Here is a 144,179-nt window from a genome sequence, read left to right on the forward strand (position 1 = left end):
GAGTGGATGACTTGGCCGTAATGTGCCTTGGATATTCTTTTGTATTTCAGCACTGAGGACTTGAGTCTAGTTTGATGCCATCATTGCCAACCTTTACATCAAAACTTATTTAAAAATATAATGTAAAATAATCAAATATTTCCTCGATTTACCCAGCAGAAACTTTGCATTAAGCTCGAAACAATTTGCTGAAATATAAAAACAGATGTTCATAATTTAAACCAATTTGAGTTCACTTTGATACGATACGATATGATAAAACAGCTATTCTTTTTATTAATAATCAAATCATATATAGTTAAGGGGTAAGCAAAATAAATTGGATGAAAGTTTTTGCTCATTTTTTTAATCAAAGTAAACAGCCAGATTTTATTCTCAAAAATGGCTCCATTTCATTTCGGTGTATCTTTTACGATTTGAATATTCATAGTTTTCAATTTAAGAAGATTTTTTTTCTTCATATGAAGTATTGTCATTGAAATTTTATTCGAATTAATTATTCGAATGTTCGATCAGTGTGAAAGCTGGGAAAATCGAGTAAATTTATTCAGTTGCTAAAAAGTTTTCCAATGAAATGAATGAAACAAAGAATTACTTTTGAGCATATGTACACATGAAAAATCAGAAAGAAAAAATATATATAATTCTTAACCCCATTTATTATATTTTGTTTTGTTCGCATCACCACATATAGGAAGATTTGTTTTTTATTCTTATTATTAGGTTCTATTCTGCAGTTTTTTGGCACAAGCTTCAAATTTATTACCTTTGTAAAAATTATGAGTTTCACAAAATAATTCTTTTTAAGATAGCTTAAATAACTTTTTCCTTTAAAGTAGTGTCACACAGTGCATATATATATATATATATATATATATATATATATATATATATATATATATATATATATATATATATATATATATATATATATATATATATACATGAAAGGAAGAATGTATAGCAAATTTCAGTAAATATATTAATATTAATAATTTATAAAGCATCCATTCCAAATTTTTTTTGAAAATGAAAGACGTTTGTAACTTGAATTCGTTTTAAAGTTGAAAACATTAATTATAAAGATAATTATATCAATATATTTATGTTTCAGATATTCTAACCCCGCATAATAATGCACTAAAATAAAGTATTGCACAATTATTGTGTACCAAATCAAATTCACAGAGTACTAGTAAGCTCAAATTTAGCATTGATTGAAATGATTAACATGTAACATATATTTAGAAAATTTTCAGGTTTTATGGGTTTTTAAATGCCATGTTACATGAGGATAATTCGGTGTCATAATTCAAGTATGTTTATATTGTAAATTTGTGTAGAATTATAATTTTTAAAAATTCAGAAGGGATTTAAATACATTATTTTAGGAATCAGAAATTACTTTTAAGTAGTGTTTAAAACAAAGAAACGTATGACAGATTGATTTTTTGAACCTATAAAAAAACCTATTGATTATCTGTTTTGCAAAAGTTTGGAAATATTGAGAAACAATTACCAGCCTACAAAAATTAATTTGTTTGAATAGCTATTTCATAAACAATTAAAAAGAAAATAAAATCCTCGTAATCAATAATTAATTCGTGTTAAGATTCAATAAAGCTAGACTGATAAGTTACTATTATTGTACGAGAGTTTATTTTGATAAATTTTTCATGAATAGTTGAAGGTAAAGATAAACCTAACAGATCTCATTCCGTTGGATTTCTTTTTTCAAAGCTGAAGACCAGCTAAATTAACAAGAAGTCATTGAAAAAGAAAAGGCTTTTCAATATCAGTTGTTTGCTTGTCGACATTACAGTTAGACCGATTTGCAATACTTGAACTACGATTTTGCTGATATTGAATTTCCAATAACTCACAAAATGTTATATTTCTATTAATTAATTTGAAATATTTCAATACTTGTTTATGTTACAGTTACTCAAACTGGGGGTATATTTTTGAGACACCCTGTATTTAAAATACTCATAGCTTGATTAGAATACTCAACAACTGAAATTTAATTTCAATTGAAATGCAAGACATCATGGAAGCAAAAACATACTCTGTGTTTGATTTGTTAAAACTTATTGAAACCACATTTAGCTATTTTCTTTACCGATTAGGTATATTTATAGATATAATCCAGTTTTAATTAAGAGAAAAAGGTTTGAAAAAATAGTGTTTACCAAACCGCTTTGGACAATATCAGTTCATTTCATTTTTCATGCTCCTGTAAATGCACAATTTCTACACTTTATTCAATCCAGAGAACCAAACTTTACGATACATGAACCATTATATGTAGAAAAGGAGTGTGTGATTCTAAAATCTTCATAAATTTGGGAGAACTGGTCTAAAATGCATTATTTCCACAAATATAAGTTTATAGAAGTTGAATATAACTTCGATAAAAAGTGATAAGTGTCTGATTTTTTTAAAGTATTAATCTGTTCTTTTATTTTTTTAGTTTTCATTGTACAGGTAAGGGTCTATACAGGTATTTAGCCTATTATTTGATTGATTTGAAGTCAATTTCATAGAATGAATCAAAGAATTAATAAAATTTTGAAACTAATCTTTTTTTATACAATAGTATGTATTACTGATATAATTCAATATAAGCTTACTTTTCACATTATTTTTTCTAACAAAGCTAACTGGAGAATATTGTGAAAGATTTAATATTATGGCACTTTTCATAATAAATATAATGTTTTCCTGAATTTCGAAATGATTATAAACTCAGTAATAAATAAAAAGATGACAATACACGTTGTCTGAGACCAAAGAAAACAAAGTATATTATGCATGTAAAGATAACTTTTTAAAAGTATATTCACTTTTTCAAGGATTTCAATAATCATTTAAAAAAAGATTTCAAATTTTAAGAGTGATTAAAATGTTGTTTAATCCTGTTGTATATTGTTTATTATTGTTAATACATAATATTGGAAATTATTTTGATGTAATTTGTGAGGGACCCTAACTCCAGATATGTATGTAAAAAAATACGTATATGTTTGTTATTCCTAATCTACTAAACATAGAAATATATAGCTGAAAGTAGTTTTGAAGAAAATATTTTTACAAACAATGAAACAAAACAAAAAATTATCACTCAGCAAGAATTTTTAACATTTTTCTTGGTACCAAAAAGTACAACGAAATCTTTGACGTCTATATCTATTTTTTGACGTTTTTTTCTCAATTTTTTTTAATTTAAAGAAATTATTACAATGGATAATATACAAATACTGACACTAAATAAGGATTGACTAATCACTATGATGGGAAATTTATGAGGCCTCTTATGAGGTTGTTGTGTATGAAAAACTTAGAAAACAAAATGACTTAAAAGTGGAAATGATGCTTTCGGACCGGTTCTTTTTATTTAGCCATTGCAGTTATTTGAGCGTTTCAAAGATGCATTTTATTTGTATTATTATACTGAATGATTCTTCCCACCAGTTGGCAAGATGGCATTTTATATAATGGATTCCCTGTTCCTCTCAAAGTCGTCCCCACTTCCGCTGCTGGTGGAGGTCGGGCCCATGGGAACGGGCGCCACCACTCCCATCGGATTGCAAATGTGGAGCTCCAAGTCTGCCAATCTGTTCTGCATTTCCCACTTGCTCTGCTGGAGCTTCAGGCTCATGGAGGCATTGTCTGCCTCCAGGGTCTGAACTCTTTCTCTGAGTCTTTTGATCTCCGCCAGCAGTTCTTGCTGATTGAGATCTGCTGAAACCCTGTTTCCAAATGGAAACTGGACATTAGATTGGTCCAGTAGGAACGGACTGTCTGTTGTGTTCTGATAAGGCGAGACAGGTCTAGTGTTCGACCCGGAGTGCAGGGACAAGAAGGAAGAAGTCGGTTTCATGTCGCTGCTTCTAGGGGTCGGAAGGCGTTGGTTGCTGTTATTGGTCCCTACCAGAGGGCCCACGGATAACCTTCTGGGGGCCTTCTGGTTATCTGCTGCTGCTGCTGCTGTCGCTCCTGCCATTGCTTGATGTGATGAAATATGGATTGGCTCCAGAGGTATGCCCCCCGCCAGTTCGCCATACTGTGTATTGCTGCTGCTTGTGCTTCGGTGCTCGATCAGGGATGAAGGATTTTCATTGGCTGCGCCGTCATCGAACAGGCTGGCCTCGCACGGTGCAGGTTCGGTCGCTCTGGTCGTCGAGCCCACTACCATGTCTTCCAGCCTTACTTTACCCGTAGACTCTATAAGACCTGGCGTGCTTCTACAACGACCCATAGCAACTGAAAGATGTAGAAAAAAATTAGGTTTACATTCATCATAAATATATATAAAAAATTATACTTCACATTTAGTTATCTTGCAAAAGTGCTCACCACTATATATGAGAAATATTAAAACTGGTGAGAATAGTCTCCCCGAAACTGTCTAGCATTTTTCCTAATAAAAGTGTTATATCTCTCTGCTGCATAAAAAATGCGACCTTGATCAAGGTTGTGGATACCATGAGAGCTCTTGTTTTTATTCGCCTGGTACATGAATGTTTTACTCTTCATAGTATAGTGAAAAAAAAATATATATAGTTTTTGGATGCCATTTTTTCAGTCGATTCGGACCACTTTTTGTCATACAACCAAATTTATTTACAACATCAGATGTCAGATTTCATTTATTTAAGTCATTGTACTTTTCAATTACAGCCTTTAAATGCTTCGAAATATGCGATAGAGACGGTCAAACCACAAATACATTTAGTTAAAAAATATTTACGAATTTAACTAACTTATATCCCAAGAATTTAATACTGAAACTAGAGGGGGCGATGAGTAGGACCAGAAAAGATTCGAAAGCTACAAAATGATATTAAAATTGATAATCAGTAACGTCTCAGCACGTCAGCATGAGGATTACCAGCGTTTCTCCAACAGAACAGGTGGTGTGATTCATATATGCAGCAACAATCAAAATTCTGACAGCCAGTTCCTCCTCAGATCCAAAGGTTATAAAGGTAGATCATTCAAGTCATAGATATAGGTTAATTTATCCTGAATCTGAAATAACCTGAATTAAAACATAGAATTATCCTTATATATGGAGTTTATATTATTTAAGCTTCAGATGTAAATAATTCCTGAGAATTGAAAACTGAAAAAAAAAAAAAAATACCGTTCATAACGAAAATGCTTATAAGGAGCCCTTATTTTTTCCCCCTAGAATGAATTCTTTTTTTCCCGAAAGAAATGTTTTCCTTTTTCTTTACATTTAAAGCGATTGACCTAAATATTCGAGGTAACAGCATGCTGTAAAAGGTCTCTTTATTTTCTTTTTTATACATTCTCGTTTATGAGGTGAAGAGGAAATATTGTAACCGTTCAAAAATTCGATATGGAGATTTTGAGGAATCATCACTTTTCAGACTAGTATAAGAGAAAAGGCTGCCAGGAAATTTCCAGAGAAACTGGCTATCATATATATTACTCGAAGAAAAAACCCCGCAGAAAGTCAGTCTAACCGCAATGATTAATCTTAGTTAAAATGCGCATCGGAAAATTGCTTTAAGAGAACATTTACAGGATATAAGCTATATCATTTTTATATCGATTCATATTCCACGAATATCTTAATCTAAAATGGTGGGCTTCTTATATCTCTTCAACAAAGCTAATTAATTCCATATTGTCTCGAAATAGTGTTAAACTAAAGGCATGCTGTTTTTCTATAACATGTCTTGCTCCGTATATTTTTTTTAGTAAGTTACTATAGAATGATTTAAATCAGACTTATTATATAATTATGAAGTTGTTCAGTCATCAACAAAAATTATGGGCCACCTCTGTAATTTTGTTATTTATTACCGCATCGTCATACAATAGCTATCGATGAAAATTGCTCAAGAAGACAGGTTTATATCGATAGAAAAACTGATTAACGTGTTAATTAACATAGTTAATTAATTAGGATCTATTAATTTTTTTCCATTACTGAAATTTAAACTTTCAATAATTCGATCTGGTATGTGGTTTTATATAAGTGCATCAAATTTTGTTCCAAAATTCAATGTAGCTCTTCAGTTATAATTAATTTTGGGTGATTATAACTCTGCCTGAAGATAACCAACCCATTAATGACTATATATGAAGTAGATCTCAGATTGCTAGAAGCAAAAAATGCTCTTTTTTCCATTTATTTCATTAAGATTTTAAAAAATTAACCAAAAATGTCTCAGGCTAATCTTGAACATGAGCATTTATTTTGAAATTCAGACAAATATATGATTTTTTTTTAATTGAAGCATTTCATTACGTTTCAAAATATTTTTGAATCCACCTTTATGATAGATTCTTTCATTCTTTGTGGTAATTGGTTGACCACAATTTAACTTATTAGAAATAATATATATAAATACTATATATCTATATAAAATATTAGATATAAATATTTAATTTCTTTGAGCTACACTATCTCAATTTACATATTTCCAGGAAAATATAAAATGATGTTTAAAGCACAGATAAGATAATAATTCCAACCAATAGAAAATCTTAAAGGATAATATTCGTATTAGTTCCTCTATTAGAAATACTTTTCAATATAAAAAACAAAAGTTTGTAACTATATTTGATTGTCATTTATAAATAGTACAGTTTTTATAGCCCTTATTTGAAGTTTTTATATCCAAGGAAGTCCAAATTATTTAAACTATAGAATTAACGATTAAATTTTACTTAAAAATTTAATAAATATGCATTACTTGCCTGTCTAGTCATTGAACAATAAATCTTAAAAAGAAAAAAACAATAAAATATAAAGGATTCGTTAAAAATCATAATCCAATAGCGTTAGTATTCTTTCTTCTAGTAACAAATTCCTCTTAATATTCTACAACTTTTATATCAAGAGATTAAATAAGTTTATTTTTTTATAAGAAAGAAAATCTCACTTTACATAAAAGTCATCTGATTTGCAAGTTATTTAATGGCGATTTTATAATATTAGTTAAAACTCACGGATCACAACAAGTAGATAGATAGAAACAATTAGAAATAACAAACAGTCCTTCAAAAAGTAGGCGTGTCAAGGCGTTTCTAGTCGGCAATGGGAATTTTGCAGTTTTCTTTCGAAGTATCTTAAAAACTATTATAGATATGAAAATAATTTTTATGATTACAATATTTTAGAATGTTAACTTTGCTCTCACGTAAAAGTTTTACTATTTTACGATTCACTTTTTTCACAGTTGTGTTTAAAAATTTATTAAAAATATTGGTTTTTTTTTAATTTAAAAATTTATTTCATCAATTTGTATAGCAAATAATGTTCTTTAAATTAATAAAAAAACTGAAAAATATATTATGATTTCCGAGATATCGCGAAAAGATTGATTCATTTAACATTGGGGGTGCCAGTTTTCCAAACATTATAAATCTTGAAACTTTTATCGGAAGCTTAAAAAAAATTTTGGTGGCATTTTCATAAGGAACAACCGATTAAGCAAAAAAAACTGTAGGCGTAATCTGAAATTTTTGAGACACTAATTAATTAACTATTTTAATTATCCAATTAATCAATGTGCCTATCTAAACAAACCTGTCCTCTTGAGTCATTTCCATCAATACCAGCTTTTTGAAGATGTGATAATAAATGGCAAAGTTAAAGAAGAGTCCTTTTACTTTTAGTGGCAACTGTGCCAATATATATATATATATATATATATATATATATATATATATTATAAAAAGCCCTGTTTTGGAGGAACAATTAAATCTGAAATTCGATTATTTCTAATTGTTTACACGGCTTAAATTTTTTTCTCAAAGATTTCACTGATTTTCAAAGTGAAATCGAATCTTAGAAAAAAAAAAATTCAAACTGTGCCAAAGTGATTTAGTTATGCCATTTTGAATTCAAGTAAGCTTTTGTGATATGGATTTTAAAATGTAACTTTCAAATCTCCTATGGATTTAATTTGACGTCTCTTATAATGAGCTTCCCTGCGCATGCCACTCAAGGCCGGATTAAGTCCTGCAGTGACCCTCAGGCAATTTAATTTTCGGAAGGCTCTTTTCTCATCTTCTGTTTCCAAAATCAGTTATATTTATAGATTAAATCTGTATATATACAGCTTTTGAATAACAAATATTTTGTCAAAGCGAAAACACGAAAGCACTTAATAATGGTTCATTTTGAAGAAAATTAGTATAATATTTTAAAAAATTATTAATGAAAAGAAACTTTAATATAATGGCAAATAAATTACAAAAATTTTCAACATTATCGAAATATTCCAATTCAAAGTTTGTTAGGACTATTAATCAACTAACTTTAAGAAAAGCGAGAATAAGATTTGTAATTTTGTCGAATTTCTAAACACACACACACACACACACGCACGCACCCACGCACACAGACACACACACACACACACACACACACACACACACACACACACACACACACACACACACACACAAATTCTAAGAATACTGTTCTGAAATTTAAATAACACTTGATTTTGATATGAATACATGCAAGTATATGATTCTTAAAATTCAAATGAAAGCACGAAATTAATAAATTCTGTATATATCACACTAAGAAAAATTCGGGTCTCCCTGTACTTTCAATTTTTTTTTCCATTTGTTAATCCGTTGTAAATTTGTAAGTAATACTTTATTCTATGCTACGCTATAATCGTGTCAGTTCTTTTATTCATTAGTAAGATGTGCCATAGATTATTTCTTTATTATGAACCTAATGCTATCATCACGCAAATCAGATAATAAACACAGAGTAATAGTTTCATTTCTTCAATAAATAAGTGCCTATAGTTTAATATTTTATTATTAAAATCTCATTTTTCGGCACAAATAGTCACGGAATACTAATAAGGAATATAGTCACAATTATTAATTAAATCCAATGGAATTGAGCAATCAACTATTATAACCATGTAATGTATTTATTATGGCAGTTTACGTTTACAAAGAAACACAGTTTACTGATGCAACCGACGGAGGATTCCTCAAAGTGTTTTTGCTTCCTAAATCAATCAAATAAAGCAGTAAATATTTAGAATGTCAGATTTATAAAGGTTATTTTATTTTATTTTGCATAGTTGAATATATTTTTATGTCCTTTGTAACAGTAAAATAATAATAATAATAATTAATTGTTTTTTAAAAAAATGTATGCGTGAGTTCTATAAAACTTGCGAGGATAATCTTTGACGAATACAATTTGGGTATAAAAATTTATTTCAATAAAATATTCTTACTCAGATTTTTATTATTGTCTATAAATGCTTGTTAAATTAGTTCAATCACTCATTAAATTATTTTTACTATAGCCATTCTTTTATCACATTTCCGATTCAAATATTCTAGTATAACAATATTCTATTTATTTTTGCTCAAGTGAAAAATAACGTGTAACATTTGTCCAATATCTTTCATTTCCATGAGGGGGGGACGTTATTATAAATGCATCCATTTGTCTGAAAAATATTCGATTTTTGCAAAATATTTAATACTTTCATAAAAAAAATTTCCAGTATCTCTGGATAAAAAAAATAATTGCAAAAATTTGTATGATGATATTCTACTCATTACTTATCATAAAAAGTTTTTTTAAAAAAATTGAATGAACTGCTATATAGCCTTTTATCTCATAATAGAATCATTCTTTATTTTTTAATAATTAGAAATCATTAAATGTGGTGTTTCCAATTTTTTTAATTTTCTTGAAAAAAAAAAAAAAAATCGGAAAAAAAACAGGTTAAAATTTTTGAAAGTATCCATAAGTCTTTTGGGTATTAAGCGATTATTTTAAACAGCTATCCATAGAGGGCGCTGCAAATAGTCGGAAAGTCTAACGCCGCTGCTTCAATTGCTTGTGACGAAGAAATTCATTTATATGGCGACCAAAATTTTGTTAGTTGCATGACAAAACTTTAAAAGGTTATTCTAATTTGCGAACAAGCTAAAATTTGGATCTTAACATTCCATTCCTCCAATAAACAGAGATATAAAGCTTTATTGACTATATATCTCTGTTAAAGCTTTTAAAACTCTTGAAATGAAATATTCTATACCTTACAGAATTTCATTCAATAAATCATTCTTTAGTTTGTTCATTTATTTTATTATAATTTATAGTTAAAAAAAGTTATAACTACAATTACATTTGTTTTATCGTTTTTTACAAATATCTTAACATAACATTTTTTTTCTCTCTAAATGGTATTCTCACTAAAAATATTTTCAAGAAAGATTTTTATAACAATGATGACGACTTTTTTGTAACGAGTAGTTCAATTTCCTAAAAAATTAAATTAGGAGGGAATAACTGAACTTGGAACGTTGCCGAGATTACAATTTTTGCTTTAACTTCAGTTCTATAAAATGTATCTGAGCCATAAAATAGGCAACATATATTGCAAAGAGGACTGAATTAACCTTTTTAAAAGCCTTTAGGTAGTGAAAATATTGGGAATTTTACAAACTTTTTTTCTCTAACCTCATGCACTTCATACTTTTAAAAATGATTTTAATTTTCTATATAAACAATTTAACCCTTTCTAGAGCCGTGGGAAGTATGCTTCCCACCAAATTTATCAATCTTTGTATGAAATTACGTAGGTTGGCGTAAGTTCTGACAAATTTTTTTAGACAGAAACTTAGATGCTTCAGTTCTTTATCTCACACAAAATGATGTGTCTTGATTTGTTACTTAATTATTAATTAACCAAATCAATTAATGAATCAAATTAAATTTATCTAATAAGCTAAATGAATCTCTTTTCTTATTCTAATTTCAAGCCTAAAACTATTTTAACATAATATGACTAGAAAAAAATGGCCCTTTAAAGGGTTAATGCAACAATTTTTGATAAACGGACAAAATATTTAATTACAGGTACCTTTGTAGAAAGTTGGTTCCAGTAACTCGAATATATATAAAAAAATAAATTTTAACTAAAAGATCTAAATATATATCTATCTATCTAAATTTTATCTATTTACTTATCATCTTTGGCAACCAACCGTTTCGCCGAGAGTCTTGGCCATATTTAATTCCTGTTAAACTGTTTTAATATTACGGCATGCTCAGGATTTCATCAAATCCTCTGCCATTAATGCCGTATTATTTTAATTTTCTTACATACGTTTTATCCATTGTATAGATGAAATTTCCAAACAGAGACTAATTCTATGACATTATTAAGAAAGTATATGTCCGATTCTTTTATTTTCTTACTTTTGCGATATTATAAATTCAATTTTTTATTTGTCATGTAAACTATATATATATTAAACAGAATCTTTCTTCTTCAAATTCAAGCAATAGAAAAAATCCCAGAAATAAATATTTGATGAAACAAAGAAAACAATTTGAATTTTAGAGCAACAATACAAACTATTAATGGAAATGAGGTCTAAAAGAACTTTAAAAAAATTACCGAATTCAGGATTTATGACGGTTATTTAAATGACAAAAATAATTTTAGATTAAAAAAAATAGACTTTTTAAAAAAATTTTTTAAATGACGTGAAAATTGTTTTTGTGCAGACATATTTTTGTGCATTATATAGAAGAAACCTCAAAATTAATCTTACTTAATGATCGATTAAAATTTCAAAAAAGATCCTCTCCAAGGTGCATATTCCCATCTTCCAAGATATGCATGTATTAATATTCATAGTTATAAGTCTAACATGTGCAAAGCACCAACATACACACGTGCTCATCTTCATCATTAGTAGAGACAGAATTGGACAATTTTTTTAAATATAAAACTTCTTATTTCATTAGAGATTTTAAACTAAATAACGAAAAAGATAATCTAACTTTGTTATATTTAACTGATACTTGCTTTAAATTTGAATCAGTTCGAGCATAAAGCAGCTGTATATTAAATAAAACTCCAAAATTAATATATTCAGAAAATATCGCAATTAGTATATCGAAATTTTCGGGTACATTCATCTTTCGGGAGCCTCTAGGCAGTTTCCTACTCTACAATGCAGTTCTGGTTGCTAGGATGTAAATATGTGAGTTTAGTTTAGTTATATATATTAATGTCATACAGCGAGCTTCTGAGTGAGAATGTGACAAGCATTCATCTCATGAAATCATCTTTGATTGGCATGTAGAAATTAAAAAAGATATAAAAGGAAACAGGTACTGACTAGATCCCTCTATGTACGAACTCAAAAAAAGACCAGAACGAGAAAAGTGGTGATGGAGTGACGTGAGGATGAGTTGTGTTATGCGGTAAGACAATGTGTGTGTGATGTGTTTCGTGGAATATGGTCTCAGAAACAAATGGCCCATTTAATGGGGAAATAACTTTATATCTTTTATATATATCTACCTGTAATGTGTGTAATTAATTACTTATTAAAACATATTGCACTAAAAGGTTGTTGACTATTATTTGCTCTTAAGAGACGACACAGTACTAATTGTTGAAATAAAGATTGGGTTATCCGTCATTTATTTGATTCGAATTAGATCTCGAGATCAATATTTGTAGTTTTACAGTACTCACTCTTCCTGAGCGGCTCCTTCTTGTACTTGTGCAACCTCTTGACGGCGATGGCCTCGAGGCGCACCCTCGCCGCCGGATAGTCCTTGAGCACGTCCCACATGTCCTTCTTGTAGAGGCAGAAGAGGTCCGAGTATCCGAGAGAGCGGACCGAGGCGGTCCTCCGGTTACCCGCCGTGCCCATGTTCAGGATGCTAATCTCGCCGAAGTAGCTGCCGGCGCGCAGGGTGGCCAGCACCGTGCGACCGTCGTCCGCCACCACCTGCAGACGCCCGCAGTTCACGATGTACATCTCCTTACCCACCTCGCCTGCAAAGCAAACCCACATTTTGCATACAAAAGAATACTCTTTGAAAAAAAAAAGATTTTAAAAAGTCATTGAACAAATTTTTAAGAGTAGGCCAGACAGTACTTTACGCTTAAAAGGACTGTGTGGTGGCGATCGTTTTTTGAATTAAGTGCCAAAAAAATACAAATATTAGCGATATGTTTTCTTGCCGATAGTTAAAAGTGGCGATAAAATTTGGCACTGGTTTTTCCCTCTTGGCCCATTTCGTTTCATGGTCCCTATAGTTGTTAAGCACCTGCCAGATATATAGAAATAAGTCAACTGTTTTTGTAACACAACATGATGTCCCAGCTTCTTGTAAGTGAATCAAGTACAACAGTTTGTAATTTGATAGTGACAACAATATAATTACAACACAGGTACTAGCTTGTAATGCCTATAATCCTCTGAAGTAGTTACCATTTTAAGCGATAGGTTATTATTGGAATCAATACCAGTTATGCTGATGCCTTAGATAGAACTATCTACTGATTTAAAAATTTCTAAGCCAGTTTCGATACCAATCCATGACAGAGTTTCTGTACACTGATTTCGGAACTCAGTCTGCTCAGATTTGAGCCTATATGGTTATAAGCAATGCCACCACTCTTGTCCAAGCTGCGCCACACACATGGTGATCAAACATTTGAATTAATTTATTATTAACGGAAATATTAAAGGAATCGAACTGCTTAAGAATGTAGAAACTGCTGTGATGAGAAAAACGAAACAATGATGATTCAAAAAAGGTGATTTTAAAATGCTTCGAGAATTACAAAATTCTGCATTTTTTAAAGAAACGATAAAGGTTAACATTAATAGTTTTGGAAAGCAAATCATCCATTTCTGAGTGAGACATCTAAAAAAATATTCGACGCTATGATGAAATCTATGGACACTCTACAAGAATATGGAAAACCGAACAGTTGCATTTCGAATAAAAAGGTGCAAATTCCTTTAGCAGCAGGCACTCGGGTGTGGTCAATTCTCAGCCATGTTAAAATTGTGTTACTAGGTTATGGCGACCATATATCTTTTTTAGTTCTCACTGCGTTATGTGTATGCCAATCAGTTTGCCACCAGAAATATAAATTATGAATTTTATATTTCTTGCAAACGACGGGGAAATGTTAATATATGGAATGCAAATGAGGAAAGTATTTTCTATAGTTAGTACTTCCACTTCCTTCCTATAGTAAGGCCCTTAAAAATTTTCCTTACGCCTACTATGGAGTAAGCTTGATCATTCCCAAGTGTATGAAAGATGTGAATTATCACCAAATGAGCCACTATCGGTTCGTACAACTGATTATCTATAAAATCATTAGGAGTTATTGATTATATTTCTCATAGCATCACCAGCAATAATTTTTATTTAATGTTATTTTACTGTACCCGCACCATGTGCAGGCATTTTGTGATAGGCTCACCAAAAAACTGCGTATTTAGCTGCCCAAAAAAATAAGCATTTAAATTTTAAAGATCATGGGAGCACTGTCAGATCGCACTGCACACTCTTCATCTCTCAGATGACCGGCCCTGCCTGTGACTTCACAACTGATCTGTTTTGGAACACCATGCATATTAGAGACAGTGAAGTATGCAAAAGAACTGAGGCTAACGAAGCACACTGACTGTACCTTTCCTGCAGATGTAATCTCCCGGACTGAAGAGGACGTGTCTGAGCCTGAGCACGAGTTCGCAGAGGAATCCGGACTCCGTGTTCTGGAAGATCTCGACCCGCTTCAGTGTGTCCAGGTGGACGTTGATGGCTATCTCGGCCTTGAGTCTGTCCGGCAGGCAGCCGATGGACCGCTCCTCGTCCGAGCACTTCTTGGTCACCCACAGGTAGTCGAACCAACGGATCACCTTGTTCTCGATGTGGTCAGGGACGCGACGCATGCGCATGTACGTCTTGGTCGCATCCAGGCGGGCTGAAATACAGAGAAACAGTCATTTTATCACATGTTCTATGAATTGTACGAATACAATTCTAATTTTATAAAGTAAAAGCATTTAATGAGGTCGCATATTAACTTTTCACATAAACAATTATAAATACTGAATTTTTGACTATCAAACCTGTAATTTCAACAGTCAAGCATTAAATGTTTGAGGCACTGAAATCTAAATTTCATTGAGCAAAACGCGTATTATTGTCTTTACTTGCTCTTTTATGATATCATGATATGACTCATAACAATTTTTAAAAATTAATGCTTTGGCAGGTGCATGGCGACGTGGTTCAAGAGATGGTATAAATGCCCATGGGATCATATCTTGGGGACACCATAGGAACAATATATTCATGCGTATATGTCCTTTTTTTAGACTGAAATATCTTGAGAAGTCGAAATGCCAGTCGATATTTACAATTTCTGAAGACAGGGGGCGAAGGAGTCATATTATGCCCTGGGAATGACATACTCTGGCTACCCTATTGTAACCTAGTGAAAATAAATGAAGTTTGGGTTATTTCTATTAGCATAAGATATTCATAGATATTGCTATAATATTTTCATGATATTATCTTGTTTTCAAAATATCGATTAACATGATGAAAGGGCCATGCAATATCTTACACTGATAGAGATTGTATGGTCCGTCTTTCTTTTCAATTTAAACGAAAGGAAGACACCTTCCCCCTTTTCCTTTTTCAACAAGACTGGCATCAAGACATTTATCTCCCATTCTCTCCAGTCTTGGTAAAGGATTTAATTCAGTATGTTTGGTTGATATCTGATGTAGAAACAGTTTCCTATTGAATGGTCAGAAATTTAAGTCTCGATATTATGTGCGCATGGCGCTAGTGCCTATTCCCTATTTGCAGAAAAATGTCGTTTCGATATCTTCAGGATATTTATTGTTTGGTATTCAGAATACCAAATACACAGTGAAGATATCGCGATTACTTTATACCAATTAGATAAGGAATGCCCGTACATATTAATTTAATAGCATAGGCTAAATGCATTTACTATTAATTAAAAAAAAACATGAGTTATAATAGCAAAATAATTCCCACAAAACTGATTCACAATATGTTGCATCTAGATAACAGATATTTGCTGTTAACTACCCTAAATGGTACTAGCAATTTAAAAAACTAGATAAGTTAATTTGTACTGTCAAAAATAAAGAAGAAAAAAAAACATTTACACGCTATTTTTCTCGGAAGAGACGATTTTTATTTATCTGGAACTGAGAAGAATATACTAGAAGAACTGAGAATATTTTTATCCCCGACCTGCGTTACAGACGGTGGAGGATGATTATATATATATATATATATATATATATATATATATATATATATATATATATATATATATATATATATATATATATATATATATATATATATATATATATATATATATTGATAGTAAGCACTTTACCGATGACAGTTTTCTAACTAGATTGACAAGGTAGATGCCAAAGGCTGCTAGGGTGAGAATAGCCACAGGTAGTTAGTTCAATTAAAAAAGTAATTACCAAATAAATTTGCGAAAATACAAATCTATGAATTATAAATTTTTAGGATTATAATTTGTATTTAAATTGAATTGTCTGAATCATTATTAAATAAAATAAATTATAATTAATTTTTATTTATAATATATTGGGATATTAATTATTTATTTATCTGGTTATATTGTATTACACTTGACAGATTCTGTTAAATAAAAGTTTTTATAGTTACATTTGAAAGAAATTTATTATTTCCTTATAGCTATCCTAGTTTTTAAATATGCTTATTTGTAAGTAAGGAAATTATTAAATAATGATTATAGTTAATTTTTCAAGAATTCATTAATTTAATCATTATTTTTCTCTGATGACTTCCTAGAAAGTACGCATACAAGCATATATTTACTTACCAAGTTGCCATAATGAAATTTGGCCAATATAAATAATCACCAAATCGATTTTGTTAAAAAATTATGGCAAAGTGAAACAGAATTGGCTGGTTATTCGTCTAGATGTCCTCATAAGATGTACTGTCTGAGACCGCAAAATGTCTAAATTCGACTTTACATATCCGTCTTAATTATTGAAAGAAAATTATTTTTTAAAATTTTATATTCGATATTCAGTCTGATATATCTATTATTAAACGAACATTAAAACCATCTATTATATCCAATTGTTAGCTCTCAGTACGGAACGCTATTTTAATCGATTTTGAAAGTGAAATTTTTAAAAATTCATTAATTAAATTAAAAATTAATTCATTTTGAAAAATTCTATATGCCATTCGCATTTTAAAATGAGGATTTAACAATTTGTGAAATATTAAGATAAAATTGTTTTCAAAACGTCGTACATTCAATATTCTGCTGTACAATAAATTTTATTTCGAGTATAAAATACTGGTTTTCAGTACAGCAGAATATAAATTATTCAATACACTAATGAGTAAAATAATCGCTTTATTATTTCTGTATTAAATTTTACGTTAAATTATCTGCTATTAAATTAATTTTGAGTCGACTCTAATTCCTCAGATCGTAATCTATTTTTCTGCATCAAAAATAAATAATTCACTATTAATATATCGTCTGAATAAATTATCACAAAAATTACCTGGAATTTATATTTTATTTATTTCCCGTATTTCTCATTAGAATAGCAAATGTTCTTAATATGGCAGTTGTTTCCGCAAATATTCAGAATATAAATAATAAAGATAGCTTATTTGAATTAATTTTATTTATTGAATTATCGCACCTTTTCAATTCACCTGAATTAATGTCATAATTATTTCTACAACCGCCAATCATATCAGCAGCGAGCGAAGAAGGGAATTTAGATCGGGTTATTAAATGAACTGCCTTTTTACACCTTCGTTTCCAAAAAGGTTTGTCAGTGTATTGTCGAAAATAATTAAGATTAATGGCGAAAATGATGATCAGTTTCAAAAGGCAGGATTCGAAAATATTTCTATGTGTTTTGTGTAACGCAATTTTTTAAAAAATTGAATAAAATTTATTCGAAAATCCAACGTATAACGATGCGAAAAAAAAAATTAAGAAAGAAAGAAAGTAGTTTATGTAGTTGAGATTTGAACAAGAATTATCTGAAAATGGCAAAATTCATACAAAAACATGAGAAATACAGTTACAAGTATTAAAGTCGCTTTACATTTGTTTTAGAAATAGAATATAATTTGAAGGCAAAAAAAAATATTTTTATATAAAATATTAATACACAAAATCTACTTTTCGTGTACAAGTTTTGTTATATATTAAAATAAAAAAATCAGTTGCACAAAATATAATTTAAATATGCCCAAATTTAATTTTTTTTATAAATTACTCATATTAATATTTTTTGTGGGCTCCACCAAACAATGCATTATTTCATTTTAAGATTTGGCAATATATACAGCAATAGATTAAAAACGTGATTTCATTTCTTGTAAACAAAGGCGAACGTAAACAAACCTTTTCAATGAATTAACCACGAATCTTAAATGCACTGTTAAAAGTTAACGAAAAGATGAAAGAAAACGAATGCGCAAATGCAATTGAATCGTTTGAAAGCAGTTTTGAAAGACTTTCAGGGAAAAGAAGAAATAATGTCTTTCAAAGACTCAGATTACTTGCATAAATTTGATTGCCAAGAGATATTGCAAAATATGCAAATTTCAACATGTGATTGTATTAATTTTTTAAATATTTATAAGTTGTTTTAAATTACTCGGCATTATCAAAGTATTGATTATTTACATTATTACGAGCAAGACGTTTATTTTAAAAAAAATTCATTTGACCTTCTTCGTAGCTTTTGTAATTTTCTTAGTTTCATTTATTTTTTGAATTTGTTTTGATAAATACTTTCATTATATAAAAATAGGCCTTTTTAGGGCTAAAATAGTTTGCTCTACTTTTATTAAGTTGAAACATAGAAAGAAAATTAACTTTGGAATTTATTAAATGAGACAATTGTCTTTCTTTATAATAATTTCGCTATGATCTCTAAATTAAATATATATTCTGATATTATTCCTTAATAAATCTAAATAATTTGTTTATAGGATATTCTTTTAGATTATCCAATTCTTATTTATCACAATTTTTGAATTTCAAAACTTTCTTTGGTAGTTTCATCGGATAATTGAATTCAACTTTTAAATAATCATTCGTGAACAATAAATTATATTTTGCGTTGATTTAAATTAAATTAATCCAATCAGAAGTTCAGTTCAGATACAAATCCTTTTAACAGAATAATCTTTTTTTTTTTTTTTTTTTTTTTTACTTTCTCGTATACATAGTATAGAGAAAGTATAGTAATTGTCAAAAAATTCAAGCTCGTGATTTAGACCTCACTGAGTTCGAAAAACACGTTTTTGGAAAATGTCCGTCCGTTCATTTGTCTGTCTGTGACAAACAAAATTTTGAAAAAAGCTTTGAGCTAGAAACATGAAATTTAAAATACTGTCTTTTCATCAAATTTGTGGATTTTTATCAGATTACGAGCCAAATCCGTTTCAGAGGCACTCTGTTTGTCTGACTGTTTGAATATAAGTTAAAACGATAACTAGAAAACGAAAAGAGCTCGATGGATGAAATTTGGTTCGAAAAATTAACATTTATAGCCTATACATCTATCGAATTGTGAGTGAAATCCAGCCACTATCGGTCTATACTTAAAAAAGCATGCAAACGCAATCACTAAAAAAAGGAGATACATAAATAAATCAAATTTGTAATGGGATTTTGTGACTACAATTATAGTTCTTTGTCAAATTTTTGTTTCAATCAGGTGGGAAGAACAAAAATTCAAAACAAAAATTCAATTTTCGGTTACTGTTAACCGTATGCCAGGCTTTAATTGCCGAAAAACTCGCCAAAGATCACAGATAGATTCAGTAAAAATGCTAAATCTACGCCAAAGATTAAGATTTCCTAACTATTGTACGCCAATGCTATGAAAGGCATTCTCGGTAACATCTTTATTGCGAGAAAGTTACGGTGAGACCACTCTCGCTGGTTTTATAAGGATAACCTTATTCGAACGCATGGTGCATTCATAGAAGTGAAGAAAATTAGCGGAGTTTGCACAGCAAACTTGGAAAATACAATCTTCCTGCATATTCCAAGGAGTAGCACCTCTTTTTATCCTTGAGCAGAGAGCGCCACTTTGTGGCGTTTTTCAGAAGACAAGCAGTCGAACGGGAGATTTGCATCCTGAGGTCGACTTTTACCCTGTGCGTAACCCTTCTACCGAATGCTTTCGTCTGGAAACAGTGGAATCCCTCCACCATACAGTTTTCTTTAACCTAATTGTCTATGTGTGTTTGTAAATTTTGTAGTGTAGTTGTGTTTGTGTAGATTAAAAATATTATATTTAAAACCGGGCAGTTCAGTAGAAAATCACAACACACTCACTATAAAGTATAATTTTACAGTACAGTCTTCCTGTATATTCATCTGTAGTTGACAAGTTAAGTGCAGAGTCCACAATTCATTAATATTATATATAGAATGTTATAAAATTTGATTAAGTATTGCGAGCGGAAACTCTAAAGTAATAATATAAGGTCTAATAAAGTAATTTTATATATATTTGTATAATATTTTCTTTCAATAAGAATGGCAACAATCATTCTTCCGTATTAACAAACAATCATTTTCTTATAAAATCCTAGTTTTTAAACTATAGATTTATAACATTAAAATTAATTATCACAAAACGTTCCCTAAATCTTTTTAATGCTTCATAGTATTAATAAGAAAAATTAGAGAAAAAATCTATTCAATTGTATAATTTATTAATTTGAATTTTATTCGTTTAGATTGAAATGACAATATCAACTGGGTCAAACGATGATATAAATAATGGTTGCAAAATAATAAGAGCTACAGTTATTACATCAAATGAGCTGCTATGGGTTAATTAGCATAACTGTTACACGAGGAAATAATATATTTCGATTGTTTTAATACTCGTCAGCATGGCAATAAACCAAATAAGAATTTATTAGTATAATGATGTATGCTGCAGTTTTTAATTAATAAATAAAAGCCTTAGCTGTATAATTAATTTTTATGAGGCTGCTAATAAAATGCTTCATAGTTGATGAAAAAAGTGGAGTCATTTAGTGAAGATCAATTTGTTTGAATTTCTGTAGTATACAAACGATGCATTTCACTCTTATTTAAATAGATTTAAATGGGCACTTTTCTAAAATGCAAAAGTGTTACATTTGCTATCGGATAACGAAGATAATGTCTTTTTGATAAAAATATTCCATAACAAAAATTTATTATTCTATAATAAAATATGCAAATTTCTGGTTGTATTAAAATTGCTCGAGTTTTCATGGGAATATTAATTGAAATCTATTTGTTTAACCCTTTCTAAGGCCGTGGGAAGTATGATTACCACCAAATTTATCAATCTCTGTATGAAATTATGTATGTTGGCATAAGTTCTGACACATTTTTTTAGTAAGTCAGAAACTTAGATGTTTCATTTCTTTATCTCAAACAAAATGATGTGTCTTGATTTGTTACTTAATTATTAATTAACTAAATTAATTAATTAATCAAATTAAATTTATCTAATAAGCTAAATGAATTCCTTTTCTTATTCTAATTTCACGCCTAAAAATATTTTAACATAATATGACTAGAAAAAAATGGCCCTTTATAGGGTTAAACTGTGTTGGAAAATGGTGTTTTTAAGAATTGTTTTTTTAAATTTATATATAAAGCAGATGTAAAGAGAAAGAAAATGCAATGATGAGGGTAAGAATTTAAAGTACAAATTAAAGGTATAACCTTATATTATTTTCAGAAGTAAAAGAGGAGAAACAATTTCATTTAAAATTTAGGAATTCTTTATATTCTTAAAAATAGTTCTATGAGTTTCAAAATACTGTACTAATTACTTCGTGTACAAATAGACTAGTTAAAAAAATTGGTCGTATTGGCCATGTTTTCATTGAATAGAAAATCGGCTTCCATGCACGGTAGCCATACTAAACAATAAGTCATGAACGACCCTTGTATTAAATCACTACACTTTGTATCAGCAATAGATCAAAATATATTATAGAGTAAATCATTTATAATAAAAAAATAGAATAGAATTCGAAAGCTTATTTAGAGCTGTTGCTTTCTGGTGACAGCGTTTCGGCTTTATAACCGGAGGATTCCTTTGAAACCCACCGTGAATGTGGACCTGGTGAGCGTTAAATTTGACGTCGAGTGTCAAATACCACTCTATTGTTACGGTACGAAAATTCGGAGAAAAACATGTCATCTCAGAAGTTGTCCTCATCGTCAGAACAAAGTTTGGAATGAAGAAATATGTCACAAAATGAAGTTATGTCTCTCATATTGCTTTAAGATGCAGCATAAATGCAATAAAACTCGAAAATAACTTTTCACTTGTACTTTATTTTGCTGATGTCATGACTGATAAAAGATAATAAAGAATTAAGCTATGAATTCTCCTGTTATACTTTCAATTGCTCTATTTAACTTTTCAGATCAAACGATAAAAGTTAATAAGGTAAAAAAAATAAATAAAGGACAACATTTTTTTTTTTTAAATGTTGAATTGGTAATCGTCTTTATGATGTCATTATTGACCAATCAGTATTTTAAAACTTGGAGTCTAGAAAGTTTTACGTTCAGTATATGACATAATATTTCAACCTCAAAGGACATGCTGTTTGCTAGAAGTGAAAAATGAATTTCCTTAACGACAACTATGCCAAATATGGCCAAAATGGCTGCTGGTATTCGCCAATTTAAGTCAATAAATAGATAAATAAATGTGATAAATAAATATTGAATCAAAATTTTAAAAGAATATTTTAGAATTATTTAATTTTTTTTGCAAAGAAATTGTACTTTGAAAAATAATATAAAAATAATACTTTTAGTATATGTATATACGTATACATTAAATATACGTATATATGCGTAACAGTAAAAGAGTATTTTTTGAAAGAGTTTGTCATGCCGTATCTATCATTCTCAAAGTAGAAAACTCACGAAACCATAAAAATATGTTATTTAGAAGTATATATATATATATATAACTCAGAGGTGGTATGATATCAGAAAAGTTATAGTGCAGAAAAGTTTATAGTACAGGGGGAAGTGTAAAAGAAGAGGTAAAAAATCTAAGAATGCTGCAAGAGAGATTCTTTGAAAGTTGTCCAGTATCAATCATTTGAAAGATAATGCATTTCAGTGAAAGTAAACAAGTGCTTTTTAAAAAGTTTGTCATATCTCATCCATCAGTCTCAAAGTAGAAAGCGGTTGAAAGCATAGAAAATTTTATTTAACAACAAAAACGTGCATAAAGAAATGATGACGTCTTGACGACACAAATTTCATGAGTCACAAATCTCCCTTAAATAAATTTAGATCTTGAGAATTCTTATTTTAAGCAGCATGTAAATATACGAAATGCACAAAATTAACCAGTTGCAAGCTATTTTTTTAGCCACCGGTTTAAATTATAATCCAAATTTGAGAAATCAAATAGGTCGAATTTCTTTTCTTTAGTAATAGAACGACAAAGTGAGATTAGTCGAAATATTAATTTTTCACTAAAATTGCAACTGTAAAATATTTCTTTCAAGAAGTCTCTATTCGTATGAGCAGAATAAAATGGTTAATTAAATATATTAATTAAAATTATTTTGAGGAATGATTCCTCGCTTATTTATAAACATTAAAATAAAGTTTCCGTTAATACTAAATAAAATATCATAAGCAAAATGTCTTACTTAATGTATAATTTTTTTATATATATATTATTTTCTAGTTTAATTAATATAACCAGCGGAAGTGGAATTTCTTTAATAAAGGTGTTATATACCCCCCCTATAAATCTTTGGATTTTTTTCAAGCCCTTGAACACCACAAGTACTCAATTTTAATTTTTTTATTTTCTAGTCCCGAACTAGTTCTTGTTTTGGTCTTCGTAGTGTAGCGAATAAAATCGATTTGGATGCCAATTGAAGCAAAAATGTGAGACTGAACTACAATTTTAATAACAAAATCACATGGCAAGTTTCATTTAACTAAATTATAACGCTTTTGAATTATAGCGTTTTCATATATGCAAAATTGCTGAACGACAGATAGTCAAATTCCTGTCTGATTTCGTTCAAAATTTGATAGGATCTACATGTTTAGATATCGAACTTGAAAATCAAATTTTATTTATTTGGCTCTTTACATCTTGTAGCTATTGTGTCCACTTGCATTCGAATTTTTTCTAAAAGATATTTCAATCAAAATTTGAGAGAAATCTACAGATAAATATAAGTCTGCCATATATCAAATTTGATAAAAATCCACAGATAAATATATGTCTGCCATATATCAAATTTGATAGAAATCTACAGATAAATATACGTCTGCCATATATCAAATTTGATAGAAATCTACAGATAAATATACGTCTGCCATATATCAAATTTGATAGAAATCTACAGATAAATATATGTCTGCCATATATCAAATTTGATAGAAATCTACAGATAAATATATGTCTGCCATATATCAAATTTGATAGAAATCTACAGATAAATATATGTCTGCCATATATCAAATTTGATAGAAATCTACAGATAAATATATGTCTGCCATATATCAAATTTGATAGAAATCTACAGATAAATATACGTCTGCCATAAATCAAATTTGATAGAAATCTACAGATAAATATACGTCTGCCATATATCAAATTTGATAGAAATCTACAGATAAATATACGTCTGCCATATATCAAATTTGATAGAAATCTACAGATAAATATATGTCTGCCATATATCAAATTTGATAGAAATCTACAGATAAATATACGTCTGCCATATATCAAATTTGATAGAAATCTACAGATATATGTCTACCATATATACCAAATTTCCTTCGATTTGCCAAAACATTTTCGAGTTATCTTGTTTATATATTTAAATCGTCTATATATTTAAAATAATAAGAAAAACTAATGAACCAGCTCCCCAACCCAACCACTGGTCCTCTTTTGACAGCTTTTGTTTCCTATGAAAACTCATAACCTCTAAATATGGTATCCAAGGTCATTTGCCCCAATATAGCCTTCTATTTTGAAAAAAAAAATGAAAAAATGCACCTTCACATCACACTGTCTATGGAAATATTGAGCAGCAGAGCTCGCCAGCCAAATACATTGAAACGATTTTAATAATTTTGGTCATATTTGAAAGCTGACAACTTTTAACCTCTATCTCTCTCCGTTCTTGAGACAAATAATAATAATAATAAAAGGAAATTGAACCTTACAACGCATTCTAAATGGAAAAATCTTGCAATAGAGTTCGCTAGCCTTAATAACTGGGCATAATATAAAAAATCGTATCTCATATAAAAATAGGAAATAAAAAAAATTACAAAGAAAATGTAGCAATATTATAAAGAAATTAAAACACCAACGAAATATGAAAATGAAAATCCTATCATTAATTAAAAGTTAAAATATGCTGAAAACGTGATAAAAATTTTAGTTTATTTAGAATATGTCTATCAAAATCACAGGATTTTGCTGCTTTGTTTTCACATCTACATTTTTGATAAAAATAATTAAATGTGATGAATTTAGAATAAGATAAGAATTAAGATATTTATTTTAGAATAAAAGATCAGTAGTGCCAACAAGAATATTTAATTCTAGTTCAATAATAAATAAAACGAATATATATATATATATATGAATAAGAATATTTATTTTTGAAAATTTAGAATGTTATAAAATTACTATCGTATCGGTGAAATTTTATATCTAGTCACCTTTTTCAACCATCTTGTTTGAACAGATTATTGACTTTTTAAGCTGTTAAATATCAATGTAAAAAGCTTATTTTTTTTAACTTTATAATTGTTATTAATTTAATAAAATTAAAAATCATTAATTTAACTGGAAAAAAAATTTAAACTAATTCTAACAAGTGTAAATTAAAAAAGCTTACATTACGGAATAAAAGCGGAATGAAAATCTTAATTCGGAATTAATATTCAAATCACTGATAATTTTAATTTTAATATTGGCAAAAGCAAGCGATTGAAAATTTTGATGGACGAGTTTGACGTTTATCACAGTAATAAAAAATAATTATAATAAACTGTGTATTACATAAGAAAATATTGATAGCTAAGAAAACACTATACAGAGATAAAACTGATATTGTCATCAATATATATATATATATATATATATATATATATATTTGAATTTTAAGATAATGCAAAAACTATTTTCATGAGATAATACTTTTGGAATATACTGTCGTCAATTTCCATAAGTAACTCATATCAATTACTCATCCGTAGATTATTAACTGTATTTTCGCACTCAATTATATTTTGTTTGACGCCTGTTTCTTAATTTCTTTTACTTCTTCTTCCCTTTGAGTGAACAGAGTGTTTGATGAGCCCACTTCGGAGTATTTTTAATAATATTTTGCACCTTCATTAATTTGAGAAGAAGCATAAATGATTTCATTACATTTGGCAATTACTTTTCGACAATATGTAATACAAGTGATTTCTATGCCACGTACGTTAGTGTTATATATAGAGATATATATAGATAAATTGTTTAGAATGTGGATGTAAATTTCAATGTATCCCTCTGATTCTGTGAGAGAATTTGCCCAGGCTTTGAAATGTTCAAAGGATGAATTCCATTTCTTTTAAAGATTGTACGTTCATACATGCCCAAATTCTGCTAATAGTTAGCTAGAAAAAAGAAGACGGAATTACCTTTAATGATTTGGTGAATATATTAAAAAATAAAAACTGGAAAAGAATAAACATAAAGAAAAAAGAAAATAATAATATTAAGAAAAAGGGGGAAATTTATTTTATCAAATAAATTAAATCGGGCAAATCCAAACGACTGTTGATCATCTGTCGGTCAGTATTTTCAGAAGTATGTACACGTAATAATTCAAAAATGCAATAACTTAAATGTATCAAATTTTTATGGGATTTTGCGATTACAATTGTAAATATATGTCAAATTTTTGTTTCAATCGGTTCGGAAAAATGTGTCTGACAAACAAATTCGATTTTCCGATGTTATTAACCGCATTACAGAGATTAATTGTCAAAACACTCGCCAAGGATCAGACGATAAGTTAACTGGAAATATTAAACTCACGTCGAAGGTTAATATTTGTAATTACTAAACACCAATGCCATACAAGACGTTCTCTAGGATAACACTTTTATTAAAGAGTAGGCGAGAAAATTTTGAGATGATCCCTTCAGCTGGTTTACTATATAGCTGAAGCGAACAGACAGATGTAAAATTTATGTAAAAGATTGTAAGACAAAGAAAATTATCAAAATCTTCTATTTTTTTCAATTAGTTAAAAATTCAATTTCTCCCTCTCCAAAAGAAAATTATTAAGTTTTCACAATTTCATGCGGTTATAAATTATTGATGAAGGACTGAATGTGGAAACGACAGAGAATAATGAGAAGAAAATAGTGCCTCAAGAAATTCTTCCATGTGATTAATAGAAATACAAAAAATAATTCTTCCCAAATAATTCTGATATTCAAAGCTTCTAAATGTGGGGCAATTTGATAGTGTATTATAAAAATACAGTTTTAAAAATAATTCCAAAAACCTTGAACGGAAGCTAAGTCATAAATGAAGTCAAGCCCAAAAGATCTAGTTCATTCCAAAAATAAGTCACATTTCTAAAATTTTGTCTTAGAAAGACAAATATGGCAATCCAATTATAAACAGATGCTGACGTATGGAAGTATGCTTCACCGACCATGAATAAATTATTCGCAAGATTATGACTCGAAGCCCCTCTTTCCGGCAGAAACTTCATCGAGCGTTTAATGCCAGGACAACTTTTATGCATGTCTTAAAACTTTTAATACGAAAATTATCTCAGCCGTAGTTTGTCGATGTTTAAAACATTTTCAATCAGACCCAAAAGCCACATACTTTATCTTCGTTTGTGGTGCCAAATATAAGATGTCAAAATGTCCTATATTTACTGGAGCTGTTCTGAAATTCGAAACCCTCTTCCGATATGAAAAATTGCATCGGGATTTGTACAGAATTTGAATAAAATATCCTGCTTTCAATTAATTACCAAAGGTTCAACTTATATATTTTCTGATATGCTACAGCTTAGCAGTATTGTACACTTCTGTATTTTCTATGACAATATGCTATTTCAATATTTTTAAATTTTAATAACTATTTAATCAAAAATTTATTACAGATTGATGAGATAGATAGATTTTGATTTCATATAAGTGGTACCACAATGCAGCAAACATGAGAAAAAAAATTGCTTTTAAAATTCAATAACAATTGTAATATGGAATAATAAATTATTACCATTTATCAAAGGAATACCTTTAGTATATACATATATTTATGAAATATTACTTAAGCTATTTTACAAAACAAAGATACCACCGTATCTTTATCGGATTCAATTGTTCGTGTAGGAATAGTAATAAATATTTATTATTTACTTTTTCGTTCGTTACAAAATTATTCAATTGTTCGTGTACGAATAATAATAAATATTTATTATTTCATTCGTTACAAAATTATTCAATTGTTCGTATACGAATAGTAATAAATATTTATCATTATTTCGTTCGTTACAAAATTATTCAATTGTTCGTGTACGAATAGTAATAAATATTTATCATTATTTCGTTAGTTACAAAATTAAAAACTCTTGTTTTATGATTTGCTGCTTTTTATATAGGTATCTGTACTAAAATCTATGAATTCCTAAACCTAATTGTAGGGATACGTGTTATTGTAAAAAATAGCAGTTAAGACAAACAGCAATTTAGCTTCATTGCAGGTGCCATGTAGATAGAGATTTAGAAATGAATTCTTAAAAGATTGAGGCAGTTTTAGAGCTTGACCTAGATTAATAAATTTCAACTCATTTTGGTCTAGATAAGAGTGGTTTAAGTGTTAAGTAAAATTTTGTAATCACATTTGCATGTTTCGCTTTTATATGGGCGAAGAATGATTCAAAAACTTTCTATCTTTTGATTTTCCATCTATATGTTAGGATTCGATGGAAATTACAAAAGCTGCCTCAGATTATTTGGCACCAGGATTTTATTATCAAACTGATATCTACTATAAAATTACGGCTCAATCTATCAAATCTATTTTATACGGTTGTAAAGCAACATATATATAAGAGAGGTGACTTTATAGTGAAAAAATTGATATAGTATTTAGTTAAAAATATTAAATTTTTTTTCGAAGAGAGAAAAGACGAATAAAGATCAAAGAAAGTATTGAGAAATAAATATGGAAATTTTTATATCAGTATCGAATAAATTTGAATTAAATTTCCTGTATTAAACTGAAAAGGGCTGTTAACATTTTCAATAAGGAAAATCAGAATAAGAAACCATAACTGCTGCACAATACTTACTGAATTATAAAATAAAAAACTATACAAAGTTTTAAAAAAAATTCTTCTGCTATTAATCTCTAATTGGATGGTTTCAAAATCGTTTGATTTTTATTCACATTAAAAAAATAAACAAGTATATAGACGCTTTTCAAAAGTACCGCTCAACTGCTGAATAGATAGAAGAGAAGAAAAGAAGACATCACTCAAAACTACCATCTTAAAAATATGCAAGAAAGTCTGAGGCACTTTAAAATTCTAAAAACATCTCTGTATAAAATTTACTTTCAGAATACTTCAGCTCTTACATCTTACTTTACTTTTTCCTCACTATCTCATCCTTTTTATTTTCACATCTTCTTATCGATTTCTACTAACTTTTTAACCTCGTCATCAAAAAATAATTTTGAACCATCTTCTGTTTGTATCAAAATGCTGTTTTTTCTTATTTAGATAGTATTTTTAGAAATACTTTGCATGTATCATAAATATGGATGAGTTCAAATACCCCGGAGACTCCCGTCCGTCAGAGACTCGGTGTGTATTATTTTCACTTAATTGAAAAATCATGTTAATGTGTTGCCATTATACCAGAGTCAGCAACAAATTCTAAAGTTGAAAGAACTGATGGCTGCAGATAAGTTTGTTTTTTCATCGTGTTTATTAACGCTGAATACGTTTAGAGGAGGAAATTCCAAAAGTAATGCGATCGCATTTTAAATAACCTCTAGTAGGAATTTTAAATTACATCTTGTAAAAAAGAGCGTCATATACATGATGTTTCCTTTGCCGAAATTGATAAGAAAAATATTGCCATTAGAAAGATAATAAAAAAATATTTTGTTTAGAAAGGAATATTTTAAATCGATTTGGTAATTACGATTTTGTATAATCGATTTTAATAATCTTTATAATTTCAAATAAAATATTTAATCGTTTGCTAAGTTTTCATTCTGTTTAGCTTTCTGTTTTAAAGTTACCTAATCCATACTCAACAGATGGAGCTCGTGAGACATAGATAGATTATCTAAGATCTTTATTTACTATTAAATGTACAATATGGTAATAATATCTTTAACCGACTACAGAACATTTTTACAAAAGAGCCATTAAATATAATATTGTAAAATTTTTACAACAGAATTATCTTGTATTTATATGTCTTACAACTAATTCAGAAATAGTGATTTTATTTTCAGTTGGTATGAAAATAGCATTAATGAAAGGAAACGTTCAGCGTGTTGGTTTCATGAATTCTAATCGGCCGTTGCTGTTCGTGGTCAACTTTGGAGTGATATAAAGGACCAGGTGTTGACCGCCTTGACATTCTTCGAGCTACTAAGGGTGCTCACATTGAAATTTACTGAAATATCGAACTCATAGGGAAACACTTTGTAATTATACTATATATATATCACTTTAATGTGACTTTATAATAATTGCTATTTTAATTTTGCGTTCATATGAGATAATTTTGTTTTTAAAATTAGTTAAGATTATTTTTATTACTGTATTTCGTTTAATTAACATTGTTAAACATTATTACGACAAGTTTCAAATATTGGTTTCAATTAAAAACATTTGTGACTCGTTTGGTGCTTTTTAACATACGTGATATCATATAATACTATGGAATGAATAAAGAGTTTTTTTCAAATAAAAATTCCAGATAATTTCTTCATAAATAAGATTGCATATAAAAATTTCTGATTTGTGGAAGAAAAATCAATCAAAAATAAAATTACAGTGTTTGAGAAATTTAGACTAAAATTTTAAATTTATATGCATAAGTATTTAAGAAATCAGTTTAAAACTAGATTAGAGCTGACGAATACTATCGGACAACCCACTTTCAATACCTCTATTATATCAGCACTCCCATTTACCCTCTGATAAGTTAACTTTACTTTCCCTTCCTGCATTCCTATTCGACATGAAAACCGGAGCTTGAATAAGAGCTATATATAATCCTATGGATAAAGTGTACCTATGAACTATAGTGTTCATATACTCAAAATAGGCATAAAGACTAATAGTCGATCTTTTGAAGAATTTGGTGAATGATGAAAGAAATAATATTGTTGAGAATTTATAATATTGCTTCCCTGTACTGTTATTGACTTGGTAAAAAAAAAAATTACATTTAGCTTAGACGGATGCTCAATGGCTGTCAAGTTAATCACCCGGCAATGACTACAAAATTGGTGAACATTTAGCGATGAATTTGGAGCTTCCGACCGCAAAAACTATCTGGAATTCCTGAACCCCTCGAATTTTAGCGATATCTCAATTAAGAGCAAAGATTCGATATCCTTCTAGAAACTTCAATACTGTGTCATAGCAATTGTAAAAACCCTAAAATAAGTAGTGGCAGTCGAATCGAGAAAAAGTTGTCGGGCAAATTCTCTCTTTGGGTTGTTGATCACTCGTAAGTTCCCACTGAACGCTCTGAATTCTTTTAGCTATTTATTAGCGATTTGCTAATTGTGTGCTTTTGTTTACTGTAAATACTATTCCTGAGTATTATTCAGTTGTTTTTTCTATTGTTTGTTTGTGTATTCGTTTAAATAAAGTATCGTTATACCTTGCGAAGCCTATTGGATTTTTCATCGCACACCAACAGGATGAATTTTTTTACGTAAAAATATATATCATATAATAAAACCTACAGACGAATTGATTCTATCTTGCTTTTTGTTTTATGTGTTAAAGTGTTCTCTGTTATGTTAAAGTTGATATATGCATCCAAGCGGATTTTCGGCAAAATTTGATAATTACTTGTGATTTTGGTGCCATGCCTAAACATCATATTTTCAATTTTCTAACCTTGTTGCATTTTTGAGTTATCATGTTCACAGAATATGAACATAATTCGAAATATGATTTCTTTCCTAATCCGAGGAGTCAAAAACGCACGGATTTATCAGAATATTGGAATAAAACTCTTTGACGATTACAGACAGCATTCTTTGATTATTTTGTGTACAAGAGAATGAATAAAAAATAAACACCTTAAACACACAAATAAAAAATAAACCCCCTAAACACACAAATAAAAAGTAAACACCATTTTGTCTTTTCTAGCAATAGCACCCAATGTAATTGTTCGCTTTGCCGCACCCAAATTACATCACTGAACTAAACCGGGAATAGCATCCTGGCGCAGGGTTCTAATTAGAAGCAATTGGTCCAATAGGCTTAAGACAGACCCTGAACCACCCTAATGTGGCACTAAAACAGATTATTAACCTCTTAATGTACGAATTACGTACAGAATATCTACCAAGTGGCTTTTGTGTTTTAAATTAATGGTATGGATCCAAGAAATTGCATCGTACTTTATTCTCGCGTTTATTTATTTATTTTTTCCAAATTATAATCCTAAAAGAAATTTCTATTCCTTAGCTAGAAACGATTCAGCTCCCAATGCAGCTCATATTCATATAAATTCATTCAAATGAACATTTTTGGAAATTTATATAACAATTAAATTTTTTTTAAATTTCAGTTTACTGTTTCTATTACTTTGTGCCAAATTTCTGTAAATTCATTTCGATTACTATCGCTTAGATTAAATTCCTAGTTTGTTTAGTTTTTCCATGAAGACATTCATAAAGATTATTTAACAAATAATTAAAAAGACTTCATGTGTTTCGAGAGCTTATTTATGTTCATAGACATTTATTCCTATTCTGATTTACAAATTTTGAATATATATATAATTTTTTTAATAGAAGTCGAAGTGAGAAGACACTTTCAAATTTAAAACTTCTAGTTAATTCCATCCCGGGAGGCATAATTTATGTACAAGCAGCAGCGACGAGCACGTCAACACAGAACTACACAAGAGCAAAAAGAGGAAACGCTAATGAAATATTTATCCCTGTGATTATATACTGTGAGATTTTGATAGGGATTTCTTTACTCGTGTCGATTTAAGTAAAGGAATTATAGGGGTCTTTTAAAAAGAATTCCTTTAGGTTGACAAATTTTCATCCTTTTACTCGGAGTGTGGGAACTTGACGATTTCAGCAATTTTAGAACTCGTGTTGAATTAATTAAATAGAAATCGAGGAATGGGATCAGGAAATAAAAGAATATTTAAGAATGAAGTTAATATGGGCTGAATTAAGATAAAATTTTGGAAATTAATTAAGTTTAAATTAGATTTTAATATATATATATATATATATATATATATATATATATATATATATATATATATATATATATATATATATATATATATATATATATATATATATATATATATATATATATATATATATATATATATACAAAAGTATTAGAATCAAGTTAATAGGAAAAACAAAAACCAAATAAAAATTAAACCAAAAAAATTATTAAAAAATATTAAAAAAGAATCCGGCCTGAAGACTTTTTCAAGGGTCACCCTCAGGCAGGGATTCAAATAAAGGGATTTTTTCTGTGAGGACATACAGACATTAAGTCTAATAATGATTCCTCGTGACCCGAAAATCCCAACAGTTAAATTTCATAAAAATCCATTAAAATTCAGATTCGTAACCTGTAGCACTGGTAGTTATAATTACTATACGGGTAAACATTTCTTTAAATACTTAAAAATTATCCTGGACAAAATAAAAAATGAAGACAACTTTATTATTTCTAATAACAAAGAAGTGTTGGATTTTCTTAAAGATAACAACATTAATAAACTTAATACTTTTGATTTCGAAAATTTATACACTAATCTACCTCATGAAAAATTAATAAAGGTCTGCACTTTTATATATGACGAATATTTAAATGAAAATATCATTCCTAAAAATAACTGGCTTGAGTTATGTAATTTTAATATTACTGAAAATTACGTGTTTAATGGTATTAATTTTTATAAACAAGTCAAGGGCATTCCAATGGGGATAGCTTTCTCAAGTGCTTTAGCTAATATTTTCCTGCATTACTATGAGAAAAAAATAATTAAATATAATTTAATAAACGGGTGGAGATATATTGATGACCTACTTTTGATTAACTTCGACAATACTAATATTATTACTAATTGCTATCCAAAAGATTTAATTCTAAAAGATACAAATATAAATCAACTTGAGGCTACCTTTCTAGATTTAAAAATCGAAATTGCTAATGATAAAACAATAGTTGGTATATACGATAAAAGGGATGATTTCAACTTTAAAATAACAAAACTATGTAACTACCATTCCAATCTAAACTCTAAAATTTTCAAAAATCTTATTTTCTCACAAGTTAACAGGATCAAAAGGGTTTGCAATAATAAAAATTCTTATATTGAAGCATCAAATATCCTCCTTAAAAATTTAATTAAAAATGATTTTCCTAGAAATTACTGTAATGTCAATTTTTTAATTAAGCAAGGTATGGTTTGGGATTAATCTTTTGGCTTAAATAAAAATAGAAATTTACTTGCATATTGGATCACTCAATAGATGGCGCTGGGTGCCTACCTCTGTTTACATAATTTACCGTTAACTTTCAAAAACAGGAAATCACAATCGATTGTTTAAAGTTTCGTTCACTGTTGGATGGTATGTTCTGGCCTTTTCGTTTTTAATTTTAATTTTAATTTTAATGCTGTTTTTGTTTTTATTGTTATTGTTTTTATTGTATTTTTACTTTGTGGTTTTTTTTTTCTAATTTGTTATTTTGTATTTCCTTTCTGTTAAAATGGTATATCTCTTGAGCATAATTTCGGGGGATTTTCGGGTCACGAGGAATCATTATTAGACTTAATGTCTGTATGTCCTCACAGAAAAAATCCCTTTATTTGAATCCCTGCCTGAGGGTGACCCTTGAAAAAGTCTTCAGGCCGGATTCTTTTTTAATATTTTTTAATAATTTTTTTGGTTTAATTTTTATTTGGTTTTTGTTTTTCCTATTAACTTGATTCTAATACTTTTGTATCAATTCATCTGTGTTTTAGAAGTAGCTGCAATTGCGCTCTCTAAATACTATGAAGTTCCTTTTTGGTTTTAGTTTAAATAGGTAATAAATTTTAGTTGCGATTTCGAAACTGTTTTGTTTCGTTTTCATTTTAGTTTCGTTTTCAAACTTTTTCTTACTTTAGATTGGTTACTATATATATATATATATATATATATATATATATATATATATATATATATATACAGCGAAGGTAGAAAATCACATAACTTTTTTAAAGGTAAAGTATTTAAAATTTTAAGATACTAAAAAATTAAATAGACCAATGTAATCTTTTTTTTTACATATTATTTAACTTAATCTGCCTTAAAAATAAAATTTTATAATATATTTTTCATTTACATCCTTAAGTGTTATAATTTTGAAATCTTGTAAACATGAGTTTTCAAGAGCACTACAATATCCCATCATTTTCAGAACTCAACTGTCTGTTAATTAATTAACTAAATTTTGATTCCATACGAATAATGCCATTTTGTAGAAATTTTAAGAAAAAAATAATTTTAAATTTCATAGTTTAAATAATGAATTATATATTAAAGACTAAAAGGTAAGAATGACTTAAACATAATTTTTACATTACAGAATACTCAGAAAAGTATATTTAAAAAATAAATAATTGAATAAAATAAATAAATAAATACAATTTTATTCTTTTCCAGTAAAAAGTAATAAATATACCTATTAAATTGTATCACAGTGGGTATATTTATTTCGTTTTACTATATGTATGTATATGATTATGCATGTTTTCTAATATCATATCTTTTTATTATAACTTAAAAATTCTAATTTTTAATAATTTTGTATCGAAATGTATCGCTATATATCCGGAAATGGGTGCAAAATTGTATTAACTATTTGTAAATATTTATATTAAATGTTTTTTAATCATTTAAATCTATCGCATAAGCCATAATAGATTTACATAAAATAACCCTTTATGATGATAAAATGAGAAAAATGTTAAAATATCGTTTAAAAAAGATCCTGAGACATGCAAATATTGCAAAATATTATAAGTAAATTTAAAGATTTATAACATGATCATCGAATTCTTATTTCTTTGTTTAGTTTGAGTCTGAATTAAATTTAAAATATCTGAAATTAAAGAAAAAAAATTAGAACTACATGAATTGATTCTAAATTTGTTAGTGGTGGGTCTAATTATTTCCTTAGAAATGTGCACAACTAGAATAATAATCCACGTAGAAAACAAAAATTCTACAGATATTGACAATATTTTTGTTCAGTTTTCGCAATGATGTATTAAACTAAATGATAACTAAAGAGCCTTGCCTTCCATGCAAAAAGTAATGCTCTTCGTTCCAGTGCACTCTAGCGCCACTCCTGATTTTGAAAAGTTAAAAATGCATTGTCTCTGCGAACTTTTTTTAATGGTATCAGCTTTTCGATCGCTGGGAAAACAATTTCGCAATTTTGGATGAGATATTAATTTAATAATTAATTAATAAATAAATAAACTGTTAGACATTTAAAGAAAAACCATGAGAAAGTTATTTTCGGATCCGAATTTTACGGTCCTTGAGTTGTTGTTTTTCCAATCCCGTTCCATGATCTCAATGAAAGTAAACAAACCGATGATTCGAACCCGACCTTTTTGTGAGTTTCGTGTTTTGTTGTTGGCAGCAATCGCAATGCAAATCGAGCGACTATTTTAATTTCGGCTCGTGTCGTAGTTGGGAGAGAAGAGAAGGATATGGAATATCAGAAATGTGTTTTAGCTCTAAGAGGGAGAGAGCGTCGACGGTTTGGTTATGCAACTGTATGTTACTTCAACATTTTAACTATGCCGATTAGTTATTTTAGACGGTTCGAATCTGAGGTCTGGTAATGTTGATTTAAGTTTTTATTATTCAACTTATTATTTTGATTGCTCCAGTGACGAGCACATTGATTTTATTCTTGATTTTTAATAAAAGTCATTTTTTAAGAAACTGCTTTCATCTTTATGCCTTCTTGACACAAAAATTGCACTGCTTGCTTTACTAAAGTTTGGGTTAGTTTACCCTAAAGTATAACAGAGTTGATTATGAGCCTAGATGGATAATAGTTGGTTATAGGCCCAGAAGTTTAACATAAACTAAGAGAAATCTCATAAGTTCCATTAAAACGTGAATTTTCTCGATTCCAATAGAAAATATTCTTTTACACTTCAAATCACTTAGTGATAAGATTTCTCTTCCTTTTGACTACTGAAAGGGTTGTAAAATCTTGTTTTACTTCTTCAATAACCCAAGCGGTCCCACATATAACGAAACAGACATATAAGATCATCTACAGAGCGATTTTTTCTGAAATTAGATAACAGAAGGGGGGTAACTTATAAATAATTGTTGTTACAACTGTTGCACCAATCGGGAAAAGTAGGGAAAAAATGTGTACTATCCGAAAGTTAAAAACAGATCAACAGTTTAAAATACCAAGCGAAACTAATCACAATAAAAGATTCAAAGATCCTACTATAGTATTACGATATAACATAAACCAAAAATATGATGGAAAAGAGGAAACATTCATTTCTCGAGATCTTCAGAAAACTTTGAGATAATTTTGTATTTAATTTCGTAGTATAGTGAAAAGAATCGCTTCGCTTATCGAATTTTTCTCAATTCATCTTTCTGTTATTTAGATATTTAACTTTGAAAATCCTCAATTAACCGCAAAATATAAAATATGTTCTTATATCACCTCATATATAGCCATTATGACAAATGAATGTTTGAATGGATATGAAAACGTCACATTTAAATATATATACTGTGTTGAAGATGTATTGAATACTGTATTAAAGCCGTGTTAAAATTGGAGGAAGAACTCACAACCTAAAGATCTAAATTCTGTGGATTATAAAATGAGAAAAAAAAACCCATTAAGGATTAAAAAAAAAAAAAAACAGCGTGAATCTTTACAGATTTTACACTGAAAACAGAAAGGCAGGTTTAAAAATAAGAAAGTTGGTATTATTTTAAACACCAATTAAAGAAAACTAATAATTTCAAAAATAAAAAATATCGAAAATTATGATACATCCAAATTAAAAAAATATTTAGATCAAAAGAAAATACAATAAAATCAATAATATATCTAATAATTTCATTCTAATAATGTTCATAACATTATTATTATTACTTTTACTGAATTAAGAACAAACTTAAAAATTTCTGTAATTTCTGAGTTGGGCAAGTTCCTTCGCCTATCAGTATGTAATAACGATAAGTTTAATTATCTTAAACTGCTACCCAAACATTTTTTATTTCGCTTGCTAAAGCGCCGCGAAATTTGTTTTTTATTCTTTTTCTATTTCATACTTTTAGTGGGGAAGTTCTCCCGCATGTTTCTCCAATGGTCACGACTCAGACTCGATAACAAGAGTAAAGGAAACCATATTTAGTTTTTTCTCTTTGATCTTTAACTTAACCCTTAACTGGGGAGGTCAAATTTTAGGACTTAACTGGGGAGGTGCGGTCTACGAGACCGCATTTCATTTACACTCAAATTATATTTTCTAATGAATATATTAGTAGGAAAAACTGCTAATGTATTTTGCAGATATTTTTCTTGATATATAGATATGTTTTAGAAATTTTTTAAAATATATTATCATTGAAAAAAGTAAATGCGTTGGAACGTACGTTTTCTTCTCGAATTACATGTTACAATAAATAATATTCTTGAAAAAACATATTACTTTTTACTTTTTAAATCATATTTATTTTTACAGTATATGAAGGTATATAGAAGACAATATAATGTAAAACGCAACAATTATATGAAAAATAAAAAAACTGACAATGTGTGAAATTGGTCCTTTTTTTATCGCCTTGTATGACTTTCATAGCGCGGTTTTCTAGGGCATTTTAAACATAGAGGTTAAGAACTAGTATAAAATTCAACCTATAAATTCTGTATATATATCTCTTGGTATAACAATATATTTTATACATTTTTTCAAAATACATTATCACTAGAAAAATTAATTATGTTTGAACATGTATATCAGAATCAGTTAAATGCGAACTTTCATCGAAAAAAACTTCTGTACAGTTATTCTTATCACTAAAACCACTTTCTGCTTCATTTAAAAGTGTCTGGAGCACTGCTTCATAATAGGATTAGTAAATTGGATGATATTTCGGGACCCAAGTTCTAGCGCCATCTGCTAAGCCTTGTTCATCACTGGGACACTAACAGGGAGGTGCGGTCTTAGAGACCGCGATTAAAGAAATAACTGAATTATTTTAAAAAGCATCCGTTCAAATCGGTCGAAAAAGAGCACGTGTATTGAAGGTCACAGAACAGGAAGCTACAGGGTCAGTCCATTCAATTGAGCTAAAAATAGAATAGGGGTGACCGAAAATTCATGGCTAGTGGTCTCACAGACCACACGTCCCCAGTTAAGGGTTAACAATAAATAATATTATGATTTTCTATCAATGACTGTAATTTCCTTCTGGACTCTGAAGCACAAAAACCGTTAACCTAAAATTCGCCATTCAATGAGGAGGAAAAAAAATGTTCGGGTTTTTTTTGTGTTTTTTTGTTTTTTTAACGCCTTTAATCCATAAGTGGACCAAAGAAATTATTAGAAATGTTCAATTTTTAATCGCAGTGCTGCAGTCCAAGAAAATCTTAAAGTAAAAACTGCGTTCTGATGCTACGTTATTTGAAGAATGATCCATAACCCTTTGTAAATAGCAAAGGGCTATTTGTCGAGAAAAGTGTTCTGCTTCTAAGAATGAAGTACTTACTTTACGTACTTTTTGTCAGAAAGCATGCTTTTTGTTTAGTTTTGTGTAGTGAAAAGAATCTCTCCATGGAGTTTGCCCTAAATTTTATATAAATCTATAGTTTTGGTATAAAGTTCTCATTTCAAATTTTTTTTGTTTCATTTTTAAATTCCTGTGTTCAAAGTCAGACTGTTGAAAGTAAATCCAAATATATTTTTTAATATTTCAAAGAGATATAAAATTTGTATATTCATCCGTATCACGAAATCAAAAACTTACTTTCTATATTTTGATACTGGCGAAAGCTGACTCGCCAGAGATATTGTTACATTTAATTTCAATTAAATCGTTTTAGATATTACTTCATATCAATGATTCTCCCAAATTGCCAGATGTTAAAGCTTTGTTATTTATTTGCAAATGTTCTAGTGACAAGCCTTTCCGGTGGATATCAGACCCCCTACTCCTTTCTATGATATCGTAGTTTTATTAAAAACGTAAATGTACAATTCATCTATCTTCCAAATTTCACTTTTTTATTCATATAGTACACTATTCAGATATCGAACAAAATTTTCCCTCCTTAGCTTTCAACAAGGGGAAGAAAATTACGTAATCAACTATTTGATGAAAAAATGAAAATAATTTCAACAACAACAATGTAATCTATCGTTAGAAATTTGTTAAAAAAATGTTTTTAAGGAATTATCAAAATTTGGGAAAAAAATTTGCATAATTTAAAAGACAATTTCTGTTATATTTTGAAACGGTCTGAAATTCGTTTTTGTAATGATATTTTCGGAATTTAGGGCAGGAAAACCTCAATATTCAGCTTAATTTTTAATTAATTAAAATTTGAAAAAAAAAATCGCTTCTAAGGGGCATATTTCCATCTTGCCAGGAATATAAGTGCCAATTTTGGTTGATGTAGGTCAAACGGTGTGACTTTTAGAACGCCAACACACAAACGCATATATACACATCTATATTTATAGTAGTATATATGAAAGAAATAAAAAAAAATCTATAATAATAATCCAAAACAGGAATACTGCAATAACAATGAAACATGAAGAGTATCCATGACATAATTCTTTAAAAATACAGAGTAAAATTCTTCCAAAGAAAAGTCAAAGATTTCCTGAAAAGCATTACTCCCGTTGGTCCAAATCTAATTAACCATTTACTGCCTTCTTCACATTTTAACCAGTCCCCCGCTAAAGGAGAAAGTACTCCGGACTAACTCTGTTAAACGGCGGCTAATTCACGTTACCACCCTGGTCACGAAGGCTGGGGCCCGTATCATTACTCAGTGTTGTTGAACCCTTTTTACGTCACGTGGTCCACCCCTCTCGAACCCACCCGCCTACCTCCTCCTTCCTCCAGGGAGGGATTAGTTCTGCTGTTTTCCCCCTGGAAACTCTGAAAGGAATGAATTCCTGTCACTTTTACTGCATTTTACTCGCTCAAGAGTTGAGCATGCTTTGCATTTATTACCTCAAACCACTTTCCTCGTGTCTCTGTAATTTTTGGTGAATTTGGTTACTTTATATATCCTGCTATAGCGAGTTACTTTTTCTTCGCGTTTTCGAGTCGTTTGATGCTTTCATTCGTAACAAAGAGTAATTATAGTAATAATATTAAAATAGTATTAAATGGTAATTTATAGTAATAATCAAAAACATTCATAACAAATAATAATAATAGTATTAAATAGTAATTTATAATTCTACGGATATTTTTGATTGATTCATCTTATTGTACTACAAGTGTCCTGCTGTGGGTGGGCATGAAATCAGTATAAAAATACAGTGACGCTACAGTTTATTATATTCTATAATTGCGTTTCTCATATTATTTTCATTTGCGTATTTTTTTATTATTAATACTGTGCTACCCAACCCATTATGTATAAATGTTGACATATGAATCCATATTGTTACGAAATTTCTGGGGTTCGTTTGGATAATGGATGTTATATGGTGTAAAAAACGCTCAATCACCAGGCGACAGTAGAAAATAAAACAACGACGTTTATTTACACGAAGACACACAGGACAGCACAAAGACGACAACTATATACAGCACAGAAGACGATTATCTTCAGCCGAGACGTGCAGCATACACAGCAGCATACAACAAGACTCTCTACTGCAGACAGTAACGCACAGCTTAGTCCAGCACTAGCTTCACTCCGTCGCTACTCCGCTTATCTTTGGAAGGCCAGTTCTTTATTCCCGATTCCGACTACTCTGCCCTAGCAGCTGCAGCCGCCTCCTTTTATAGGTCTCAGGAGGCGGGACTAGAAGCCTCTCAACCAATCAGGAACGTTCGAGGCGTATCTCGGTTCCTACTGGACGGATCGGGAAAATTCTCGATGTTTCGGGTATAATATATTTTGGCGCCAAAGTCGCCAAGTTTGTCGCCTATACTCTGTTTCACCCTAACTTGGCAGTATTGTAAAAGGTAGAAAATGTGACGCTCCGCGTTGGGAAAGAGTTCCCCATCAATTCCGACTTTAAAATAGTTAAAATGCGCAGAAATTTATCAAATAATATCATAAATTACATAAATCCTTTTTTTATCAATATGTATTTAAAATTATTCTCAAGTTAGAAGTGCTTATATGTTAAGTATTTTGTAAATAAAGCGAACGAATAAAACTAAAGATTGGCATAATGAATTCCACTTTGGCTACAACCGGTCTTCAAGGTCAAATATTTGGCGCACTTTTCTTTTACGTCTCCGCCAAACATTCAGGTCTTGTAAAATATGATGATTTTACATTATCCTGTATTTGACGAAAAATCCATGCATATTTTCGTAGAAATGAAATCCCAACATTAGATAAAGTTTTAAAAGATGTGAACGATGATACATATATCTTTTCTAAAAACATTAACCGAACTACGCTTTACCGAATATTGAAATATTTAGAGTTTTCTTTTCAGAAACGATGAAACGAAATGAAATAACATTAATGATTTATTAAAAAAATGTATCAATAATATTAAAAAAATAATGAAAATAAGGAAACAATTCTCCGATAAAGTGATAATATAATAAAGTAAATAAATATTTACTATTTGGCGAAAAATTTGCGAGATAAAGTTTCGCCAGTGATTTGCATTTCTAGTAAATTTGTACTTTAAAGTAACCCAGTTCCCCTGATAACGACTGCGATTCGGCATCCCTAGAATATACACTACTGCCAAGTTAGGGTGAAACAGAGTATAGCTCCGGAACCTCCGACGCGACACCGGACTCCGTCCAGTACAGATGACTGTAAAACATTCTTTCCGATGGTGGAACCAACTATGCTGGGAAGCAGCATTACAGATTCGTAACAATATATATCAATTTCCAACCTTATATATATTTTTTTCGCCTATTCTCTGAGGTTATATTTCGTACTCTTTTGGGTTCACTTATTACAGGTTAAGAAACATGGCCCAATTAGAAAAAATATACATATCGTGCGATATTTTTATTGCTTTATTCGATATTCCGAATGTCTTATAATATCATGAATACCTTATAATAGTATTGCAGACTATTATATTACTAAAAGGATTATATTAGCATAGCGGACATGTTAATATAAAATGCATATTATATAACTCATTAGGTATCTTCCAAGAAAGAATATTCAAAATGCATTGTTGTGTCCTTTACTGCCATTACAAAGCCTGAAACGCTTATTTGAAGGATTAAAAATAAAAAAAAATGAGCATTTGTGGCATTTACGGTCTTTGCAGAAGGTCTTCTGCTTTTATACGGGTGGGGAGGGCACTGAATAAACAATTATTAGAATATGTTCGAAAATTTCGTGGAGATCTATATTTAAGAGTTTTTTATGATATCTGTTTCAAAATATCGGACTTCTTTTTGATGGCTTTCCCAGCAAAATATTCTAAAACTTCAAATTTTGATTGACATATAACTGGCCTTTTTTTAGAAGCTTTAAACATTTTTTTTCTTTGTGTTTTGCATTTTCCGGATATTCTGTCTATATTTTTATCCTGTTATATTACAGAAAAGAGCAGCAGTATTTAAAAATAGCGCATTTCTAAAATTTATCCCCATTGCTTGATTCTGAAGTTAAACTTTAACTGAAAATGCAACAAAATTTCCGAAAATTTCTTAAACGTATGCTTGATGCCGAAACTTACTCGACATAGAAAATAAGTCGTATTTTCGTACCTTGATTATCGACACGGACAAAATAAAAAAAAATAAAAAAAATTTAAAAAAACCGCTGTCATGAAATATTAGTAGTAACAATGTAGACATGTAATATAACAATGTATTAGTAGAAACATATAATTTTGCAAATTATGCTTCAGATATCTTTAAAACAATTAAATTATAACAGAAAAAATTATACTCGAAAAACTAGTATAGTTAAAATGATATTGTTACGAATCTGTAATGCTGCTTCCCAGCATAGCTGGTTCCACCATCGGAAAGAATGTTTTACAGTCATTGGTATTGGGCGCAGTCCGGTGTCGCGTCGGAGGGTCCCGGAGCTTGGCGACAAACTTGGCAACCATTTGGCGTCTTGGCGACAAATTTGGCGACTTTGGCGCCAAAATAGATTATACCCGAAACATCGAGAATTTTCCCGATCCGTCCAGTAGGAACTGAGATACGCCTCGAATGTTCCTGATTGGTTGAGAGGCGTCTAGCCCCGCCTCCTGAGACCTATAAAAGGAAGCGGCCGCAGCTGCTAGGGCAGAGTAGTCAGAACCGACCTTCCAGAGATAAGCGGAGCAGCGACGGAGTGGAGCTAGTGCTGAGCTAAGCTGTGTGCTACTAGCTGTAGTAGAATCTGTTGTATGCTGCTGTTTATGCTGTTTTGTATGCTGCTGTATATGGTGTACGTCTCGGCTGAAGATAACCGTCTTCTGTGCTGTATATAGTTGTTCGTCTTTGTGCTGCCCTGTGTATCTTCGTGTAAATAAACGTCGTTGTTTCATTTTCTACTGCCGCCTGCTGATTGAGTGTTCTCCACACCATATAACTCCCACTATCCAAACGAACCCCGGAAATTCCGTAACAATATGTTCATTTAAGTGACATATCGCTCTATCACTTTCAGAATTCTCCGATGATTTAAATTATAAATAATTTTATTAATAAATTTTAGTTTTGAGACATGAAAATCAGTTTCATATCCACCCTTACCATTCAAAACAGAGATATAGAAATTTTCTATCATCATTTATTTGCGAATTTATTTTTAAAAGTCCTCCGAAATTCTGAACTCATCCTGTACATTTATGAAAAACTTTTACAGCCTCTTACATAAACACCCACGCCATCTTGTTTATAGAATACCATAACGCACTCACGGAATCTCCCTTTTTAGTATCGATAACCATTTACTGTCAAACCAAACTTAAATGTCTCTTAATCTCAGGAAGAATTTTAAAATTTTACTCCTTCCATAAAACGGGCATCAATGCAATGGCCCATTCTGCTGTTCAATAGGATCCATCCAAAAGGCGCATTAAAAACAAGTTTAACAACCACAAGTTAAATGTTTCGTCGCCGGAATCGCTTAAAATAAATCATCGCCCCCTTCTTCGAAATGGCGGGGGTTTCTCATATCTCCCCGGAACATCCTCCTTCTTTTACCTTTTCTTCGACGGTATTGACTCTCTGACAAGTAATAAAAGAATCGACTTCACACGACAGCAGTAAAAGCAAGCTTTTATAGCCCTTATTTAGAAGCTCACGCAAGTAGTCTTAATAAGAAGGATAAAAATGGCGGCCGATCAACCGACGGCAAATATTACTGCAGAGTCAACAGCGCCGGAAAGGGATTCGCTTTTATGAAAAAGGGCCGGCAATAATCCGGAGAGTGTATGTGCTGTCGGTAAACAAGCTGTTAATTTGAAGTCTCTTAAAAAGGGAGACACCAGGTGATGGCGTGTCGAGATGTGACGAAGAAGTTTGCATTAGAAAAATGGTGAAGAATGTTAATAAGGATTAGGGTTAACTGAGATTATTCGAAGCAACATGGTGGCATATTTTGCAGATGTGAGACACAACTGAGACAGCAATTTGTCCGTGCAGTTTTATCATCTTCTAAGTGCAGAAAAAGTATTTTGATGATGATTACGGATAAGCCAAAAGGGGTGTTATAGAAGTAAAGAGTTCATAATTGAAATAAAAAAAGATAGAATTTAAATAGCTATCAGAGGACTAGCCATTCGAAAAAACTTTCATACTCGTGTGTACTTCTTTTTGCGTACAACGGCCCACCGCTGAACGTAGCAATATCGACAGGATTTATATCCGTGTGTACTGGGTGCAAAAAAAGCTAAACCCAAAGAATTTAAAAAAAAAATCTCGAACAAAAAATAAAGCTACAGATATAAAAAGAAAACAATGTTTAGATCTGAATGATTCAAGCAATAGAGCCTACATAATATTTCACAATAAGATTATAATTCAAACATAATTGGTAAATATACTAAAATACCAAAGATAGGCAATTTAAATTTAGAAAGCAGTAAAATAAATAGAAAAAATAATAAAATTAAAATAAAAGAATTAAAAAACATATGGCACAGTTTTAGGAACAAAAGGACAGAAAAAGAGATGACTTTACATTTTTTTTATACTTGCAAGATAATGGTCATTTTTAACAATACTTGACTGCATGCATACTTTGAAAGAGAGAGCAAATTAATCGTTAAAAAAATCTTGACTTTGATGAAACTCCATTTTTAAAATTTTTTTAGCACACTCCGCATATGTGCGCTACGGTAACATTTTTTAGGAGGCTGCTTCACACACGATTCAAATTTTCTTCCTCATAGGTTTGTCACATTGTACAGAGTTAAGCTGCATTGTATTTTATATGATGTTTAATATTATCGCTTGTAGCGAAAAACCTCTCAAGCATCGTTTGCAGAGATGTAAAAAAAAAAATACATGGGCACCATACTGCTCATATGTGAATGACATCAAAATGAACTAAAAACTGATTAGACTAAAACAATTTAACAAAATCATACATCACACAGCACATTTGATGTCAAATAAATTTGAATTACAAAAAAAAAAAAAAAAATGACACAGCTTTTTGGGAAATGTTACCTATTTGATCATGGCATGCAATGTGTTAAATATCAAAATATGCATATTGTTACGAATCTGTAATGTTGCTTCTCAGCATAGTTGGTACCACCATCGGAAAGAATGTTTTACAGTCATCTGTATTGGACGGAGTCCGTGTGTCGTGTCGGAGGTCCCAGAGCTTGGCGACAAAGTTGGCGACCATTTGGCGACTTGGAGACGAATTTGGCGACATCACATGAGAATTTTCCCGATCCATCCAGTAGGAACCGAGATACGCCTCGAACGTTCCTGATTGGTTGAGAGGCTTCTAGCCCCGCCCCCTGAGACCTATAAAAGGAGGCGGTCGCGGCTGCCAGGGTCGTCGTAGTCCGAATCGACGATAAAGAACTGGCCTACCAGAGATTAGCAGAGCAGCGACGGAGTCAAGCTAGTGCTGAACTAAGCTGTGCGCTACTGTCTGCAGTAGAGAGTCTTGTTGTATGCTGCACGTCTCGGCTGAAGATAATCGTCTTCTGTGCTGTATATAGTTGTCGTCCTTGTGCTGACCTGTGTGTCTTCGTGCAAATAAACGTCGTTGTTTTAATTTCTACTGCCGCCTGCTGATTGAGCGTTCTCCACACCACTTCCACTATCCAAACGAACCCGGAAATTTCGTAACAATATTCAATATACATTATAAGAATGAGTAGATGATAAATTTATTTTAAATAACATTCGTATTCTTCTGTTACATGATTAAGCAAAAGACTCACATTTTGACAGCTATTAAAAAGTCTTTTTTTTTTTTAATCCATATCCAAGAAGCGATGTACTCTGAAAAGCAAAGCAGAAAGTAAAAGGACAAAATGTGAGAACACATTTAAATCTGATATGGCTTCAGACCTGAATTTGATCTAAATTGAGCGTTTGTTTTAACTGCACGATGCTAATGCGACATGGCAACTTAATGTATAACAATTAAAGTTACAAAAATTTGACCATTAAAAGTGGGAAATCCAAATTCTCTTACAACTCAGAAATTGATTCCGAATGGAAATACAGTTAGAGAATAATTAATTTTGAGAATTCAAGTAGATTGAATTATATATATAGAATTACTCCTATTTGGAAAACGTGATAAATCCAAAATAGAAATAGCTAGATTAATGCAATTTGGTAAGTGATTTTTACTATTTTTTTTTAAAAATCAACATCATATTGTACATAATATTTCTCATTAGAAAGACTCTATCTGTCTGTTTGTTTGTTATGTGGATATAATATATTAAAAAGTAACAAGTCCGATGAAATTTCCCAGATAAATTTATCATTAGTACTAACTAATTAACATTTTTTTGCATGTGATAACAAAAAAGCAATAACTAGATGAATGAATTTTGGTATGCTATCTTACTTCCAATGCTGTGGTCATGTGCATGATTTTCATATTCAACATGGCTCACCCTTCTACAAAGTAATAAATCATGCCTGTGTTAAGGGAATATTAGAAATAATTCTGAGGATTGACCTGCAGTATATTAATCGTAACGAAAATTTTAACTCATTTAATTTTAGCCCTCAGAACTAAAAACTTCTGTATAAAAATTAAAAGCTCAGTTTTCACAACTGTTCAAAATATCAAAGACAAATATTTTAAAAATGCATTTAGTATATAATTTGGAAAAATGCTAAATGCAATGCAAGCGTTTATATTACATTAGATGTCTTGTAAACGTTTAAAAAGCGTTTTTAAAAGCATTTGAAATCGGACAGATTTTTTTATCTGAATTTTCGTCTAATGTAGATATCAACAGCAAATGTTAATAACTGACTGATTATGTTTCAGTATCAAAAATAAACAATCTTTTCATGAATTATCGGAAGGAAAATCAGTATATATAATTATACAGCGTCTTTTGTAATGAATATCTCGAGTTTTTTTGTTTTTTTTATCGTCTTGTAGTTCGGATGTTTTCTTTTTTATGGGGACGAATAACGCTAAGAATAAATAAAAATTAGTTATGAGATCGCTAATTTCATGCTTTATTTATACTTTTATGCAAGATTGTAACAAAGATTAATTAGCTGAGGTCTGAAATTTTTATAATGATAATTCGTTATATTGTCTCTCCATAGGATAGTTGCTAGTTATTGTTGTTATTTTCTCCCAATATTTATTATTTTTATTTTTGATTTATAGGGAATATATTATTAGTTCATAGAATACCGAACCTTTATTGTTTACTTTTAATGTTATTATATATTTACATCTAAAGAGCGTTACAATTATAATTTAAAAAAATATCGTAAGCATTCGACAGTATGCATGATATTTTCTACAGCAACTTTCGTAAGATGATCTATATGAACAGACTAAGATGTCATTAATAGGATACATATTTCCTTGTTTAAAAAATCACAGATAAAATGACAATCATTAACAAAAGCCTGAACTACTCATTTATAACAAACAGAAAAATCCTCCCCTCAGAAAAAAACTAAATATAAAATAGCACACCTGAGTAAATAAATCAAAAGAAATGGTGGAACTTTTTAATACTCCCTCCTTTCAAAGGTGTTCGAGAATTCGGAAAATGTAGGTCCGCAGAAAATACCCGCCATCGAATATTCGGAAACCGCAAATCATTGTTGACTCTTCCATCGATTTCGGGAATGTATCTCGCATAAAATGCAAATTGTTCCTGAAATTCACGCTGTTTCAGATGTGGAACTTGCCTTTGAGTGGAAATCAGGAAGTGTATTGCCTCGCCCGCTCACGCTTACCCTTCGATTCTAATTCCCAGCTGTCACCCCCTTCAGTTTTTAAAGCGTCGAATTGGTTACTAGCTTTTGGAGAATTCAAATTCTAGTTTATTCGATCCATTGGATGGAAGAAACGTTTTATATTTCGGAAGAAATTCTAATGTTACACGTTCTAATGTTCAATGTTACAAGAAATGTGACGGAAAGTCGTTTGATTTCGTAAAAAATTCGTTTCGGAACAATCATAAGAGGGGGAAAAAACTAATGCAGTGAAAATAAATGGTTATAGATATAATTTTTTTTTTAACCAAACGATTTTTTTTCTTCATTTTGTTAACATTTATTTTTAAGAAAGGCAAATCGAAGAGTTGCGACATAGCAACAATAGCAGACTCAAATGGTTTTTCTTTTTTAAAAAAATATAGTTTTTATTATTATTTTTCCGAATATTATTGAAGGATATAACATCATTTCATATCATTTCTTCTGTAAGCAGTAGCAAATATATTTGTTTTCCAGAATGCTTATTGAATTTTATCAATGAGCTTGAAAATTTGCTATTTTCTTCCAAATTTGGCATTCCATTTCCATGTCAGGAGAATTGAACATACAGACATGCACAAATCCTAAAGGAAACTGGGACATTTTCGATATGAATTCATCGAAATATGAGATGTAAATAAAGTTTTTTTTTCAGTAAATATTATATTTGTAAAAATTTAGTATATATAGAAAAAATTAAGTTTCTTTCAATGTAAAACATAAAAATATTTGCTTTTTTTTGAAGTATTTATTTTTTAATAGCAAAAAGATTTATGAATTTTGCAGACATAATCATTGTTAATTAAATACCAAACATAGTTACAGATTTTTTCTTTCTAAATATGTCTTGTTTTTAAATATAATGCCATAATTTTTTTTTATCTATTATTAAATTAAATGTTAAGAATCAGGATAAGAACTGAAATAAAAATTTATCAAACTTCTGAGATTCTGTACAAACAAATTAATAAGTTTCAGCATAAACAAATAAATACATCAAACTTAATAAATCAAACCAAACAAAAAATAATATAAAATAGTGTAAGTTACAGTTATTTCCTTCTAGATATGTCTTGTTTCTAAATATAAAATCATAATTTTTTTCTATCTGTTAATAAATTCAATGCTAAGAATCGGAATAAAAAAAACTGTATAAATAATTTATAAAACTTCGGAGCTACTGTGTAAATCAATTAGTATAAAGAACCATCAGCATAAAGACATAATTCATTAAGCTTAAAAAATCAAACCATATAAAAATACTATAAAAAATTCATTGAAAACATTTTAACTGGACGCATACTGTAAATAAATAACAGCAGAAAGAAAAAAAAATGTTTAAGAGAGATATACTTCAACAAAGTAATTGTTAGATAACGAAAAACTAACATCAAGACAACGTGGTATATTTTAAGCATTGAACATAGCAACAAAATAAAGCAGACAGGCGAAACTTTCTATCAACCCAAAGAACGGAACAAACTCCTAGCTTTCTTTCCTTCGAAATTTATATCAGATAAGCTTTCGATTTTCGAAGTTGCCAACAAACACTTCAGCACAACTTCCCAAAGTTTCAGCACCATTACCTGAGGAGGAGGGAGGGGAAAAAGGTCAAAGGTGAGAACAACCCACACCATACCCTAGGCTATACATAGACGTAGCAAACGATTTTTACTTAACTCAAACACAGAGAAAAAAAATGAAATCATTTGATTTCAAGCGACAGCATATTTATGAAACAAGGAACAATTGTTTAAATTAGATTTCAGTAATGAGTTAAGATTTGTATTAAGTTAAAATTAGTTCACATTTAGAAAAAAATTGAGAAATTAAAATACAGAGATCAAAATTCAGAGTATAAAATGTTAATAAAATGAAAAGAAAACCCTTATGGTAAATGAGATGCCAATACATAAAGAAATAATTGAGAAGTAATTCTGAATTCTTTATTGAATTCTGATTCGATTTCCCTAAAAATAAAAAAGGCTAAATAGTATTGAAGATTTAGATAATAAAAATTATTCTTTATTTTGCTTAATATGAAATAATGGCGTCGCCCAATTTATACATAGAATAAAAATGCTTATATAATATTTAAGAAATATATTCAATTTTAGCAATAGATTAAAAATTCTTCTTAAACTGTACATCGCGATGGTCGCGCTCTACTCGTGCATCAAATTATGCCGATTTTAAATTTATTAAATAAATTATTTATTTAATTTATTATTATGTCACTTTAAATAAAATCGTTCGATATAAACAGTTATTTTAATTATGAAAATGTGAAGTGTTTTATAAATTCTTAATTGAATCAATGCAGTAAAAAAATTTCCAAAACGTCATCTTAGAAGAATTTTTTTAAAAAATTACACATTTAAGTTATTAATATAGGATGTGCTTTCTTAAAAATAAATAAATAAAGCTACAACTCATATGTCGTCTTACGCTTATTTCATTTATTATTATGTTTATTCGAAAGTAATATTCGATTCATTCTGTACTCAAATGTTGTCACATTGTTTATTCGAAAAATAAACGTTTTAATAAAGTATGCCAAAATTATTTAGTTTTAGTGACAAAAAAAAAATTTCTTTAAAATTAGATTCGGTTTTTTTTAAAAATAAACAAAGCTACAGACCATGCGGTACAGAATTTAGCAAATGAAAGATTTATTTTATGATTACTTAACATGAAAAATAATGTCATCTGGTTTATTTCAAGAATAAAAATTACTTATATTTTTCATTCTTGAAATTAGTTTTAGTAACAAATCAAAATATTCGGGCTAAAAATGTCAGTTGTAAAATAACAAGATAAACAATATTTCGATAACTATTTAATTTGATAAAAAAGTACAGGAAATTCTGCTTTAAAAGACTAATTTTTTTTCTCTTGTATTGCTATAATGTAAGCAGGAAAATGTAGTGGACTACAATTCTATCCGGAAAATTCTATCCAGTGAAATTCTTCCTATTTCATTCTTTTAACTCATTGTTTTCCATAAGCATCGCGCTCACTTATACATAAATGGGCTTTATATAATCTTCTTAGTCACGCATTTCGATCAAAATTTAAAGGGAAATAATAAGCTCGGTATAAAGACAGTATAAGCAATTCCTTTCATGCTGCTAATTTTTCTTTTCTTTTCTTTCTTTTCTTTTTTTTTTTTTTGACTTACGTTGTTTAAATTTTACCATAATTCCAAAATTGCTTTTGCTCAATTTTCAAGAATATCTAAACCTGAAGATTTATTGAAATTTGAAGGATGTATACATATATATTGATAATTGCAATATTTTCTCTTTGTGTACATCATATACGAGAAAATAAAAATGTCCATCAAGCTTCTTTTGCAATCACTTTTCAATAATTTTTCATAATTTTTCGTTTGTTTATTTATAAAAGAAAGAAAAGGAAAGAATGGTAAGTGTAATTACAAATTTTATCGTCAACTACTTCAGATTTTTGTACATACGATCAACACCATTTTGCATATCTAAAGAACATATCTTACATTAAGAATCCTTTTATTAATATTATTCCAATACGGTGTGTTTTTAAACCTTCTTGGGGGTATTCACATTTTCTCGTACAAGAAATACAAGCAAAGGAAATATTCGAAAATACTATTTTCTCGTATGCGAAGTATACATAGAGAAAATATTGCAATCGTCAAAAAATTCGATGTGACGATTTTGGCGAATCTTCACATTTTTAGGTCTTCCTTAGACCGAAAAACGCAATTTTGAAATTATGTCTGCTTGCCTGCACAAAAGTTGACAGATTCGGACCAGAAATTGGCGCTATGACATTGGTTCATTAGTTTTCTTTACTACTTTAAATCCATAGATGCCAGTCTGTGAATAAGATAACTCAAAACAACTTTGATCTAGGCAGATGAAATTCGGTATATAGAGTGAATACCAAATTTGTAGATTTCTATCAAATTTTAAACGAAATCTGTTCAGGGAAAGTCTGTCTGTCCGAATTTAAGCTAACACGATAACTACCAAGTGAAGAGAAGTAGGTGGATAAATTTAGCACCTGAAGTATAGATCCTTATCAAATTAGAAACCAAATTTGGTTAGAGGCTCACCGACTGTCTATATGTATTGTTACAAGCCTGTAATTTTGCTTCCCATCACGAATAATGTCATCATAAAAAAGACCGTTTTACAGTCATCTGTATTGGATACTGTCGGATGCCAAACCAGTGATCCCAGAGCTTGGCGACAAACTTGGCGACGAATTTGGTTACTTTAGCGACAAAATGAGCAATGCTCGAAACTTCGAGAATTTCGTTCATTAGGAACCGAGACACTCCTGATTGGTCTAGACGCTCCTAGCCCAGCCTTCCGGGAACTATAAAAGGCCGGCACTCTCAAGTTGCAGGTGCGTCCTTGAGACTTGTCGTCGTAAATTGTAGTCGGAGTCGCCGACAAGTAACGAGTCTTCGAGAGGATAGCGAAACAACAGCGGAGTGCCAGCGTTGTGTGGAGCGAGTACTGAACTGCTGTGTGCCGAACCGTGTTGTCTACTGTAGAAGCAGCGTCGTATCTTTTGTGCAATAGACAGTTGTGAGAAGAAGTGAGTCTATAACTAAAGCGAGAAGAGACAGTGAGAAGTTCAGCCGTTGGAGAGACCGTAGAATGAAGCTCCTAGGATCACCTCTCCTGCTGGATTCTGTCTGGCCGCTTCGTGTGTTGTGGACGATCAATACTTGTAGGCTACTGTCGTCTGTAGTGTGCTTATGTGTGCTGTCCTGTGTTTGTCTCTGCTGTAAATATTTGTTGTCTGTGTACTTGTCGTCTTTGTATTAGGTTCTTCATGTAAATAAACGTCTTTGTTTTCTACTGAGGCCTGCTGATTGTGTTCTCACACCATACATCCACTATAAAAAGAACCCAGCTGTGAAGAAAATTCGTAACAGTATTTTCTCATACATGTAAATTCGGTTACTCAAAACTGCGATGACTTGAATAAATGAAATTTGGAATTTAATCTTATGATTACAATTGTAGTTTTAATTCAAATTTTGATTTCAGTTAATTGAAAAAAATGTCAAAAATACTTATTTGATTTTCTTGTACCCATTTCAGCGACAAATCACCTAGATCGCACGTTAGATTCATTAAAAAAAGCTAGATTCACACCAAAAATCGATCTTTCGTAATTATTGTTCGCCAATGGCATGCATTTAATGCAAAATTGAAGGATTTTTACTACACTACAAAGCATAGATTCAGCACTCTCATGGAGGAAAATAAAAATCTGCAAAGCATAATGTTCATGGCCTTTCCTAAGATCCACAATTTTATGCAGAGGGGAGGGAACAAAACCTTTGTGAAAGGGTAAGCGAGAATATTAGGGTTTGACGGTTGGATATTTCTCGTCTTTAATAATAACAAACAAATATATTGAATTTTATCGGTTGGGGCAGATTTGTCTAGCAGCCGAAATGCCAATTTATTAACAAGTGAAGGTATATTTGAATTTCTGTTAAATTAACTAAAAAATTGAAACACTGAAATAAGTTTGAAATTATTTTATGTTTTATAAGAACGAATTCAAGAAAGAAGACATGTAGAATTAGCAATTCTTTAGTTGTATTTGCAAAATCCACAAAACATTTTGAGTTCAAAGAAATCTAGTCTACTTTCTTTAGCTTCAAAAACCAAAATTATCAAATCTGGAAAGATATTTTCTAGAATATTTCTTATTCTTATGTGGAAACCAATTCTGTGAAGAGCAAATGGAAGAAACCACTCATAAGAGTAATGCTTTTTAAAAAGAAACCATGGAAAAATCAATTCATAAGTTTCTTCAATACCCTGAAGGAAAACTTACAAATCCAAAGATACTGAAAGCTGAATTTTCATTATTTGAAGCAACGAATAAAAGAACAAAAAACATAGATTTGTTATTTGATGCCATGAAAACTATAAAATCAAGCTCAGTAGTCAGTTGAACGAGTATTTTCAATTTGAGGCAATACTGCGTCCAAAATAAGAACAAGACTTAGCCACCATTCAGTGGATATTTTGTTTTTTTAAATCCTATTTTCTTAGGAGAAATTAAAATGAGTGAAAATAACATAAATATTATTTGAAATTTTTGTTTGAGTTTTCGTTATTTTGTGTAAGTAATATGTATATAAATCCTTAACTTCTTTTTTATATATTTTGACCTTGATAATGATTTCGTTTTTTGTTATCTTATATAAATTAAATTAAATATTTTTCCCTATTCTATTTTTTTTTTACACAAATTCGAAAACCGGTTTTTTTGAAATGTTGAATTCGAAAACCGGTTTTTCAAAAAGGCGGTTTTTGTATAAACCCTAGAGAATATTTTGGAGAGACCACTCATGCTGATTGAAATTTTGTTTATCTGTCGTCAACTTTTGACATAAGGCTACAGAATAATAAAAAAATAAAGACAAAAACAATTCTAGTGGCAGAAATAAGTTATAATATAAAGCCATTACACCACAGTTGGGGATTTTTTCCCTTTTGTATACAAGTGCACACGATATCTCAAAACTGCAATGTCTTCTATAAATGAGCCTTAGTAAATGGAATATTATCTGTATTCCAGATTGTATCAGAATTTGGAATAAACATATCTTTATCAGTTCATGTAAAAGTGAGCTTAAAAATACAAAAAATAACTAAAAAATTAAATCTCAAATCTAGTTTTGATGACGAAATTGTAAGTTGGTAGATAATTTTGTACTTCATAAGTCAATGGGAAGATGTTTCAAATTCTCACTCGATTTTCTTCATTCAATTACAAAATTAAACTCAAAACTGCCGAGATAGTTTAAATATAAGAAAAAAGATGAGAAAAAAAACACACCAGATGTTTTTTTTTTTTTTTTTTGGTTTAAAATAGAATTTTTGTATGTATTCTTCGGTAAAATCTTTAAGCTTATTACTTAACAATCATTGCAGTTACCATCAATTAATTTTGATTATCGTCACTTGTCCTCTTCATTCGCTGTATTCTTTATATACCTTACTGCTCATTTTATTCGTGTGTTTTAGAGTCAATAAAAGTCTCTTGAACGCTATATTCAGGGAGATTCAAAAGCGATCTGACATATCTTTCTGATCAGCTCATGCATATCAAAACAAATCAGTTCTATCAAAAAAAAGCATTAGCAAGGTCATCACGTGGGAGTACAAGACAAAATTGTTGGTTTAAAGTGAATTGTTCAGCCCGAGCTTCAGTTATACCATTCAAATACTAGTGCAGTTAATTAGAACGGATTTGTAAGATAATATTAAGATTGCGGACACGCATTTAGTGAAATTGGCAAGCAGCGACGCGTTTATATCGTGAGAGATTGACAAACACTTGCTTGGTTCACTAGGAATTGTTTGTGAGTTTGCATTGGAGGCTGCGGAACACTTGAAAGCATTCGGCTATCAATGATTCAACGCAACAAGTCTTGTGTTGTAACACATGGCAACAATTTTGTATATCTTTGTAACTTTACCCGCAGATTCTTTAAGATATCTATTTTATAAAAAGTGTCTGCTTTTTATTTTTCTTGTCTCGCGTATGTGATACCTGTATACATTTTTACTTGTAAAACTAAGTTGTTTCAGTATGCGTTACAAATGATGGACGTTTGTCAAACTTTTTTGAAAGACCCTCCATATTTGTTCGATACACTGGATTTGAACTTTTTAGTTTGATAATACTTTGTACTAAGAGTGAAGAAAATCAAGTATGTATTTCCGACGTCTTTTTATTTTATTGATCAGTTCAAGTCAAAATTTGACTAGCAATTACAATTTTTGTGACATTTCATGCATCCAAACCAATGCGCCTTAGAATATCACGATTATATGCAAGGAAATGTACGAACCAATACCAGGTTAATTAATTGATGGATTGAGTTCCAAATTTGATTCAGATTTACGATTAGAAAATATGTGTACCAAATTTTTTCTATCTAGCTCTTTACGCTTTATAGTAAACACGTTCGTTTGAATTTAGATTCACAGGAAGAAAAACTTGACGTTAATGGATTTCGGTCAAAATTTGGCAGAAATCTAAAAATTTGCTGTAAAGACTATATACTAATTTTCATCCATCTAGCTCAAAACCTTTCTGTTTTATCATATTTAAAGACAGACAGACAAATCTTCTTGTTAGCGTTAATCAGTTTGAGGAAAAAAATATATTTTCCAGTTTCTTCAAGCCATTTTCAGTTTAAGAAGAGATAATAAAATGGTATTTGTAATTAGAATTTAAAAACTTTTATCCTTGATAGAAAATGTTTGTTCCTATAAATATTCAAATTCTAGGATATTGAATACTCAAATGCGTCTTCTCCTTATAAAACTGTATATTGAAGTTTATCCACTATTACAGTTAGCAAGAGGTTTGTTTCAATTATAAAAATACTATATACAGCATGATTATCAAGAAATATGCCAACTTTGTAGGGTTTTTTTAACGAAAACAAAACAAAGCACAGCCTTTTTGTTCATCGGAAGTCAAAAATAACAACTGAAAGTTTAAATTCAACACAGTTATAAGTATTGAATGTGAGAAATGCTCCAGAAGTGCGAAGGTTATCGAAGCCCACACATCCCACAATATTTCCTCCATGTTTAGTGGGCAGCTTTGAAATGATGCGGATACTCATGTTTGGAAATATTTGTTTTATTGGACTACATCTATTAACAGGTGTTTGTTTCACCGCTACAAACTGACGTTGTACTTAAGACGAGCGTATCTGCAGGCTTTCAAAGCATCACATCAACGATGCTGAAAAACTGTTGAATAAGTAACTAACTGCATTGCCTTAATAATCGACGTAGTTTTGGAAGGGACCGACAATAAAGAAATAGCTGGGTTGAATTTAAACTTTCAACGGTTGTTTGTAATTTCCGACGAACAACGTTGTACTTTGTTTTTCTTTCTTCTAATAGCCCAGCAATGTTCTGATATTTATTTATCCATAATTTAAAGGATATCTGTTAAAATATGATTGCAAATCAAAATCTATTCGTCTTTACTTATGAACAGTTAGCCATTTATGATCAGAAAAAGATAGCTTAAAATAAAGTTAAAATAAAGACTTAGAATAAAGTTAGGAATTCGAATAAAGATATCATAACTCGACATAATCCCCTTTTCCTGAGTAGCATTTACTGCATCGTTCCTCAAGTTTTTGTATTCCATGTAAAAAAAGAATTTTGTAAGGCAGATGACTATTGATGTATTGCGTCTTGTTCCGCAAAATGCGATCGTTGAAAACAGAAATTTTGTATTAGAACTCTCCTATATACTGCAGCGGGAAAGAAATTAATCTCTTGTACACCTGTCAATCAGATGAAAAAGATCCAAGATAATGGTAGTGCATCAGCTATGTTTATTATTCAACAGAATGGTGTTATCATGATCTAACTCTTTCGAGTGAGTAAAATATTAGAAACTCTACACTTCTTGGTCCAGAAACTAAATTTTTTTATTAGAGTTATCATTATTCCAGAAAGTTTGGTGAACTTTTTTTTTGTTGTTGTTTTGTTTACCTATAATGTATTTTAAAGCTTTATTTTTATTTTTTTCCATACGAAATGCACAAAAAGAAAGTATTCTAATCGTCAATAAATTCGAACTCGAGGCTTTGACGCATCTCCATGTTTTAGAACTCTCTGAGTTCGAAAAGCGCATTTTTGGAAAATGCCTGTCTGTGACAAAGATAACTCTAAAACACTTTGTGTAAGACGGATGAAATTTGGTATATAGTCTTTACATCAAATTTGTAGATTTCTAATAAAATTTGAACAAAATCCATTAGGAGGAAGTTTGTCTGTCTGTCTGTCTGTCCAAGTACGAAAACTACAATGTGCAAAGAGATAGAAATATAAAATTTCATATACAAATTTAACATTAAAAGTATAAATCCATATCGAATTTGGAACCAAACCCGTCAAGAGATTGACCGCTTGTTGATCTGTGCTATTGATGCATTTAAAAGCTGTAATTGGAAAACGAAATGATTTAAGGAAATGAAATTTAGTATGTGATCTTGTGATTGCAATTGTAATCCTGCGCCAAATGTGGGTATTAATCAGTCGGAAAAAATGCTTTCAAAGTATATATTCGTTTGTTTGTTTTTGGTACTATTAACTTCATTCCAGCGATTAACCGCCAAAGGTTGTCCACTCAAGTTCAAGCCAAATATCGATCTTTCTTAATTATTGTTCTCCAATACCATGCAATTACTATACAAGTAAAGATTTTCTTTACTAAATAGTAAGCACACAACTATCATGCGAAAATAAAAATCTGAGCATTCAAGACCTTCACGGTCCAACATCTGCAATTTTACGCAGGGGATTCATATTTTATTCGCTAGATAATGCCTTTATTGCAGAATATATGAGAAAATTTTGAGGAGATTTATTTCTGAACCGTATGCATACTTAAAGAATTTTATGTGGTTCGCTAGCTGCAATTATTTATAATAGATTAATTTGGAGTAAAGAAATACTTATTTTAAAATATGTTTAGAAATTTTTATTTGACAATTTACTTATTTCTAAAGATGGAATTTTATAATCAATTTTTCTTTCTCATCCTTATTTTCTACAGTTTCTAAGTTTTGTAAGGTATATCTGTTCTTGATGACAATACACCATTTTTTAAAAATTGGATCTTAACTATTAGTTAAACAATAAAGTTAATTCAATTTTTATTCCATTAGAGAAATACTACCTGTTAATGAATTTGAAAAAAAAAAGATATTAATAATATGGAATCTAAAAACGATGAATTCTAAATTAAAGACTAAAAAGTACAGGAAAAGCAATATATTTCTTTTCAGTATGCTAATAAAAGTATATGATAAATAACAAATTTTATATAATTTTTATAATTTTAATTTTTTTAATGTTTTATTTATACAAATGTTTTTTTATTAAAATGAACAAGGGATTTTAATAAAAAATATTAATGGCATATTTAATTTATGATATGAAAGAATTAAAACGAATGTACATTATGGAATTTCTCATACATAAAGCCAGCATACAAACATTTATCACAATAAACAGAAAACCGACAGGAATGCAAAAGAAAAAAGAAAATCCAAATAAAAGTATTTTTTTACAAAAGAAAAAAATATTTTATCCTGTCAGTGTAGATTTCCTTCCCTTCCTTTATTTGAATAAGAAGACAATTTCCATTTTTCACAATTTGAAACTCCTGCCCAGGATATTAAAACCGTTATAATAACGCTATCTGTAATAAACGCGGTTATTTACAAGTTAGCTTTCTTTTCAAATATCCTTATAAAAATATATACTTAGAGGAGGGGGAAAGGAATTTTCTGAATTTTCATTACCAAAAGCAAGTATTGAAACTCGTCAGGGCATGCCACTGAAACTCATGCCATTTAACTAGCGAAACTAATACACTGAGCCATTAAAACCAGTCTTCTTCGGATAATTTATATCTCTGTGACTTTTTTTTATTAGAAATGCATGTGCATAATTAATTGTTACTTGAAATTAAGTCAATTTCTAACTACAAATGAAAGTTAAATTTGAAACAGCAGTTTCTTTTTCATAGTGTTCCCGTTTTTTTTATCTTCTCTTAGGAGATAAAATAAGAAAAATGAATTTTAACCCATTTTTAATTATATCAATAAACAGCATTACATTACTTTTATCTTCATTTTAGCTAATGTCATAAAGGTTTTTTTTTTCTGTGCATTGATAATTAAATAATTCCTGACATGAATATATTTTTTATTTAATTTTATGAACCCTTAATTTTCAGTAATTGGTTAAACTTCATATGAGATATCCTAAAAAGTCCGAGTCATTTTTATTTGTAATAAATAACAGTCCAGGGACTGCTTGCACACTATGTACCAAATCTATCTTTTTGCGTTTGTGGTTTATCGCGATCAGATCCATTTCCTTTGACGGATTTCTTTCACATTTTTCTAGGGATCTACATGCAAGTTGTATAAAATAGGATCATTTTCCAATTTTCATTTATCTAGATCAGGGTTATACAAAAATTTTTAGGCGGAAAAAAATGGTGGATCAATATAACTCATTATAAAACTCAATAAGATCACGAAATATATTGTTCGTGATTTTAATATTTCTTTTCTGCACAGTAAGTCTCCTGGTAATGAAGATAGTTTTACAAATATAGTAATGGATGTTAAATGGATGCAAAATCAATGACTCTGGCATAAGTGAAAAACTGTCGATCATTCGGTGACTTTGACGACAAAAATGAATGTTTCTAAATACTCTAAAATTTTGGTGATAGCTCTATTAAGACTCGTGTTCAACAGTGTATTCTTGAATATCCAAAGCCCCATCACGGGGGCTATAAAAAAATTGAAAGATTTAGTCAGAGTGGTTGAGTAAGCGAGACAAGAAATGTGAATAGTCAAATCAGCAGTGGAGAATCAGTTGAGTTGAGCTCAAATGAGTATTCAACGAATTCTCTCCGCGAGCTCTCTCTGAGTGCTTTGTGTGCTATATTTTGCTACAAATGATGTTACGTGTATGTGTCGTCTATGTTTTGCACTTACGTATCGTATTTTTGTGCAGAATAAAGAAATGGTCGTTATTTGTCGCTAGTCTTGTTGAATTTTTCACTTTGCAACCGACAAAAGATTATGTATACTTATTTACAAAAATTTCAGTCATAATGCGACGAATGAAAAAAAATTCGAAAAGTTTCTCATCATCTGGTTCTAACTATTTAATTATTTTATTATTTCAAAATATGTTGTGAACCGTGTCGAAACTTTAAGCGGTTCATATTTTGATTCCACTTTTTGGCTGTCAAACGTCTTTTAAATTTTCGTTTTCGAAGACAAACAGACAAATATAATTCTCTCTGATTCAGGGAAGAGTGACATTTTGAGATTATCAACATCTCATGGTGAAAATTTATCTTGAATACAGTAGATTTTATACATACATTATAAAATAAAAGGAAAATTGATTACGAAGTACGAGAAATTCCGTTATAATAGGAAAATAATGTAGTAAAGTGCTTTTAAACAATGCCTCTTAATGTAAAAATAAAATTATTCTGTTAAGTAAGAGGAGCTCTTTAATAATAGGAAAATATTGTAGTAAAGTGCTTTTAAGTAATGCACCTTAATGTAAAAATAAAATTATTCTGTTAAGGTATATAATTAGGTTCGGGTTGAATTCTTCAAAAAAATGTAATAAAAGGCTTGTATTTTTGCATAAAATAAATTGGAAAAGCACTTATGAAACAAATATAAGTCAGTTAAAATACGGTGATGGCTAAAAAAAAGAGCCACGAAAGAAATAAGTTTTAATTTAAGAATTTATCAAAATATATTGCCTAGTTCTTGAACTAAGTAATAAACAGTATTTTTTATTCAGTTTTTATATACTGGGATTCAACTTATTATCTCTTTCATTTTATTTATTCAGCATTTTACTGACAATTTAAGAAATACATTATGTAGTTCTTAGATAAGAAGTATGCTGTATTTTTATCCATTTTTTATATATTCGGGTTCTACTCATTGTCTCTATTTACTAATAAGATTATTTAAAATCTGTGTTCTTTGGAGCACTAGATGTCAGAACGTTTCGTCTAAAGCTTCCAAATTTGGCACATGTATAATCTGGAGGCTGGGAATATTCCCTATAAAATAATTGTTTTAATTAAAATGTTAGTCAAGTAAAAATTAAACAAAATTTTAGTGTTTTCTTTTGGTAAATTTTAAAAATATTACTACAGAAAAATAATTTTTGCAGCATCTAAAAATCCAAAAAATATATATTTTCAATCATATTTTGCTATAAAATTATTTTATTATTAATTTGCATAAAATATTTTAAGCGTTCTTTTCAACAATATATTTCATTGCTGGAGTGAATACCAAATCGTTTGCATGTTCCTACCAATATTTGATATTAGCTTTTCTTTTTCATTATTTTCTTCGATATATGAAGATTCGACTTATTTTTCGATGTTGAGTAGGTTTCTGTATAAGGCGTGGTTTTAATAATTTTTTAGATATTTTTTTGGACTTTAAAGTAAGGTTTAAGTTCAAAATCAAGCAATAGCAAAAAAATTCCCAATTTTTAAAGATTTCTGCTCTTTCCTGTTATATAATTGTTTGTTTAAAAATGTAAACCAAACATTAAGAAAATGCACAAGGCAATAAAAAGACTGATGTAAGGTTTTTAAAATAGTGTGAATTATAAGTCTATAAACATTCGAAGTTTAAAAATATTCAAAAGATTTGAACTGAAATATCCTACTGAACAATTGAAATATTTAACAACAATTAATCTCAGCGAACCATTTTTAAAAGCTACTAGCGAAACAATAAAGCAAATGTGAAATATTTTTAAATGAACATAATGCTTAATCTGTTATTCAGAATATATAGAAAGATTATTATACGAAATTTGAGTTTAAAATATTCATTACATTTTAATTTATGGTATACTTCGCAAGAAAATGTTTATCAAAATTTAAATTTGAGAAAAAGGCATTTAAAAATTAAAAAAATAACATCATAAAGTAAAACTGTTAGTATAAAAATGAATGTAACTTTTAAAAGAATGGGCTTAAGGAAAAAAATTCAGACGGTTCAAAAATTCAGAAAAGTTCAAGAATCAAGAATAAGAAATAATAAAATATCCGTTGTTTTTTACAAAAAATCGACGTTCCAACGTAGTTACCAAGTTTAAAAGATGTAATATTCCTCACTAAACGATGAGTAAAAGATGCGTCACCTTCGAAGAGAACCGAAAATAGTATTTTATCCACTATTGTTGGGAACGACGTAACAAGGCAACGGAAAATGTCCAGCCTTGTGGTATCTGCCCAATCGATTTTCGACGAGTTGAAAGAGTGTGACACAACGGGTGAATGCAGCTATTTCTCAACCTTTAAAGATACTTGCTGAAGAACTTTGTATCGATTCAATTCTTATCATAATATTACACCTAAAAATTTTCATTTCTAGATTCGATCCGGCTGAGCTAATTTAATTTTTGTTGCGATTTTTACTCCTAACGATGCATTTCAAGATTCGCATTTTCCGATTTAAAACGTAGTAGAAAATATAACATAAATGTAATCTTATTGAATTGTAATCAATTTACTTACTCTTATATAAAATAAACGAAGGGAAAGTATTCTAATCTTTAAAGCATTCGATCTCAAGATTTTGACGGACTTCCAAGTTTTAGACCTCCTTGAAAAAAATTAAATCACTTTTAAAACTATCTATCTTTGAAATGATAATTCAAAAGTGCTTTGAGCTGGAAAGATAAAATTGAATATATAGTTTTAGCATTAAAATTATAGATTTTTTTTATTAAACTTTGAGCGAAATATATTCAGCCATTAGTCTCTCCGAGAGTAAGTGATAATTACAAAACAGGAAAAATTAGACAGGTAAAATCTGGTATAAGCATTAACATTTCAAGGGCAGAATTGAATCAAATTTATATTCAAATAGATGGGTTGGTCATAATTCAAAACCTGACGACTTATATAAAAGAAGCTTATATGATCTTATTAGTAAAACCATAGAACCATGTCTAATTTTGGCTTTAAGGGGCCAAGACAAAGCTTCTCAAATGCATACTCTATTTTCTTCTCTATACTACGAAACGCCAAACACTCATGTGCGGGACTCTGAAAATAAATTCTGAGAACTCATGAGGTTTACAATCTTTCTCATGGCTCATAATTTTTATGCGAGGGGATGGACTAATACTTTTATTAAGAAGTATGCTTGAAAATTTTATTCGCTGGTTAAATTTAAAGCATATGAAGCATGAAAAATCCATAATACTATCATATATATTTTTATTTAATTCATATATTGCTTGCTTATAATATACTTTTATTGAATCAAATAAACCGAAACAAAATTTTAAATTTAAACTTAGATCTTTAAAAAAGGATCTTCTAGATTTTTACATGATTTAATTTAAAATTCAAAACAAAAATTATAATTTTTCCTTTAAAATACAATATGATTTCTTCAGTCACAGTATTTACTGTATCTCCAGCTGATTTAAAATTCATTCTTAATTTAAAGGTAAGAAAAAAATACCTGAACTTGAAATATTTTATTGAAATTTTTAAAAAGATCGCAACAATGATTATTTTTATTAATATTTGTTAAATATTATAGATTGTTTTATGAAAGAACTCATTTTTATGGAAATTTTAGAAAATTATTCTTTAAATATAAACTTTCACATGACTATTCTAAATTAAATACATCGAAAAAATGAAAAATAAAACAAAACTATTATTAGTATTTAAAAGATTAATAAATATGAGCAATAATACGCTTTCTTTTTTGAAATTCACAACTGTGATATAATCAATTTTTTTGCAAGTAATAGAATTCAAGGAATACTGTTATGGTTTTCTAAAAGGTAACAACATTTACTCTGGTGCTTAATATGATGGCTCGTATCATATACAAGTATTCATGTTTATTGAATCCAAGACTTAAGAGAGCTTTAGAGAACCCAGGATGAATTATTTTGAGTCATGCACCTTTAGCCATGTGTATAAGGAAATGTGACATATTTATCTTTTATTGGTTAAAAAAGGCTTTAGAGAACCTCAGGAGGCCAATGAGATAGAATCATGCGCTTTTAATCATGTGTATAAGTCAAGGACACGTAATGAAAGAGAAATGAGGCATCTTCTGTGGGTTAAAGCGGATTAAGAGAACCTAGATTGGCAACTGAAATAGAGCCGTTCACCTTTAACTACATATATAAGCCAAGGACACGTAATGAAAAGTAAATGTGGTATCTTTTGTTGGTTAAAGCGGCCATGATTTACCTGCGATGAAAAATGTACACATTTCCAATATAAAGTAATGGTTGTTTTCCTGGAAAAGTTTCAAAGAAAAATGCTATGTAATTGTGCTCCGGAGAAAAGTTTGTAAAATCTACTGCCCTCTTCCAGAACCTCAACTAAGAAAAAACTCAGAACTCATATAATCCTGAAGAATTTGGATCATATTGAGCATGATGAAGGACAGATGAGCATTAAACACTTTCTTCCGATTAACATTCGTGGACCCTTTATGCTTTATTATACCAGGCCACAGGTGGCACACGTAATTATTCTGAATTTAAGCTACAACCCTCAAAAATATAGAGGTTAATTTGAAAAGGCAAAATGCTAATCTCCATCTTATCGAATTTGTTTCTTTAGCCATATTTTTTTAAAAACTTTAAATTACGTAATACTTTAAATTTTATAAGCCCAAAAGACACTTATTGAATTTATCGTGTTGCAAACATTTTAATTTCAAATCCCACCGAATTAGAAACATGAAACTCGATTCTTCTGTTTTTTCGTATGTATATGAATAGGGTAATTCAAAAACACAAAGAGGAAGTCAAATGAGATTTGTCATGCATCCCTGACAAAGAAAATTGTAAGTCTATATTAAGGTGTATGTACACACTTGAAACTTCGAAAATCGTTCAAAATATTGACTATTTTTTATTGCTTAATAATGTTCTCTGATCCTTTAGCTTTCAAACGATACCCAGATGTTGTCAATATTCGAAATATTTCTTGAGTTATAATTATTTTTCTTGAGGTGCTTTCATTAAAAACTCTAGTTACGGTTTTTTTAAAACCCCTTTTATGAAGAATGTTATTTTTCCACTACGTTGCTTCTTTCAAACGATCATAACTCAACAAGAAATGAACCAAATACAATTATTTATATATCAAAATAATCTGTATGAAATAGCGGGTGTTTTGTGTTTCAATCAAGGTTATATTTATAGAAATAAATTTTTAATAGCTATTTAAAAGTTAGAATGACAGAAAAAAATTCGCTTTTTCTATTCATCGTTAATGAAAAAATTGTTAAAAAAAAACTATATATTTTTATAACTTGATTGAGGAAGACAACATGAAGACTAATAGTAGGCATAATTTCCAACTAGAATTGTGTGTCTGTACAAATTAGAATTTAAGATATCATGTTTCAAAAAATAGGCTAATTAGCTCATTAAATATTATTTAATTAATTAATAATTAGTGTAATTGATTTTTTCTCACAGAAATGAGTTTAAACGTATATTAATGACCTACTGTGAAAAAACTGGATTTTTAAAGTTAAAATTTTAAAAAAATCTTTTAGTGTGTACGTACACCTTAAATTTTAGATTAAATTCGTTCACAAAACGAAATATATTTTTGGAATTAATCGAATGGGGCTATGATTGGACAACAGATTTACAAAACTTAAAAACAATTGTGTCAAACAGACAGCATACAAACAGACATAATTTTGGACTGAATTGAAAAACGCCTCGAGTTCGAATTTTCAGAAGATTCCAGTCAGAAATTTCAATTTACGAAATAATGAAAACTAATAATAAAAATGCTATGTTTTGTAGTTGACATACAATATTTTTTTATGGAGTATACCGTTGAGAAAAAAATGTTGAAAATCTGTTTGATTAGAATTCTAGTTGAGGCAGGATTCTTAATGCGCGATTGGCTGTATCTTTGCAGAAGCGGTCTCTGCCCTCGACGTCGATCAGAAATGCATATTTGCACAACTTGACAAACACTATAGCAGGAGAACGGATAAGTGCCTCGATATCGGGTAAACACTTGGGGAACGTCTCTCATGTTTTCTCATTTTCTCAGATTGTTAGTCCAACAGGATATTGCATTTTTTCTTTCTTCCTTTTTTTTAACAGGCGACCGAAGTGATCATGTTTTGAAAAGAAAGAATTTTTAGTTTTCGAAGCAGACAGTAAACTGAAAAATTCAACTCTTCAGCGAAAATTTGGATCGATTAAACAAAATGTTTACACCCATACGAAATGTGTTAACAATTGACAGAAGTCTAATAACCTGATAGCTTAAATTAGCTCACATTTTTGACTAAATCCCCACAATTTTAAAGAAAGAATTAGAAATAACTGGTAAGTTTTATACTATTAAAACTATTTTCTTTCGGAAAATAGAAATCAATTTCTTATGAAATCTCAATTCTTTTTCTATTTATAAGAATCATTATAAATGTAACCACAAAATAATTTTTCGTATTTGGAGATATCTAAAGATAAAATTAATACAACAAAAGAAACTTAATTTCTTATATAGATTATAAACAATTTGGAGAGATGTATTCTGCAAAAAATGTACACAAAATCGTCGGCAAGAAAGACATGGCCGCTGTCGGTACAGAAAATATATCAATAATTATAATTTTAAAAAAACAAGAGGTACAAAAAAAATTCGCCTGTAGGAAAGACATTGGGTCTTTCAGTACAGAAAATATATCAATAAGTTTGATTTTTTAATTCTATCACTGTATCAATAAATTTGATTTTTTAATTCTTATTTATGTATCAATAAATAAGAATTAAAAAGCCGAAATGAATTATGCAAAATTCTATTTCTATTCAAGTAATGAAAAATGCACATATCGAGTTGAATGGTAGATATTATGTATGTCATAATAAATAATATTTTATCAATCAATAATTGGATCGTCTAGATCAAGCGTAACATTTTTAATATGCTTAATATGAATTTTCAGGTATTATTTTAATACTGGTTTTCTGCCAACTTTTAACGATCTAGTCTCCTGGAATTCTTCATTTCTCGTATATAAAAATAAAAAAAGAGAGAGAGAGAAAGAGAAACTATTGTAATCGTTAAAAATTTGATCTTGAGATTTTGACAAATCTTTACATTTCAGACATTCTCGAGTATGAAAATATCACTTTTGGAAATGTGTCTATCTATCTTTAAAATTGTTTGAGCGAGATAGATGAAATTTGGTATATGAATTTTATTCAAGATTTGTAGATTGCTCTCTAATTTTGAATGAAATCCGTTCAAAAGAAATCTTTATTTCAGCTATTTGAGTACTAGTTAACTCGACAACTGCAAAATGTAAAGACCTAAATAGATGAAATTTGGTGCACAGATTTAGCATCTTAAAATAGGAATCTGCATCAAATTTTGAATCGAATCTATCAGAGGGTTCACTATCTATATTTTCATGTATTTAAACATGATAATTAAAAATTTATTATAATACGATAATTAATAATTTAAATTTGTTAAGTGATTTTCTGACTCCAGTTATAGTTTTATATCAAATTGTCATTCCAAAAGATCAGTAAAATAGGTGTCCAAAATACATATTCTATTTTCAGGTGAATGTACATTGACCATATGCTAGTGATAAATATCCAAAAAATTTCAAAATGATCATTTTCTAGATTCACACGAAAAACCAATCTTTAGCAGTTATTGTTCGCAAATTAATAATGCAAAAATACCAGTTTTCGTTACTATATTTCAAAGTACACAACTTTCGTGAGTGAAAATAAAAATTTGAGCACTTGTTTCATTCATGCTTTGCGCAAGGTTCAAATTTCCTCAAAGCTAGGGAGCAGGGGCTAACACTGTTATTAAAAAGTGAGCACAACAATTTAAAGAAGGTTATTCCAGCTGATTCAACCATACATTCAGTATCTAGAAAGTTTGGATCCTTACTTAAATTAGAAAACATTATGAATATTTTAGGACTCTCTATCTTACTAACTTTTCTGTTATAAAAGTGATTTATGAATAAAACACGCTCAAGTCAGATGCGACGCTTATTAGACACAAATCAACAATCAATAAAGTGACTGCTGAATGAACGCTAATTCTTTCCTAAAAGGAATGAATGGCACTGTTTTCACGTACATTTATGCAAATTTCAGGTAGATACGTGAAAACAGCGCCAAAATCTGTCCTGCCGGTGAGTTTTGGTAGTAATTTTCTGCCTTCAGGAATCGTTTTTCAGTGTTTTCTGCATTCTGTATATGAAAATCATTTTACTGATTAGCTTCAGCTATAGATGAAATTTAATTCGTATAATAATTAATTTTATTTTCCATTAAATTTTACTATGAAATTACTAAAAGCGGTCAGTAAATTTATAAGTCGAAAAAAAAGATATCAATGATTCATTATTCGTATAATTTTTTTTTTTTTTTTTGCAGTGTTAGTTGCATCACTTCACTCAAATCTTCCTTTCTTGTACTTTTAATGCAGTTTATTTTAAATTCTCTTTTTAACAGTAACATTCGCATAAGCTAGTATGCTTATTTATAGAAGAAACAGATGTTTTTGTATGCCTTTATTTATTAGTTCTTTCTTCTTATGCTTTCATATTTGTAAAATGAAATCATGATTTTGATTTTTCACTTTTTTTCATGATGTTTTAAAATCTAACAATGCTGCTCGGTTATTTTCTTCTGACAAAAACAATATTTGAATATTTTTGGATTTAATCATCGCCTAATATATTTATTTTAATACTTTGGACGATATGAGAGATACCATCTGATTATAAATCTGAATAAACTTATTGTAAGCTTCTAGAACGTACACAATAATGAATAATCGAATATATTAATGGAGAGAAAAAAAGAAAATAATAATAAAATACAAAGGAAAATTAAAACACATTTTTATTTTTTCTGAATTTTTAATTTATTAATCTTTTAATGTATTACTCAATTTTTATTAATCCTAAAAATAATTTCAAAAAAATTTATTAAAAATCTGAACGTCTAAGCACAAGGCATAAAAAAATAAGGCCATGTTAAATATCATAAGGAAAACCAGGAGGAACGGTCTCCTCAAATTCTTCTCGTATACTTTGTAATAAAAGTGTTTTCCCTTTCCCCCAATATACAATTCTGGACCTTAAGTGGAGCCATAAATGCCTTGCTCGCAATTGATGAATAATAGTTAAGAATATAAATCTTTAGCGTGAATCTAGCCATTTTATTAAATCTCTCGTTCAATAATGGGCGATTTTTTTGGCAATTAATCTCGGACATGCGGTTAATACACAAATGTCCAAAAGCTGAATATATACTGTAGATGATGCTTTTGATCGATTGAAACCACAACTTATCGCCGAACAATAGTTGTAATCATAAAATCGCATGCCAAGTTTCATTGATTTAAATCACTGCATTTTTGAATTATTGTGTTTTATGCATACGAAAGAAATGATTAATATAGGTCCTATCTTTTCAGAAATTTTGTTTAAAATTTGATATGAATGTACAGTTGATGCAAGAGTTTTTACCAAATTGCATCTATCTAGTTCCTTACGTTTACAGCGATAGTGTTCACTCGCACTTGAAAAGTAGGACGACGGCCTTCCATTTAATGAATTTTGTTTAAATTTTGAGAAGAAATACTGAAAAAAAATGTTTAAAAAATAATCTAAGAATTTGGTGTTGAATTCATGTGCGAAATTTCATCGGTCAATTTGTAAGTGTGTGTGAGTTATGGTGTTCAAAGAGAGACAGACATAATCCCAAAAATGTGCTTTTCAAAATCAGGAAGAACGAAATGCTGACATTGTCACTATTTCGAGTTCGAATTTTTTGACACTTACTGATGTTTAGCATATTTCGCTTATTAGAAAGTAAAAATGTTAAACATTGCAAACAAAAAATACAAAATATAAACGTACCATTTTAAAAACATGCAATTTTTCAATTATTTAGTAAATTGATAAAAGTATGATTTTTAAATTTAATTCATTTTTTCACTCAATTCTTTCAATCTGCTACAAAAATGAAAGAAGGGAGATGATAAACTTAAAGACACTTTAAACCAGATCCCGTTTGCTGTCCAAAATAAACACTACTGCTGATAATCAGTCTTCGTGCCGTTTTAAAAATATATCTCGCCGACTGCTAAACTTCGACAAGTGTCTAAAATTAGCTAAAACCTTTCGGCTAGATCATTTTTCGATCTATGAGAAGATTGAGGTCATGTTTAGACTGTTTTGTGTCTGAGAAATTCGAAGACAGCTTTATTCATTTGATGAGTATTTTCAGAACTGAACTGCCTGAAGTCACACGTTATTAATAGGTGCGTGTTATTTTGATCCTTTCATAATCTTTTTAGCATTATATTTTTTTTTTTATCTAAGTCATGGGTTGTTTTTTCAAAATTTATTTTAATATTCAAGTATTTTATAAAGTATGAAATTATGTCGATATGGAATTATTAAAAAATTAATAATTTGATTTTTTAACACCCGAATTCATTAACCATTCATATTAAAAGAATCCTTATACTCCAATATGCATTGCTTATTATTTTTTGAAGTAAAAGGGTTTTAGATTAAAAGGTTTATCAAAGTCAGTCTTCATACAGTTTTGAAAACACAGAATACCAGATTTCATTAATCCAGATCCATGAGTTTTTGAATTGCCACATCTTTCACGTACAAAAACAAATAGACCAATACCAAAAGGCGCCAATATTCCAAATGAATTCGCTTCAAAATCTAAAAATTTTCCGCATCTCTAGTAGTAAAGCAATATATCTAATTGCGAGTTTGTTTGTTTAGTTTAGTTTAGTTTAGTTATATTAACTTCCCGTTGTAAAGCAACACTATGTCTATTTTGGGACGGGCCTCGTCATTTTGAACCGCGGTCAGATGACGAGGACGACACCTGAACTGGCACCCCCCTCTCCACGCCACACCACACCAGCGGGAGGATAATTACGAGTTTGAAATATTATGTTTATTCGCTCTTGAAACGTCTGACAGATAAATTACCCTTCGGCAGATTTCTGCCAAAATTTGGCTGGAATTTAAAATTTTGAAGAAAAAATCCCGTGCCAAATTTCACTCATAATAGTTTTTATGTACGTAGATAGTAGACAAACTAACAAGCAGGTAAATAAACATGACTTCAAAAACAAAAGTCAAATTTTTGGATCACAATGCTTTTTCCTTTTTTTTTTTTTTTTCCTCTCTTTTTTTCTTCTTTTCTTTCTTTTTTCTTTTTTTTGTTTATGTGAAAGTAGAATCAGTGGCTGTGGTCTCTCGAAACTTTCTCGCATATTCCCTAATAAATGTGTTATTCCCCCATAAAAATGTGACTTTTGAACAAAACCGCAAATGCCCCGAATGCTCAGATTTTTATTTTTAGAATTCTGCGTATAGGTAAAATATGGTGCGTATAGGTATGGTTCATGGTGTAATAAAGAAAATGGAGTAGATAATTTGGAGGCTATTTTTTTGGCTAATTAAAGCCAAAAATTTGACCTAGAACTGCAATTTCAGAAACAAGATCGCGTTTACATCCATTACCTATGTTCAACCCGTTGACAAATTTTTTTCAAGCTTTTTACGGATAAATATTAAAATTACACTCTAGTCACTAAATCTACTAAACGTGGTCTAGTCACTACACTGTATATTAAATCGTATCTATTTCGTTCCTTATGTTTTATAATTACCGTTTTACTCGGAGAAATAGATAAGTTTCTATAAATGGATTTCGATCAAAAATCGAATAGAAATTTACAATTTGGTTTAAGAATCACATGCGAAATTGCGAAATTTCCTCGTCTACCTCAGAGCATTTTTCAGGTATTATATTCATCGGCAGATAAACATAGTTACAAAAAAAAGTGCTTTTTAGACTCAAGGAGTTTTTAAAGATGGTAATTCGTCAAAGTTCCAAAATTTAATTTTTTGACTATTACAATAATTCTTCTTCAACAACTATTACAATATTTCGTTTAAGAGAAATTTTTAAAAATGGATAAATTGAGATATTTGAGATCTATATGCCGAAACTATACCAAATTGAAATATTTATCTATGATTATTTTCGAATCTTTCCATCTGAATTCACATGAGAAATTAAACACGAGAAAAAATAAATATTAAATAACTATATATTCTACGATGTTGAAAGCAATAGTGAAAGCAAAAAAAAAAAAAAATAATAATAATAAATAAAAAATTTGGAAAAATTATTCTTATCTCATGAAATTCGAAACTAAAGAAATGGTTACAATTTATTACAATCTTCAACTATAGATATTGAATTTTAAATAGGTTCTTAAAATAGACTTTCCAGTTTCTCAACAAATAGCAACATATGACTTACATCTTAAGAAGAAGCCCAAAATAGTCTGTTTTTGTACGTCAATAGTATTTGGTTTCGGAGTAATTCTAAGAATACTAGTCTCTCAATTTATCTGTGTTGCCATTACATTTGTGTAAAAATAAAGCTGGATTATGAAGAAATATATTTTTATAGTAGTACAATGCATAATCCTTTCATAAATTTTCATCATGTTTATTATTCGGAATTTTGTTTCACATTATCAAGTTACTATGGTTATTATGAGAATTTACTTAATTTGAATAAATTAGATAAATTGTATAAACTAATACTAAGCTTTCGAATTTTTGGCTAACGTTATCGAATTAGAGAAGCTCTTATGGGAATTGAATTAAAGAGAATATATCCATTAAATGAATAAATATGACTAATATTTCTCACTGGGCTTATTAGTTTTTATCTATATATTATGTTCATTTCATTTTTTCCCTCATGCCATAATGTTAATTCCTTTTTAGCATCTTGTATATGAAATATAGAAAGATTTATTATAATAACAAAAAAAAATTGAATTTCTTGCTTTTGATAAATCATCGTTAATCAGAACTTTCCTAAATATAAAAGGATTTCATTCATTTATCGTTATGCAATACCAGTATTTAGACGATAACTACCCGCATATAAATAACAAAACTAAAAAATGCACTAAAATAAAAAAAGGAAAATTGAAATGTGGTTTTACCATCAAAAATTTGGACAAAATGCGTCTACAGCTACGTAAATGAAATTTGGCTGATGGTATTATTATTAGAAAAATAGGTTTGCATCGAATATTGAACCGTATCTGTTAAGGGCTCAAGATGTATCGATTTATCATTTCTTGTGTGAAAAGCACAACAAGTCAGATGAGTAATTTTGGTTGTAAACTTCATACCTAAACTTTAAATCTTAAACTAGATTAATTTTGTACTAAATCCATTAATTTGTAGATAGAAAGTTTTTTTTTTAATACATATGTATGTGAGATGGAAAATTTAATTCCAAAAAGTAAAATAAATGAAATTTTGTTTGTAGTGTTAATGTAGGGTTTGTAGTTACCAATGGGTGAGAAGGTGTCCGGAATCCGTATTCGTTATTGTAAAAGAACACTAAAACTAAATAAAGAACACATATTTATTCTATAAAAATAAATATTAGTGTTCTTTACGAATATACAGTATACAGTACGAATATTTTAGGAATATACAGTATAGCTAGTAAGCTAGCTGAAAGAGAAAGCTTAATAAAGAATGCCAATATTTATGTATTTTACCAAAATACTGTTATAGCTTTGCAACTAGCTGAACGAGAAAGCAAAATAAAGAAATCCAATATTAACTTAACAAAAATACAGTTACTAATATATAATATAGCTTACCGGCGAGCTGTACGAGAAAGCTAAATAAACGACACCAATATTTATTTATTTTACGAAAATAATGTGACGAATATATAGTATAGCTTTCCGGCTAGATAAGTGGTATGATTGGAAACAAAGATTTAGAGTGATTCTTAAAAGAGTGAATGAATGCCAAATTAATGACTCGATCTTAGCAACAAAGTTGGCAAAAAAAAAAAAAAAATAAATAAATAAAAATAAAAAAAATAAAAAAAAAATAAAAAAAAAAATAAAAAAAAAAAAAATAAAGGAAAGAATTTTTGCTCTATCTCTACTAAAATACGAGGGCTGAAAATTCTTCTAAAAAATTCTATTTCAGTAAAACTTACAAAAATTCGATGGATGCATTGAGGTAACGAACTGTTGCTGTTATTTCTATATTCTACTGCACTTAGTTGTTTTTTGTGTACATCTCGGACGTGTTTTACTACCTGGATTATACATGTCGTATACTCACCTTTCACCGTATACTCACAAATATGCTATATTTATTACAGAATCCCTTACAACATTGTTAAATGATACGAAAAATAAAAATCTAAACAAATAATTTCAATTTTATAATCACTTAATTTAAGAAAACAAAGATTTTAAAATTGTATACTTAAAAACATTACAATAAAAGAGGTAGGGGGGAAACGCTTCTTGATTTCCCCATACAAATCAAGGACAAACATAAAATTACCAAATAGGCACCATTTTAACGAAAAGATTTCGAAGTGATTTACGGCACATTGCACATAAATTTTCAGTCCTAATAATATGCATCTTTTAATATATGGCTTTTCTAAATTCAAGGACAGACTAAAAAATAAATTTAGTTATTTGTAAAATGCTCGAAAGGAACTAGTTCATATTCTTCAACATCCTTCAAGCGTATTTTTAATGATAAAACTTAAAAAATATTTTTTTCCAGCATCCAATTGCAGTGATTTGCATATCCAAGAATCCTGCGCAGAATATTTTTCAACATCCACTTAATATCGTTCCTCGCAGACGCACCGAGAGACCGGCAATACGTGAAAATATTAAGAATAGTTAGAATAAGTAAGTAGATTTCTTTTGTAGAACATATCATTTATTGTATAGTAAAAGAATATAACGGCTAAGGATAAATTTACTACGAAAGTTTTTATATTTTATTCTGCTGGAAAGCTTTCCATTTCTGAATCACAGCATTAAAAAAATCTTTATTATTTCGAAGCAAAACCAGTTCTTTACCAATGCCATAAGAATAGTACCTTTTAATAGTTTCTCTACATAAAACTTGGTTTAAATTGAGTATCTGTATTCTTATGTGAAATAAACTACACCTACTTTGTTTTGGGATTCAATACGCATCCAATAAGAAGAATATACGTACGTACTAAATGGGAAACTACGTGAATATTGTAGTTAAATGCTTATATAATAAATCCAAAACAAAAACAAAAAAACTTATTTAGATACAACAAGAAGTCTATAGATGCAGAGAGTATTCTATGTTTTTTTTTTTCATTCTGAGTCAGTAAGACTATTCCGACCAGTAAAGGATATAGGAACCTTATTAAATAATAAATTTATTAGATATTAAATACATTTTCGAAATAATTGTAAAAAGTGTAGTAGCTTTGTAGCCAATTAAGAGTTCCATCATGGAACGCACTTTTTATTTTCTGGCTCCCATGATGCCAAAAAAAAATATGTTTTTCATAAAATAAATTTTTTGATAGACTTCATTTATTATTCTATTCTTACAATCCAAGATTAATATTGAATACAAAAAATTGAGAAGTCATTAAATCATGAACAAACAAACAAATTCCGGCGAAAGGAAATATTTGATACAAATAACATTAAAGGGTTTATTAATAGAATATAGAATCTCTCGCAATTTAATTCTTTTCCGTACTTGCAAATTTGAAAATAGGATAACTGGTTTAATAGATTTTTATTCATTTCAGTGAAGAATCAAAAATATTTATTTGGATATTTAAACTCACAGTTGTAATTGAAAAGGATTAAAGGTGGATTTCTTTTTACATCTTTTAAACAGAAATATTCAAATTTTGTTTTCTTTTTATCAATAATTGTATATATCAACAGTATATTTTTTTATCAAATAATAGTATGTTTGATATAGAAAATATATTTTTTATTCAATAGGAAGTTCTTAAAAATTCCTATTCCTAATTTATTTAAAATTTTCGGAGCATTATAAGTTTACAGAATTTTTCACTTAAAAATTATGTGTATGAATTCTATTTTAAGAGCATAAATAAATTAAATCTAATAAAATGTGGAGACATGGTAGTAATGGAATTATACAATTTCATTTCATTTTTATCTTAAAATTTTTTTTTAAAAAAAACGAATATGACCATAAGATTAAAATAATAATAAGCGATGCCAAGGAAATTATAAATGCAATACTACCCAGTTTTTACGCTTTTCAAGGAACAGAGCAATAGCAATGTAATCGAGAAAAATGTTAACTATAGGAAACCAACTTAAATTAACTATCATTTAAACTTAATCTGAGAAGTCGAATTAAAAGTTTTGAAAACAGTATAAAAATTTTAAAGATATTAATGTAAAATCGAGGTAACACTTATATATACGCTATGGTCACTAAGATTAATCGATTGTTATTTATAACAATCGATTAATCGTACTGCAGTACGATTAATCGATAATCGATGCAGTATAATTTTTTCAAGTTTTACAATGATTCTAGTTAAATTATGAATTAAATATAATATCATCATAAATATATTGAAAAATAAATTTATTATACTAACTTTCAGAAATCTGCATTCAAGCTTGATATAGAGAATTTATTTGACATTTCAGTGTCTTGACAACTGTAAGTTCACATGTCTTCTAAATATGTAAATAATTAATTGACATATGACACAATGCACATGAGTATGTGTCATAAGCATTAAACATATATCTTTAAATTCTTTATACTTTGAACTAACCTTTTGAGTTGAATAAATTCGATGTTGTTCAGCTTTCGATTGTCTTATTGAAACAGTAAGAGTGAATTTCTCAAAACTTTCTCGAATTCTCTCTAATAAAGGTGTTATTCCTTTCCCGCCCCATAAAAAAATTACAAACTTTGGTTAAGACTGAGACTCCGTGCACGATATTGGCGTACAATCGTTTTGAAGTATTGATCTTTGACGTGAATTAACATTTTTATTGTATCTATTGTGTAATCCTTGACGGACTTTTTGGTTAGCGTATTTGTGTTTTAGAAGCATTTTTCTTACAAACATTTAATTCAGAACTACAATTATAATCACAAAATCATTTACCAAATTTCAAATATTTATCATCGCGTTCTTGAGTTGTCGCATTCACATGCTTGTGAAAGTGTAAACCTAAAAACGTCCAACCTCCTGAAGGGTTTCTCTCTAAATTGGATATGTAACCTATACTTTAAATTTTAAATTTGTGGCTAAATTTTATCTATTTTTCTTCGTTTTCTAGCTATCATGTTAACTCATATTCGGACAGACAGTCAGTGATTAACCCTTCCTCTGAATTTGATTTTACTCGAATTTTGGTAGAAATTTACATATTTTATTTTGAATCCATATACCAAATTTCATCCGCCTAACTCAAAGAGTTTTTAAGTTCTTTTGTTAGAAGACAAATATATTACCAAAAATGTGTTTTTCGTATTCAGAAATACGAGAATATTTATTCAAACGAGAATATTTATCAAATTCGTATAAGAGTGCTTTCTCGTATATTTAAAGAAAGTAACCAACGAGAGAGGTCTCTGCAAAACTTTCTCGCATACTCTTTAATAAATTTGGCATGCCAGAGAATGCCTTACATGCTATTGGCGTACAATAGTTACGAAATACTTTTTGTCGTAAATTCAGCATTTTTACTGAATCTATAATGTCATTGTTGGCGAGTTATTTGGCGATTAATCCCTGGCATGCGTTAATATTATCTGAGAATCGAATTTGTATTTTAGACACGTTTCTCCCAGCCGACTGAAACGAATATTTCACACAAAACTGCACTTGTAATCACAAAAAAATCCCATGGAAAATTTGTTAGGTTTAAGAAACTGCGTTTTTGAACTATCATGTCTCTGAAAGTACGGACCGACAGATGGTCAATCTCTAGTTGGATTTGGGTCAAAATTTGACAGGTGTCTACATCATAGATGTTAAATCCGTGTACTGAATTTCATCTATCTAGCGCTCTTTTCTTTGTCATTATCGCGTTCACTTATATTCGGACAGACGGACTTCCTCTGAACCGATTTTACTCAACATTTGATAGAAATCTATACTATAGAAACAGTATACTAAATTTCATCCGTCTCAGACAGACGGACATTTTCCAAAATTGGGGTTTTCGAACGCAGGAAAGTCTGAAACTTGGGGATTCGTCAAAATCTCGAGTTCGAATTTTTTGACGATTACTGTACTTTCTCTAGACTACGTATACGAGAAAGTAAAAAGTGAAAGGTCATTGTCAGACAAATTCGTTCCCATTAAACAAGTTATAATCAATGAAATGATCTCCTCAAACACTTTCACATACTCCCTAATATAGGTTTTATCCTGTGTTGTTGTGTTATGACTTATCGCACTTTACAAGCCCGCTGACAGTTATCTGTCGGCGATTTAAGCCGAGTGAGAGCCTCTTGTTTTTTCAGTATCGCCAACTAGGTCCAAGAGTACGACTTAGCTACTCCACGTATCACATTCACTTCCGCCACCGTCCTGGCATAGGGGTAGCGCGTCTTCCCCTTGATCTGGGCGTCCTGGTTCCCGGTTCGGAGAGGGTTGACTTCGGTGTTCTGTCTGTGAGATATGTGAATATGCCCTCCTGTAAACAGGGGTTGTGCAAGCGAATGAGTGATGCGTGAGTAGCAAATTCGTACTCGCTACTAAAAAAACAAGAGACGCTCCCCCACCGGCTTAAATCGCTGTCTTCGTAACAGCGGGCTTGTCCATGGCAAGTGCCATAAGAAACAACAACGCATTCGCTTCCACAACCCCTTTTTACATGGGGGCAGATTCACACAACTCACAGATAGAACACAGAAGAAGACAACCATGCCCGAACCGGGACGCCCAGATCACGAGGAAGACGTGCTACTCCTATGCCAGGACACCGGCGGTGTTAGCTTTCTTCCCACATTAAAACTGTACATCTCGAGCCAGTTTGCGAAGACTGCTAATGCTCATGGTTTTAGTTTCATTGTTCCGCGCTTGAGCGTTTTGTGATTCATATTAAAATAAAGAAAATCTATTACGCATTTTGATCCATTTCGTTGATTAAACTGAAACTAAAATCATATTGAGAAGTATTTTAGTAATATAATCGCATACCAAATTTCACTTTTCTAAATGATTTCGTTTCTGAGTTATAGCATTTAATTACATCCGATTACATAAGGTGACAGATGGTTAACTTACTGACGGATTTAGTTTAAAATTTGTTAAGACTCTGTACCAAATTATATCCAGGGTTTGTAGTTTCTGTTTTCATATTAGCTCGGACAGACAGACTTCCTGGGAAAGCATTTCATTAGAAGTATGATAGAAATCTACAAATTTTATGAAAAATCTCTTTAATAAATGTCATCCATCCAGCTTAAAGTATTTTTGAATTATCATATTCACAAACAAAACAATACCAAACATGTGATTTTCGGAATTAGAAAAGTCTGAAAAGTGGTGATTCGACAAAATCTCCGGACGGAATTTTTTTATGGTAACTATACTTTCTCTCTGTATACTTCGTTTAGCCGCAAATATTATGGAAGGTTTTTATAGTCTATATCACCCTGCGCTACTTCCAGATTTTTGCAATACGCTGATTACTCCTTATTTATTTACTAACTTAAGTTAGAGCAATCTCAGGTGCGATATAAATAAGGCAAAGAAAAAATATTTCTAATTCAAAGTATATCAATAAAATTTAATCGAGATTAGAATTACCACAATAATGCTAAACATGAAAAACGAAAACTGTACATCGAAAACTTTTCTAAATACATTAAACAAAATTTAAGTAATAATTAAAGAAATAAACAAATATAAAATTTTAACGTAAGAGCTGAAATCAAATATGAAACATATTGAAAGATAAAAATGAAAAATACAATAAATGATCTGTAATAGACATGGGATGGAATTATTTTCAAATCTATTGTTAGTGAGAAATTAACAATTTAAAAATTACAGAATCTTCTTTAAACTGTTCTTTATACTTTCATATTTATGATCAAAATTTAAGTCAGGTATAACATAACATGTAACGTAAGTCAATTAGTATTATTTTACTCAAATCAATTATTGATGGCTTTGTATTTAAAGTCATTTGCGAAAAAGTGTATTAGTTCTAGAAGGAATGCCAACATGTACTAAATAAAATTATTTTTCAAATACATATACACACTCATATATATAATTCTTTTAATAATAAATAATAATTCTTTATAATATATAATTCTTTTAAAGTAAATATTTTTAAATAAACAATTGGAATAAAAATCTCTTTTATCTTCTGCTGCTCTATTTTTAATAACACAATGTACGAAGCAATTTTCAATGAATAAATAAATACAGTTATTAATAGTTTTTAAAAGATAATACAAAACTTTATTAAGCGCGGTAAACAGTATATTAGATGCAAATAAAATAAAATGATTTAAAATATCAATAAATCTTTCAATACGAGTAGCAACACTTAGGACAAAAATATTAAAAAAAACATTGCTTTAAATTTATAAGTTATTAACCAAAACTATGCCATATTTAATTGTCATGCAATGTTCATTAAAATTTTTCTACAGATTTATAATATGAGTTAAATATCAAAATATTCCATTGAGTTATTTAGATTTTTACAGCGGACAAACTGTTAATGAATTTTCTTTGTATGATATCCTTCAATGATATTCTTGATATTCAATTCTTTAGAGGCATATTCATTTCTATTATAATATCAAAACAAAACTATGATTCCGATATTAAATGGAAATAATACTTAATAAATCATCAGTATAATCATTTTCATATGGATTTGAAATTTAAGTTTCGACGAAGAAAGAATAAAATATTTCTTTTTGGGAATAATAAAGAATTTGCCTTAGTTAATTTGCAGAATCACACAACAATTAAAAAAAATAAAATAAAGGGAAACCTCTAAAAGCTACCTCAAAATTGAAGTTCCCAATTTGAAAGTGAAGAAAGAAGGTACAATATTAAACATGTATTTTTCGTAAAAGCAGATGAAGACAGTTAGAAAGGCACTAAAAGATAGAAACCAGCTTACACAAAATATTAAAGGTTGAAAATTAATGAAAAAATATTTTTAAATTTACGAATATGAAGAATATTGTTTGGGCTATACTCTAATAAAAAAATTGAAGGATTTTAAGAAAACGCTTAAAATTTCAAAATATATTATCGAAGAAGACGCGGAGATAAAATTGATTAGCTTTTTGAAAATCGAAAGAGTGACTTTAATATTAAAAGCAGCAAGCGCTTGATACACGCCTTTTTCAGTATTTTATATGAGCATAAATTAACTCCTTTTTCATCTAATTTGACTAATATTCTAATTACCTGAAACACAAGATCTTTTAAAATAATTTTCTTCGTTAATTACCTTTTTCTTTTCAAAAGATTACTGAATATTTTCAATGGTTACAAATGGTTTGATTAAAAATGTTTTAACATTTTAACAAATACAATCACACTCAAAATTCAACCGATTAAACATTTTATAGCTTAATATCACTTTCAGCGTCTTCTTAAAGATAATTAGAAAATTAAACGTATATTAAATAAATACTCAAGGCACAGAAATATTAATTTTAAAGTATTACAAAATTTACTTTTCCTGCGTAATAACTTTTGTATTTATTGGATATTTCTAGAACATTTTGAAGGAAAGTACTTTCCTTTCGTAAGAAGTTTCGTAAAAAGTTGTGATAAAAGCCTTTTTTTTATTTATTTTAAATGTGAATTATGTGGTATTGAAGACAAATTTATGAATCTTTAGATTTTATTGTTAGTGTGTCCGATCCATAACACTGGACAAAAACGCGACGGAGCTATAACTGGACGAAAGAGGAAGTTGGTGACCTTTTAACAGCTCGGAAAGATTCCCCTTTTCGGAAATGACACCTGAACTAAAACTAAAGAATTGTTTTCGAAGCATTTTAGGACAATTAGAGTCCAACTATTAGATCCCGACAAGTGTAGAAAACCCGTACAACATAAAAGTTAAAGTGTACATAAAGCATTCTTAAAGTTGAATTTAAAAAGACAGAAATTTACGAAGGATTTTGAAAAACGAGGAAAGATAGAATTTCTGTGTATTTTAATAATACATTATAATGCATAAATTAATACTTAAAGTAAATTACTTTTTAACTTTAAGTGAAAATAGAAACTGAAATATCGTTATTTTTGGAAATCGCAGTTTAATTTAAAGTAGCCTAACACCTGCTCTGCTTTTTGCATGAACCTTTTTAATGTAGTCAACTGTAAAAATCATACGAAGAATAGTAATCAAGCATATAATCTAACTGAACGTAGTCTTATGCCGTGCTGTAATTTCCCCGCCATATTTCTCTTCCACAGTTAATTTAAATATAAAATTTATGTAACGCAACTAAATACAATTATTTGAAGGCACCAGAATTATCTGGAATATTGAACACACTTTTTAACTAAATTAAAACATTCTGACAAAAAAAAAACCCCAAGAAAGATGAAAAAGTGCTAGTACGCCAGTTTATTTCCTAATACATCTTATGTGTGCTCTATTTGGATTCTTCAATTGTGAAATTGGATGAAATAAGATGATTTGCCAAAAATCATTGTTATTTATCCAAAGAGTATGTAAATATGAAGAGAATCTTCATTTCTTGTTTGTTAAAAAAACGGAAAAAAATTAGCATTTAACAGTGAAAATAGTTCAAATTTCATAGCAAAAAAAAAAGTTGCTGTTCAAAATTAGGTATAAAAAAACTGATTGAACTCGAAATTGTAAAAATTGTAAAAAAATTGATTGTAAGAAAATTTAAAAATGTAGAAATTGTAAAAAACCTGGTAGAATTCGAAAAAAATTATACGGCAATTTAATAAAAATTATTTTAAAAAATTTCATTTAAAAAAATGCTGAAAAATTTATTTTTGTCACATAATGTTTTTGAAAATTGGTCAAAAACGTTAACATTTCTTTTCATTTTTAATTAAAATTTCAAAAGAAATCGCTCCGAAATGTACGTTTCCTCCCTTAAATATTTATTTGTGTCAAATTTGGCTGCGCAAAGTACGTTAATCCATTTCATAGAGCATCAATACACGCATGCACTCTCTTTTGTAATTTGTAGAGAATAGCCACTTTGGCAATCAATCCGTTCACCAGGAATATTCATAATGTTTCATTTCCATTAAGTCTCTTTTGCATGATTCGAAGTTCATTGTTTCATCAACAAAGAGTACGCATCAAATAATGACAGACATTAAAACTACGCCATTTTTAATAGCCTTTGACGTATGCTACTCATTCATTATATGCATTAATCATCCCAAAGTAGTCAAATCTCATGACATCGTAGAATTATTAAAAACATAACTGTCGATATAAATTATCATCTAAATTCGCAGTATTGTAGCTTTCTTTATATTTTTCCTCTTGTAAACTACTCGCTTGGTAAACAAAATCTTTCTTCAATTGCTTTTAACTATAAAAGAAAGCCGCCACGTAATTAAATTCTCAATAAAACAATGAAAACGATTTGAATTTATATGTAACAATGAAATATATTGTTAAATATTATGGAAAAAAAATATTTTTTAATATCAAAATTCAGGGAAAAATTGCACGAAATTAAATTAATTTCATTAAAAAGGGTTTTTTTTAGTTTTAAAATAATGAAAAGAATTGTCTCATTTAAGTTTTTATTCGCTTCAAAGAAGGAAAGCAACTCTCTTCCGTTTTGTTGATTACAAATTTAAAAAATAAATATTAGTTTTTAAATGTAAATTCACAAATAAAATGTCTCCCATAAATTATTCATATAATGAAAACTTCTCTAATTATTTTATCAAATAAAGATTTTTCTTTTCTTATATAACGTTATAGAAATGCTAAAGAAACCTATTATAATCTTAATAGAATATAACATGTATACATTATATTATAATATAACTTATTTACAAAAGCAAATATTTCATTGTACGATGGATTGCAGTGAGAACCAGAATGTAACATTTCACCTTTTTCTAAACTGTCTACTATGAACTCTCAAAAAAATTATTTTTACAGCTTCCATTCTTTTAAATATTCTGATTCAGTATAATAATCTAAAGTTAGATAATAATGAATATATATAATCTATACTATACAAAAATATACTAATTTAAGTAAAATTAAGCAAAATTAAAAAAAGAATTAGCCAAGGCAATACTTCATTATTAAATATGAACATGAATTTTAGCAGGCATTCAATTTGCTATAAATTCAATTCAATTCAATTTCATATAAAAGCTTCCGAAAGCAAGCCAATTTCTAGTTGGATATTTTTCTCCATTTGTAACTAGAAAAAAACTGTAACAGTAAAATTCTCAGAGAAATACTTTATGTCAGAAGCAGATATTTAAATTTAGAAATCCAATTCATTGAAATGGGACCAATCCTCTAAAAATTGAGGAAACCATCCATAAATTAAAATACATAATTTAATGGCCATAATTGAAATTGTCCGTTACAGTTACCTATTGTGAAATTTGGTGAACTCATACTAATTCAAAAATAACGGGATTCAGTTAAAATAAAATTTACCCAAAATTAAAATTTTTAAAAATTTTTAGAAATGGTTAGAACAAGAGGAAAGACAATTTTTAAATTAAAAATGGCAGCAAAGATTTTTTAAGTACTATCAGTTTTCTAAGTTATAATTATTAAATAAACAATATGCAATTATTTTAATAAATGATTTAATAATAATTATAAAAATAAAATGCTAAAAGCAATATGCTTTACTTTTAATACAATATTTCACCATAAAAATCAAAATAGTGCAATTCGCATTTAAAATCATGAAAATTTCTTGAAGGATTAGGAAATTATTAGTGTTGTTTTTTTTTTTTTTATTTATTTAAACTTACTTTATAGCAGTAATGGTTGGCGGTAAATTATGACTTTAAAAGATTAGTCATTTATATATATGGTACCGACGTACCGTACCGAAAACCATTCTTAAATATATCTTTTTTTTAATTTGGTTCCGGCTTCGACTATAGATGATATTATAAAATTATGCTAACAAAAAATTCAGGAAGCCTCAGAAAATTTCGAACAGCCAACAAATTTTGAATAAATTAAAATTAAAAACCCTTAACATTTTTCCAAGTGCTAATATATGTATTTTCAAATTCCAAATTAAAATAATAAGAAATAAAAGCTGGCCTAAACTTTTTCCCACGCCTCCTGTTAACAAGCACTTTTATATGTTGCTAATTTGAAAACAAACTTCATCCTTTTAACATGTGCCAACATCATATTGTTTTGGGCGTAAGATAGATAACATTTATAGAAACACTTGTTTAAAAACTCGCGTGTTTATGTTTTAAGAAATGTTTTCCAATTCTTGTCTTTAAACAATTATATTTAATTTACCTTCTTTCAGGTTTGTAAGATGAAATTTTATAATCTGTTTTTTCCCTCCTTCCCATATTAAGTGAATAATTCTGATATTTCGCCCATTTGTTCATGTCTGATGACAATGAAAATTATCGTATTTTCAAAAATTATCTATCGAGAAATAAATTAATGTTAATTAAATTACGATTTCCCATTGGTAATGCTTTAAAAACAAAATTTTATTACAAATACTAGTACAAAAAAATTGTGTATGCTATAATATAATTAATAACTAGTACAATTTAATAACATAGTTTAATAATTTAAAAGAAAAATTGAAGTCTTAAATGTTTCAAATACTAATAATAGATAAGGAATCAAGTCACAATGAATATCAGAAGGAAAAAAAATAATATTAATAATTAATTTTCAATATTTTCTTAAGATTAAAATATATTATGATTTTTTATTGACCTCCAGATTTTCGATAGGAAAATCATTTTTTACTTATTAATATACTTATGGAAATGTATTTTTTCTAATTTTTATAGATATATAAACCCCGTGTTTTCCATTTTAATTTTAGAGTGTTTTAAGAAAAGCCCCCCCCCCGAACAAGAAATACTCCTTAATACGAAATGCTCCTTATAAACGAAACTATACTTACAAACGCTTATAAAATAATTACACGAAAATCCAATCCTTTTTCATTCTAAGCGGCATTGTCAAAGAATTCATTACTGAGCTGTCATCATCCCACTTAAGATGTAACTAATCCTTATACTTCAGGATTCTTAGAAAAGATTCGTGTCAAAAGCTTCTGAAAGTAATTCCCTGCTTCTTGAAAGGCCCATTTAAGAAAGGAATGGAGAATATACATGGTAAAGAATAAGAAGATTAATTATGGAAAGCAGAAATAAAAATATATACTCTTTTCGTATTAGAAAAGTGGACATGATTTTCCAATGAGAAACCATTTTCAAAATATTTATTAAAGAAAAGGTTATTGTCAAAAAAAAATTACTGATACTAACTCTGTTGCTACATTCTTTTAGTAATTTATAGCATTTTTTTTAGTAATAATTGCATTATGAATTATCTGTCGTGCAAACGATTGCAGTTGCTAAAGTTTTGAATGGTAAACCAAAAAAAAAATAAAAAAAACATCTTTTATGTTGTACATGAATTCTTAATTCAGAAAGTTTTTGGGGTGAAATGGGGAAATTTCAACAAAATAATTAGTACTGATGTAATTTTAAATTAGAATCAAGAGTTGTTTGGTAAATGCCATACAGCAACAATGGCTTCCATTAATTATAATATATATTTCTTACAATGCAATAATCAGTTGCGTAAAGTTAATTATTGTATGTGAGTTTATTTATTTATTTACTTTTGCTGAAATAGTTTTGTTGCTGAGTGCTGTTTGAAATAAATTTCTTAATACATAAATATCCTTCAATTCACTTGGAATAGGTAACATCCCTTTTTCTTATGCAAGAGGATCAACAAGAACTTTAAATTAAATTAAAATTCAGTCATTTAATTTTAAAATAGATGAATAATTCTATGTTTTAGAGATGCTAAAAACTTAAAAGCTTCTCCTTGTTTAAAATGAAACCTGCATTATTTTTATCAGCAAGATATACAAAATACTTCTTATTAGAAATCATAGCTTGGGTATAGTTTATAACAATTGCTATTTGATTGGTTTAAAAGATTCTTTACATGTTTCAATATAATAATATTCACTGTCAGTCACAAACATGTAAATATTTCCTTTCAGAAAGTGTAAATTAAAGATATTTAAAAACAATAAATACCAAATAGATTTGGTAGATTTTAATATAAATTCAATAAATTGAAATTATAAAAGTATTAAATTGAATAAAAAAGTTAAAGCTAAAAAATCTTAAACAAAAGATACGTTTTTAAAACTTTTATGAAAAGGCGAATAAATATTGAAATTCAAAATATATTTCACTTTTTCTAAATGTGTATTCATAGTAAAACTCCACCAAATTTCTCATATAAAGAAAACTTTCCAAAACACTCAACAAGCATCGATTTCTCATTCTATATTTAAATAAAATATAAAATAAATAAATCAACTGTTGCTAAAATAAATCACCCAATATTGCTATTACAGTAAATAAAAAAAATTATGATTGCCCTTAAAAATTACACGAAGCAAAAATATTCATCAGCACATGCTTTTACAAGGATAATCAATTACTATAGGATAATCAATTACATAGGCATATTTGAATTAAAATATGAAAAGTTTTGAATAAATATATAAAATATATAAGCGAGCAAATCATTTTATTAGAGACATTAGCTGTATAGATTCCAAGTAATAAAAGCAGATGATCTAAATAACCTAAAAAGTATACTGATTACTACATTTTTTTTTTATCCTGCAGACGTTTGAAATACCAAAAACTAAATACGTTAGAATGTAAAAAATGGCCAACTAAATAGCATCGATCACATTGGTTTAAATATAGCTTAATACTTTTTATTGAAACAGAAAAAGTTTTTGCAATAATAAAAATTGATATGCTTTTTAAATTTTTTTTCTTAGGGAATAAGAGAATTCACTTTTTTTTTTCGAAAAATTATGAACTTTATTATTAGCCTCTAGTGAAACGCGTTCACCTGCATAAATAATTAAAATCTAATAGAATTTGAAAGTAACCTCTGAATTGACAACAGTGTGTTCATATCTTATTCAGAAGTTTTAATTCAAAATTTTTCATATCTTGTGATAAAATCTTGATGAAGTTTTCGATAATCAAAGAAATTTTAATAATCTTCCATAGATTAAATAAATAAATTTAGTTTTGTAAATTTTTCCATAAACATACATCTTTTCTCCACCATGTGATAAAAGTATAAATTCAAAATAATGGTCATATTAAGGAATAAAAAAATTAATGACTTATTCTGGTTAATTGATTATTTCATCAATAAATTTAACACATAAATACTTTCTCACTATTCTTAAATATATTTTTGAGAATTTTCCGCTTCTTACCATTTATATAAAATCACCTTAGAACGAAAAAGATACTTTAATACATTTCTTTAGTTGAATTTTATATTGTCAGAAATCAATTTTTTTAATATTATCTTTGTTTCAGAAATGAATATTTTACTTTTTTTTGTAGATTTAGTAAAATACATTACGTAAAACTGCCCCTGGGTTTCAAGTTTCATGTAATATTCCCTTTAATATAACATTCTTAATGTTATTTATAGTAAAAAAAATCAAAATTAGTTTTATTTTATTTTTTATTTTGTATAAAGCTAAAAGTATTATTTAAACTAATGAATGCTTATTGTATGAACAGATTCATCACACGTATAATGATCAAGCTGTACAAAGAATTATAAATGGCTGTTTTAAATGAAAAAAAAATAATTTAAAATTTTTAAGTCATGAAGGTGAAGAATATTTAATTAAACCTTTTAAAGTATGAGGACAATTTAAAATTTCATTTACGAATATATTTCATCTGTCATATTAAATAAAAATTTAAATATTAAAATCAAGTTTTTATACAATGATTAAAAAGGTAAGATGAAAGAAATGAATAAAACAATGAAGCAAATATTCATAATTTTGGGTGATTTTAAAAAGGTGAAAAGGTTAAAAAGGTGCGTTTTTGAACAGAAACCACAGCATTTTTAGATCTGTAAAAAGGCCAACTAAATGGCATCGATCACTATTAGGGACTATATTCATCTAATTTCATACATTTATTTATTATAGTGTTATTTCAGTTGTGGCATAATTAATTACAAGACTGTTACAAAATATTCATAACAAAAGTCCAATTTCAGAGTTGTCCAGCTTCTGGGTTCAATGAAAACTAAATAAATTTTTTATAAACATAAATTTTTCTCTACAGTTGTGGCAACAGCACAAATTCAAAATTACTGTGAATCTAGTAATAAAGAAGTCATTAAACTTTCGACAATTTAACAGAATTTACAGAGGACTTACCTTGAAATTCTTTCCTGCCCGAGCTGATGTTGGTGACAATGTTCGATATGTGTCCTAGCACAGCAGCCAGTAAGAACAGTCCAGATATGAGCTCTATTATGAGGAAGAAGTATTCGCCTTTAGTCCTGGGTCGGGGTAAATCTCCGATTGTGCTGAGAGCAAGAACGCTCCAATAAAATGCATGCAGGTACTTGCACATGTTGTCCGTACAATGGTTGTCGCTCGGAAAGAACCAGTCATCCGATCCGAAGCCGCCGTTCTTGGCAATAATGTGATAGAGACACGCATTCCAGTGAAAGATGACGAGAACGTAATGAGTAAGGTTTAAAGCCCGGAACACATTTGGGTAGTTCGTGTGACGCTCTGTCCTGTCTAGAAATGCCCAGAAACGGTAGATCTTCACGAGCCTGAAGCAACGTAGAACGGAGTTGAAGCCAATTGACAAGTAGAGCACATCCAGCGGTAGTAGACATAGGCAGTCGATGTAGAACATGGTGGAGTTCATATAGAACTGGCGAAGCTTCACCGTGTCCGTCTGCAAGACGCCTTCTTCAAGATATCCGGTTCTGAAATGGAATCCTATGTCTAGGGCGTAAAGTATATCAGCCAAGTAGTCGAATGTGAACCAGATTCCTATAGTCGATCTATTGATCTCTTGGAAGGCGAAACGGTATATCATGACCCAGAAGTTGTACAGGAAGGCGACGCTCACTACGACGGACCAGTAGTAGCACAGTCTACCGGAAGGATCGAACACAAATGACCAGTTGCACCTAGGTCTATCAACAATGCCCGCAGATGTCTCACATTTGTCAGTTTTGTCTCTACGCCTGTGATCCCTTGACTTCCGAGTCATATCTATGTCACTGCTGACGTGTGCTCTGTTGACGAAGGCCATGGTTGAGTCCCTGGAACGCCTCTTGAGGGCATTGCCACCCAAGAAGCGACTGCTTACAGATTCCAAAAGCGATTGTCTGGACCCAGACTTCAAGTTCTCGGTGGACTTGGTCCCATACAAAGCTGGCGATGCAGTATGGATTCGTGTGTGGCTCACACTCCGGCTCGTTGTCTGCAGGCGGTCAACAGTGCCCGTGGTTGTAATGATTCCGGGCACAACCCTTGGTCCATTGGCGGTCAATGAACCACTTCCATACTTGACGCTCTCAGGGGCAGCATTGCTCACGATTGCGATATCCTCCAAGTCATCATCTAGCTGCAAGTCCTGTGGGGAACAGGGCGTGTACTTGACGATCCCCCTCGCCTCTCGTGCACCCCGTAAAGCAGTCGGCAGTGGTATCTTCTTCATGTCAACCTATCCGTATATCTGCTACCGACTGATTATCAGGATATCATTTTCATTTATTGGACCCACCATGAGTTTTCAGTTTCTATCAGGGTAAAAGGTCAATGGAAAAAAAAACAAATAGGAAAAAGAGTTCACACCATGGTGTTTATCACATTCAGAAGATGAAAAAGTGGTTCAAAAAATGGAATATATTTTTTGGAATAAGTTAAATTTGTTGTTATGGCCCACTGAACCTTATTTTTCTTTTAATAACAAACTTGTCTAGTTCTACAAGACTACAGTATACAAGGCCTACCTGTGTATCGTGCCATTTTTCCGTAAAGAGTCCTTTTTCCAGTGAGAACTGTTCTCCTGTTTATAGAGAAGCGGTGACAAGAGGGGTTGTGGAATCGGAGTCGGTGGGTGGAGGTAGAATCCCCCTCGGGCGAAGAACATAGTTCTTCCACCTCTCCACAACACTACCTCGATTGGCTCTGGACCTAACTCTCCAAAAAATGCGAGTGCGTCACCGAGACCCATCACAGCAACTTTCCGTTTCGCACGTTGCATGAGTCTTCTGACTGCTGCCATTTATCTCAGAAATGACCCTTTCTCTGTCCATACCTGACGCAGAAACACTTTATAAATTTCGGTAATCTACGCAACACATCAAAGAAATCATCCAAAGTTTCCGACGACGAGCATCCGTTTGGGACACATGCACTTTCATCCTTCCTCGCAAAGTTTGTTTAGTGACAAAACAATTCCTCCATTTTAGCGCTCTTTAAAACACAAACAGATGACCACTTACCGCATCCTGGGTGTCGAATGATACAGCGGTTATTTCACAGTCCATGCAAAAGTCTGGAGTAGTGTAAAATCCTGCTGCACCACGGCGGCAGCATAGAGCAGTCGGCGACCCTCTCTTATGCTTTTGACCGCAAAACACTCGCAAACCGGTATCCTTTCTCGCGGGGGGTAGTAAATCAATTGACGGCACACACACAGGCACAACACCGTGATTACGAATTCATAGGAACGAGATATCTCGGATCCCCGTTAGGTAAATAGACCTGCAAACGGATAGACTAAGAAATGGAGTCTCATAGACAGTGATGTGCGGCGAAAGAGGATGGAGATGAAGCGGCAGAAGGTCGGAGTGAGCGGCTCAAAAGATGCGGGCGATCCCACTTCCAGGCGGAGGGGTTTGTCGCATGTCGCAGAGGAGGGGCAGACTGACTGCCCGCCGGAATTACTTTCACGCGGCACCGTTTGATTCGGAGGGGGAAAAAGGCAGACAGGGAATGTTCATCCGGGGATTATTTTCCATCCGTCACTTGAAATATGATCATGATGTGAAATTTTATACGTGAAAAATGTTGTTCGTTCGATCTATAAATATTTATAGATATATTAATGGAAGGAAAAATTTTCCACCCCCACAGCTCAGTGTTCTTGGCTTGAGAAAAATTCTGCGCAATAAGTTTTATTAGGTTTATTATTATTTTTTTTTTCAAAATTGACTATTGATGGTAATATTTTGTGGGTTCATTATTCCGATGACAATGGTAATTTTATTTTTTACTTTTTTGTTTTCGCTTTGAAAGGTTCAGGTCATTATTTTTAACTGTTTCGCGGAAAATTAATATTTTGAGCAGTTTTTTTATGTTTTTATTTTTTAATAAGTGATATGCTTATAATAGTTAATAAGGGTTTATTATTTTCTAAAAATAGTTCAATAGTAAGAATGTCAGAATATAACTTAATTGCTGTTAATTACTGAGCTTCAATTATGAAATAAATATGATAAAAAATTACTTAATTTATCTGAAGTTCATAATTTTTATATATTTCAATTTATCATAAATTAATAAATTTTTTATCGCTAAATTCATCGATATTTTACAGCAAAAATTTTTAACTAACATTTTTTTTTTTTTTTTTTTTTTTTTTTTTTAACTTTTGAATATTTAGAAGAAAAATTGTTACTCCCATTCGTATAAAATGCTTGTATTATCTAGCATCAACATTTTGAAGTAAATTAAAGAGATTTTTTTATTATTATTATTATAATGAGAAATAATTTGGCGTTAAGAGAGTAAGTCAACGACCTTCAGTGAAAAAAAGAAAAAAATATTCTCGGCAAATTGGAATATTTTTCTGGAAAGCAAAGACATTATGATAAATGATTATTTCAAACTATTTAGTTTTCCCTTTCTTTTCAATGTCTGAAAGAATGAAACATGATAGTTTATTAAATATTGGTTTAAATAAAATTGGCTAAAACTGGATTGCTTTTTCTTAATGAACATATGCGATTTTATATGAACATATGAAATGTGATTGTAATATATATTTAAACATTTCAATTTAATGCTTTTAGATAAATATTTCAAAGAATTAACTTTTATGTCTTTTTCACTAATAAAACCTGCTTGTGGTGTTCAAATATTAAAAAAAGTGTTATGTCACATATAAGAACAGGCTACTATTAGCCAGCAATGAACGTTAATAAAAAAAATAAAAAAACTCTTTTCGAGTTTCTATTCCTAAATATTGTAGTTGGTCATTGTTTAAGTCTTAAATCTTCCATCTGGTTCATTAAATCAGTATTTCCATCTTTTGAGTAGTGATTTTGATGCAATTTATCAAACGACTGTAAGAAAAAAAATATATTATCACGTTAATATAAGCTATTTTTTTTTCATTCATTTTTAAAATGTTTTGTTTGGCAGTGTCTGTTGAATTTTCTAGCTTTTTTCTTCTAAATTTATATTCTTTAAAAAAATTTTACTATTAATTCTATAGACAATCTACATACATAAAATGTATTTAATAACGTCTCGACTCGCATGAATGCAAACAAAGGATTTTAAAAATTATTTTGAAAAATTTATTATATTTAGTAAGAAAAAATTGCGACTCCAGACTTTACGGTTGCAATATAATGGGATACCTTAGATATTCATTAATTAATTCTCTGGCAATATTGTTTGACATGCATCCAATCATATAATATTTGATATTGAAAACAGTAATTAAACTGAACTGTAAATTTGTATCAAACATTTTAAAAAAAGCAAAAATCAGATATCCATTAAGTTCTTTTGTGAATCAAAATAAAGGAAAATTTGTGAAAGAAAAGGATGAATTATCAAATTAGAAAAAACAAAAAAATTACAAGAGTTTCAAATCTCTTGTCCGCAACATTGTAACATGACAATACTTTTGGCTTCATCTGTATTTTCAGTTTATTTTTAAATTTTTCTCTTAACTTTATGGCAGAGATAATGGGAACGCAAAAAAAAAAAAAAAAAAAAATGCATTTAATATCGTCAGAAAGTAAGTAAATTCAATAACTATAAAATTATAGGTAGTGTTGCAAATTTTTTTTTAAATTTATTATCAATGAAAAAAAGAGTTGTGCGGAAATAAAGGCACTTAAAGTATATCGCCTAGGGAATAAAGGAAAATTAATTGCAATAAAGAGGCAGTATAAAATTATCCAGCTTTTAAATTTTGAAAAAAGTTCAAAATTCTACAAAAATTTATGATTTCAAATTAAAATTATTATATTATATATATATATATATATATATATATATATATATATATATATATAATAGAGAGTCAAGAGAGAGAGAGAGTCAAATTTTGGAAAATTTTCTCAAATACTAAAAAAAATTATTGAATAATTAAACTATAAAATATTTTTGTACTTTTGATATTTATACAAATATTATATTTTTGCATAAATGTCCTTTAAAAATAGATAAATATTGCTTCAAATATCATTATTAAAATAAATCCTTCAAACATAGTCAAATACCTTATTTTCTAATTACAATTAATAATTTTAAAAAATCCTTTCATAGTAAGCACATACTACCCAAGAAATAATTACGGGCCTGCGCTGCGTTCACCTATTGATGTTTTGAACAATTTTTCGACCATATTTCGTATCACTTAGTATAAAATTACAGATAGTATAAAATTTGAAAATATTATCATGCTAATAGTTTCAGAAACGACAGCAAATGCTTACTAGAAATAAAATTTTACCTAAACTGCTTTGAAAACTTTATATATCATATCCTTCGTACGCAAGTTTATTTGACCCTTATCAGTTATAACGGACATCATATCTGCATGTTTGGAGTATTTTTCTTATAAAAACGAGTTACGAAACTGAGGTAGCAACAAATCTGATATATCGCCTTCATCATTTAGAAGCAACAGAAGGGTTTTTTGACCAGAACTTGAACTGAAATTCCTTTTCAAATTTTCCCACTAGGAAAGTATCACAACAGGAAGTTCGACCCTCAACCAATTTAAAGTGCAGTTCGGCTTTAAGATCTTATCCTAAATACGCCTTTGAACATGGCGGATGTTTGATGATATTGGACTTCAGATCTGAGATCCTCTGCTTCGAAACATTATGTTAAAGTCTAGCTTTGAATAAGAACATATCGCATCAGAAAGAATTTATCTCACCCCGCCGAAGCATATGGGATAATTGAAGACCAACTGTGAAATAAACTGCCTTTACAAAGGCAATCAAATCAGAGTGCAGGTACCTTTAAAACAATCAAATCTTGATCACTCTATGGCAACAACAATGCCAATCAACCTCCAAAACCCAACAATAAAATAACTTCTCAATTGAATCGAATATTATTTGCAGAAAGCACTCAAAATTAACCAAATATCCGAATCAAAGTCTCCGCCAACCAAACTCCATTCTGAAAGCACTGCATAACGTCTCTTACATAGAAGATCTTAAAACAATTAACAAATTTTACAATTATCAACAAAACATTTTTAAATTTGCAATAAGTTATATGTTTCAACATTTCTAATATTACTGTAAAATAAACAGAAAAAAATAAATATAAAATATATATAAAAGAATATAATTCTATACAAATAAAAAGAGATCAGATCTCAAGAGATCTTATTACTAGGTCTTTATAGATAGTCTTTTTACTTTTCATTAGATCCAAAAGTCCTTAAATTGTAAAGGCCAAAGAGGAAAAAAAGTTTCTCCAATTTCTTTATATTGAGGATAATCAGACACGCAATGCGTGACTGTTCCATCTAAGCCACAGATGGATATTTTTTCCCCAAAACTTCTGGCTTGATGAACGGAAAACTTCCACGAAATGTCAGTAATTGATTCAGATAAAATTCTCACAAACAACGTTTTATCATGAGAACTGAAAAAGTCCTATAGATATTTGCTTTTTGAGAAGATTGTTACCGTTATTGATATTTGCCTATCATAACTTTACTCAATTTACTTTTTATTCAACAGTTTGTATTCTCAATATGGACATCTATGTCTTCTTTGTGTGTAGCTAGCATGGCCAGGAAATATACATATTCATTCTCTTGGATTTCTAAGTGAGATTTAACTCAATGTAGGAAAATCGAGGGGCAGCCTTTTAAAACTCTTTTGTTGTATAATATTATTTCTCTGTCATTTTTTAAAAAGATTCCAAGGCCATAAGTATTGATTTCGAGTCCATAAAAGTATGTGTACTTTTTATCTAAACTAAATCTAATTTTATTTACAGCTTCTCAAGATGGCCATTGTCTCTATCATGAACTGTGACATCTTTTTCAATTCCTTTTGAAGCTTTCAATAAAATTTTACAATTATAATCATAACAGACCACTCCATACCAACTTTCCAATGCGACTTTAACCAACTTTTCAATGTGTTTATTTAACCAACTTTTATGGATTTAAAACCAACTTTTCAATGTGCCAAATTTAACCAAAATTTCAATGTGAGATCCATTTCTAAGGATCTCTTTATCCTAAATTCCGAAGAAACACAGACGAGTAGATTTCCTAAGCTGGTGTTTTCTTTAATCAATGTCAAGCTCCGCGATTCATTTCGCTTAATATTCTCTCTGAAATTTATAATTTATCTCCTTCAATATTAAGTCCTCATTTCAACAACTAAATATATGAGAAAAAAATCTAAATTCAGCAACTAAATCTATGCAAATGCATGGAATAGGACACACAAAGCATTTGATAAAATAGTTTTATTTGCCTTATATAATATACTGTACTCCAGTTAAATTATTCTTATTATATAATTACATTTCAAAACTATAATGCTCTGCCTGACATAACTCTTATGCAATTTCAGAAAGAAACATTAATGCAAATTAAACAGATAGCCTACTTTTAAAATAATAAATAAATAACATTTGCACATGATTCATTTTAAGATTACTTTTTTATTCAAATATCCTAATGAGAAAAAAAAAGAAAAGAATGCTTTGTAAACAGAAGAAATTGAGGCAAAGAGAAATCGCAGGACTCGGAGAAGAAAATGCTTCGGATAGAGAACATTTTAGAGTATACAAGGTGCTCCTGTTTTGAAAAATTGTGGAGACAGTTCAGAATGTTGAGAGGTTTAGATATTACACACAAAAACAAATAATAATGATAAGTGGTATAATTTATAAGCTGAAAAAGTTGGTAATGTTACTGTTTCGCAGTTCCTATACAGGAGCCAGCACTGTTTGTTATGTAGCACAATTATACAGCCTGAGTAAAAACTTTAAGGCCAGTAAAAAATTTTGAGAAAATGTAAAAGGAAATAAAAGGGATTCAAATAATATTAATTATTAAAGTTCATTGATAAGAAATAAATGCCATAAACATAATTTGTAAATACATAATTATGAGAAACATGTGGTTATTTAAAAAGTTAGTATTTCTGCCCGAGTAAAAACTTTAAGGCCACCAGTCATTTTTTAAAAATAAATATAATATAATCGTGTAATTACCATTGCAACTACTAGCTTGTGACAACGCTGCAATTTTCATATTTGTCATACGTTTCTTCGAAGTATTGGTGATCTTTGTGAAGATGGCGAAGGGTAAGAAGTTAACTGATCGTCAAAGAGGACAGATCGAAGCTTTGTCTTCAACAGGAATGAGTAGTCGTGCTATTGCGATAAAGATAGGAAGGTCAAAGACTGTAGTCAACAATTTTTTTAAATTGAAAGACAATTATGGTAAAAAGAATACTGGGGGAAGACCTAAAGCTTTGTCCTCGCGTGATGAAAGAAGAGTTTGCCAACTTGCATCTACTGGAAAGTACTCAACCAGGAAACTGATTCTGACGACAGGTTTAAAAGTTTGTCAAAAAACGATTTATAACACAATTAGAAGGTCTGGAAGGTTCACTTATACAGCAAAATTGACTAAGCTTCAGTTACTGCAGAGACACAAAATAGAGCGTTTGAACTTTGGCCAGAAAGTCATGACCTGGGACAACCAATAAATAGAAATTATTTTTTCTGACGAAAAAAAAATGGAATTTGGATGGACCAGATGGCTGGAATTTCTACTGGCATGATATAAGAAATGAAAAAGAAATATTCTTCAAGCGCCAATTAGGTGGAGGGTCTGTCATGACTTGGGGGCTGTTTTGCTTACAGTGGTGTGGGCTCAATTGCATTCGTTTCAGATAGAATGAATTCACAAAGATACCAAAATGTCCTAACAAATCATCTTTTGCCAAATGCTGAATGTCTTGCTGGAGAAAACTGGAAATATCAGCAAGACAAATGCATCGATCCATTCGAGTAACAGTACAAAAAATTGGTTCCAAGTCAACAATGTTGAAACTGTGAAATGGCAGCTAGATAACCTGACCTCAACCCAATCGAGAACCTTTAGGGTGACTTAGCAAGAAGAGTTTATGCAAATGGGAGACATTTTACATCAATAACAGAGCTGAAATCTACTATCGAAGATGGATGGTATAAAACCGACCCCCCCTTTGTCAAAAACTCGTTTCATCAATGAAAACAAGAATATTTGAAGTAATTCGAAGAAATGGCTCCTACACAACCTTCTAAGAATTTGTAATTTTTTTCTTATATGTTATTTTCTATGTTGGCTTTAAAGTTTTAACTCAGGCCCAAATATTCATCTCTGTGTTCTGTAATATTTTCTAATAATAAAATATTTGCAAATTAATTTTTCTACTTTTTTTACTTTTATTTAAGCTCAATAATTATCAATCAAATGATATTTTAATTCCTCAGTTTATATGTTTCTATGTTCTCAAAAATTTTTACTGGCCTTAAAGTTTTTACTCAGGTTGTAAGAAAATAACTGCTATAATTTTAATAACCAGCAGAAATGTGGTTAAATTCTTTTTATCCACAACATCCTCTACTTTCAATAAATATTTGTAGGGAAAAGGGAAGGCTATTTATGGGATATGTGAATTTTCTTGTCATATTTTAAATAACGAAATGTGATACACTCCTCCCTATTAGTCGTAGCCAGTGTTCTCACTTAAGCATTTACACAGCTTTCACAATCGATTAAAATATCCTAAATTCTTGTCAATTAAGTATCTCTTGGCATACTTGTCTTTGCCTGCTAATTCTAAAGCGCCTTTCCATGCAACTATGAATTTAGGATGTTTGAACTGGAAAGGTTTTGATCTCAGGCTCATGATACCAACTCCAGACCAGATGAAATCGCATGTAACATGCTTCGCCATATGAATACCATCTCCCTTTTCAGTCTGTTATTGCTATTAAACAGAATCTGAACTGAGCTGAAGTACACTTTACAATGGCACGAAGCTATAGTGATTCCAATTTTAAAACATCGATCCAGTTTTCATCATTTTTTTTTTTACAGAAATTTTTATCACATTGATTTTTCTGAGATCATCTGGGTACTTCTTATTCAAATTCTTTTACCTAAGTTGAGGGAATTCCACAAGGGAGTGTCCTCAGTGTCACTGTTTATCACCTTTTTTAGCTAAATTTTTAATCATTTGAATTCATTAGTTTGTAGAAGTTTGTATATGAATATCTACAGATCACATGCCAAAGTAGTTAACAACTACAAAATGCAGTCAATAAGGTGGTATCTTGGTGTAGTAGCAATAGGCACAGTATATCGCCTGAGAAGAATCGGTGTTTCACTTCAGTAGCAAACAAAACATTTGTTTTCATATAATATTTATATTCATAACGTCACTACACTTATTATGAATTAATTATAGTTTTTGACAGTGAAATTCAATCATAAAATCTTTTTCCTTCCGCATATCTAATATTTATGAAAAAAGTAAAAGAAATCCTTGGATATCTTAAAGATGCTGCTCCAAAACATCCTGGTGTGCTGACTTTATGTTCATCAAGTAATTATTTTTTCTCTTATAAACTTACGTAACTATGTTTCCGTCCTCTTTCTTTATTTTCACAGAATACCTTTCATCACTACTCTTTATAGAAATATTTCACATTTCTCCAGTAGGAAGCCCCTATGTTTTATGATATCAACTACTCCTGCATTTTAGAAGCCAAAATTTATCTTGTATTATTTTAGAGTAAAATTTATCCCAGAATTTCCCACATATATCACATTACTACCATTTGTGTTTGAAGACTGAAAAGTGCTTCTCCTTCCCATTCAGTAAGATAATTAAAGTGCTTCTCCTTCCCATTCAGTAAGATAATTAAAGTGCTTCTTCATGATTTGGTCCACATTATTGTTAGCGCAAAATCTTTGATCGGCGAAGTTTTCTTCTCTGGTAAATAACACGAGTTCTTTCTTTGAATCCTATCTCAGCATGAAATAAATCCGTAATTGCTCCCATTGTTTCCCAACTACCATCACTATCGATATTTTACATTTGCACCAATTTTCCTAAAAGGCTCGAAATCAGACATACGCATTGATTATGGAATGAAGCTTTGATCTTATAAATTGAGTTTTCATCATCTCAATTTATATGCGGTGTTCACTGCTGAATGAATGATTATTCTAAAGTTCTGTATTCTTCAGAAAATTCACCTTTTACTCAGGATAATTTTATTATTATTACAAATAGCATGATTTTATAGAAACCATTCTCAGTATCAAGATCGGATAAATCTAGTTGAAAGAAGAGTCAGAATTTTGTTTACTTTCTAACTCCTGAAAATTGAAAGTTTTAATCGTCAAGTTAAAGTCGTCGGTTACCAAGCCATGTGTTGCCAAAAGAAAATGGCCGATTCTACAAAATTTGAACCGACTTTTCTGAAACCAGAGCTCTGTGGGGCTGACACAAGGTGATGTTAAAAGTTCCTTCTATATATCGCATTTATTTGAAATGGAAAAAAAAAAAAAAAAAGATGGAATTTGCAAATTCATATCAATTTTTATTCTGTAAAAATTATAATTCCATTATGGCCAATCCCTATCCATGAGATGAATGCCAAGCTGAATTCGCCTCTATAGAGAATATACAAGCTTTACCCACAGTTTTGGTGATAGGGCGCCATTGTATCCCATAATTCATGCTGAATTTAATATAAAACATATTTTAGTCGAATGTTCATCTTTTAATTTTTACCGTGTTCACTTTTTACTTTCCCGTATATGTAGACCCTCGGGGTGGGACTTCTAAATGAGGATTGGTGTACACAAATAGGTGGGGGATCTGACTCCTCCCATCGATGACGGAACGTACTTCTTCGGGGAGGGTTGTACCGTGGCCGGTGATGGCCTTTAGGACTTTACCACAATTCTCGTCAGTGTTGCTGTTGCGGCGGTTCGGTCCTTCAGCCTTATGGCTTCGTGGCGGGTCGAAGAGTCAGTTGGATGATTTCCCGTATACGTAGTATAGAGACAATATAATAATCGTCAAAAAATTCTAATTGAGATTTTGACGAATCTCAACGTTTTAGACCACCTTGAGTTCGAAAAACTTATTTCTGATAAATGTCCCTCTGACTGTCTGTGACAAAGATAATTCAAAACCACTATGAGCAAGAAAGCTGAAGTTTGATATACGATATGTTCAGAGGAAGTCCATTTGTTTGGTTGTTCGAAAATAAGTTAACACAATAACTACAGAACAAAGACAGCTAGATCGATGAGATTTGGTGCACAGATTTAACATCTATAGTGTAAGTATCAGTCAATTTTTGAGCAAAATTAGCAAAGTATTGACTGTCTATCTGTACTTTCAGAAAAATGTGAGCACGATAATTCAAATATATATATATCATAGATTCTATATTATGTATATATTCATATATTATATATATCAAATTACATATGAAATTTTGTGACTACAAAGGGTCAGGTAACTACAAAGGTTATCAGATCTTTGTTTGAATCGATTGAGAAAAACGTGCCAAAAGTACACATTTGATTTTCATATACTATTAACCACATGCCATGGATTTATCGCCAAAAAACTAGCCGTGGATAACATGATAGATTCAGTAAAAAGACCAAATTGACGGCAAAAAAATACTTCGTAACTATTGTAAGCCAGTGTCATGCAAGGCGTTCTCTGGAATGACAAGTTTATTAGAGAATGTGCGAGAAAGTTTCTAGGATGCTATTTCCACTGGTTTCATCACTCACTTTACAAGACTTTGTGGATGAGAAATTCTATTCAAATATTTGTAACTTAATTATACACCTTTGTTCCGTCCTAGGGACGCCTTTCCCCTATTCCAGTTGTAGTGATCAGGAAACCGGCGCATGCGCAGTTTCTGTTGAACTTTGATACGCTTCTTTTTTTATTACTTAAGTGATTCAGAATTTGTAATGTCTAATTAGAGATGTAACATTGAACGATGTAACTTGGTGTTCGTGTTCGTCAATAAATGTTATTCTGTGTTTTATGATATCTTCGATTCATTGATAGCTAGAAATTAGGGATTGCAATACCGGACCAAAATTTCAATACCGGTATTCGGTATTTTTTAGATCTTAATACCGGGATACCGGTTTTAATACCGGTATTAGAAATTTTAGAAAAAGAAAGAAAACAAGGTGTTTCTTTGTTTTATTTGCCAGTTTTATAAGAGAGTGTAATATCACAAAAAATAATATGGAACTTATAAATTATAACAGTATATAAAGAATCACAAAAAAGTAAAGGAACAACTTATTTATTTAAATCACAAAAAAAGTGTAAATATCACTATTCAGTCTGTGATACTATTACAAATTTTTGAAATGTGATCTTAAAAAACATAATGCATCAGTTGTATTGTCATTAAAGCTGAAAAGTAATTTTGTGTAAAAATTACCAGCTGTCGAAACCACTCTTTCGGCATCTACGTCTACGTTCTTCAGATAGTGATTTGTGCTGTTTTTTCATGATTGCAACATGAAATTTATTGTTGCATTAGCTGTTAATAAATTAAAATCTCTCCCACATAATGCCTCTATAGTCAGTTTTATTGGAAGTAGAGCTGATATAGTTCTGGATATTAAGACGAATTCCCTGTCTGAAAAAATTAATTTGCAAGTTTAAGTCGATTATTGCTTTTTGGATTGGATTTCTAAATTTCAAAAACCGTTCCATCATTAGGAATGAACTGTTCCAACGTGTCTTAGAATATATTATTAACATATATTATGTTTTATTTTCAGTCAGTATATATTTTTTAATATGGAGTTTTTTGTAGAGGAAAGTTTAAATATCTTAACAATTTTTCGAACTTTATAAATTATAGGAAGCAATTCTTGATGGGTTAATATTTCATCCTCATTAGCAATATCTTCTTCCACAATTACATTGTCATTATCTTCATTGTCAATATCACTCTAACTCTTACTCTATTCAATGTCGGAATCCGAAGTTTCTATATCCACAATATTTGGAATCTTCTGTTCTTTATTTTTTTGGTATAATACATCTATTACCCCTAATTGAAATCCATGAGCATAGCACAATTGCTGATTTGCACCAATCAACTTACCAGATTTTTTCATAACTGTTGCTCCATTAGTCGTTATAGATACAATATCTTCTCTCAGGGATAATCCATGTTTCGCTAAATAAGATTTAAGCAATTAATTAAGCCATTAATTAGCTAATTAATTTCGCCAGTTTGGGAGACATAAAAGCAAAAACGTATACTATATTGCTATGTTTGCGATCCCTGAACACATAGTGGAAACACTTTTAAAAATATTTAGTAAATACCGAAAAACCGGTATTTAAACTTGTGAATACCGGTATTACGAAATTGTAAAATGGCTCGAAATACCGGTATTCGGTATCCCGGTATACCGGTATTGCAATCCCTACTAGAAATAGATTTTAGATGTAGATCCTAAATAATTAAAACCACATAATAGAATTTAGAATGGCACGATTACATTTAGATTTATTTGATGGAAGTTCTGGCGCCATATACATTAGTCATCTTTTTATTTGCATTTCACAGTTTTAACCTTTTATATTGCTTGTATCAAGCGTTTTAAAATAGAAGTAAGAAATGAAAATAGCATTCTCGCATTTGAGTTTGGTTTTAAAATCATTGTTTCATTATATGATACAGAATTTTTTAAAATTTTATCTATTCATTATAACATTTTCATATTTGATGCGGTTTTATCTCTCAACCTTTATATTTGTCTTCATATTTAAGTGAATGGGTCTTATGTACTCTTAGATTAAACTTACGTTTGGTGCAGCTTGCTTACTTAAGCATCGCATCAGTTAACCCTGAAAAATAAAGTAAACACAATTCAGCTACCGAGATCTATACCTGCATATAAGTCACATTTATAAAAATTTAAATATCTTAAGATACTTTTCTTATTTTCAATTTATTTGTATTAAGTTTATAAGACGTTGATTTACAGTGGTTGAAGTTCTGTCTGTAGACATGACATAGAAACATTGTCCTTTCCTAACAATCATTATAATGGATTTTTTTTATTTTTTTTTATTTGGAGGACGATTAGAGTTATGATTCTAATAGCATCAAAGATATAAACCAAAGATCAAGCAAAGCGGTCAAAGGCTGATGCAAGAAAAAGTAAGTAGGCTTTTTTTTGTTGTTTTTTCTTCTATCTATCCATCTTTTTTGCTGTTGTTGTTAGATTTGGAATTACCTGGATTATGTATAATTACCGGCGATTATTAATAATCACTAATAAATTTAGTGGTGATTGACCGGCGATTATTAATAATCACTAATAAATTTAGTGGTGATTGACCGGCGATTATTAATAATCACTAATAAATTTAGTGGTGATTGTGAATTATCACCTATAATTACCTGTGATTATTAATAATCAATAACAAATTTAGCGTTGATTGCGAATTATCACCTATAATTACCTGTGATTATTAACAAGGAGTGGAGTAAGGAGGAGTGGATTATTAACAAGGAGTAACAATTAAGTGGAGATTGTGAATTATCACCTGTAATTACCGGCGATTATTAATAATCACTAATAAATTTAGTGGTGATTGTGAATTATTACCTATAATTACCGGCGATTATTAATAATCACTAATAAATTTAGTAGTGATTGGGAATTATCACCTATAATGACACTTAATCACCGGATTAATCACATTTACCACAAAAAATTTATACTTCTTGGATTCTACAGAAATATTTCCATGACAAATTTAAAAAAAAAAAAGCTATGACATCTAACATTTCAGTAATTTTTTTTATTTTTTTTATTAAGGTGTCACATGCGTAATTTCAAAATCCTATATTCTCTAAACAAGACTTATTTCACTTCGCCTTTAACAGGATTTTTGTGATTTTCACACCTATTCGAACAGGAATCTTCCTCTCTCGCACAAGATCGTTCTATTTTTATCCATCCGGTTGACACAAAGTGCAAAGTGAGGGGTGAAACAAGGTCATCGAACACAGGCGCCTACGAAATGTCTCCCCCCCCCCGTCACGATGACACTTTCACTCCAGAACTAAATAAATCATCGGGGCAAAAAATTTCGGGGAGAAATACTGTCACTGTCAATACGGAAAACACCTGAATAGAGAAAGAGTTTTCTATTCAAAGAAGTCCTATTGTTTTATTTCCTTGCGCCAGAACATGATTTATTTTTTGACGTAACTGCGTGTCTGGTCAATGGTGAACTTTCGACTAGGCAAACTAAACAGCTGCTTAGGGTCGTAGACAAATCGGTCAAAAAATATTAGCACAGTTGCCAAATAAATAAGTTTGTAAAAAATATAAATACTACAGAATATAAAATAATAGGATGCAAAAATTATTCAGTGAAATTCCCAGTAGATATATATTTAACTTTTAAAAAACTATTGGCTTTGTTTCACATTGATTAGTTATTTAGTAAATTTTTTTAAAGTAATGGCTGCCTTCGGCGACTAGTTAATTCGCTGTGATTAATGATCTTTAAAATTTTCAATTAAATATTTTATGTAAAGTGATCAAAAATTCTTCAGAGTAAAATTTTTAATTTTGAAATTTTTATAGACATATAATTTGTACTGTTATAAAAACCTTGTCATATTCTGTTCTGTTCCTTAACCCTTTCTAGGGTCGTGTGAAGTATGCTTCCCACCAAATTTATCAATCTTTGTATGAAATTATGTAGGTTTGCATAAGTTCTGATAATTTTTTTTAGTATGTCAGAAATTTAGATGCTTCAGTTCTTTATCTCAGACAAAATGATTTGTCTTGATTTGTTACTTAATTATTAACCAAATTAATTAATTAATAAAATTAAATGAATCCCTTTTCTTATTCTAATTTCAAGCCTAAAAATATTTTAACATAATATGACTAGAAAAAAAATGGCCCTTTCAAGGGTTAAATTATGCTCTTTGCATTATATCCTTCTGTTCTTTGTATTATGCATCTCTCCATATATATTTTTCTTTTTTTGTCGTTTCTTCTAAAATTTGAGCTTTAATTAAGAACTAAATTGATTATCCTTCAACTTATACAAAAAGAATGAAACCAAACTTTTTTTTTTTAAGATACGAGTTTACTGAATAGAATTATACTGCGTTGAAGCCTTACATATCTTAGGCTTGTTTCATAATTTATGCAATATCTCAAGAGTCTATTCAATAAAAATTTCACTGGCTCAAAATAAAATATAGTTTACAATTCTACCTTCTAAAGGATTTAAAGAACCTGAAAAATTTATTTTGTTTCAGTGAATAAATGTATTACAAAATAAAAATTAGGATCTAAGTTTTTACAATCCTTCAGTCCTATGAATCATATTCAGTAAAATATTCGTTACACTCTGGAATCAGAAAACTTTTCATTCTCCATTTTTCACAAATAACCAAATTATGAAGAGCTCGTTGTCATTATTTTAGGACAATAAAAATTATTATTTTAGACCAATCAAATAAAACGATCCTCTCAATCCCATCATTAGGGAAACTCTAAGTATTGATTGATGTTTCATCTTTGAGATTTGCAAGGAAGTCTTAAAATCCCATGTTTTTTTAAAAAATAGAACTATTCAGACTTCCATAATTCGCTCCTATTTAGTCACAAAAGAGTGGATTTGTTTAATTTAAAATATTACTGCGTCAAGAATACTTTATTATTTTATTAAATTAAACATGAATTATAGGAACAAATATCTGTATGATAATTTAAATTTACGATTCATTAAAAAACATGTATTGACCCAAATTACATACAATATAATTTATACCTTTATTTAGAACATTGCCCTAATGGTTTAAAAACTAACTGTTAGGATCCGAATAGAGTTGTAATTTTGTATATTTAAGTAATCTTTTCCTTAAATGAAACATAAATATTCAATTAATAATATAAATAGTTTGAAAGATTATAAAAATTTTATTTTATTTCATAAAGACACGGGCTGAAAAATACACTTTTCTTGATTTCATTTGTAGTGAGTGTAAATCTTAAACTTTTCATTTCAGCTTCTGTCAGCGTAATGGCAACACATAGATAAAAATTAATTTTTCTCCTGCGCACGTAGCGAGTAAATTCAGATTAATTTTTCTTTATTTTAAATAAGATATATAATTTTGGGAATATATAATTAATAAAGAATAGAAAAATAAATTAACGACAAAAAAATTGATTCCATTGCAAAAATGTTTTTAGATTTCAAGATAATTTAAATTTCCTTTTGTGCTATAATATTTCCTATAATTATCAAGGAAGAATGCAAAATTTCGCCTATTTTTTAATTAATTAAAATTATATTAGAATTTCTTAAAATGTATCCAAAAAGCACAATTTTATCCTTAAAGTATACACATACTAAGGAGTCAAACTCTAAAACAAACGATCTGGTCAACATAGTCAAGGCGCCAACACACATACGTACATTCATCTTTATTATAAACAGAGATTGCATCTACTAAAGTTGTTCTGCTTCTTGGTTTCTTTTCAAATCATATGTTTCATTCAGTAAGGCCATTTTTAGTCCTCGCGCCATTAATCCAACCATCGAACCAACGTATAAAATGTTAGTATAATTATAAGATCTTGTCCGGAATAATTTGTCAGGTTTCTAACTCGTTTCAATGTAATCGCCTTGTTGTCACAGTACTTATAAACAAAGAGTACTTATTTAAATGATGAATACAAATATGCATGACATGCAATCATAAATCATAATAAATGTATAAAAATAAGAAAAAAATATTGTTATTAAGTAACATTTTCTTAGTTGTAAGTAAAATAAACCAACGAGGGTTATCACCCAATAATTTTTCTCATATTGTCTAATAAAGGTGTACCAGAAGACAATTGCTATGGCAATGGTGTACACGAATTACAAAATATTGACCTTTGGCGTAAATTTATCAATTTTACTAAATCTATCTTTTTTTCCCCCAATTCCTACTATTAGCTCACATTTTCTCTATATATATTGTTCAAATTTTCAATCGTTAATAAAATACTTTTTATTCATCCACTCAAGTTCAAATACATTTTTTTAAAATTTGTAGTGGATGATACTTGATGTTAATACAGTTTTTTCAAATATTCATTAATTAATTAATTAAATTAATTTTTAATACATTAAATAGAATTTTAGCAGTTTGTAATGAAAATTGAAATCAACAGGCAGTAAGTAGCTCAGTTGGTACAATGCAAGGATTTCAGTATTTTTCACGTGAAACTGAAGAATGCGAGTTCAATTCTTGCGAAAATCAATAATGTTTCGATACTTAATAATTTTTTTATCATTATTTAATAAAAAGTAACTAATATAAAACTTTTCTTTGTTGACCTAAGTAGGAATTGAATTAAAAAAAATTTATATTACTTGTTATTCTTGGCTATTAATCACTGGCATGCGGTTAATAATACACGAAAATTGAATTCGTGTTTTAGACGAGAGCTCCCGACTAGGGATTGCAATACCGGACCAAAATTTCAATACCGGTATTCGGTATTTTTTAAATCTTAATACCGGGATACCGGTTTTAATACCGGTATTAGAAATTTTGGAAAAAGAAAGAAAACACAGGTGTTTCTTTTTTTTTTATTTGCCAATTTTGTTAAAGAGTGTAAATATCGCGAAAAATAATTTGTAACTTATAAATTATAACAGTATATAATCACAAAAAAGTAAAGAAACATCTTATTTATTTAAATCACAAAAAAAGTGTAAATATCACTATTCAGTTTGTGGTACTATTACAAATTTTTGAAACGTGATCTAAAAAAAACGTAATGCATCAATTGTACTGTCATTAAGCCTGAAACGTAATTTTGTGTAAAAATGACGAGCTGTCGAAAACGCTCTTTCGGCATCTACGCTAGTGGATGGTACTGTTAGCAATGCGCGATATGCTTTTTCCAAGTATTTACCTTTAAATCCCTCATCTTCAAATAAATCGATTTCTCGTCGGATGGTTTTGGATATAGCTGATTTCTATATTGTATTTTGGTTCGTTGAATTTTTTTTATTTATTGCTAATTCTAATTTTTGTTCAAGAGACAATTCCTTTTCACTATCGACAGTAGTGACAGCATAATCTTCGATAGTTGAACCGAATTCTGAATGTGGATAGGTTTGTGGGGAAAAAAATGTTTAGAAACTTTACTCTAACTTAATCAGATTTGAATTGGTTATTTTCTTTTCTTCTTTTCATTTTCATTTTTAAAATCATTAGAATTATGTAAATGCCCTAAGACATTTTCTATTTCGGTATGCCTTTCTTCTGTGCGATTTTCCAATGTAATATAGTTGGAATCCGAAGTTTCTATATCCACAGTATTTGGATTCTTCTGTTCTTTATATTTTGGGTATAATACATCTATTACTCCTAATTGAATTCCATGTGCATTGCACAACTGCTGATTTGCACCAATCAACTTTGCAACTTTTTTCATAATTGTTGCTCCATCAGTCGTTATGGATACAATATTTTCTTTCAGGGATAATCCATGTTTCGCTAATTTAGATTTAAGCAATAACTAAGCCATTAATAAACTAATTAATTTCTCCCGTTAGGGAGGCATAAAAACAAAAACGTATACTATATTGCTATGTTCGCGATACCTGAACATACAGTAGAGACAATTTTAAAAATTTCTAGTAAATACCGAAAAACCGGTATTTAAACTTGAGAATACCGGTATTACAAAATTGTACAAATGGCTCAAAATACCGGTATTCGGTATCCCGGTATTGCAATCCCTACTCCCGACCAATTGAAACAAAAATACGACACAGAACTGTACTTGTAGTCACAAAATTACATGCCAAATTTGATATATTTAATTCTTTGCGTTTGAGTTAACGCGTTTACCTGTTTCTGAAAGCACAGACCTACAGATGCTCAACCCCTTGTTGAATACGATTCAAAATTTGACAGATGTCTACACTACCCATATTAAATTTGAGTACCGAATTTTATTCGTCTAGTTCTTATCATTTTGCAGTTATTGTGTTAACTTATATTCGAAATTTTGGACAGACAGACTTTCTCTAAATGGCGTTTGCCTGAAATCGATAGAAATCCACACATTTGGTATAAAGATAATATGCCAAGTTTCCTTCCTCTAGCTCAAGACGTTTTTGATTTATCTTTGCTACAGATAGACGCATGGACAGAGAGACTGACGTTTTATGAACTCAGGAGGGTTGAAATGTGGAAATGCGTCAAAATTTCGAGCTAAAATCTTTTAAAGATTACAATACTTTCTCTACTCTTCGTATACAAGAAAGTAAAAAACTAAGCATAAATGTGTTGTTTAAATATAAAATTGTGGTAAAAGCTGATAAACCAGTTAACAGCTACGCTACACGAGCAATTTCTTTTGTATCGTGGTCATGTTACTGGGCTGTGAACCACAAGGTCTCAGGTTCTATCCTCGTTCATACCAAATCCGCCACAAAATATATGTTAAAAATGAAAAAAAAAATCAATTTATTGAAAAAGGGACTGCCTAAAATCAAAAATATATAAATCTACTGTTAGAGGTTGTTTAGCAATGAAAGTTTCAGGGATTTCCTGTCGTTTCCACAACTTTCAAAATTTCCCATTTTTTTATTGATTTTAATTCACTATCTATACATGCAATTTTTAATTGTGAAATGTGACATTTTTAACTAACGTAACTTATAAATGCAGGTCACTTTAAAGAGAATTTATTTTAGCATGCCATGCTTTTTTCATTTTAAACAAAGCACTAAACAAATTAAAATTATTTAAAAAAAAATATTAAGTACTCTAATACAAAATTTTGCAGAAATATTGAGTCCGGTTAGTTGGGGTTGCGTGAATTCAATTATCCGGAAAATATCTTTTCTTTAACAAACAATGTCCAGTGGCTGATGGTTAGGCGAAATGCTATTGGATTAAAAACTATGTCAAGCCATCCATGGTAATTCTCGGAATACTAAGAATCGCCCTTCATTTTTATGTTTGGATGGCAGTTTCAGTGAATTTCTTACATATTTTGTTCTTGGAAATAACCTGGAAATATTTCTAGAAATTCTTGGCATGACTCTGGAAGTGTTTCAAGAAATGAGTGAGAAAAACATTGTCACAAAATATTCTAGATAGATTTTGTAGACTTGTTTGAAAACTTTTGGCACAGTCAGAATTTTTTTTCCCTTCTAGGAAACTAAGTAGAAACTTATTTTTTCGCCAAGCACATTTAAATATGCTTTTTCCAGTGCCATTAATTAAACTAAAGTGATATTAAAGCAGCTTCAGATAAAATTTTTAATTACCTCAGGAAAAACGTTAGTATTCTAAGAAACTTCTGTTCCGAAAAATGTAATCTCAAAGTTTTCGTTAAAACAGTCATTTTAAACGCAGTAAATGTTTTCCTGGTAACGGTAGAAGTAACAAGCGCATAAGATGGATATTTTATTAAATTAAAAGTAGCAAATATTTAAAAAACTGTTCCTTGAAAAAATATTGATTTAAAAATAGCGCAACACTCTTTTTCCGTTTGTTATTCTAAACTGTTTATTAAATGATTTTATTACAAAGATTTTTTAATTGTAATCTAAAATTATTTTCACCAAATTTCACAACCAAAAAAGTTAATTCAACTTTTAATATAAATTATGAAGTTTTATTTGGCAATTTATCAAATGGATTTTTAAGTTCTCCGTAACGAAATATAATATATTGTTTAAATTTGCCGATAAATTTGCCGATTGTTGTAATATAAATAAATTATTATTTATATTACAGTCAAAGTGAATAATCGGTTATTATTAATACTAACCTGTTTTGTTATTAATAATGACCGGTTAGTATTAATAATAGCCGATTATTCACTTTGACTGTAACACAAACATGATCTTCATCCAAATTAGTGTTTAGTTATTTATTCTTATCTCAATGGTTAGTTTTTGTTTTCAAATATTCATAAACCGTCATTCATATTTTAACACAATGTTTTTCATTTAATCATAATCACTTTCTTAATATGTTATTTTAAATAATAATCTTAAAACATCCACGACTTGATAGGAAAATAATCAAATTTGAATATTTTAAACAGAGATTTGATTTTTTTACATGTTATCTAAATTTGAAAACTTTTTAACTTTTAACTAATTTTATTTATTTATTTTGCACCATGTGGTGTGACACGTTTATTATTTTCCCTTGTGATTTTCGGTTTATTTCATTTTTCTCAGATTTGCATCATATCTCTCGTGCAGTATCACCAAATCTAGCTTTGCTGCTGAAAACTTCAGATAAAATATTTTTATTTATTTACCAAAACAAACTAAAATATTATTATTGACATCATTTAAATCCTTTTGAATGTAAAACTAATAACAATTCACGATGGATCAAAAAAATTTGTATTGAATAATTCTTATTGCATAAATCATGAAAATTATTCTGTGGTGCACATAGGACTTCAATGTCTAATGATTCTATTTTTGTTGCTTAAATTTTTTCAATAAAGCACGCTTGGTTTCAACAAAAGAAGGTCCCTGAAATTTAATCTCTTCCACTTTAATTTTTTAAAATTTTACGGGAGTTGACAGAAAATTACAGAGATACGTAGTAAATGATCAGCACGACTTAAAACGTCTATATTAATTTAAAATATAGAAAACCATATAATTTATTTTACTTCATATGACTCAAAACTTGAAGCTTAAAAATATTTTATTGAAGAAGCTGTTAAGAAACTAAATTACATAATATAACAAACATAAAGAGAATAAGGGCAAATCATCTAGTCTCTAAAGTCGGCTAGCATTTAATAAAAGTATAAATATTCCGTAGAAGAATAAGAAAGTGTGAAATTACATTTAGAAAATAGATAATATGGATGGTCAAGTTTTAAATGGCATAAATAAAATAAGTGGCAAAGTTTTCATGACATAAAAACTTTAATATTATGCGGCTTAATACCATTAGAAAGGTTCATGTACAAAATAAATAAAACAAATATGAAGTTTTTAAAATAACATGGCTTTAATGCCAATCACAAATTATTTGCTCAAATATAATTTAACTATAGAACCATAAATATCGAGTTATGCATTACAGATCTAGCTGAAATTCAATGCAACCAACATTTCTAGAGAGGTCTCTATTCGCCGAAGATTGTAAGTAATAACAGAAGTTAGATTTTTTTGAATTATTATTACTATTAGTTCCCACTCTCCCTATATTTTATATATCTTGTTCAAATTTTTAATCGTTAGTAAAATACTTTTTATTCATCCACTCAAGTTCAAATACATTTTTTTAAACTTGTAGTGGATGACACTTGACGTTAATACAGTTTTTTCAAATATTAATTAAACCTGTCTAGTAATTTCTATTTGCTCGCCAAATCCATTGCCATGTCGCCAAGTTTGCCGCCAAGCTTCGAGATTACTGACGCGACACTCGATTATGAATAATATAAGATACTAGCCGCCTTTGGCGACCAGCCGGTTCGCCAATCTTAATGTTCGTTAAAATTTTAATAATGAAATATTTTATGCAATTCCTACTTTAATAGCTTCTTCATCAAAATATTTTAAAACTTGAAATTTTGATAGTCATATAATTCTCTCATAATATTATAAACGGCCTCAGTCATAACGTAATATGTATCTCTCTAATTTTCTGTTAGTTCCCGTAGAATTTATACTATAAATTAAAGTGGAAAGGATTAATCTGCAATTAATATAATAATATTTTTTCACTGAAACAAAGTATTTTTTTTGTAATTTGATTACTGAAAACAGTCACTGAGCGTTTAAACTTTATGGGCACTAAAGAATATGTTTCCTTATGTATGTAATATTTCAAGAATTTGTCAACAAAATATTGTCAGATTCATTATTACCAGAACGATTAATTAACAATGTTTAATTTTAAATGCATCAAACACCAATAAAATAAAACGAATCCTTTAAAAGAATCGGTTGGAAACCGGTTAAAAAAAACTAAAAAAAAAAAAAAAACGATGTTCTTAAAACTATAAGCGTATACAAAAAATATATAACTAACATAAATACAATTTAATTACAAAAACATGAAACTAACCTAAAAATAATTTGAATCATCCGTTGATAATGGTTGTCATGTCAAGAATCAGAACACAATGCGCATGCGTGAATTTTCAACGCCAATTACGGTAACGCTAATGCGTGAGTTTTTCTACGCCAGTTGGGGTAACGCTATGCAGATTATACATTTTTAATTTCCTTTATTCTGTTTTATTTTAATTCAAAAGTACTTAAGAATGAATCTGAAAGATCAATTAATTAACAATGTTTAATTTTAAATGCATCAAACATTAAGAAAATAAATAGAATCGTTTCAAATAATCAGCCGAAAAATCTTAAGCCTAGCCTCATGACTGTTGGGGAAAAAAACTGAAGCCGTACTCCTTTGGAGGTGGGGAAAATGAAATGATTTTTTTGGCGGGAAAGTTAGTTTTTAATTAATAATTAAAATTCTAATTAAAAATTCAAAAAAAGGGCTATCCTATCTTTTAAGTTAGATCAAACTGCACACGGTGTGGGAATTTGATTAAAATCGGTTAAGTAGTTTAGGAGTCCATCGCGGACAAACAACGTGACACGTAATTTATATATATTAAGATATATAAATAATATAAGAAAATAAGTAGGAATTGACAAAAATATTTTATATATTACTTGTTTTGAATGCAGTAATATAACAAGTACTAAGTTTCAGCTTATTTTCAGACAACAATGATAGAAATGAATGTGTTGTGAACAGAAACAATATTATTCATCCAATACTACAGAATTTTGAATAAAAGTTCTCGATATTATAACAATTAGATTTTCATCTGTCTCGGTGCTTTTAATTCTTTTTATTTGTTTCATTCGAGTGATGAGTGCGTTGGAGAAATTCATAGAAAAGATCGTGTTTAATACCTCTTTCACCTACAATAACGTCGAATACTATCCAGTCTATTACGCTCTGATTGCTCTCAATATTTGTCTGCTCGTAGGAGGAATCATCACATGCAACAGGTGTCGTTCCAGGTAATTATGAATCCATTATGCCAAAGATTACTGAAACGAGTTTCTTCTGATTATGGTAATTTCTGAATTTTGGTAATTAACTTTGTGGATCAGTACAGGTGTGAAAGTGTAGTAGTAGTTTCCGTTCGCTTCGACACAGAATATATTCATAAAGTTTTTACAGTGACTGAGTATGGAATGACTTTTGTTGAATTATACAGTTGGTTAATTTCCTGTAAATTTTATCTCTATCTCTAGTATCTCTAGAAGGATATATGGATTTTTATAAAACACTTTGTATACTTTTACATGCGTATCTATTCTTTAGAATTCTATTGTCTTTTTAACTTTTTCGTATAAGAAATATGATGCAAAAAGAGAACACGGCAATGAAAAACATTGCAATATAATTCACGATTTTGATGAAATCTCACGTTTAAGACCTCTGTGAGGACGAAAAATAGATTTTAGGAATCATGACTGCCGCTTTTTGTCTGAGGACTCGATAACTCAAAAACTCTTTGTGGCAGATTAAATTTTGTATGGGGGGCTTTACACCAAATTTGTGGAATTCTATCATATTTTGAATGAATTTCAATAAAAGAAAGTTATCTGTCAGGCTGTGTGTAGAAGTTAACACGACAATTACAAAACAAGACATAAAAACTAAAGGGATAAAATTTGGTACCTAAATTTAGTCTTCAAATCATGAATATATATCAAATTTGGAATCAGATTCATCAAGGAATTGGCCATCTACTAGTCTGTATTTTGGCATGCATATAAACACAATAATTCAAAACCCCTATTATTTAAAGAAATTCGTTATATGTGATCTTGTGACTATATCTTTAGTCCTGTGTCAAATCTTGATTTCAATTTGTCAAAAAGAAAATATCCAAATTATATATTCAATCTTTTGGTACTTGTGTATTTACCGCATCTTAGTTGACAAAGATCGCACCTAATTAACTCTTTTGTAAATATTATACGCAAGATGGCATATGGTTAGTAATGCACAAGTAATGCTTTTCTTTACTATATTAGGAACCACACAACTCTCATATACGGTATTCAGACAATAGAAATTACAGTATTTATGGCCTTACCAAAAATCGACAATTTTATGCTATATTAAAAGAAGTATAACACCTTTATTAGACGAATGCGAGAAAGTTTAGGGAAGACCGCTCCAGCTGGTTTCCTTTTAACAAGCTTATTTTATCCTCTTTTCATGTTATTTTTCCCTCTATACAAATGCTCTCGTGTATTTGACGACCGAGGCTAAAGATAATTTGTGAGAGCCAGGCTAGATAGTTAAGCAAAGCATCTGGTTCTAGAGCAGCAGGCATTGCTGGACAGCAACAACTCAAATTTCATATGCAATAATTTAAATTAACACATATAAACATTTAAATTCTGCTATCGTCGGAAGAGAGAAAGAAGCCGTAGTTCCTCATCTATTTTCACAGTATATACATATTTCTTGCTGGAGCTCAGTGACTTTGCCATCAGCAGATCCAAACTTGACAAAATCCCTGATGATAGATATTGTTAGAATGGTATACTGATATACAATTTCAAGAACTGAATTCATAATTCCAGAAATATGTTTTTTAAATCTCAAGTAGGTCTAAAACTTGGAAATTTCGAGTTTGATTATTTTATTATTTTATTTCGGTTTTTTTTATCGCAACACTTTCTTTGTATATTCCTTATAGGGGAAAGTAAAAATTATATTGCAATTTATTAAAATATATATTAAAACTATTTTAATATCTTTCTTAAATCAATTCCCACAACTTCTAAAATCTTCTCTATATTTTATACGAATACCCGTTCATTAAAGATATAACAAATAGCTTAAAATCTACAAAATTATCTCTATTAATAACAAAGCATTGTTTTGCTTATGAAGATTTATTTAAAAGACACTTAATTCTTGAAACTTTAAGGCCTCAATGGTAGGATTATTAATTGTCTATAGAAGTATAGTTATAGGATGCATTTTTACATCAACCATTGAATCAAAGACTCTGAAATATGTCAAAAAGTGTCCGAATTTATTAATCAGAACGATTGAAAATATCGAACGCTTTTTATCTAATGCTCTTGAAAACCCATTTTATCCAGATGTTCTGTGTAAGACTTATCTAAATTTTGACGAAAGATATCAGTGTTTGACACGATTTTCTTTTTAGTTAATCGCGCAATCAGCTATAGCGTGTCAATCTAACATGGCAATCACCGACGGCACGACATCATAACCTTTTTCTTCAAAATATTTTTGGGCGTTGATTAAATTTGAAGTCTTCCAATTAATTTTGAGTATTTTAATTATTAATAAATAAAGTAATAATAAAATTTTAGACAAGAGGTAGATGAATTTAAACCAAGAATTGATATTTACTATTAATTTTATTTATTTACTTACAATTTTGTTGAAACTTGGCAATTTATATATAAAAAAAAACTGTGCTATTTTACTTACCCGAGAGCTGTTAAATAGATGTTTAATAAAGCTGTTAAAAACGCAAATATTCTATTGACCTATCTTCTATTCGTGGTATTATAACCTCACTTTTATATTTGCTTTGTAAACTACAAAGGTATTAAACAGAATCCTTTTTCTTTAACTATTAACAATGGAAGATAATTGATGAAACAATGAAAACGATTTGAACGTCAGGGTAACGATGCAATTTATTGTTGAAAATTAACGACAAAGGTATTTTTTTTAAATTATAAAACTGGCCTCGTTGACTATTAAACTGGCGTCATTAAAAACTTTTTTTTAAAATTTCGAAACCGTGTAAAATTTATTTCTGCGCAATAATAGCAATCACGAATTCACTTAACTTTTAATTAATTAAAATTTCAAAAAAACGCGCTCCGGAATGCACATTCTCACCTTCCAAGGGAGGCGGGGTGCTAAGTTGGTAACTAAAGTCAGACGATCTGATCTGTAGAGCGGCAATACACAATTTTCATTTTTATTATTGGCATAGAAAATACACAAGAGATTAACTTTCTTTCCATTGTTTGATCAATATATAAAGATTCACTTTAATCCCCCCCCATGATTAGCATATCTCAATATAAAGTATGCTTTTAATAATTTGATATTTTATTGCACCTAAAATTCAAGTTTTAGTTCAAAATCAAGCAATAGTAAATTTTGTAAGTGTGCTCATTTAGCAAGTATTACTGCTCATAATTCTGATATAATATGATTAGTTATATAAAAATTAGAGTAATGCAAAGCACAATTAAAAGAAAGATGCAACTATTCGCTAAAGGCGTCAAATATTTAATTTGCTTTATTTGTGCATTCACCGTGCTTGTCTAGCATGATACGTTTGGAGCGACAATAGCATCACAGTAACTCTACTAGTCACTCTTGACGACAACGACTGCAGAATTTATCAGAAGATTATCTAACTTACTATTGCTTAATACAAATTTCACCAGGTATTTAACCCTCCTATTTAATTTAGAAACTAGATATTTCCATTGAGAAATTTCGAATCTAATAATAATCGGCAGGGAGGGATCTCACTGAATTTTCTCGCATATTTCCTAATAAATGCGCTATTCTCCGCTCTTTCCCTGCGTAAGAATTTTGAGTCTTCAAATCATTAACAGTTGCAAGCCTCAACAAGATTTTCATTTTAAATTTCCCGTATATAAGCATTTTGGGCTTTGAAATATACTAAAGGAAAACCGCGTATGAATTTTTGACAACATCTTAATTGCCAACATATTGAAACTAAATTTTGATATAGAACTGCAATTTTAATGATAATACTCAAAATTTAATTCATCATTGCTTTTTTTTTTAATTATTGCGCTTATATATATGAGGATGAATAAATAGTCAATCCTTGATAGATTTAACTTAAATTTTGATATAGATTGCCACTTTAGATGGTAAGTTTGTATAACAAAATTTTATTTAACTAGCTAGCTCTTTCGTTTTTTTTTTTTAATTATTATCTACACCCGCTTTCAGATAGATATACATACACACATCCTGCGAATGGATTTCACTTAAATTTAAAAAAAATATATGAATGAATTTTATATAGCGGCCATATATTTATTAAAGGCCAAATTTCATCTGACCAGCTCAAAACGTTTTTTTCCCCCCCTCAAAATGTTTGTTTTTGGATTCATAGTGAAAAATGTCAAAACCTTAAAATCGAATTTTTTGGAAATTGCAATACTTTCTGTTTACCACGTATACGATAAAGTGACATGAATTGTATTGTGTTTTTAATTAAAACAATCACAGAGCTTGGAGCAATTAAACACGGCATTTAAAATAAATTAAACCAATTCCCTAACATTACTTCTTTCCTTCATTAGTGACAACATTTTTATTATTATTTTTAGAACACTGTTATCATATTTCACTCATCCATTTCTTCCCTCAATTATGCTTGTATTAATAATTAGTCACCTCCCGTGATTAGCTTGTTCGTCGGGGCTATTGATTACATTTGATTCGTATTAAGTCATTGATATAATTTCCCGATTCCGCCAAATTATCAGGCATTAAATCGACGCAGGCAATATTATTTTAATTGTCCTACATATATTGCCTTTATTGTATACATGAACCTTCTTAGCGGAGGCCTATCCCATGAAATCGTATCGCTATTATAAGCGTGAAAACTCGGCTCGCATACATTCTAAATTTCGCGATGTTGTAGCTTCGCTTATATATTCATCTTGTAAATAGCACATAAATGAAACAGAATTCTTCTTCCTTAACTAGTAATGGAAGAAAATCGTACGATAAAATAGTTTATGAAACAACGCAAATGATTTGAATTTCTGGGCAACAACGTTGTTGGAAAATCAGACAAATAAATAATAATTGCCAAAATTTAATAAAACTTTTGAACAGCTTTCATAAAAAGGATCATAAAGTTGGCATCATTAAATTTGTATCATAAAAAGATTATTTTTCGTAAATTAAAATGGCGTAAAATTCATTTTTGGGCAAGATTATTTTCGAAAGTTACTGCGGAAAAATTCAATTTAATCCTTAATTAATTAAAATTCTAATCAAAATTTTAAAAATATCAATCAAAAATGCACATTTCCACTCACTTAATTTAATAGGCTAATTATTTTAGAAAGATGTTGGGTCACAATCGGATCAGATAGCTCATTTTTAATTATGTTATATGTATTAGTACTAAAAATCAAAAGACATTAATTTACGTCTAACATTTACCGAATTCTAATATTCAATCCTTTAAAGTTTTTAGGACTCATAATTCTAATAAATAATTAATTAATCACTAGTCTAAAGGATAAAGGACAATTTTAATTTCGCCATTGTTACAGAATAATAAAATCTTATTCAGTGAATTCAAATTAAAAAAATAATTAAAAAAGAAATGATATCAAAACGGAGTACATCAAAAATTTTAATTATATTAATACGAAATAAATAAGATAAAACAGTTCAAGAAATGGCAACAGTTTAAGAATGGCTTTAAAAACAATATTTAATTACAGCGCTGGAATATTAAATCAAAAATAAAAGTGTAATATAAAGAGCAGTTTAACATTGGCAGATGCCCTCGAATGATATAAAATGGTGAAATAGTTTTGATATTTAACCAAAAAAAATAAAATGGAACGAATAACAATTATGTCCACGTTTACTATGGAAAAAGAGTGATTAAAAATTAGAAAGAAAATAAGACAATGAAATTGAGGTCACTATAAAGCTAATTTCTTTTATTTTAAAATGACATAAAAACTTTTTTGTAATGATTTATGCAGAGTTTACGACTGAAAAAAAAACTTATCTTTCAACTCCCATTTCATACCCGTTAAAGAGCAATTAATCCTTCAAGATGCTAAGGAAAAATAACCAATAGATTTCGATCGAATCTGTCAAGGAATGTGCAATTATATAAGGTCCAAACAAATAAGCGGACTTTAAGTTTATATATAAAGCTAACGAAGTTATTTATTGCAATAAATATGCGAATATTTTATTTTCTTAATAGGAATAATATTTACACCCTTTATTACATTGGAATTAATCATCATGTTAGCTCAACGGTTCCCAAAATGTGGGCCGCGACAAAGTCTTCAATCTGCATGTAACTTTCTTCAATTTGCAAAAATGTGATGCGGGATTAAAATTTTTCATTCAAATCACGCATTAGAATTAGTTTTTATAAAATTCTATAAGTAAACGGATTTTTTTAACCTTTCACTAAAGTTCCTTTGGCCTTGTAAAACTTCTTTCAGAAAGAATGGATTTTGTTCGTCTGCAATGTTCCACGGATAAAGATAGATAGATTCGGTTTCTAAAAAGTGTTTAAGTGTTTAAGTTTCGGTTTCGATGTTTAAAAATTTGGGAATCTACAGTACGCAATAAATTTGTTATTCCTCTGAGTAAACTAACCCAAATTTTAGCAAAGTTGACAGTAAAATTTTATGTTGAGGAGGCATAAAGTTGAAAGCAGTTTCTTTAAAATAACTTTTATTGATTATAAAATATAAAGTCAATGTGCTCATTACTGGAACAATCAAAATAATACGTTAAATATTAAAATCAAAGTTCAAATTAACATTACCAGACCTTGGTCAACAGATTCGAACCCGTTCATCCTTTCTGTCTAACATTAAAACGAACTGAAAGAAACTATTTAAAAATGGTGAAGCAACAAACCAGATGCACACAGCTAACTTCTCTTTCGTCTCGATTAAAGAACTTAAACCACTTCTCACATTCCGTCTAAAAAATACTTACACGAGGCGAGTTTAAATAGTAGCCAAATTTGCATTGCAGTTGCTGCCAACCACAAATCACGAAACTTATATTTAAAAAAAATGTCGGGTTCGAATCGGTTTGTTTACATGAGATCATGGCGCGGAATTGGAAAAAACACAAGGGCACCATAAAAATTCGGATCCGAAATAAATTTCTGTATAGATCTTTTCCAAATGTCCAACAAAATTTATAAGATATAAACCTCAAATAGAAAATAAAATTTAGACTACTAAGCGTTTTATTATCAGAAAAAAATTTAAGCAATACTTGCCTAAGCTTTAAAAAAAATAATTCTTACAAACATTTTGAACCCTGACCTCTAAACGATACCAAGAAAAAGTAACGATATTTTGAACACCTGTTACAAATGATTCGAAGAACTCCTTTGGAAAAAGTAGAATTTAGCTGGTATACTTTTATTTGCTGGTTTGCTGTATTTTCTGTCATCAAAAGTTTTTTTCTTTAATTTTGTTTTTTCAGTTTGCTTTAAATTTCGATCAAAGTAAAGAACGACATTTGCGATGGAATAAAAATAACTATTTTTATTCGTAACAAACCACTTTTGGTGACAGCGGGTTTCTTGGAAATATAGAACTGTTTAAACTAAACCTCTCATACGTAACCTGATGTTTATGATTATGTCAAGAAAATAATTTTAACGTCGAATTTTAAGGGATATTAAATCCGCTTTATTTTAATTGCCTTGGACTTTAAAATAAAGCGGGGGGGGACTATATATCAGAACAGCACAATAGGAAGAAATTACGAACAAAACAAACACCCAACAGAAACAGCAACTTTCTTTTCATTAAAATTCTTTACAGCATATGCAATTATTCAATTGGAAATCAAGTCCATGATAATTGTTAGCATCTAATGCACCGCAATATATTTATAATTCATGATTAATTTTCAACGCCTTTATAATTGAATTTTTATACAATGAAATTGAATTTGTACTACGAGTCATTAATCGAGCTTTCCCAATTCATCCGTGCGTGCGTGCATGCATGCATGTGCATGTATGTGTGCGTGCGTGTTTTTTTTTCCAGCTTGATAGTCTAATACCACAACAAGATGGCTGGCTGAATTTTTAAAACCTAAATTCAAGAAATGCAAAAAAAAAAAAAAAAAAAAACATTGATTCCCATTCTTTTTTATCTTCTCTTTATCTTACTGGTTCTTTTATTTAGGTACTACAAACAGGAATACTAGTCACCCATATCTTTCAAACCACTACAAAGTGTCTCATTTCTTTACAGAAATAACAAAGATACGAAACCAAAAACAGAAAACAAAGAAATCATTCCACTAAAAGGAAAAACAACATCTTACTCGCCTGAAAGTTCCGTTATTGACATAGAATCAGAACCAGACAGCGATGCGTCGGAAAAATCAATACGCTCTGAATGTTCAGAGGATTTTGTCCAGGCGGCTACTTTCAAGGACTGCTTGGCAGAAAAATTAAAACCCGATCACAGGAATAGATTCCTATTCGATCAAAACTTGCGAAATCCATATTGCTATCAACTGCATGCAGTGAATCCTCGCCCAGTCGCCAATCAAACCGCATCCACGCAAACGGAACCGAAGTCATTTGTCGCCAAAAAGACAGTTTCCACGCAAATGGCAGGAAAAAAGAGTCATTCCACGCAAACGGTAAATAGCAAAAAGCATGCTAGTGTACTAAGTCCATCAAAGCCGAATTATTCTTGTTTCGAAGATTCGAACGATTCACCAGCGCCTTGTTCACAAGAGTGGCATGGGTGCGGAAATCACATAAGATTTTGCAAAGCCCCTAAAGCATTTTTTGATGCAAATGAAGGAGACTACATGCAGAATCATTCGGGTGATTTTGCTGGTGGAGGAAAAAGGGTTTCCGAGACGAATTTTTTCCCCGTGGAACACAAGGATGAAGAATCTTCGAATCGAAGAATATTTGGAGTTTCTCTTAAGCATGTGCAAATTCCGTGACATCTTTAGTTATCATAATGCAAAACGCTATGCCTTTATTAGATCAATAATAGCATGATTTAAAATAATAAATTGGTGTCATATGACGAAATAAACACTTTGGAACATGAAACACTTTTATTCTCTCTCACTCTTTTTTTTTTTTTTTTCGAATTAAAAATATTTTTGAAATGTTCTTATAAATCTTAAGAAGAGTAAAGAAACACTTCTTGCGATTGTTTATCCTTTTTTTAATACAATCAACGCCTGGTTAATATATAAGCGACATAAATTATGGATTAGGGCTGCCACTTTGTTCTGACAGATTCATTTAATTTGGTTCAGCTTAGTTTAGTATATTAGAACCCCGTTTTGAAGCAGCACTAAAGGTATTGCGGGACGAACCTCGTAATTTCATACCATGGTCAGATGACGAGAATGATACCAGCGCTGGAAACTTCATCTCCAGACTTATTTAGCTTATGCCAAAAGGGCCTTCGTAGCAGGAATTAGGTCTCTAACTTCGAATCCTGTGGGTTCAAAGTCTAGACTTAAATTTATTATGAATAAAAACGCTTTTGAATTATTTCAGTGTCAATATACATTTCAAATGCATTTCGTTTTAACCATTTAGGCATCTAACATCTTATCGCCGTGAATCACCAAAAATCTTATCGTGTGGGAATTTTTTTGCTATGTACACACTACTGTACGATGCATGATAAAGTCGATGTATACTATGACGTTGAAGTGTACAATAAAGTCAGTGGAGTGCTTCTCCCATTGCTTGAAACCATAAGCAGTTCGAGCAAAGTTAAGAAGTTTATTGGTTAAATAATTTTACAAAAAATAGGAAGTATTTGAAAAATAAAAAAAAATTCTTTTATCCTAATGAAAATAAACATGGTTAGATTTTATTTAGTTGTGAAATTATTTCTTTGAGAAAATAATTTTTGAAACTGCAATTAATCTATAAAAACTGATTTTTTTATTAAAAAATCAATTTACAATGAATTTTGTAATTGTAAATCCGTCATTTCTGATGTTTTCTTTTGATTTAAACTCAGTTTGTTTCTCTTCAACGGAAGAGAACGTTTGAAATTCTTTAGCACATATTTATGATTAAAGAAAAATTATTTCCCTCAATTCTCAAAAATCAACCATTTTTGTTTTATTTTCGTCAGATTCACCAACTTGCAAATAATAACGAGTGGTACGAAATCAGTTGAACCTACTAATTAAAGTTTTAATTCATACTTGTAATAACATTCTCAACCTCCGAATTACAATATTAAATAATTCTCTTATAGTGCTTTACTAAAAACTCATTGTGAGAAGAAATGTTCAGACTCCGATATACAGGCGTAACGATGATTAATGGCATTTGAGGCAAAATGTGATTTTTTCGCCCCCTCACCCTGTCGTCATAAGTGGTTTAACAAGAATAAATTGCGCCGATTATGATATTGTTTGTTAACTCACCCGTATTTGGCCTAAACGCACTTGTCTCGTGCCCCCTAAGACTGTATTTCAATGTGATCCAACAGTGTCATAGCGAAGAGGACAAGGAATATAGGTGCCCTGGGTGCCACCTCAGATATTCAATAAACCACTGAACTGAAGCCAATCTGTCGGATTAATCGTGTTGTTCGTCAAATACCGAGCAATAATGGAATAGAATGTATTTGCCTGACATTTTTATTGAGCAGTGTTTTGAGACAAGATATTTAAAGCCAAAAGCCAAAAAAGTCAGGATATTTACATCATTTGTAAAGAAAATAAACTCAGCTCAGCCCCATTTTTGAGTGCATTTATCTCACTCGTTTCATTCACAAACATCTTTTATTTGGTAATAGAGCACTGAAGTGCCTGGCATGTAATGTTGATTCTCCCATATTTAATTATCAGCGAGTGAACTATTTTAACTTATCGTTGCCTAATGTTCAAGAACTAGTGGCAGAACCTCCTCGTCAATATATTTTTAACTTGTTAAATGCTATTCTATCCTATCATTTTATATAAGTTTAACACTAATCCTTGATTCATAAAATTACATCTTAAGTGTTTCATTATTACTTGAGATGTTTATTGAAATTTTTTATTAATTTATTAAATCTGCTGTAATTTGTTCTATACCTAATACAGCTTCATTTCAAAATGTGCATATTTAGTACGGCATGGCCATTTTTTGGTTCTTTTATCATTAAATCTAAACTAATTAATAAACTAATACTATCAATACAACACTATTTCTTAGCCAGCTTCATTACTCTTTAAAAAATTCTTGCTAATATTCTAAACATATTAATATTTTCACTTGACACTAGCATCCAGGCCATCTGTACCTTTTTATCCAACTCCTGGTAGTTGCGCCACTGTCCTGGCACACAATAAATCATGTCATTAAAGCCATAAATTTAAATTGATCATGTTATTGTGTCATTCATCATATCTCAAACAAAGATGGAAATATATATATCTGTACATTGTTTCTATTTACCACTCATCTGATAAACATCAGAGATCTGGACATTTACATTATTTACAAACGAAATAAGCTCAGTTCTATACCATCGTTCCAGCCTCCAGCTACACAACAATCTCCTTTATGGTCCACCCCAAGGGACCTCCCAACAAACAAGCAACCATCCACCCTCTCACAATCTCTCCCTGGAGCATCAACCTTCCGTTCTCTTCGTCAATCTTCCACTGTTCAACATCCCCGCATTCAGGCATATTTCACCATTTGTCTTCTCTGGGGGATTAAAAGCAGTGTCTTATTTTTTTATTCTCTCTTAGGAATGTCAGTTATTGGAAATGCCCGAATGCGCTTATGATAAATTATATTTTTAAGTTAAACACAAAATTTCCAATCTTTATTGCAGATCTAGTCACAGATTGTATTTAAAATATTTCCGTATTCGATAACTTTATCTCATACGACGAGTCAAAGTTAAAAAGTATTTAACCGGAGAATTCTTCCCTCGATTTTCTCATATATGCAGTACAAATCGTTTTATGCATCTTTCATTATGGAACTGGTAGTAATTGTCTCTCAAAAACTGTCTTGTCTACTTCCTAACAAAGACGGTATTCCTCTTCCAGAAACATAAAAATTGTTGACATTGAACAAGGCCACGAAACCCTTGAGTTTTCAGAATTTTATTCAGATATTCCTCGCATGAGGGTTTTGTGTTTCGGAATTTAGAAATTAATAAGCGAGTATACATTTTGAATATTTTTAACGGCCGACTGAAACCATGATACAAAGCTACAATTGAGTAATAAGATCACATATCAAATTCCATCTTTTGTGTTTTAGAATTATCGTACTTGTAACTATTTAAATATGAAGACCGACGATCAACCCCTCGATGGATTTTATTCAAAATATGATACAGATTTGCACTTTATAGGCTGAAACTGTGTGCCAAATTTCATCTGGTTATCGAGTTGATATGTTCTCAGACAATCTCCCTCTAAATGATTTTCGTGCTATATTTGGCGGAAATCTACAACTTTGACTTCAGAATCACACACCGATTTTTCCTTCTCTTTCAAAATGTTTTCTAGATATCATGTTCATTGAACACACAGATATAATTCCAAATGGTATATTTTTCAGACTCAGAGCGGAAATGTGGAAATAAGTCAAAATCTCGAGGTCAAATTTTATAACGATTACAGTATTTTTTTTTTCTGCATAAGATAAATTAAGGGAAAAAAGAAAAAAAAAAGGAATTCTTTTCACTTTCAAAATTTAAAACTGTGCTCTTCAAATGGGCAAATAAAAACCTATTTAACAATTTAGAAAACTATGGAATGCATAATTTGGGAAAAGATTATTTGAAATTCTACTTTCATAACGTTTTAAAGTACAGGCATACCTCTTTTCTTCTTTCATTTTATTTCAGGAATATGCCTACATTTTCAAGATACATATAATTATCGATCTTTCCTTTTCTTATGAAAGATCACGTTTCCAAATAATTTTTACTACACACAAACGCAGAAATTTTATTTTATTATACAAACAATATGTTAAAAGTTATTATTCTATTTAGAATCAGTATTGAATCATAAAACAGGCAAGGGAAACTATCTAGATAGAATTTCCCAATTTTTAACTTTGCTTAGATACCTCACTACACGTTGACATATGTAAAAAATGTCCATGCTTTTTTTTTTTATTTTCTAGGACCGTGTACTCGAATTTAATTCAAATTAAAAACAAGTAACAATTAAATTTAAAAATAATATTCTTATGAGTTCTTTGTTATATTTTCGTGGTTTCACGTCAGTGCGATTTAATGCGGCTTCTTCTTTTTCTTCTTCTATTTTTTAATTATTGAATTGTATTATTTGGGTAGTGTTAAAATAGGTTCTTTCTTTGTTTTCCATTTTGTTAAAAATTACTTTACTTCTTTTTTTTATTGGAATTAGTAAAATCAAATCTCGCAATCCACAATCAAAAGTTTTCTTACTTCCATTTGCCTGCAATGCTCTAAAGAAAGGATTAATTTTTTTAAACCAAATATATTATAAATAATTAAATACATCTGAAAATTTATGAGGGGAAATCAGATTTAAACATTGACGATTCACTTGAATAATAGCCTGGTTCTCTTTCAATATAAATTTTAATAAACTCTTCGGTGCTGTTTCCAGATTTATGAAGCAAATTAAATGTTTGTAGTCAGAGATATACAAACTTTTTATACTACTGAAATTCATTCTTCGTTGTCTTAGTTTTTACATCTGTTTAGTGGCATTTCACATTTCCCAATTAGCACATTTTCAACAACTTAGTTATGATATCTTCGCGGTATCATATCATCTTCGCAGTAGCAATTAGAATATTAAGCTACATCGAGGTTATATCGGACAATGTCTTACTCTAATGGGGTTATAAACTGCGCCAGGTGAAAAATCGCGATTCTCCATAGCGCTGATAGTTTCAATACCTTCCAATGACCGTCAAAATAAAATAAAGTAATATTCATCACGTTTTTTGAGTAATTGCATCGTGCTGCCATCTAGTGCTTGAAACGAGCATAAAAACTTAATGAACTTGAATTCATTCTCGTTTGCATGCAGAAAAGTACCAAGTTTTGACAAAGAGCTTAAGAATTTAACTAATTTCTAAATTAGATGGCACGCTCCATTTGAAACATTTCATTTTAATTCCTTTAATAATATGATAGGAATTTGCGACATTGAAGCATTTTTATGTGTTTTTGCATTTTAAATTACTTAATACATTCACAATTTCAGATTTAAAATTAAAAATTCAGTAATTTCATGATCGTGTCATACAAATCATAATATTCGAAGGGGTAAAACTTCCGAAAACAAGCAACAGGTGGAAAATCGAGTATGGTAAGAGGTGAAGGGAGATATAAATGATTAAGACAGCAGTCAGTAATGACACCAGTCGAGTCATAAATAAACACAAATAGTGTCGGAGCTAAGCAGTATACATTTTAGGACCCCTTTTAAAAATAAATTTGCCCATTTAGTAACACATTTCAGTATATTTTTAATTGTTCAACATGTCAATGATTTATTTTAGGCTAATCTATTATTTTAGCAATTTTTTGAAAGGGGGGTATTTTTAATATTTTTAGGAAGGTCACTTCCTCTGGTTGTGTTAAGTTATTGTTGCCCTATTTTTAGGAAATCTGAAATAGGAATATGTTTCAAAATCTTCATTAGAATACTCTCAATTTGTGTATTATATATTGAGGAAAGTAAAAATTGTTGTTTTTTTGCCATTGTTTTTTCAGAAAAATGCTTATACTATATAATTTTGATTTTCTTCAGTGTCCTAAAAATTTATTCGCAAATATTAATTAAACTACATTTTGAATTTTACCTTAATTAATTAAAATGTAATTTAATTAATGCAATTTAATTACTCTTTTAATTACATTTTGAAATTTTGCTTGCTCTTTCACATCAAATAATCAATGGGATTCTTCTTCTCTTGTCATTCTCATATAACTCTGCAATATAATACTTTAAGGGCAAGATTTCGATGTATAGATAAAAGAAATACGAACGCACTTTTGTACAGAGTTGAAATTTATAAATACTTTCATAAAAAACGCTTCACTTCATAAAAAACGTTACAATACCATGCCACTAAATCAGCAGGTGTACATCGCAGCAAGACAGAACATTAGTATACAAATCAACAATTGCTGTTAGTTGCCAGAAGAAATACTTCGCTTGTTTGTATGCGTTCCTTTCTGCTGATAAACTTTAGATACACATTAAGGATAAATTTCGACCTTGTACTGTAGCAATCCGTATTTCTAGATTCGTAACAAATTTGTCGATGAACTTGTAGTGAATAGCTGATAAGCCAGTTAACAATTACGCTACCCGAGCAATTGCTTTTGTATTGTGGACATGTTACTCGGCTGCGAAATTCACTACAAACTTAACTTTTGTAGCAGCAAAGTTTCTGAGGGCTAATTTGTCTCGCTTTTGAGTTAACCTTTTGACAAATGGAGAACAATTCACAAATAATAATATTTTCAAAAATTTTACCCCGGTATAATTACGATAATAAAATCACGTACCAAATTTTATTGATCTTGCATGCAGCGGTTAGGATTACATTTCTGATAATGTAACGGATTATCATAGCATAGTTGCAAAAGGTTATTCTAATAATTTCTTTTCCACCTTTTTTCCCATATTTTAAAATTTATTACGCACATAATTTTTTTTTATTAAAATTGGATTACAGGCATTGGATTGCATCGTTATTTTTTTTTTTTTTTTTTCATTTCTCTATATAGGTGTTTTTTTTTTTTTTTTTTTTTTATAGATATTTGGCACGTCTTGCTTCTAGCACTGATGGATAAAATTTATGAATTTTTGTATGAGCGCATAAATACTTTTATGCTTCATAAACTCTATATGTGTTTATAAATTTTATTTATTAATTTATTTACTTACATGGACGTTTATTGTTCCTGTATTATATTATGTGAATATTATTTATGTGCGTTTTATGGTTTCATTATTCAAATTTTATTGCATACAATATTATTGTTCCATTTCTTAGCTCAATTGATGGGCGTAATATGTAGCTACTGAAATTTTCTGCCAACAGAGTCGTATCAAATATATATTCTTTGGCAGTTTTCGGCTCATGCATTAGAACTGTTAAAATGTAGCATTAATTGTAAACATACTAAATTTCATTTTCCTTGAGTCATTACATTTTTTATGTTACGCGAAAGTACCAACCGACAGATGGTCAACCCTCTGAAGGATAGCATTTGAAATTCGATAAAGATTGACATTTTAGATGCTAAAAAAATTGTACCAAATTTTTTATCAAATCCTCGCATGCTTTATTTATCCCTTTTGCATGTACGGAAACTACAGATGGATCGGCGAACAACACTTTGAAGGTTTCGATACAAAATTTAGTACAAATTTACTCATTAGATGATTAATATATGCTTTAAATTTTACCCTATTAGATCTTTACTTTTTATATTTATCGTGTTCTATTCTATCTGTAAATGGATTTCGTTCAAAAATTAATACGAATTTACTCATTAGATGATTGATATATGCTTTAAATTTTACCTTATTAGTTCTTTACTTTTTATAGTTATCGTGTTCTATACTATCTGTAAATGAATTTCGTTCAAAAATTAATACGAATTTACTCATTAGATGATTGATATATGCTTTAAATTTTACTCTATTAATTCTTTACTTTTTATAGTTATCGTGTTCTATACTACCTGTAAATGGATTTCGTTCAAACTATCTGTAAATGGATTTCGTTCAAAAATTAATAGAAATCTACACATTTGGTGTAAAAACCACATATCAAATATCATACTTCTAAGCATTTCTGAGTTATCGTGTTCGTATATGGACCGATATAATTCCCAAAATATGCTTTCTGACTCAGAAAACTGCTGAAAAAAAACCTCTGAAACTATTTGAAAAGTAAAAATTTGTAAAAATCTCGAAGTCGAAATTTTGCTAATTACAATACTTTTTCTCTGTAAATCTCTTATACAAGAAAGTAATAAAAATGCAATAAAATCAAATGGCTTTATTTCTCAGTTTTATTCGCCATTGATAAAAGAAAACCAATGGAACTCGTTTCATCATTTCCTTACTTTTCCAGGCCCCAAAAGAACGAGGGAAAAATAATACCGAGCAAAGTAAGCAGGCTTCTTGGTAGGAAAAACAACACAGCGCGGGGCCTCTTTCCGTTCTCCATAAAAACCGGAGCCTTCTTTCACATTCGTCTTCCACAGGAACTTCCATTAGTCTTCGGGAGACAAACTGCCTTCCAAAAGTATTAATGGTCAAATTCATGTGAAGGCCGGAGTGGACCTTCCCCCCTCCCTCCAAAGGATAAGAATAGCTCCACCAGATTTTTTTTTCCATCCTTATTTTTCCTAAAAATAGCCTGATAGTCAAAGAACGCATCGATGCATTTTTTTTTTCTTTTTCATTTTCTCTTCCTTCTTTTCTTTTGTCTTTGTTGTTTACGTTCCCTTATTTCCCCAGAGGTCCAGAGTTCGCAAAAATTTATCAAACATACGGAAAGAAAACAAACAGCTATGCTGTTTGAATGCTGGCGACATCAATACTTAATGTTGAAATTAGAAAAGTTTAGATGGAATTTTTTATGTGATGTGCAAGAAAAGCAGCGATACTGAATTTTGTAGTTGTGAATACCAGATGTTATTAATGCCATCCCTTTTTAAATTATAAAATATGTTTTATGGCTATTTCCGTAGGTTAAAAAGGCTAGGGGCTTTTTTTAATATTCTTGCCATGATATGTGGAAAAAAGGGGATATAATGTCGGAAACCAATGAATAATTATATTTATTTTTATAAGATTCGCTGTAAAAATTAGAGAAAAAAAAAACTGTTCGCATCTTCATTCTACGATTAAAAGTTTAAGGTATATGGCTATGTTGGAAATATTTTTTTAAATACTTTAATAAATTCAAAAAATATTCCATTAAATTAATAAAATAAATAATAAATTTAAAATGTTTATTATTTAAGGTTTTTAAAAATAAATAATCCATTAAATGATGAAAGTTTTCTATTAATTCATTTAAAAAAATAAGATGAAATAAAAACATATCAGTTCAAATTTAAAAGTGTTTTTGGAAATTAGAAAAGATATTATTTTGGCTAAAAAGAGTTACAAAGCAAAACTTCTTAATTTAGAATTTTATCGAATGAATTGCTGAATCGTTTAACAGATGCATTAAGAATAATGTTACATATTTCCTGAACTAAGAAATAATCATATTGCTATCCTTTTTTAAATATTGGAATTCAAATAATAAATAGCATACAATTTTCAATTTTGTTCACATTCGGAAATATCAAAATAAATATAAAATTATCTAATATATAAAAATGAATGTTTTTTTGCTTGTATTTTATGCTCTGCTTCCGATTGCCATGAAACTTTGCCTACTTATTTCTTGCATTTGCGAGAGGGTTACAGGTATATTACAATTATTATATCTAAACTAAAAATAAATATAAAAATAGAATAAATATTATTTGCATTTCGCCTTTATATATCATTCAATTTTAATGTATGTATTCATTGTCGACAAGAAAATATCATTCTTTCTGTCATTCCTAATTAAACAAGATAGTAATTTCAAATTTCAAACGATATTTCCAAAATGATTTCTTCTGCGGTAGCAATGCCCCGGGTACCAGCTAGTTCTTAGTAAATAGATTATATATTCTGTAGCTCAAAATTTACAAAATATGTTGAAAAATTACTATATAAAATTTAAACCAAAATTATAAAATAGATTTGAATTTATAAGGTTTTTCTCCGAGATTTTCCAAAAATTTAGAATTTTAGAAAACAATATTTATTACGTGTAAATCTAATTTAACTATTAAAAAAATTGAATTTACATAAAAAACAGAACAGTTTTATGAAACTGTTTAGAGATTAAAAGTATTAAATGGAAATATTTTATTAAAAATTTAATTGTCCAACGTTATCACTTACCTTAACATCATCGTATGATTACAAAGAAATAAAGAGGGAGAGTTTATGAACACATCAAACATTCCGTGTAAATCTAATTTAATAATTCTATAAGCATTCCGCAAAAAGGAAAATGATGTGATAAACGATCATAATGAAAGACAATGCCAATTTAAGATTTGTACTTTAATTTGATAGTATTAGCCCTTATAAAAAACTAATTTTCTGGAGTTTCTGAAACGAACATTACTACAAGTTTTACTCGTCTGACTCATTATCACCCTTCTGTGGGATAAAATCTTCCAAAACTGATAGTCTCGTTTTCCTGATACTAACAATACTGCAAATTTTTATCTTGGCATTGTTCAAGTGGTTCAATAAGTGGTCATTGTCATATAATTCAATGAAAGTACTCTACTTACACTCAGAATAGTGAAATTTCCCATAGAGAATTGCAAACGGATCTGCGATTTTTTACAAAATTTACAAATTGGCATTTATATTCTCATTTTTTCTGTGATTTTTTCATTGCTCTGAGTCATCTAAAAATATGAATTTTTGAAAGAAAAGTTCATAATAAAGATATATTGAAAAAAATCGCATAATCTAGCTGGTTTCGAGAAATCAAAGCTGAGTACTTTACTGACTAATCTGAAGAATTGCCGTTTTGCTTTCTCGTCCACAAAGTTTATAAAAAGAAAGCACTGTAATCTTCAAAAAAATCAAACTCAAGATTTTGACAAATCTCCAACGTTTCAGAACTCCTCCATGTCTAAAAAACTCATTTTTGGGATTTTGTGAACACGATCATTTAACCCTTTGCACACTCGGAAAAGTAATTCGATGCATAATTATTCACCTAAAACAAGAAATTGTTTATTGTTCCAAAAAGTAATTATATTTATAATGGTTTTAAGTTGAATTTCCCCGAAAAATTAATCTACATCTTCTTGACACTCTGTGGGCATTTTGAACAATCAAAATTAAAAAATGAATACATAAAACCAAGCCATCCGAGTGTAAAGGGCTAAAAACACATTGAGCTGAAGGTTTGAAATTTGATTGATGGCTTTCCCAAAATTTGTAGATTTATTTCACTTTTTGAATGAAATTTATTTTTAGAAGAAAGTCCAGCTACCAGAATATAATTTAAAACGATAACTGCCAAGCGAAGAGAGATTAAACAAAATTTGGTGTACACAGCTAAAGTGTAGATATGTTTCAAATTTGGAAATAAATCCATTCAGGGATTAACCATCTGTCTGTCTGTTTCACAAACAAGTAAATACTATAACTCCAACTAAAACATATGAGATTTGGTAGGTCATTTTGTAATTACATTTATAATTAAGAATCAAGTTTGTTTTTGCCGGCGTTCTTGCGTAAGGGTAGCGCGTCTTACCCGTGATCTGCGCGTCCCGGGTTCGAATCCCTTTTCGGGCATGGTTGTTCTTCACCTGTGTTCTATCTGTGAGATGTGTGAATGTGCCCCCCTGTAAAAAGGGGTTGTGCAAGTGAATGTGTGAGTTTCAACTTCATATGAGCTAGAAGTCAGACTTCTGCCCTCGGGTGCTCAGGGGTCTTTACCCTCAGAAGCTACTGCACCCCCTTTCCGTGGAAACACGGACACGACATCATCAAGTTTGTTTTTAATCGATAAGAAAAAGGCACATTCAGTTATAAATATGCACATATATATAACCAATATACACATTCGGGTTTCTGGTACTTTTGTGTCAACAGCATTCTAGCATTAATCACCAGAAAAAAATCGATAATAATTGCATTTTAATAGGTTCGCCAGCAGCATAAAGTTAAAAATACACAAATACATTTCATAGAAAGTATGCAGAGAAATTTCAGGGTGACCACCCCTGCCCCTGGTTACTACTGAGTCTCAAATATCTCACATTATTTTTTATACATTCGGCATATTAGTTGGATTAGAACGCACTTAAAAAAGATATTTAGTGTGCTGCAATCAAAAAATAAATATCTGCTTTCACAAATATCAATGAATTTGCACAAGAATTTTAATAATTTGGCTTCCACCATGTTATTAAATAGGAGCAAAACGTTAAAAAATGACAATCAATGAAGGTTCTCTATTTTTTTTTTCTTTGAAAAACTTTGACTCTAGAGCAGTGAGAGACCCCAAACGAGATATAATTAAAAAAAATATTAAGATGATGAAAACTTGCACCAAACCACATTCGCTAAATTCTTAAAAATTTGAAAGCAAAAGAAACTTTGCTAGAAAAGATAATTCATCTTACTCAACATTAAGTAACACTTTATTTTCCTTTTTATTTACTGTATTTTTTCTATTACAAAATAAAAAGGTGTTTTTCTATAAAAAGAAATTGGAAGCAAGTGGGTAAAGGCAGTGCATATAATAAGGCCGCTTTTTTAATAAAATGGTCAATTTTGTTTCATGTTTCAAAATATTTTTAATATGTTATATATATTTTTTATTTTTTATTTTGTAAAAATGTCTTTTGTTTCTTTATTAGGGTTTAAGACTTCCCGACATGCACTTTTGTACAAAATTTTATTTAACCAACCCCATGTGTTTATTAGGATGATAAATATCAGGGAAAGAATATATTAATCGCTCAATAAACGTAATAAAATATGTATTCCATTATACAACGTAAACCATTGAAATTATTCTAATATTTTAGAATTAATAAATTTAAAATTTTAAGATTAATAAATTTTTAAATGTATTAATAAATTTTAAAATGTATTAATAAATTTTAAAATGTATTAATAAATTTTAAAAAATTATTTAATTAAAAATTATATAATGTTTTATTAATAATTTTTTAAATTTTTAAATTATTTTTTTTAAATTTTTAATTAATACTTTTTTTAATTTATTTATTTCACACAAGGAAAATAACGTTTTTTAATCGCGCCCTTGGGATATTTGATAAATTATTAAAATCGGTCTAGATCAGAAAAACACATAAGAAGGTAGTTTCAATATTTAGTACAACAATAAAAAAATTAAAGAAGAATTTTTATAAACATTTTTTTTTTCTTGAAATAGAACGAAGATTTATTAATAGTTTCTTCTAAAATAAAACTTTTTTTTAAAAAAATAATTCCTTTTCGAATGCTTTCCTCTTTTTAGTGGAAACTAGGTGACCTCCGAATGTGTGGGTACATCATTTCTGCAAACGATAAATAAGAGGGAAGCCACCGTCAATCATGTTCAGATATTCTTCGCGTAAATCTTTTTACTCAAACACGATTTCGTGTTTTCAGACTGGTTTTTATGGGTTTTCTCGGGCGCTATTGAATAATTTTCCAATCATTACTTACCTTGCGGTTATTTCGTGTTCATAACTGTACTTTACCTTCTTGTGATTATAGTATTTACTCCATACATAACTGAATTTTGAAAACTCAGATTATTATCACAGAAAGATAGGTGGGCGAGTTCATTTCGAATGCTAGGGTTAGATTGCCAGATAATCTCTTATAAGCTTCGGGTGCCTCAGTCGAAGCTGTGTATCAGGAGTTAATCTGGATTAATATTTTGACTTCAAATGTTTGTTTCATGTTATTATTAGCCGCCTTTGGCGATTAGATAGAATATTTATTGTGTATACTTTCAATTGAATATCTTACGTCTTATTTAATGTTCTTGATTCCTCCAAGAAAATATGTTTATGTATCAAGATGTAATTGACATGAAATTCGCGCTATTTTAACAGCCTTACACACTTTCTATTTATTAATAAAGGTCTAATCCAATGACGTAATAGTGTTATTAACCAGTTAACTGTTTTTGACGAATATACTCGTCATAGAAAAAGTACAACACTTTGTATTATGACGATGTGGTGGTAACTTCATAAGCTAGATAACAACCTCCGGAAAGGAGTGTACACTTCTGTCTAGTGGCTTTGTTACTCGGCTATGAACCCGAATGTTGCGTGTTCGAACTTCAAACTTGCACAATGAGTTTATTCGTCAAGAGTAATAAATAGTGACAATTTACAGTCTGAATTACACTTTTAGTAAAAACTCAAACATATTTGTAAGTTTCAAGATGTTTAAAATGTTTTAAGGCCAAGTAGAAATCAAAAGAACAAATAAAAGATTATCAATAATTATTATAAAAAAAACCTGCATATAATATGAATTGTTTTTCTTTAATGTATCGCTGTGTTGTATTAGTCATCTCAGTTTAGTTTAATTATATTAACGTCCCGTTTTAAAGCAACACTGCAGCTATTTTGGGACGGACATCGTAATTTTGAACCAAGGTCAAATGATGAGGACGGTATCTGAGCTGGCACCCTCCTCTACATACAACACCAAACCAGAGAACTTAGTCATCTCAGAAGCAATTAGGTAATCATAAATTGTTTTAGACTATTAAATAAGTGACAAGCCTGGTAATAAAACCCGGGATGAGTTGTTTTTTTTTTTATTATTCTTTTTGCATGCTTACAAAAGGAGGCATTTTTTTAATGGTTCATGTGCAAAAATGTATGTTAGTTTAAGTAAATAAATATATTTGATTATTGAAATAAAAAAAAAGTCATTTCACTACAACATAATTTCATATTACTCATGCTCTGTGTTTGATGAGTATACTCACCATCGCTAATTTTTTGCGATACAATTTAGATACGCATTTTCCGAAGAGGTCAAGACAATGAACTGGTTAAGCACATAACTGTCTAGATAAACTATCTTCAAACTTTCACACTGTTATAATTTTACTTTCTTTTTCCTCAAGTAAATTACGCAAACATTAAAATTAAACATTACAGAATAATTCTTCCTTAGCTTTCATTAATGAAAGAAAACAGTAATCAAATATTTGGTAAATCAATAAAAACAATTTGAATCATATTTCAATAAGGAAAGCTCTTTTGAAAATTACACACCCACAAAAAAAGATATTTTTAAGAAATTATAAAAATTTCAGCCGAAATTTACAAAACAATTAAATAGTTATAATTTTAAAAAAGCAATTATTTTAAAGTTTAAAATGGTATAAGAAACAATTTTATGTGCAGTAATATTTTAGAAAATCATTGCTAAAATCTTCCATAATTTTTAAATAATTAAATTATCTTTAAAAAAATTATATATATCACACCCAAACTGCACATTTCCATCATTCAAAGTATATCTGTACAAAACTTAGTATCTCTTGGTCAAACAGTTTGCCCGATACAGCACCAAAACAGACACATTTTCTTTTACTAATAGTAGAGATTATTATTATTTTGATTTTTTTTAAATGTTTTGTCGTTAATCTAAAAAAAATATGGAATTAGGAAACTGAAAATTTAATTAATTTTAGTACTTTCATAATTAAAATTAGTTGATTTGTGGATATATTGTAAGGCCGCTGTGGCCTGGAGATAAGGTCTTGGTTTCGAAATCGAATGGTTCGAAATCCGATTCTATTAAGGAATCCCCTTATATAGAAGCCTTATGCATTCTAAATCCATCAAGGCCTAGCGACTTGTTGCCGGCCTAACGAGGAAGCTTGGGGAGGTGCGGCACACTAAGCTCCGCATCCGTCATCGGCTTTCGTTAGACTGTAGTTCGGCCACCTGTGATTTGTTTCATTTCAATTTAGAATGAATATCTGTTCTGTCTGAGGACTTGTGAATAACTAAAAATTATGTAGAGCTAAATAAATAAAATTTGACACACAATTTCAGCTTCTAAAGTACAGATCTGCGCCAAATTTTGAACCAATATTGTCAAAGGATTGGCCTTCAGTATGTACATTTGATTGCATGTAATAATTGTTTAACTTAAAAACATGGTGACGTAGAAGAAAGAATGAAATGTATTATATGATCTTGTGACAAAAATTTTAATTCTGGTGTATTGCAGAACGTCTCTGCTAATACAACAAAATTTGAAAAGGCTTATTGAAAGCATACTTTAAATAGAAAGTCATGTCTACATAACTGTAAATATCAAAATGGTGAAAAATTCCAGGTACAAAGAAAAAAAAATTTCACAAAAATTATTCATATTGTTAAAATTAGTTTAAAAAATAAAAAAACTGAACAGCAGTAAAATTGGCAGCATTGAGGAAATGATGTTGTTATAAAAATTAAAATTATAATATTTTCATCAATTATGAGAATAAAAACATCAAAATTTCGCTAATTTCTAATTAAATAAAATTCTAATAAAAATTCCGAAAAAAAAAATCATTTTGAAATACACAGTTTTACTTTCTAAAGTCCATATGTACTGAATTTAGTAACTGAGTCTAACGGTCTGTCCCATAGAAAGCCAAAACATACACATATTCGCTTTTAGCATTAGTAGAGATTTTAATGCTAAAATATTCAAATATATTTTTAAAAAATGGTTATCTCATTATATTTGTATAAATTTCTCTATTTATTTTTCAGAAATTTCTGAAAATGGGATGCTGTTTTGAATCTCTTTTGAGCTTGAAAAAGTATGTGTTTGAAAAAGCATGCAAAGTACTTTTATGCTTGAAAAGATGTACTATAGCTAATAATTCAGCGTAGTAATTCTCTTTTTCACTTCAATTTCATTTGCATATTTCATTTTCATTTACATTCTATAAACATGAAAAAAATTCATAATCTCTTGTTTACTTTTTAATTACGAAATATCATATTTATAAACGTAAAACAAGTCAAATTAAATAAAAGTGTTTAGATAAATTTAATCAAAAATAATTTTGTAAAGCACATTTTTTTTAATTTATTAAATGTAGATTCGTTTTATATAAATTGCTTTCTATTTTTACTCTTGTTTATTAAACTCACCGTCAGGTACCGCCACTATTATTTATGCGAAATTTACTTTAATTAATGGTTAAATAATAAGTATAAGCTCTGGAAATTCTAAAACGGTTCATAGTTTTGGAGAACACACAATATGCAAAATTTCAAAATTTAATGTGTCAGAAATTGAGAGGAAAATTGATTACGAAATTCCATTTTAAAAAACTCGGAGCAAGACAAATTGAATAAAAGTATTTAAAAGAAAGAATAAATTAATTAAATTGTGAAGTAGGTGCTTTAAATTTTTTATTTGACACTCAGAAACATCAGGAAATGTGAGAAGTCTTATATCATAATTAGTATAAATAATTTATCTTTATACGATAGTTTATATCTTTTAAATGCAAGAATATCTTTAAAAATCAAATTTACATGTTAAAATTGCAGGAAGTTTAATCAAAGATAACTAAATGCTTATCATTAATGACTTAAAGATTTCCTGCAATTCATCAAACACAATTAATTCTTATTTTCTAATATATATTCTTGTCCTTCATTCATTAATATACTTAGTCTTGCATACATTTTTTAAAAAAAAGGGGGAAAAAACGATTTTTTTCAACATATTTTTTTATGCATTCTCCCCTATCACCTACAGAATTGCTCAACGGCAAAAAAAA

The 144,179-nt window shown here is 29.6% G+C and overlaps 1 protein-coding gene across 1 annotated transcript; it reads right to left on the minus strand.

Annotated features, from left to right (window-relative positions):
- Positions 1 to 2,922: 2,922 nt before the first annotated feature.
- Positions 2,923 to 94,534, minus strand: LOC129980939 (cyclic nucleotide-gated cation channel alpha-3-like). The gene is made up of 4 exons (XM_056091450.1): positions 91,940 to 94,534; positions 14,499 to 14,792; positions 12,534 to 12,839; positions 2,923 to 4,266 (listed from the first exon to the last, which is right to left on the minus strand). The coding sequence occupies exons 1-4, from the start codon at positions 93,243 to 93,245 to the stop codon at positions 3,491 to 3,493; spliced, it is 2,682 nt and encodes an 893-aa protein (XP_055947425.1). The 5' UTR covers positions 93,246 to 94,534; the 3' UTR covers positions 2,923 to 3,490.
- Between the last annotated feature and the right edge of the window lie 49,645 nt (positions 94,535 to 144,179).

This window comes from Argiope bruennichi, chromosome 1, assembly GCF_947563725.1.
Source record: "Argiope bruennichi chromosome 1, qqArgBrue1.1, whole genome shotgun sequence".
Classification (NCBI taxonomy): Eukaryota; Metazoa; Arthropoda; class Arachnida; order Araneae; family Araneidae; genus Argiope; species Argiope bruennichi.

Coding starts and splice junctions, on each gene's coding strand:
- LOC129980939 (XM_056091450.1), bottom strand. CDS start 93,245: ATGAAGAAGATACCACTGCCGACTGCTTTACGGGGTGCACGAGAGGCG. Junction 14,793..91,939: donor GGGCAGGAAAGAATTTCAAG/GTAAGTCCTCTG, acceptor TCTGTATTTCAG/CCCGCCTGGATGCGACCAAG. Junction 12,840..14,498: donor AGATTACATCTGCAGGAAAG/GTACAGTCAGTG, acceptor TTTGCTTTGCAG/GCGAGGTGGGTAAGGAGATG.